Raw genomic sequence first — 144,179 nt, forward strand, 5'->3', positions numbered from 1 at the left:
CTTCTACTATAAAATGTACTTTGTTACTTGCTGTTGTTTTTAATCACTAAATCGTGTCTGACTCTTTGCAACTCCATGGACTGTAGCCCATGAGGCGCCTCGGTCCATGGGATTTTCCAGGCAAGAATACTGGAATGGGTTGTTATTTCCTTCTCCAGTTACTTGCTGTACCACCTAATACAGCTAATTTTGTTTACTTTTGGCACCATATTGCACTTTAATTAAGAACATTTCCAGAAAACCACAAGGCCAAAGTTCTGCTTTTCTAATTAAAAGAAAAAGCATAGTAAGCAGTTTCATTAGTAATGTGAATGATACTATTAAGAACACATAGTGATTTAGGAAAGTAAACTTAGAATAATGTGAACTTTAATGCAGAGTACACAAAACAAAAACTATATGCACATTAATCGATTATTTCACGGTTGCCAAATATTTTTACATAGATATGTACCATAAAGCTTTGCTTTTGTTCCATATTCTAAAGTCCCATGTCTCACAATTAGAGATTATATGCTTTTAAAAAAACTTATAGAAATGTAATTGTATGTTTGCATGTGTGTATGCACATGAAGAAAGATAAAAGGATGCATATGTAAATATACATTCATAATATTTATAGCATAGTAGAGAAATCATCACATTAATTTTTAAAGCAATGGAGAGGAAACAACTGAAATTGGCAACATAAACAACTGGTTAAATAAGTCACAATATATTTATAGAAAAATTATCATAGAGTCAATAAACAGATCCTAGCTATATTATTTAAGAAGGGGGGAAACAAGATGTAGAATAGTTTGTATTATATATTGCTATTTGAAATAGCCACATAAAATTTTAGAATCTGAGTAAACAGTTTTGAGGGTCACTTGGTAAGCTAGGCAGGCACATTCTCTGCAAGAATAAGGGTTTTTGTTCCAGACTGCAGCAATTATTACAGTAAAGGCATATAGAAATAGTTGGCTTATTTTAGGAATATAGGATAAGAATAAGAAAGTATTAATAGTGGTAAGTTGGAAGTATGATTGCAATGTTTATTGTTAATAATACGTGAATTTTTAAAATATGTCAAACTATCAATAGGCAGTTTGGTTTTTAAAATTAAAGTTTTTATACAAACTATTTATTTTATTTAAGTTGCATGTTTTAGTCATTCCTAAACAGATTTTTAAATACAAATTTGAATGTATCCCCCTTTTTTTTAAAAAAAGGCTAATATCAATAACGAAATGTTTTCCTCCCATCAGTTTTCAAATACACAATATAGTCCTATTGACTATAATCACCATTTTGTACATTATTAATGTGTATACATATATTGAAATTATGTTGTACATCTGCAACTGATTTTTTATATGTCAATTATATCTCAAAAATAATTTAAGGAAATAATTGCTATACTTTTTCTGAATTACATTTTGTTATATAAACATAAATTAATTTGTGGTATTACCATTGTTTTATCATAAAGAAGAGGAATATGATGAAAACATGTAGTTCTGTAAATCAACAGGTAAAATTTTTTATAAAAGACACTAAAGCCTAATATAGAATTATCTCTATCGCAGAAAGCATCCATAACTAGATTTAAAGACTCCGTGATCATATTCTGATACGATTCCAAACTACTCTCTAGGATTAAAATAATTCTCAAATAAATGTGAAAATATACGAATGCAAAAGTACTCATCTCTAACCTGCTGCTGTGAAAATCAGTCTCATGTTGACTTGCTTTGATGTCATAAAGCCCAACTAATAGATTCACATCAGCCTTTGGTGAGATTTTTTGAAAGTGGTTTTCATTCCTACTGAAAAGAGCAAAAAATTGTTGAAAATACACATATATATTGTTTAGGACTAAACTCATATTACTTTAAATATGGAATTAATTGTGCTGATCAGTAATTTTTTATAATATTAAACAGAAATTTAATATATGTTTACATGACTCCTAGGAATTCATTGAAATGCATATAGATGCATGTTTACAGAAACATGCATGTTATAGAAACACATGCATGTTTACAAAAACATCATGAGAACTTAAAGTGAGGAGACTCATTAGGTGAGTTTACATATTCACCCTTTGAGCACACGTTGTATACAGGCCACCAGGTGAAGCTGTGGGCATTGGGTAGGTGCTGTGTAAAGGCAGGTCAACTGGAAGCCATTGCCAACTGACTGAGAAGATAGTTTACTATCATATTAAACTTAAAAACTAATGGGTGTATAATAGGAAATGTGTAAATAAATATTGCGGAGCAAAGTGAGAAGTCCATCTCCACACTCACAGAGCTGGATTTTGCCCCGATGTTGGCAAGTGTCATAAGATTCCTGGGTCAGAAATAAAGGACTTTATCACTCATGGCATAGCATGTGATTTGAGCATCATGTGTGTGTTGGTTCTCCTTGCCCCTAAGTCTCACGAAGGTGACACAGAGGTAGATTGCTGCACATACAGTGGGTTTGCACTAGAGCTGAGGAACCTCAAGCTTAGGAAGTGCCACTATTTTAAAGAGAGCTGCTAGCAAATCTGCTCAACCTTTGCCTCAGAGGAAGATATTATCTTTATTATCTTGAGCAACAAAAAATCTTGAACTTTGCCCCAGAAGAGGTACTATCTCTATCTTCCAATGCTGTGTGGTATACAAACATCTATGAAAAGATGGTCCAGGGCAAGCAGTCTTAATGCCTCTATTTGAAAAACATGCAGAAGTGTGAGGGATTCTTGGAGAACTACCTCCCAACATGTAGTTCCTGGATAATCTGACCATAATAGGAATACTAATTTTTGATAGAAGTTTTAAATTATTTCATAATTATAATGATCCATCCTAAAGTTTCTCAGTATTAGATTTGTCTAATATTTAATGACTTGGTGATTCTAATTATCTATACACAAAGGACTTGGTTTGATTTGCTTTTAAAACTTCAGTAAATGAAATTTCTCAAGAATTGACTGTATTTATGATCGACTACACAGAACAGAATCAGCCTCCACCCAATAAAGATCCAATTGTCAAATTGACTGTAATATGTTTATTTAGAAACTGGATTTTTTTTTTTGTAAAGACATATATAACCTATACAAGCATTTTGCTTTTTGCTTCAGTCACAGTTGTAGTGCTCAGCCATGTCAGGCTCTTTCAAACCCTCTGAACTATAGCTCACCAGGCTCCTCTGTCCATGGGATTTTTTCAGGCAAGAATACTATAGTGGGTTGCCATTTATTGTATGGAATTACCATAAGTAATAATCTGAAATTAGATTGTTATTGAAAGCAATCCAATATTTATTCTGTCAAAGAGAACATTAGAAAGTAGAAATATATTCTAAATATATAAAAATATTTTTAAAATTTTCTCTCTTTTATCTCTGCCACTCCCTATGTAGTAGTATATTTAAGTATATTTAATACCAAGACTATGAAGTATCTACCTTCAAATATAAAATATCTAGTTTTAAATATAATTTTTTTCATGTTATAAATGTGATGTTATAAGGTTTTACAATATTTCTACAAAAGAGGGAAATCATCTAATAAATACTAGATTTAAAAGGGTTAGAAAGAGTTTGATATTTCTTATTTTCTCTTTGAAACCTTGTTGAATTTCTCTCAGGAAATCAATATGATAACCTATGGAAATTAATAGCAAGTATTTGGCTCTTTATAGGTCTTATATCCTTGCCCCTTTTTTCCATTCCTCATCATCTCATGATAATTGTTCAGATTTACACAAATTTGTTGTCAGAATATTCTTTTTATACCTGATTAAACGTCATACTTCCCTAGGAAAATTGATAGAATATAGCACTATCACTTTAGTAGGAAGTTTGCAGCAGCAAGCTAAGTTTGAATATTAAATAATTGCTTTTGAATAAAAGTAATCATATGTGGCCTGGTGGTCAATAAATTAAATTCCAAAGGCATAGTCCAGAGAATAAGCAAGGAGAGATATAGGCTACTCTATCAGTGAGTATCTTTTGGTTGAATTTAGATTAATTAACAACTATCTGCTTTACTTTAAAAAGTTACATAAGGACAATATTTAAAATACTGTTTTCCTTTCTATATAGTTAGAAAAGCATGCTTTGTCCCTTTCTGAGTATTATGCAGATTAGTGATGGCAATCACACTATGCAAAGGAATGAGGCTATAGTAAACTGAGTGTAGTCATCGACTTTTCCTGAAATAACCTGTCATCCACACGTACTTCACTTTTGCTGTGACCTTCTTGTGTCTAACTTTTTAACACAATTCAAGTCCTTTCCTCCTGTATTCTTTAGTCCTGGAAATTAGCTGTTGGTCTCTCTGGGTTTTCATTTATACCTGCTATAATTTCTGGACTTCCCGGTGGCTCAGCGGTAAAGAATCTGTCTGAAATGCAGGAACCTCAAGAGACGCAGATTTGATTCCTGGGTTGGGAGAATCTGCTGCAGGAGGGCATGGATTCCTGTATTCCAGTATTCCTGCCTGGAAAATCCCATGGACAGAGAAGCATGGCCTGTTACAGTCCATAGGACCACAAACAGTTGGACACGACTGAAGTGGCTTAGCAGGCACACACACATGCGTTTAAACATTTAAAAATGTCTTAACAACTTGCTTGAATTTTAGTAATTACCTCAGGAATGTCCAAATCCTTGAGATTTCCTTAAAAGAAACAAAAGAACTTCCAAGGTCTGCTATGTGACTGAGAGATATTGATACCATTTCAAGACCACGTAGCCACAAAATGTGATAACCTTGAAGTTTAATCTGTTCCTTATCTGTAAGAAGAAATGAAATGGAATAAGTTGAATACAGGTTTTGTAAGAGAGGATGGTTTACTATTAAAATAGATGTGTTAGTACTATCAGGCTTTTAAAGCAATGAGTGTGCAAATTTTACATTATCTCTGAAACAGAGAAAAGTTATAGATCATAACCCAGGAGGCAAAAGACTGCAGTTTTTATAATTAAAAGAAAGTCTCTTTGTTTTGTTTAATGTTTATAAGGCTATCAGAGAAACAGGTTTGAAATGTAGTACATTCTGGTAGCAGAAGAGAGCAAAGGCATATAGATTAACTTTCAAGGTTAAAGTAGTCATATTTGGTATCTTAGCCTTCATATTTGAATGGCAGAGCCATTAATACTCATAGATATCAATGCAAATTATTTTTATTTATTTTTATATTAACCCTGAACAAGTCTGTTAAAGGTAAGGAGCACAACATATTAGTTTTCCTTGAAGCACTTGAATCTGATGGTGGGAGAGCTTCATATAAGGTTTCTGTACTTTAATTTATTGCATTCAAATCCAATCTACCTAAAACAATATTACAATATTCATTTTTAACTTTTCAAGTTGCTTATTCATTTTCCTATATTTGAGTATCTCAAGGTGAGGTTTATAGTTCTTTTCCTGGGTTTTAAAACAACAGAATGGAAATAAATATGTTAGAAAATAAACCATTCAGAACATAGAAGAATAGGTAAGAAGAATAATGTAAAAATATATAATGAACAGAAAACATTTCCTTTACATATTTTTCCATCACAATAGTCTGAGTTTTCTTTAGCTTTCTGTATATTATGATCATACCATTTAAATGCATTTAATATATATTTATTGACCATAGATAGTTTAGTCACTGGGTGTGAAGAAAAATGAACAAGACAGAGATTCTAACCACAAGAACCTTGAGATTCAGTATAAGCAAATAAAATATTTTCCTGGGTAGCTCAGATAGTAAAGAATCTGCCTGCAATGCAGGAGACCTGGGTTTGATCCTTGGGTTGGGAAGATCCCCTGGAGAAGGGAATGGCAACCCACTCCAGTATTCTTGCCTGGAGAATTCCATGGACAGGGGATCCTGGCAGGATAGTCCATGGCGTTGCAAAGAGTCGGACATGACTGAGCAAATAATACACACATACATGGAGAGAAAATATGATATATTTATCATATATATGATATCAATATATAACAAATCTGGTATGTTACAAGATAAAGATTAAATAATGTAAATGAGTCAAATAACACATTATAATACTAGAGAGAATATAAATTAAGAGAATGTAATTTGAACAATTAAAATATTTTTGTTCTCCATTCCTAGGAACTTCTCCTAACACAACAATCCAAGCAATAAAAACAGTTACATATCTAAGAATGTCAAGAGAACTTAAAAGTTGAACAATAACAGAAATTGATGTTTATTGTTCAACGCAATGAGATATAATGTGCCTTAAAATGATAGTTATCAAAACTGTTGTAACAGGGATTTCCTTGTGGTGAAGACTCTGCCTGCCAATGAAGGGGACACAGGTTTGATCTTTGGTCTGGGAAGATCCCACTTGCCCATACGCCACAACTATTGAGCCTGCGGTCTAGAGCCTGGGAGCTGCAATTCCTGAGCTCACAAGCCACAGTTATTGAAGCCCGCACCCCTAGAGCTCATGCTCTGCAACAAGAGAAGCCCACCCACAGTGAGAAATCTGTGCACCACGACTAGACTGTTGCCTGCACTTGACACAACTTGAGAAAGCCCCACGCAGCAACCAAGACCCAGTACAGTTAATTTTTTCTAAATGCCATAATAGAGAATGTGTTAAGTAACTATGACTTTGATTTTAATAAATCATGAAAAAATTATTTTAAAATTAGCAGCAAAGAAAAATGATCTCCAAAAGATTATTATAGCAAGCAAATAATGAAAAACACTAAACACCATTATCAGTTTAAAATATACAACATGATATAATTCTGTACATTATTATTTGATTATGTTATTTTATTATTCCCCTTTATATGATGAGATAACATTTGTATCTTAAAGAAAGACAAGAAAAATTTAAACATAAAATTTTTCTGTCTGTTGAGGCCACCTCCCCCTGCTCTAATATTCATTGTGCAACTGCATATTAGACTTCCACAATAACAAAAATACTTATCTAAGTATAAAATTCAATTTTTCTTCTTCTGGTACCAGCTATGTAACTTCTTAGAAAATAACGTTCCTTTCTCAGTTCTATAAGGGGTCATGATGACCCACCACTGACCTGTTTGTGAGGACATCTTTGGAGAACTTTACTAACAATGCCAATATATCATTTCCCTTAAAGAGTGATTGATGCAGAATAGCCTGGGTCCAGATGACCTGAGGCAATACTGAACTACACCTAATGGCAGTTCTTAGCTTAAATATTTATCTATGACCTTGTTGTTATATAGCTTATACTTATTTCCTGCCTATTTTACAAGATTTTTTTTTTTTGCACTATTAAACATGTGACTGAGCCTCCAATAAAAATAATGATTACTAGGCAACTTAAAACAGTTGACCAAATATATAATTCTATAAGATGAATGACTGTAACAGTGTAACTCCAGATATGGGAAGAAGCAATAAGACAGAAGCATTTCCTAGACTGTAACAGATTAGCAAAACAGGGGTCCAGAGGTTTTGGGTACTGTTAACAGGGCCTAATCCGGCAATAGCACATTAAATAGCCTATCAAAAAAATCCTTGCCTGACCTGGGAATGAACATTCCTAGAACCTCCAGGCAAATTGTTCATAACATGCCTCCCAAACCTTGGTTGAAGATAAGACCGAAAGGGAGAGCATTGTAAAGTCAAGAATGCTGCCTACCATTTAGTTGTATAGAAATCAGGTATATAGCCACTGCAGTTGTTGACCTACAATACACCCTGAAACTATATTGGGGCGGTACTTTCCTGATGGTGAAGTGGATAAGAATCTGCCTACCAATGCAGGGGACATGGGTTTGATCCCTGGACCAAGAAGATTCCACATGCTGCTGAGCAACTAAGTCTGTGGGCCACAACTACTGAGCCTGGCTCTAGGGCCTGTGAGCCCAAGTACTGAGCCCATGTGCCTAGAGTCTGTGTTCCACAGCAAGGGAAGCTACCACAATGAGAAGCCTGCACAACACAATGAAGAGTAGCCTCCGCTCACTGCAACTAGAGAAAGCCCATGCAAAGCAAAGACCCAGTGCAGCCCAGAATAAATAAATAAAATTAAATAAAAGAATATTAGCACAAAGATCAAGATAAGATAACTCTATACTATGGGAAAACTGGCAGAACTATCCCTCAGATAGCTAAATATTTTTATTAGAAAAATTTTTGAACTCAGTTTCTTGCATCTTCCCATACTTAGAAAAGCACTAACACCATTAACTAAGATATCTCTTCTTTGAGAATAGCAGTGGCCTCCTACCAAGATAGGCCTTTAATTGCACACACCCATTCTCCAAAATCACATGTGTATGGGCCTTTCCCCTTATCTTTTTCTTTTTTTTTTCCTCAGAATTTCCATCCTATTTATAGCTGCATGATATTCCTTTGCATGTATGTAATCACATATATAAAATACCATATATGTATATGTATATCACATTATCTTTTTTGGTTGTTGATTTCTGCCATAGATCAACATGAATCAGCTATAGGTATACACAAGTCCCTTTCCTCTTGAACATGCCTTCTCCCTCCCACCTCCCACCTCCCACCCCATCCCATCAAGACAGTATGGCACTGGCATAAAGACAGAAATATAAACCAATGGAACAAGATAGAAAGCCCAGAGACAAACCATGCACTTATGGGCACCTTATCTTTAACAAAGGAGGCAAGGATATACAATAGAGAAAAGATAACCTCTTCAATAAGTGGTGCTGGACAGCTACATGCAAAATAATGAAACTAGAATATTTCCCCTTATCGTTTCAGAACAGCTTTCAGAGCTCTCTGAGAAGACTGTCTTCTGGGTTATAATCGTCAGGGTGGCTTGAATAAAAATTTCCTTCTTATATTGACTATTGATTAATTTTTGTTGTCAGTAGTGAACAGGAAAAAAAAATTTTTTTGGTTCCTTCCCAGCCTTATTTTTTCTCATGATTTTACATTTCTTGATTGCCTATTCTTTCAGTAGGCTTCCTAAGATTAATGAAAAACATTTTTAAAATAAATATTTGTAGATTGAGAGATTCCTTGTGGCTTGTTGGAATAAATAAATTCCATTTTTGGCTATAGTATCTCTCAAGTACAAATACATAAACTGTTGTAATTTAACTTTTTCTATGTCTGTATCTATAGCCATACTGTATCTTTCTGTATCTTTGTGTCATTTGGGGACTTATCAATTCAGGATCAGTATCTTTCTCTACTACACTGCATGGGAAAAATCTTGAAAATACACTTGCCAGAATATCTTGTCAGCAGGATTCTGGGTTAGAGTCAGTTAAAAGCTTTCACATAAGATTTGGAAGTCTAAAGACCTCCCCTGGCAGTGGCAGGCAGATACAAAAGATTAATATAAACTCTCAAGCACATTGGAAGTGACTTACTGGCCTTGTCGCAGAAAGGAGAGCTCATTAGAACCAGTCTTGTGTGATTTCTGTAAACTTCTAATCTCTGCAATGACATTTTTCTCTGACTCTTGCTCTCCAAGCCCTTCTAAGAGTTTTCTAAGCACACCTAATTCTCTGTGCTATAATCCTTTTCGGTTATACTTAGCATATTTTGAAATGGAATTGTTTTCTCTAATACTTTGAATATGACTAAACCATGATCAATAACAATTTATGTTCACATCATTAACTATATCTCTTTATGTCTATCCATAATTGTATCTATTCATAGTCATCTGTTGATGAAAAGTTATTCAGTAACATAAAAATGAATTCTAGAATTACCTTTGAATAATGATTTCCATGAAACCAAAGTATTGACTTCATGTATGACTAAAGATTTTTCTAAAATATCTTGGCAAACTGTTATAGCTCACAATAACATAGAGTTATCGGTGGCATGAAAAGAAGTGTTTAAAGATACATTTTAAACAATATCTAGAGTGTTAAATTAAAAATAAAGCATTAACTTTATTTTATATCCTTTTGATTTATTTATAACTAAAGAAAGAAGCGAAATTATCGGTAAAAGCAATATTTCAATATTCATGCTTCTTTCTTGGAAATCATGACAAACTTTAAATTTGTCATTATCTTCATATTTTTTAAATTACAGAATCCTGAACTATATTCACTGCTTATGAAGCGAATATCTATGGCTATAATTTAAAACATTATATTGGTAGTTAAGTCTATTCCCCAGGACTTTTGATTGGAATTTAATATAGTCCTAGAGAAACGATAGTTCATTGACTAAAGCAATAATTACTTTGAGTAAAAATCACAAATCTCTAAAACCTCTAATAGGCTTAGAACTATTTAAAGTATGGAAGTTGATATCAAATCTGTAATAAAAATACAGAATAATTTAAAAGCTCTTAAAGGGGATAATTATATTCACTTAATTATTATTGATGTTTTATGTGATTCCAGACAACTAATATTTATAATCACTCAGACCAGACTATATTCCTAGAGGCTAAATTACCTTACTCTTGGGTTCTATAGGGAACTTGCTGGCCCTTTTTACTCCTTTTATTCGTATCTATACCTTCCCCTGATTCACAGTTCTTGAAATGACCCTTTGCTCTCCCACAGCAAATTGTATCACTCATTACCACAATCTCTTAAAGGGCTTTACTACGTTCAGAGTATATTTGTAGGGCACAAATATGATCATGCCATTTCCCTACTTGAACTATTCAAAATCTTACCCTTCCATTTCAAGAAATGTTCAAAACCTCAATATGAATCATAGACCCTTTTCTGCTCACCCCTCCTAGCCTCCAGGTCGTATATAATGATAACTGGCTCTTCATTCTCTCTGTTCTAGAGATAAACAACTCTGCTCTAGAGTTAATTTCCTGACTAGGTTAGGTTATCTCCAGAAGAAGTCCAGAACTTTACTGAGTAGAGTGAAGGAAGAGGGATTGGAACTGAAATAAATGTGGCTCTGGAAGATTAAGGAGTCTGTTGCCACTTATACCTCCTCAATTTGGCAGCCAACACCAATTCCAATACCTTGGAAGAAATAGGCAATAGTTTCCCAGAGAAGTAATATGAGGCTGCATCTGCAGAAATGATCATTGACCACTGAGAGAAAACATAGCTCTTCCCTCCACAAGAAATATACCTGTAATACTATTTCTTACTCCTCAGGCCACAACATATATATCACTTCTGGAATACCTTCAAGACTGGAGTGCATGCTCTTGCTTTTGCTTTTCCATAATACTTTGTATGTTTACCCATTTGATAAATTTATCACACTGTATTATAATGAATTTTTCAAAATTTATTTTTACTACCAAAATTATATGTGAATTTTTTTCGATACATTGAAATAATGGCTTTATTACACTAACATTTTTATCATTTAAAAGTAATCTATCAATTTCCTCTCACTTATAGATAATACTGTTAACAGGATATTTATATATATATATATATATATATATATATATGCATATATATGAGTTTTAGTTACTTGTCAACTCAATCTATTTTGTGTAATTTAAGTATGTTTTCTCAATAATAAATTTTTGAAAATAATTTTCTTCTATAAAAGTTTAAAGACTAATGAATAAAGTATAGGATTATATTTCACTACATGCCTGATGTTCTAGTAAAGAACTAATAAAGTCATTCAGAGTACAGATAGAATTTAAGAAATGTATTATAGCTTCTGTTGAACTAAAAGTCCTCCTATACTATATATATATTGAAATACTTTATTTTATCTTCTACTAAATCATCACCACATGTATATATTTTTAGGTCAATAATCACTGTTATTAACTGTGACATTGTTCACTCTGGAATTATTCAGTTCTCCCTCCTCTCCACAGAATCTCAATTTTACATCCTCACTTCACCCAACTATCTCAGTGAATCTGTCAACATTCAATGTCTCTGTTCTTGCCATTATGGTCTCTGAAATGAACTTTCTCTACAAGCAGTACAGGGCCTGGTCTCCCTCAAGGACTGGCTTGGATCTTGCAGAAGAGGGCTTCCTGGTCTCCATAGGTCTCAGGATATAAGGATCATGATTTATCTTTCAATTCATTTAAGTAAAATGAACTAAGTCAACAATGGTTAGATATATTTATTCTGCTTATAAATTAGAAGAAATTATACAATTGAGATTAAATCCACTTTGAGAAGCAGGGCCAAAGCAAAGCTGGTTCTATTTTTACTTTCTATTTTTAAAATAAATTTATATTTTTAGAAGAGTTGCAAAGAGTTAACTGTGGAAGCAGGGAAACAAGCTATGAATGTTGGGATGACATATCATTGGCCTTGACCAAGATATGAGCGGTGGAAATAGTAATGTGGAGCTCAGCATCTGGATATTATTTTGCCAAAAATTTGGATGTAACTTACAAGATAAAAAGTTGAGTAGCTAAGGATTTTGACTGAAGCAGCTAGAAGGCCAGTATTTCACTTAACTGAGTGAAATGGGCGGAAGAGATTTGAAGTAGCAAGAGAAATCAGGAGTCTCATACCATATATGATCTCCAAGAGAATGTGTAGACAGAGACAAGAAGCCCCAAAATGGAGCCCTGGGTACACCAACATCCAGACACTAAAAAGAGAGGAGGGACTGATGGAGACTCTGTGTGTGTGTGTGTGTGTGTGCATGTGTGTGTGTGTATTAAGTCAGTTCAATTGTGTCCGACTCTTTGCGAATCCATGGACTTCAGCCCACCAGGCTCCACTGTCCATGGGATTCTCCAGGCAAGAATATTGGAGTGGGTTGCCATGCCCTTCTTCAGGGGATCTTCCCAACACAGGGATCGAACCCATATCTTGTGTCTCCTGCATTGGCAGGCAGGTTCTTTACCACTAGCACTGCCTGGGAAGCCCATTCGTTGACTATCAGAAGGCAAAGACTGGGTCAGGAAGCTAGCTGGATGGAGGAGATCTGGACAGCACTCCGCCACCACCTCCTGTGTTCATGTCCAGCCTGCAGTCAGCCTGGTTTAGAGCAGACGCTCTTGGTCACGTTCAACCTGTCTGCCTCTGCTTTTGCCCTGGGGTGACAGAGCATGGGTATGAAATGGGAAGAACGTGGCTTGCCCTCAGTAGATGGGACAGAGCTGCAATATTGTTGGTGGGGCATAACCTTCAGGGCACAGGGCAGAGTTTCCAGAGTGGGTGCCTTTGCTGCTAATACTCTTTCCTGGTCAATGTGCTGTCCATGGGGCTGCCAGTTAGATACTGGGAGCTGGGCATAATGGAGACTAAGTAGAAATAACTATTCAGATAAAAGAAAAATTAATAATGTCCTGGAAATTAATGGTTGGAAAGATCAATTTTGTTGTTACTAATGGGTCAAGTATTGATAATATGAGATATTTAATGAATATATAATATTAACAAAGTGTTACGGAGGCATTGGTAAATTTGACAAAGCATGTGACACAGACCCCCGTCACCCTTCCCCCAACACATAGACACAAACGCACACGTCTCTTCCACATGCATCATTCACTTTCTCTCCTTGCATAACTACAGTTACTGCTGGTATGGTTCATATGTACTTCTTTCCCTCCCTTATAAAATGGCATTGGATTGATCGTCTTAAGCTATCATTCATTTGAGCTCTGGCCAATGAATTTTCAGAACATGGCTGCAAGTTACGGATATCTGATTCGAAACAACAAAATTACACAGGCAATGTGAAATGCAGGCCCATTTCCCTGCCTATTCTGCAATCAGTAGAGTGCAAATATTATTCATCCAGATATACACCTGATTAATGACACATTTGTGTGTCATTAACCAGAGCTTCTCTGGGCTTCAGTGTCTTTTTACACAAAATAAAGGGACTAGATTAAATATTTAGAAATTACCATTCCTTCTAAGCCTGAAAGGAAATCCCTGGACATCAAGTGTCCTGTGGCTCAAGTATTGATGTAAGAATGGATTGTGCAGAAAGGAGCCAAGAATCCAGACAGCACATAAAGTTGCATGAGATAAATTTTGCCTTTAGTTAGCCATGGGCACCAGTCCCCATTTACTTCAACTGTCTCGAGAAATTTACAACTCAGTGTAAACACCAGAGCTTAATTTCACTATGAGAGCTCACAAATTTTATGATAGTGCATATTGTCACTACTAAAATCTCATTAAGATCTGCAGTTTCCTAATTGAAGTGTAGAATAATGTGCAATGTTAATGAAATGACAATGACATTCAAATGTCATTGTGAAGATTTAGAGCAATAACAAGTTTCAAAGAGTCTAAAATTTCATCCACTATGTGGATTTGATCATTTGATCATTTGATCAATAAACATTTATTATCTCAATAAAGTCAACTTAAATTGTTTTGAGAGATAGAAAGGTATTATAGGTAACAGATGATAGTTTACTTTCATGTATTATCTTGATATAAATGGCTATCAATTAAATTAATATTTTAATTTTATAATTTGTTTAAAATATTGATGTAAATTATTTAAATATGCTTAAAATTTTCAGTAATCATAGACACACTGAAAGAAGTATTTCCAGGAATTTAATCTTTATAAAGGAGGTGAAAACCCATCAACTTAAGAATTATTCTAATAATATTCACTGTTGGCCAAAATATTCACTTGAGTTTTTCAATTACTGTCTTGAAGAAAAACCTGAAGGAACTATGTGACCAACCCAAAATTTTATACTTTCTGGTGACTTCTGTAATGCTACTCTCAGTTCAGTTCAGTTCAGTAGCTCAGTCCTGTCTGACTCTTTGCAACCCCATGGACTGGAGCATGCCAGGCCTTCCTGTCCATCACCAACTCCCGGAGTTTACTCAAACTCATGTCCATCCCGTCAGTGATGCCATTCAATCATCTCATCCTCTGTCATCCCCTTAGACCCCTGCCTTCAATATTTCCCAGCATCAGGATCTTTTGAAATGAGTCGGTTCTTCGTGTCATATAGCCAAAGTCTTGGAGTTTCAGCTTCAGGATCAGTCCTTCCAATGAATATTCAGGACTGATTTCCTTTAGGATGGACTCATTGGGTCTCCTTGCAGTCCAAGGGACTCTCAAGAGTCTTCTCCAACACCACAGTTCAAAAGCATCAATTCTTTAGTGCTCAGATTTCTTTATGGCCCAACTCTCACATCCATGCATGACTACTGGAAAAACCATAGCTTTGACTAGATGGACCTTTGTTGGCAAAGTAATGTCTCTGGCTTTTAAAATGCTGTCTAGGTTGGTCATAACTTTTCTTCCAAGGAGCAAGTGTCTTTTAATTTCACGGCTGCAATCACCATCTGCAGTGATTTTGGAGCCCCCCAAAATAAAATCTTTCAGTGTTTCCACTGTTTCCCCATCTATTTGCCATGAAGTGATGGGACCAGATGCCATGATCTTAGTTTTCTGAATTTGAGTTTTAAGCCAACTTTTTCACTCTCCTCTTTCACTTTTATCAATAGGCTCTTTAGTTCTTCTTCACTTTCTACCATAAGGGTGGTGTCATCTGCATATCTGAGGTAATTCTCAGGCAATCTTGATATTTCTCCAGGCAATCTTGATTCCAGCTTGTGCTTCATCCAGCCCAGTGTTTCTCATGATGTACTCTGCATGTAAGTTAAAAAAGCAGGTTGACAATATGCAACCTTGACATACTCCTTTTCTTATTTGGAACCAGTCTGTTGTTCCATGTCCAGTTCTAACTGTTGCTTCCTGACCTGCATACAGATTTCTCAAGAAGCAGGTCAGGTGGCCTGGCATTCCCATCTCTGATGGAGAGACCTGACAAAATATGGTCCACTGGGGTAGGGAATGGCAAATCACTTCAGTAATCTTGCCTTGAGAACCCAATGAACAGTATGAAAAGGCAAAAAGATAGGTCGCTGAAAGATGAACTCCCCAGGTCGGTAGGTACCCAATATGCTACTGGAGATGAGTGGAGATATAACTCCAGAGTGAATGAAGAAATGAAGCCAAAGCAAAAATAACACCCAGTTGTGGATGTGACTGCTGATGGAAGCAAGTTCCAATGCTGTAAAGAACAATATTGCATAGGAGCCTGGAATGTTAGGTCCATGAATCAAGGCAAATTGGAAGTGGTCAACAGGAGATGGCAAGAGTAAATATTGACATATTAGGAATCAGCAAATTAAAATGAACTGGAATGGGTGAATTTAATACAGATGACCATTATATCTACTACTTTGGACAAGAATCCCTTAGAAGAAATGGAGCAGCCATCATAGTCAACAAAAGAGTCTGAAATGCAGTACTTGGATGCAATCTCAAAAATGACAGAATGATCTCTGTTCATTTCCAAGGCAAACCATTCAATATCACGGTAATCCAAGTCTATGGCCCGACCACTAATGCTGAAGAAGCTGGGGTTGAACAGTTCTATGAAGACCTACAAGATCTTCTAGAACTAACATCAAAAGAGATGTCCTTTTCATTATAGGGAACTGGAACGAAAAAGTAGGAAGTCAAGAAACACCTGAAGTAATAGGCAAATTTTGCCTGGGAGTATAGAATGAAGCAGGGCAAAGGCCAATAGAGTTTTGCCAAGAGAACGCACTGGTCATAGCAAACACCCTCTTCCAACAACACAAGAGAAGACTCACACATGGACATCACCAGATGGTCAACACTGAAATCAGATTGATTATATTCTTTGCAGCCAAAGGTGGAGAAGCTCTATACAGTCAGCAAAAACAACACCAGGAGATGACTGTGGCTCAAATCATGAACTCCTTATTGCAAAATTCATACTTAAATTGAAGAAAGTAGGGAAAACCACTAGACCATTCAGGTATGACCTAAGTCATATCCCTTAAGATTATATAGTGCAAGTGACAAATAGATTTAAGGGACTAGATCTGACAGACAGACTGCCCAATAAGCAATGGACAGAGATTTGTGCCATTGTATGGAGACAGGGATCAAGACCATCCCCAAGAAAAAGAAGTGCAAAAAGGCAAAAAGTTTGTCTAAGTAGGCCCTACAAATAGCTGTAAAGAGAAGAGAAGAAAAAAACAAAGGAGAAAAGGAAAGATATATCCATTTGAATGCAGAGTTCCGAAGAATAGCGAGGAGAGATTAGAAAGCCTTGTTCCATGATGAATGCAAAGAAATAGAGAAAACGATAGAATGGGAAAGACTAGAGATCCCTTCAAGAAAATTAGAGATACCAAGGGAATATTTCATGCAAAGATGGGCACAGTAAAGGACAGAAATGGTATGGACATAACAGAAGCAGAAGATATTAAGGAGAGGTGGCAAGAATACACAGAAGAACTCTACAAAAAAGATATTCATGACCCAGATAACCATGATGGTGTGGTCACTCACCTAGAGCCAGACATCCTGGAATGTGAAGTCAAGCAGTCCTTAGGAAGCATCACTATGAACAAAGCTAGAGGAGGTGATGGAATTACAGTTGAGCTATTTCAAATCCTAAAAGATGATGCTGTGAAAGTGCTGCTCTCAGCATCCCAGCAAATTTGCAAAACTCAGCAGTGGGCACAGGATTAGAAAAGGTCAGTTTTTATTCCAATCCCAAAGAAAGGCAATGCTAAATAATGCTCAAACTACCACACAATTGCACTCATCTCACATGCTAGTAAAGTAATGCTCAAAATTCTCCAAGCCAGGCTTCAACAATACATGAATTCTACTCTAGTACTAAGTAAATGGGCCCTAAAAGTGCAGTAATCTGAAAAAGAAATGAACTGCTTATTCAGTTGTATAGCCCATAGTGTAATTCCCTTGTCCATGTGCCTGCTCTGTTGCCCCTAATTCTTTGTGACCCTATCGACTGCAGTCCACCAGGGGCCTCTGTCCACAGAGGGGTTTTCCTGGCAAGAAAACCAGAGTGGGTTGCCATCTCCTTTTCTTAGGGATCTAACCCAAGTCTCCTGTATGTCCTGCAAATTTTACCACTGAGCCACCTGGGAATGCTAATGCTGAAGCTTAACTTCCAATATTTGGGCCACCTGATATGAAGAACTGACTCATTGGGAAAGACCCTGATGCTGGGAAAGATTGAAGGCAGAGGACAAAAGGAAAATAGAGGATGAGATGGTTAGACTGCATCACCAACTCAGTGGACATGAATTTGAACTAGCTCCGGGAGTTGGTGATGGACAGGGAAGTATGGTGTTTTGCAGTCCATGGCGTTGCAAAGAGTCAGACATGACTGAGTAACTGAACTGAACACCCAGGAAGCCTACCTTAGTCCACAAGAGGTCTCGAATATCTGTTAATTCATATATAAAACTATAGCGTTCGATTCTCAGGCCAAAAAACTATGGGCATTTAATTTATTAATTAAATTAAAAATAATTTCTTTCATTAATTTAATACACATTTTATTGATGAAATCACAGACTAGAAGTGAAATGGGAGAATATAGGGAAAATCCTGTCATTTCACAGAGCAATACATGTGATGATATAGTACTTGCAGACCATAAAGATGGACATCCATTTTGATTTATAAAGAATATAAATAAATATAGACTATAATGTATTCTTTAAAGCTAATTTTTAGGAAAAAGACGTATATTTTAACCTAACATACATAATTGGATATCATCTTAGCTGAACTTATTGGTTCTTCACTTCAGTCACTCAGTCATGTCCAACTCTTTGCAATCCCATGAATCGCAGCACGCCAGGCCTCCCTGTCCATCACCAAATCCCAGAGTCCACCCAAACCCATGTCCATCGAGTCAGTGATGCCATCCAGCCATCTCATCCTCTGTCGTCCCCTTTTCCTCCTGCCCCCAATCCCTCCCAGCATCAGGGTCTTTTCCAATTAGTCAACTCTTCGCATGAGGTGGCCAAAGTGTTGGAGTTTCAGCTTCAGCATCAGTCCTTCCAATGAACACCCAGGACTGATCTCCTTTAGGATGGACTGGTTGGATCTCCTTGCAGACCAAGGGACTCTCAAGAGTCTTCTCCAACACCACAGTTCAAAAGCATCAATTCTTCAGTGCTCAGCTTTCTTCACCATCCAACTCTCACATCCATACATGACCACTGGAAAAACCATAGCCTTGACAAGACGGACCTTGTTGGCAAAGTAATGTCTCTGCTTTTAAATATGCAATCCAGGTTGGTCATAACTTTCCTTCCAAGGAGTAAGTGTCTTTTAATTTCATGGCTGCAGTCACCATCTGCAGTGATTTTGGAGCCCCCCAAAAATAAAGTCTGCCACTGTTTCCACTGTTTACCCATCTATTTCCCATATTGGTTCTTACTACCTAGTAACTGACAGAAACTTCATGGTGCTCTTCATAAAAATCACTACATTTCCCAAAAGTCATACCAATGAGGTTATGAATATTCTGTGTTGGACTATTTCATACTTCAAAGAGGAGTGTTCACTGTTCACAGAGACAGCAGGAAATAAAATTCCCTTCCTATAACATTACAATTGGGTAGATGTGAACAGTCATTCAGTCACTGAACTTTCAAGTTTTTATTTTTCTCATCTATAAAATGCTAGCTATTAATTTATGCAAAAAATATTATTTTGGGTCCTATTACATGACATTTATTATTCAGACTGTTAAAGAGTTGTAAAGTGACAATTGTAACCAGGGCAGATAAAGTTTCTGATCTCCTAAAATCTCATTCTTATCGTAGGTGAGATACAATAAACATACATAAGAAAATATCACCTATTAAGAACTCCTAAGGGAAAAACAACTTTAGATGCAGTGGTGATTAATGGTTCATTTAAAGGCATATGAATGAAGAAAAGGCATGAAGATTTATGATAAAAAATATTACTCAAAGGGATAGCAATTTTAAAAAGAGGAATGTTTGGCATAAGTGAAAGGTGGTAGAAGATGAAGAAAGGGAGGTAGGAAGCAGAGAGTGTAGGAACTTGAAAAAAAGGGAAGAGTTTGGATTATTCTAAAGTGGTTAAAAGCCATCAGTAACTCTTAAAAAATAATAATATATTTTTAGGTACGTTTTAAGTGTATAGAAAAATTTAGTGGAAAGGACAGAGTTCCCAGATATTCCATCAACTCCCTAGTCACTCACATAGTTTTCCCTATTATTAACATGTGGTATTAGTGTGGTATATTTGTTACTCTTAAGGAACCAAAATTATTTCTTTATTACTTACAGTATATACAGTATTTACATTGTTTCACACTTTGTGTTGTACATTCTATGAGTTTCGATAAATACATAATATGTATCCACAATTACAATATCTCATAGGTTAGTTTCACTTGTCGAAACATCCATGCTCCCCATCTTTTCTCATTTCCTCCCTCTGAGATTCCTGTAATCACCAATCATTTTACTGTCTCCATAGTTTTGTCTTTTCCAGAATATAGTTAGGCTCATACATTATGTAGTCTTTTTAGGTTGACTTCTTTCACTTAGCAGTATGCATTTAAGGTCCCTCCATGTCTTTTCTTGGCATGATAATTTATTTCTTTTATCACTAAATAATATTTTATTGTATGGATGTACTATACTTTCTAATCCATTTCTTTATGGAAGACCATCTTGGTTATCTCCCAAGTTTTGGCAATTATAAATAAAGCTGTTATAAATGTGCAGATTTATCTGTGAACATAAACTTTCAATTCATTTAGCTAAATAGCAAGGCAGAATGACAAGAGGGTGACAGAGGATGAGATGGCTGGATGGCATCACCAATTCAATGGACATAAAATTGAGAAAATTTAGGGAAATGGTGAGGGACAGAGAGTCCCGGTATGTTGCAGTCCATGGGTCACAAAGAGTCGGACATGACTTGGCAACTGAACAACTAATAGCAAGGCACACAATTACTAAATTGCATGCTAAGAGTGTATTCAGTTTCTTAAGAATCTGTCAAACTGCGTTTCAAAGTGACTGTTTCATTTTGCATTCTTAACAACAACAAGATAATTCCTGTTGGTCCACATCCTTGCTAGCATTTGTTTTGGTCAGTGTTTTGGATTTTAGCCATTCTCATCGATGTGTAATGGTATCTCATTTTCATTTTAATTTGTAATTTTTATGACATATGATTTTGAGCATCTTTTCAGATGCTTTAATGCCTATGTGTTTCCTTTTTGGTGAATTTTCTGTTCAGGTATGGTGTCTTCTTTTAACTGGGTTGTTTGATTTCTTATTGTTCAGCTCTAAGAATTATTTCCATATTTGGTAAACTAGTCTTTTATCAGATATACACCTTGAAAAAATTTTATCTCAGACACTGGTTTGCTTTTCAATTCCTCACTTCTTTGTCATTTTTTAGAAGTTTTTAATTTTAATGGGGTCTAACATATTAACTTGTTCTTTCATGAATCATGCTTTTGGAATTATATCTAAAGGTTCATCACCAAACCCAAAGCCATTTAGATGTTCTCCTATATTCTCTTCTAGGAATTTTGGCATTTAGCATTTTACATTTAGGCCTATGAGCCATTTTGAGTCAATTTTTCTAGAAAGTGTAAGTTCTGTACCAATATTATTTTTGCATGTGGATGTTTTAACATCAATTGTTGAAAAGATTATCCTTTTCCACTGAATTGCCTATACTTCTTTGTCATAGATTGGATCAACATCAGGAAGTTATAAAAAGGGGTAACTGAGTTGTATGAGCTATTTACACATGTGGGATATTTATTAATGCTTTATTAGTCACGTCACTTGCAAATATTTTCTCTCATTTTGTAGGTTGTCTTTTCATTTTGTTTATGGATTTTTTTTTTTTGCTGTGCAAAAGCTTTCAAGTTTAATTAGAGCTCAATAAACTTTTGAACTTAAATTGATTTGTTTTTGCTTTTATTTTCTTCATTTGGGAGATAGATCCAAAAATATTACATTGATTAATGTCAAAGAGTGCTTTCCTCTAATATTTTGTGGTATCTGTTCTTAAATTTAAATCTTTAATTCATTTGAGCTTACTTTTATATATAGTATTAAGAATGTTTTAATTTAATTCTTTTACATGGAGTTGTCCAGCTTTTCCAGAACCACTTATGGAAGAGACTGCCTTTTCTCCATTGTATATTCTTACCTGCTTTGTTTTAGATTAATTGACTCTTAAGTGCGTGGGTTTAATTCTGGGCTCTCTACCTTGTTTCATTGATCTATATGTCTGTTTTGTGACATCACCATGTTAGTTTGATTATTGTAGCTTTTGTTGTAGTCTAAAGTCAGTGATTCTTGCAGCCACTATGAAAATCAGACAGGGGTTTCTCAAAAAACTAAAAATGGAACTACCATCAGTTCAGTTAAGTTCAGTTCAATCACTCAGTCTTGTACAACTCTTTATGACTCTAAGGACTGCAGCATGCCAGGCTTCCCTGTCCATCACTAACTCCTGGAGCTTGCTCAAACTCATGTCCATTGAGTCGGTGATGCCATCCAACAGTCTCATTCTCTGTTGTCCCCTTCTCCTCCTGCCTTCAATCTTTCCCAGCATCAGGGCCTTTTCAAAGAGTCAGTTCTTCATGTCAGGTGGCCAAAGCATTGGAGTTTCAGCTTCAGGATCAGTCCTTCCAATGAATATTCAGGACTGATTTCCTTTAGGATGGACTTATTGGATTTCCTTGCAGTCCAAGGGACTCTCAAGAGTCTTCTCCAACACCACAGTTCAAAAGCATCAATTCTTCAGTGCTCAGATTTCTTTATGGCCCAACTCTCACATCCATTCATGACTATTGGAAAAACCATAGCTTTGACTAGATGGACCTTTGTTGGCAAAGTAATGTCTCTGGCTTTTAAAATGCTGTCTAGGTTGGTCATAACTTTTCTTCCAAGGAGCAAGTGTCTTTTAATTTCATGGCTGCAATCACCATCTGCAGTGATTTTGGAGCCCCCCAAAATAAAATCTTTCAGTGTTTCCACTGTTTCCCCATCTATTTGCCATGAAGTGATGGGACCAGATGCCATGATCTTAGTTTTTGAACATTGAGTTTTAAGCCACCTTTTTCACTCCCCTATTTCCCTTTCATCAAGAGGCTCTTTAGTTCCTCTTCTCTTTCTGCCATAATGATGGTGTCATCTGCATTTCTGATGTTACTGATATTTCTCCAGGCAATCTTGATTCCATCTTGTGCTTCATGCAGCCCAGCATTCCACATGATGAGTACTCTGCATGTAAGTTAAATAAGCAGGGTGACAATACACAGCCTTGACTTACTCCTTTCCCAATTTGGAACCAGTCCATTGTCCCATGTCCAGTTCTGTTGCTCTTCACCTGCATACAAGTTTTTGAGGAGGCAGGTAAGGTGGTCTGGTATTCCCATGTCTTTGAGAATTTTCCACAGTTTGTTGTGATCCACACAGTCCAAGGCTTTGAAGTAGTCAATAAGTAGAAGTAGATGTTTACCTGGAATTCTCTCACTTTTTCGATGATCCAATGGATGTTGTCAATTTGATCTCTTGTCCTCTGCCTTTTATATATCCAGCTTGAACATCAGAAAATTCTTGTTTCATGTACTGCTAAAGCCTAGTTTGGAGAATTTTTAGCATTACTTTGCTAGCATGTGAGATGAGTGCAACTGTGTGGTAGTTTGTGCATTCTTTTGCATCGCCTTTCTTTAGGATTGGAATGAAACTGACCTTTTCCAGTCCTGTGGCCATTGCTGAGTTTTCCTAATTTGCTGGCATATTGATTGCAGCACTTCCACAGTATCAACTTTTAGGATTTGAAATAGCTCAACTGGAATTCCATTACCTCCACCAGCTTTGTTAGTCGTGATGCTTCCTAAGGCCTACTTGACTTCAGTTTTCAGGATCTCTGGCTCCAGGTGAGTGATCACACCATCATAGTTATCTGGGTCGTTAACATCTTTTTTTGTATAGTTCTTCTGTGTATTCTTGCCACCTCTTCTTAATATCTCATACTTCTGTTAGGTCCATATTGTTTCTGTCCTTTATTGTGCCCATCTTTGCATGAAATGTTCCCTTGTATCTCTAATTTTCTTGAAGAGATTTCTAGTCTTTCCCCTATTATTATTTTCCTCCACCTCTTAGCACTGACCACTGAGGAAGACTTTCCTATCTCTCCTTGCTATTCTTTGGAACTCTGCATTCAGATGGGTATATCTTTCCTTTTCTCCTTTGCCTTTAGATTCTCTTCTTAGAACTACCATATGACCCAGCAATTCAAACCCTGGGTATGTATTTGAATAAAAGAACAACACCAGTTCAAAAATGTAATGCATCCCAATGCTCATAGCAGCATTATTTACAATTGCCAAGATATGGAAGCAACATACATGTCCATCAACAGATGGATGGGTAAAAAAGATGTAGAGTGTGTGTGTGTATCTGCTACTCAGCATATGCCCTCCGAGTCCATCCATGTGGGACATGACTGAAGTGACTTGGCATGCTTGAAATGGACTATATCCTTAGGCTGTGACTCATTCTTTTATAGTGTTAGTTGCTCAGTCACATCTGATGCTTTGCAACCACATGGACTGTAGCCCACCAGACTCCTCTGTCCATGGAATTCTCTAGGCAAGAATACTGGAGTGGGAAGCAATTCCCTTCTCAGGGTATCTTCCCAAGCCAGGACTCGAACCCAGGTCTCCTGCATTACAAATGGATTTTTTACCACTGAGCCATGGAGAAGCCGCTTCTATTGTATACTTAATATTATACCTCGGCTATATGGGAAGCCTGGTATGCTGTGGTCCTTGGGGTTGCAATGAGTCGGACACTACTGAAAAACTGAAAAAAACCAACAAATACTTCAATAACAATCAGAAGAGAAAACAAGGAAAACTTGATTGTATAAATTCTTATTTTTCAAATGTTAGTCTGCATGTCAAGTTGGAATGTAATTGTAGTGGGAAGAAGATAGGTTAGGAGAGATTCTAGAGAATTAGTCAAAAGAACTAGCTGGTATTTGGTGAAGCGAGGGTGAAAGAGAGAAAGTGATCAGTACACAATAATGCTCTAGTAGTACGAATACAGAAAATGAAGACAGCCTCTTAAAGTTACATTTAGCTGAAGAGTCTTTGTGACCCTGTGGATTATAGCCTGCCAGTCTCCTCTGTCCATGAGATTTTCCAGACAAGAATACTGGAGTGGGTTGCCATGAATTGTGAATTTATGGGTTGTTAAAACCATAAATAAGGCTTGTTTATTTCTGTTACTATTTTAATTTTTACTTTAATACCACTGACCTTATGATTTAAAATTTTATTTTGTTCAAGCATTATATTATTGTAAAGATTATGAATTTATTCTACAAACATACCATGACCTAGGATAGTTAGAGAACAGAATAAGGACCTGGTAAAGATGTGTCCATAAGATATCAGCAGAACTACCTCAACCAATGACAGTGGCAAGAATGGTGAGTAACATTTTGCCTTTGACATTGGATTCAATTATTTCTTACAATGTAGATCAAAATATGTGGATTTCTTGTTAAAACTGAATTAAATTACTTCTGGTAATTTTTCAAATGTTAAAGAAAATAGTAATCCATGTAACTGGAGAACCAACCAAGAACACCCACAATGAACTATACTGTTGCAATTAATGTCCAGTGTACTTATTTCACAGCTCAAAGATGTGCAATGTGAATTTAAGGCAGGCAGAAGCAAGAACTATAATCCCACAGCCTCCAGAATGAAAACCACAATCCCAGATAGCTAACCAAAATGATCACATGGATCACAGCCTTGTGTAACTCAGTGAAGCTATGAGCCATGCTATGCAGGGCCACCCAAGACCAATGGGTCCTGGTGGAGAGTTCTGACAAAACTTGGTACACTAGAGAAGGGAATGGCAAATGATTACAGTATGGCAAATGATTCTTTCCTTGAGAACCCCATGAATAGTATGAAAAGGCAGAAAGATATGACACCAGAAGTTGAGTACCCCAGGTCCCTAGGTGTCCAATATACCACTGGGGAAGAGTGGAGAAATAGTTCCAGAAAGAATGAAGAGGCTGGGCCAAAGTGGAAACAACCCTCAGTTATGATTGTGTCTGCTGGTGAAAGTAAAGTGTGATGCTATAAAGAACAATATTGCATAACCTGGAATGTTAGGTCTTTGAATCAGGGTAAATTGGACATGGTTAAACAGGAGATGGCAAGAGTGAACTACATTCTAGGAATCAGTGAACCAAAATGGACAAGAATGAGAGAATTTAATTCAGATGATCATTTTATCTATTATTGTAGGCAAGAAAAAATGTTGGCAAAATGATGTCTCTGCTTTTTAACATGCAGTCTAGATTTGTCATAGCTTTCCTTCCAAAGAGCAAGTGTCTTTTAACTGGATGACAGAAGTGAAAAATGGGTTGTGTGTCTGTGTCTGTGTCTGTGTGTGTGTATGCATGTGAGTGTCTGTAGAAGTTATTGGCCTAATGATGTAAAACTTATTTTTCTTACTTTTAAAATTCTCTTTTAAGATACCACACCTCCATTGCTGCAGAGGCATAAGAGCATCTGCCTTTGAAGTCATATAGGATGTGAATAATATATGAAGTTCATTTACAGTGTGACATTGGACTTGTTGTTTTACTCATTTTTTTCACTTTAAAATGGGTTAATGAGAAAATAAACTCTCAAACTGCTGTGAGTTTTCAATAAAATAATGCATATTAATAGCTAATTAAATTTCTGAAACATAAAAAAGTGGTTAATAGGTAGCTCTTTTTGACTGTTGATTGTATTTCTATTAATGAAAATAGGAAAATCAAAGTGATAAGGCTAAGTAGCAGATAAATAAGATATTTAGTAAGAAAGGCAGTGAGGGATTGGTGAGGAAAAGCATCCTGAAAAAATACACAAAAAATGCTCAATGAATGTCTGAAAGATGCAAGCTTGAAAAAAGTGAATGATTGGTTGAAGATACATTATTTAGTGTCTGTGATTCCTGAATATTCATTGGAAGGACTGATGCTGAAGCTGAAACTCCAATACTTTGTCCACCTGCTGCAAAGAACTGACTCATTTGAAAAGACCCTGATGCTGGGAAAGATTGAAGGCAGGAGGAGAAGGGGATGACAGAGGATGAGACGGTTTGATGGCATCACTGACTCAATGGACATGAGCTGAACCAGCTTCGAGAGTTGGTGATGGACAGGGAAGCCTGGCATGCTGCAGTCCATGGAGTCACAAAGAGTTGAACATGACTGAGTGACTGAACTGACTGATGATGATAAAAAATATTTCAAAGATATAACTGTGTTTATTATTTCTCTTTTCCATATCCCAGTTCTTTCCCATGTAAACATCTTTTATTCTCTGGCAATACTAATGCTCTTTACAATTTAATAAATGATTAATGTAGCTAAAGTATGCTTTACAATGTACAATTAGAAGAGATATCTAAATATAATAGGTCATGGAAGCTTTATCTTAGCTCTGTTGCCAACTGAATATATTAATTATACTAATTTTCCCTAAAATATCTTTCAGTAGGTTTGATGTGTATCATTTATTATAAAATTATATAACTCATTAAAACATGTGGTCTACACACTACCTTGCTATGTTTGGTTTCATGTACAACAATTTAAAATTAAATAGTTAAATATTCTTCATATAGATGACTATTTATGGCTTCATACATAACCACGGGTTCGATCCCTGGTTTGGAAAGATCCCTTGGATATGAAAACGGCAACCCACACCAGTATTCTTGCCTGGGAAATCTGATGGGCAGAGGATCCTGGTGGGCTACAGTCCATGAGATCAGAAAAGAGTCAGACACAACTTGAGGGACTCAACAACAACAGTTAGACTGTTTGAGGCTAAATGTATACTCTATGCCCACTGTTTTTAAAGAGCAGCCATTTAATTTGAGAGAATAAAGATACAATATAGAATGAAAAGGGCTATTTCAAAATCTACACTTGAAGTCCCAACTCTCCAGAGGATGATTATTCATCCCTACTTTGTTTAACTCATCTGTGGGAAAAATAACATGCTTTAACTAATGAAATATGAACAGAAGTAATATGTTACTCCTTGTCTGAAGTGTTAAGAACCAAAATGTAACTTGCTATTAATCACCTTCTCTTGGCTTAGAAAACTGTGTATTCTCCAACTCTGTGCTGTTCTATCATCCTGGATGATGTGCTGCAGACAAATGGCAAGGGAAAATGACATACTTTTGGATTTGAAGGCCACTGAGATTTTAGGACATTTTGTTTCTACAGAATATCCAGAGCATAAAGACTAATACAATTAATGTGAAATGCATAAATAGTCATGAAAAGTTCTTTCTAGTTTTTAAACTGAACTTTTTTTGGCATCAGTGGTTCAGCTGGTAAAGAAGCTGCCTGCAATGTGGGAGACCTGGGTTGGGAAGATCCCCTGGAGAAGGAAACAGCTACCCACTACAGTATTCTGGGCTGGAGAATTCCATGGTGTTGCAAACAGTAAAACACGACTAAGTGACTTTCACTTCACTTTCACTTTTGTTGATTTACAGTATATCTTCATTTTTCTTAAATTTCGGAAGAAACATGTTTATGACAATAGATTTAAACAACACTGGTAGGCCTATGGTAAGGTAAATATGATTGATTTCTATTTTTTAGCCCAAGTTTATTCAAAAGGATTCAGAATTTATCTTTCCAAATACATGCTATATTTATACAAATATATATGTAGGTATTTATTTACCCAATATTGTATTACATTCTTTACAATGGCCTGCAACTTCCCCTTTTCATGTGGTTTTTTTTTTTTTTTGGAATGTGTATGAGTCTCTGCATGAGGTATTCACTGTTACAGGTCTTGGCATTGGGTTTTCTTATCAATTAATTATATAGAAGTATTGGCAAACTTCCCACTAAAATTGCACATATTTTACAATCTCCAAGGATCAGAATATCATTATATATTTAATAAAATGACAGGGTGATTTTCTTTCAATCCTTGAGGGGCATTTTTTCCTCAAATTTTAACTTGATCTTTTCAGTAAAATTATGAGTAAAACTATGAAGAAAAAGAAAATATGAAGCATGAATGCTTCTTCCTTACCATTGTGTAGCAAAAGATGTACCAAAGTATTGAAATTTAAAATAGGTTGGATTTTGAGAGCAGAGGCTGGAAGAGTGCAAAACAAAAAGTAATTTTTATACTGACTATAAATTATACCCTTAATATAGCAAACATTTCAACTGAGACCTTCACGCAGAAAAAAAAAAAAAAAAAATGCCAGCAAGGCAAAGAAAAGTAGAAAGATTTGGATTAAAAATAGTTTCTATTTGTTTATCTTAGAGAAAGTAAGAGTATCAAAAGAATGGACTGAGTTATTGATAGCACTGATGGAGAAACTTGGGTCACAGTGCAGAAACTGTATTGCATACGGAGCTGGGATGAAAGGCCTTTAAAAATGTACAAGAACCATGAAAGTAAAAATGAATTTCTAAAATTACATGAGTCAAGCACTTTAAAACATGATATAATCAGGAATCAATGGATTGTTTACACTTATATGTATAAATGCCCAGAATTAATACAATGAAACCTATTTACAAGTCAATATTTGAGCTATTTTAGGGAAAAGTCAATGAACATGAACTTGGGCAAACTCCAGGAGACAGTGAGGGACAGACAGGCTTGGTGTGCTGCAGTCCATTGGGTCAAAAAGAGTCATACATGACTGGGCGGCTGAACAACAACAAAGGAAAAACTCAACTGAAAGAGGAAGGTGAATATTCACACATATTTACTTAATTACTGTTAATTTTGTTTGAAGCAAAATCATTCATTCATTTTAACAGTAGGAATGATAACTGCAAGGGTAGAGGTGTATTTACTCTTATAACTGAGAGATGCCTTTGTTCCTTTGTAAAAGTTCAAAATTAATGTCCACAGGGGAGATAATAAGTCAACTGTATTTTTATTTTCCTCTGAGCAAATATTGAGGTTCATTTTGTGAAATCTTCAAGAATTACTCTGAATAGTAAAAATTCTGATTTAGAGATAATATCAAATGACATGAGCAAACATATGTAAATTATTTAATAAACTATGTATCACATAATAGATACAAAATAAGTGATTTTTTTATAACTACTTAAATTACTAAATATTTAAGAGTCATGCACATGTATAAATAAGAAAGAACATTGGAAAAGAAAGAGCAAATAACTTTTCATGGGTTTACACACTAAAAGTTTGCTTTTCATTACCACTGTAATAGACTCATTAGCTCAAAACCCTACCCTAACAACCATCCTAAAAATGTTGGACTGGAAATGGCATAACCTCAAGTACACTCAAGAAACTAATGCACTGTAGATGCTAGCATCTTGGAATGACAACATGGCCAAAATACCATGATAGCATGATAAAAAACTGGCAGACATTCTAGAATCTAATTAGTTCATTCTACAGAAATGAAAAAGATATGTTGTATCTAGTTTTATATTTTCAATGTGAAAGCCTCAATTATCTTTAACCTGTGCTGCTTGATGTTAGAATTTGTCCAGGACACAGTCCTCTGGATCTTCATTGAGGAGTTCAAGTTCACCCTTCTTAGCTAGTGGTGTGACTTTCACAGGAACATGATGTTGTCATCTCAAATATTCCTCTTCTAAATCCAATACAAGTTCTGAGGTTGATGTGACTTTAAAACAGTTTGATTCCAAATGGACTGTATGTAGAAAGAAACAAAACTTCTAAAAAAAATTTGTCTCACATACTTGAAATTGTTGACAGAGTTTTCAACTTTTGCAAAGCACGCCCTATAGCTTTTCTCTGATGTACTTTTTCATTCCTTTTCTTGGATAGTGCTTTTCCAAAATAATCATTATTAGATGTCTATTTGTCCTTCAAGACTGTAATTATCTTGATTTTATTGTTTCATTTCATACTTTTTTTCTAATTCTAATATTTTTCATTCCATCAAGATTCATTTTGACTAATTATTAATATTTTGGGTCCTGCACATATCAATTAACTCTGAAATTTTTAATGCAAAGCCTATCTCATGATTTTTATATTTTCCCATATAATTATTTAATGCTAGAAAATCACATTGCCACTGAGTAGCTACTCAGTAAACATTTTCCTGAAAGGGAAGGAAAAAATTGCTTTATTTCTTATAGAATAAATATTTATTAATTTAGAGTACTTTTTCTCTTATTTAGCTCTTTAATTCTGTGCCAGGCTTGAATACTTTGTTGGCTATCTTGAAACCTGACTTTTAGCCTTTGTGGCATGGTACAAGCCACCATCCCAGACTCCAACCTGACCTTGACTAACACCTAAAGCAGCGGTCCACATGGCTTATATCTGGCCTGCCTTTGATCAACTCCCAGTTGCTTACATATCATGCCTCACAATAGCTTCTTCCTACACCTGTCATCCTCCCTGGCTGTGCCAAGAATTTGTGACAAGATTCATCAACCAGTTTTCAAAATCTGTGATAAATTATGACCTCAGGTATTAGTCCACTTGCCTTTGATTAAATTGTCTCACTTACTTTAGCATTCTGCTGTTCTCCAAAATTCACAATTTCTAATTATGAACAAAATTTCCAATCATTTCCCTATGTTTATTTCTAAAAGATCTGATATATTGATGGTTATGTATGCACTAACTAGTCAGCTTGAGTGAGATCTGGGATCATCTGATGTTCAGCAACTAGAATGCTTTATTTAACATTCTTATAGTTTCCAAATCATTAATCTGGTCTAAAATTAGGTGCTTTATTCTTCCCACCTGCCTCACATAGCTTAAGTATCCAATCTAATCACACTCTGCCAAGTATGTGTGTATATATATATACACACATATATATATATATGTATATATATATATATATAAAACAGTTCCTCCACTAGAGTATATTGATTTGACTGAACTATTTATCTTTTTGTAGAACTATTCACAGCAATGATTAAGAGTTCATGCTCTGCATGTAAATTACTTTGGTCACTTATTTGCTTTTAAATTCTGTTTTAGTTTATCACATGTTAACTGGGAAATCCCTAGTAATACCATATACCAGATAGTGTTGTTATACATATTAGAATGAATTTTATATGTACATCCACTGGGAATAGAGGAGGTCAAATTGATAAACTGAGAGGCTAGTTACAGTAGATTACCATAATCTAGACAAGGTGTCAATTGTAACTGGGAATACTAATGATAGATATGATGAAAAGCAGTTGAAAACATGTTATATATTGAATTTAGAACCAAGAAGATTTTCTAAAGGATCAGATAAGAAGATATGATAAAAATATAAAACTAAGGATGATAGTTTTGACTATCATAAGGTTTTGACCTGAGTTTGACCAGGTTTTGACCTGAGTATTTAGAGAATAGAATTTTTATGTACACAATTTTACTAATTGTGAATAATTTAAAAAATGGATTTAGTATCTTGACCGGAAACAAAAATTGCATTATATAGATAGAAATGATGGGAAGATGTTATCTTTATTTAGGTTTCATAGATCTTAAATCTAACTGGTAGAGAAAAATTTGAAAAGAGAAAATGATAGAGAAAGTCATAACTTAAGTAATGAGAAAGCATAAATATCAAGTTTATAGTGACAATTTTCATCAAAATATTTTGTGTTGCCTCTGACTTAATTTAGGAACTCACTCTGCTAGAAATCATCAAGCATATGTAGAATTCTGCAGCCAAGAGAATTTAAAGAGACAGTTATGTACTCATGAAGATACATAACAAAAAAAGAGAAAACAAATAAACAGACTGAGTGTGATCTGGCCAAATGTGAGAAGAAGGGAATAAATAGCATCACTGAATTCTAGAACCAGAGGAATTCCATCTCTCTTATTCAGTTCCACCATTTGACAGGGAGATATTCTCACCATAGGTAAGTGACCTGCCCAAAGTCAGTTAACTGCTGAATAGTACAAGAAGATACTTAAATATTATATTAATATCCATACTAGGCATTTTATGCAATGAACTGCATTAATATGCATAACTAAAATTAAGGACGAGGAGGCAGGGTAGTGTGGAATATGTTTTTTGGAAATATATCAATGGATTAAATTTCATCCGATTAATAGGCCCAAATTTCTAAAAAAAATAAGTTCTATTAGATTAAAAAATTTAAACCACACGACTAGGGGGCAGAGGAGAAGCTCGTTATATGTAAACCTAACAATTCTATATTTTTTTATGGAAACAATAAAATATTAAGCTAAATAAATATTTGTAAGATTCATGTTTCCAGACCTTAACTGTACAATTTACATATCTTATACTAAGATAAACTGAAAACTTTGAGGTAGAACTTATAGTTTGTACTAAACCATATATATTTTATTCATGGTTACTGTAGTTATTAATCTGCTACCTATATGTGCATGTGTGTAATATTATTTATAAATAGCCAGGATTATCAAGTAACTTCCAAGTCAGACTGTACTAGATGGTTATTATCTCTTTGAATCCTGGTGATAACTCAATTCTCAATTAACCTTCCACCAACTTTTACAGATAAAGAAGCTAAAATAATTTAAGAAGGTAAATTACATGATTTACCTAAGGGTACATAATTTACCTAATTTATATAATTAGAAAGGCCACATAATTCTCTTCCCTAACCCCCCCCCCCCGCCATGTGTAGACATATATGAAAGTAAAAGTTAAAGTCCTTTAGTTGTGTCCAACTCTTTGTGACCCCATGGACTCTGCCAGGCTCCTCTGTCCATGGAATTCTCCAGGCCAGAATACTGGAGTGGGTAGCCGGTATTCTCCAGGGTATCTTTCCAACCTAGGGATCGAAAACAGGTGTCCCACATTGCAGGCAGATTCTTTACCAACTGAGCCACTAGGGAAGTCTGTATACATATATGCATGCACACATAGACACTGGAAAATGAAATGGCAACCCACTCCAGTATTCTTGCCTGGAAAATCCCATGGACGGAGGAACCTGGAGGGTTACAGTCCACGGGGTCGCAAAGAGTCAGACATGACTGAGTGACCAACACTTTCACATAGACATATATATTGTTCATCTAGATAGATAGATAATTTTCCATCTAAAAAATCTGATTTAATTTTCATTAATTAAAAAAAAGACCAAACTGTATGCCTTTGTCTTATAGTTCACATTAGTTAAGTGATTCTCAATTTCAGCTATATATTAGCATCACTTTTTCTTAGCTCATTCTAGATACTATAGCATGGTACTGTAGACTGCTTGACTTATAAATAACAGAAATTTATTTCTCACATTTTTTGGAGGCTGGGAAGTCCCAGATTAAGGAGCCAGTAGATTCAGTGTCTGGTGATGGCCTGTATTCTGATTCACAGGTGGCTGTCTTCTCACTGTGTTCTTAAATGGTGGAAAGTGCAAGGGAATTTTCTGAGAATCTCTTTATAAGGGCACAATGTCCATTCACAAAGCTCTGTCTTCATGATCTGAGTATCTTTCAAAGTCTGCACCTCTGAATACCATCACATTAGGGATTAGATTCCAACACATCAATTTTGTGGGCGGTAGGTCACAAATATACTGTCTGCAGCACATCAGATTAATTTTTGAAAACTGGATGCCTGGAGAATACCTTAGACTAATTAAAATGTTCTTATAGAGTAGGACTTGAACATAATTAATTTTTAAATCTCTCCAGTTAATTTTAATATTTACCCAATGCTGAGAACCACTCTTATAGATTAAGTGCATAGATTAGTTTACCAATTCACAAAATAACTTTTAAAATACAGCTTTAGAAGTTCTTTAAGGGGAAAGGGGGGAAAAAAAGATCCTGTAAGTGTAAATAGTAAGTGTATTGATGAAAATCAAACAAGCAAGTTTTTTGTGTGGTTTCTTCATTTTGGCAAAAACAATGTTGAAGGACCTGGGTACTGAGGGAGAAACACGGGAGCTTGATTCAACAGTTGTCATTTTTAAGAGATATGAAAGGGGTGAAAGAAGGAAGGACCATAAAACAGAGGCTTGGTAAAGGAGGCAAGATGCAAATAGACGTATGAGGTGTCAACCAGAAATTGAGTTTGGGTTAATTGTGGGTGTAGTGGTGGACATATATTCATATGAAACAGTATACTTCCTTATTGGTGGTGACTTTATAAAAATTAAAAGACTACTACCTACTAGTTATGTGATAGGATAGCAAATATAATAATATATCACCTACATGGGCTTCCCTGATGGCTCAGTGGTAAAGAATCTGCCTACAGTGCAAGAGACACAGGAGAGATGGGTTTGATCTCTAGGTCAGGAAGATGCCCTGGAGAAGGAAATGGCAGCTCATTCCAGTATTCTTGCCTGGAAAATCCCATGGACAGAGGCTACAGTCCATGGGGTCGCAAAGAGCTGGACATGACTAAGAACACATGGATTCATTATTCATTCATCATCTATACAGACACACTTTCCAGCTTACTCCTGGATTATAAGTGAATTTAAATCATCTGTGAAATAAAAGTATAAGCAGCATCTGAAAAGGGGACATTGTTTATACCGATGACAGTGAGATCATTGTTACACTGCTGGTGTCATTCCAGTACAAGAGCTAAACTATTCTTTGACAAGTACCTAAAACGTCTCAAGTAAATGTGTGAAGAGCTTTTCTTCCATACATAATTTACTGCAGTCCTTGCTAGAATAAACGGCCTATAAGAGTACAAGTTGATACATAGTTAATGGAAGTAATCCTGTTCAATTTCATTTAACAAAATATCCAGATGACTCAGTAATTCAAATGCAAACTCCCCAACTCAGGAAAGCCTTGGTCATTCACTATACTCCCCGATGAACTTAAACTTAAATACCACTGAATAAAAAACACGGAATACAGGAGTTTATGTACAGTCATTTGTTCTGTCGAGAGATAAAATGTTGAGTAATCTTGCCACAATAATAATATAAGTATGTACACTGCCAATTATTAATAATTTTTTTTCTGAAATGACTTTAAAAATCAATGTAGAAACTGCTAAACTGGAATAATTAGGAAAATACTGAGAAAAATATTAAGAAGTTTCTTTGAGTTTTCAGACGTTTTTGCAGTCATACCAAACTGTTATATGAAAATAATTACATCAGTGTCTTCATTAATTTTAATATTTCAAGATTTAAATTTTCAATTTTCACTCATTTTTCAAATTGAAACATACCTTCAAAAACCAGAATCAAAAAATATTTTATATGTGTCAATATATAATAACATGTACACTGGAACTGAATAATTATATAGATGATTAGTAGGTGGTAGGAATCAGGTTTCTCAAAGTTGAGCTTGGAAATTATTATTGTAGACAACCAGGGTGAGGTAGCTAGAGTAATCCATCTATTTGAGAGAGAAACATCAGTACACATTTATGTATGTACTATAAATTTTTATTGTTACTATAGATATAGTATATAGTATATACACAGATTAGACTTCCCTAGTGGCTCAGATGGTAAAGCGTCTGTCTACAATGTGGGAGACCCGGGTTCAATCCCTGGGTGGGGAGAATCTCCTGGAGAAGGATATGGCAACCTAAACTCCAGTATTCTTGCCTTGAAAATCCCATGTATGGAGGAGCCTGATAAGCTACAGTCCATGGGGTTGCAAAGAGTTGGACACGACTGAGAAACTTCACTTACTTACTTACTTCACTTATATACATAGATTAGTGTAAACATATATCATTAACTGAAAGGGCCTGAAAAGAAAAACACCAGCAGTTACAACATGCAGTTCTCAGATTTTTTTTTCTAACATCATTCTCTAGCAAAAGGGGTAGGGCATACGCAAGATGAGCCCAAAGCGTCTTACTGGAAGTACTCAAAGCAACAACAATAACAACAACACACACAAACAACCTCACAAAAGCGTAATAGTCCGTCAAAGAATAACAGTAACCAGTGAAAAGAACTACCTAGAGCCAAAGCTGATACAATTTAAACAAAATAAAGTAGCATTTGAAACTGAAAGTATACTCTAAATGTCAATGATTTAATAGTGATAGGAATAAATGACCAAATGTGTTGTAAAGGAAAGGAGAAAAATCTCTCATTCAGAAGAATTTCAAATAATTTGGGTAGATATTCTACCCTCAAGGAAAAAATGATAACTCTGAAATGGCAACGCACCCCAGTATTCTTGCATAGGAAATCTTATGGACAGAGTCTGAGCTTTGAAGGCTATAGTGCGTGGGATCACAGAGTTGGACATGACTTACTGAGCACACTCAGTGATTTTCCTCCAAAGAGTACTAGACTAGAGTGACTTACTGTGGAGTAAGTAAGTAAGTAAGTATACATATACATATGTCTCAGACTAATTCCAACAACGGGATCTCTTTCGACCTGAATATGGCAATTAACTTAATCTAACTAATTAACTTAATCTAACTAATATTTATAGGCTATTCCACTAACAACAGCAGAATAAACATTCTTCTTACATTTACATAGTACATTTATCAAGATAGAACACATTCTGGGATATAAACATATATTGTAAAAAATCAAAATGGAAATTTAAAATCAAAGTTTAAAATATATGTTCTCAGACCACAAGTAAATTAACCTGGGAATTAATCACAGATAGTTTGCATATCCCCAAATATCTGTAGACTAAACAGCATACTTTAACACACAGGTAAAGGAAAAATCCTCAAAATATATTTTAAAAATATTCTGATTTGAATAAAAATGAAAATAGAGTTAAGCATAATTTCTGGGATGCAGTTTAAAGCAGTGCTTAGAGACATTTATAAATGCATATATAAACAAGAAGAAAGTTCTAAAATCAATAACCTAAGATTCTTATGCAGAAAATGAAAAAAAGAAAAGCAAATTAATCCTAAAAGAAGCAGATAAAAAGAAACAATAAAAACTGTTGCAGAAAGCTATGGAATTGAAAACATGAAATGATAGCAAAAATCAATTAAATAAAAAGCTGGTGGGATTTCTCTAATGGCCCAGTGGTCAAGAGTCTGTCTGCCAATGCAGGGGACACAAGTTTGATCCCTAGTCCAGGAACATGCTGCAGATCAACTAAACCCATACACCAAAACTACAGAAGACCACACACTCTAGACTCATGCTCCACAAGAGACATCACCTTAATGAGAAATCTGAACACCACAACTAGAGAGTAGCTCCCATTTGCCACAACTAGAGAAAGCCCAGGTGCAACAATGAAGACCCAGTACAACCAAAAATAAATAAATAAATAATACAAATTTTTTTTTTTTAAAAAGCGAAACTGGTTCTTTGAAAAATCGATATAACTGATAATTTTCTAGCCAGGTTGTTATATTGTCATTACTAGTAAGATATATATTTCATCTCTTCTGTTTCTGGCAAAAGCTCCCAAAACTGCTGAAAATGATAAAGATGTGCTTTCTTATGTTAATGAGGTGACTTTTGTATAGCATCAGAGGCTGTGGTTCATTGCCAGGGTAACCACACACAGCAGAAGAGGGTTGTAGCTTTCAGTCCCACCTTTCAACTTCTGAGGAGAGGAGAGAGAGGCTGGATGTTGAAAGGATTGGCAATGGCCGATGATTTAATCAATTATGCCTGTGTTTTGAAACCTCCATGAAACCCCAAAGGGTGGGGTTTGAAGAGCTTCCCTTTGATGAACATGTGAAGATGTGGGGAGAGTGGTGCTAGAAGAGAGCATGGAATTCTGGCACTATCTCCGCATACTGTGTTCTCTGTGTATCTTCCATCTGGCTGTTCCTGAGTTATATCTTTTTATAGTAAGTCAGTAATCTAGTAAGTAAAATGTTCTGAGTTCTCTGAGTTCTATTAATAGCAAATTAACTGAACTCAAGGAGGAGGTCATGGAAACCTCTTATTTATAGATATTTCTTCAGAAGCACTGGTAACAACATAGACTCGCCACTGGCATTTGAAATCCAAGGAAGGTGTTCACTGGCATTTGAAATCCAAGGAGGGGGGGTGTTGGTACTTCCAGTAGCAACAACCAGTTGGTCAAAAACACAGATGATAATATGAGCTTGTTACTAGCTTCTGAACTATGTTGTGGGAGGAAGGAGTGGGATGGGATGGTGTTGGTAAAAGCCTTGTAGGACTGATCCCTCAACCTGTGAATGTAATTCCATCTCTGATTAGGTACCATGAGAACTGAGCTGAATTGTCAGACACCCAGCTAGTGTCACAAGCAATATGTGTTGGTGTGGGAAAGCACTCCTACTTTACACACACATTGAATTTGAGTGCAGAAACCAAAATAGAGGCTAATATAGAAAGAAAGAAGACATAAATTACCAATATAAAAACATGAAAGAATCATCATTATACTGACCCCACGGACATTAAGAAGATCTTAAAAAAAAAAATACTATGAACAACTCTATCCCTACAAACATAGCTAAAATGGAACAATTCTCTGAAGTATGTATCACTGTGGAAGAAATATGGATGACATATAACAGTTTTGAGACTGAGCCACGAAATATTAATCTGGATATTATTGCTTAATCCAGGTAAGAAATGCTATGGTTATTTGTGGAAGGATAAGTAGAAATTAATAAACACACACACACAAAGAAATTAATAAACCAAAGAAGTGGACGTGGAGATCTGAAGAAGAGGGAATCTTCTATTCCAATGGTGTTACACGTTCGCATTTCTGGTCTCTTCATTCTCTTTATCATACCATTTACTCCATAATCTTTGTTGTTGTTCACTTAGTCATGTCCGACTCTTTGTGACCCCATGGACTGACGCACGCCAGGCTTCCCTGTCCTTCACTATCATGTCCATTGAGTTTGCTCAAACTCATGTCCATTGAGTCAATGATGCCATCCAACCATCTCATCCTCTGTCGCCCTCTTCTACTCTTAGCCTCGATCTTTCCCAGCATCAGGGTCTTTTCCAATGAGCTGGCTCTTCACTTCAGGTGGCCAAATGATTGTAGCTGCAGCTTCAGGATCAGCCCTTCCAATGAACATTCAAGACTAACATCCTTTGGCATTGACAGGTTTGATCTCCTTGCAGTCCAAGGGTCTCTCAAGAGGGAGTCTTCCCCAACACCACAGTTCAAAAGCATTAATTCTTCAGTACTCAGCTTTCTTTATAGTCCAACTCATATCCATACATAACTACTAGAAAAACCATAGCTTTGACTATATGGACCTTGTTGACAAAGTGATGTCTCTGCTTTTCAAGATGCTGTCTAGGTGTGTTATATCTTTTCTTCCAAGGAGCATGTGTCTTTTAATTTCATGGCTGTAGTCACCATCCTCAGCGATTTTGGAGCCCAAGAAAATAAAGCCTGACACTGTTTCCACTGTTTCCCCATCTATTTGCCATAAAGTGATGGTACCAGATGCCATGATCATCTTCTTCTTCTTCTTCTTTTTTTTTTTTTTTTTGATCTTCATGTTTTGAATGTTGAGTTTTAAGCCAGCTTTTTCACTCTACTCTTACCTTTCATCAAGAGGCTCTTTAGTTCCTTTTCATTTTCTGAAGTAAAGGTTGTGTAATCTGCATATGTGAGGTTGTTATTTCTCCCTGCAGTCTTGATTCCAGCTCAGCATTTTGATGATGTACTCTGCATAGAAGTTAAATATACAAGGTGACAATATACAGCCTTGATGTTCTCCTTTCTCAATTTGGAACCAGTGCATTGTCCCATGTCCAGTTCTAACTGTTGTTTTGTAATCCTTTGGTGATTCAAGATTCAATGAGTATAATATGATTCTTTCTAAAGAAATATGACTAGCTCCTGCATAGTTGCCTTGCAGTTTACAATTCAAAAACATTCTAACATTTTAGTGTTGGTTAATATAGTCAAATCTATGATTTTTGTGTCATCATGGTATTAAAAAGTGGTGATTCTCATTTTTTGGTGTATTCCTTTTAAATGTTACAATGTACTATTTATCGAAATGCCTGCTAGATGGCTTGTTGTTACTTAAAAAATACTCTCATTCAAATCTGTTTTGCTTTATGATCTCATTTATTGTTAGTGGCAACATAAACTTCTGAAATTGTGGTTTTACTCATTCCTCCCCTTCACACTGTATTAAATCAACCACTAAGTACAGATTCCAGTTCCAAAGGATCATAATAATTGCCACCTTCTGAAATTTTCTGTAACTTCATTTCTTTATCCCGAGTCTTATTTGTATTGTTGACTAAAAATCTCTTTCTGGATACATTGATTCTCCAACCACAGTGGAAGTCACTTCATCCTGAACTTATTCAATATTGACTGAAAGGTGAAGGAAGAAGCCATATGCAAAGGAAAGTGGTGGACTGCAGAAGCTGAAAAAAGGCAAGAATATGGAATCTCCCTTAGAACTTCCATAAAGGAACACAGTTCTTACAACACTTTGAATTTCACCCTGCTAGACCTCTGTCAAACGTTTGACCTACAGAACTGTAGGATGACAAATTTGTATCATTAGGGTATTTATTTTCATAAAGTGTTCTTTGAAGATATTAAGGACGTGACACACAGATCCCCTCAGTTAAATTAAAGAGAATGTCAGAAATTTAAGGGCATTTTCCCTCAGCAAAAGGAAAATTTTCCTAGCAAAAGACAAAAATAGAGATGAGCTAATCTAGAAAATATTTGTGAAGGAGCTTCTTATCTCAGCAAACACTGGGACATACACAGGAGCACTGTGGAAAAGTCTAGAAAGCTTTATTCTTTGAAATGTCTTAGTTATTTTCATGGTAATTCTTTTCATATTTATGTTTCAAGTTTCAGGGATAAGCCTATGGCAAGGTTCCTAAATGTTTGGTCCAAGGGCCCCAAGTATCATCTGTCTAAAATTAAGCAGAAAATTAATATTTGTGATAAGTGAATATTCATTCACTATATTGTACATAAAATTACGAAAAATATATGTTGATGAGTTGTAAGGTCTAAATGTCATTTGCACTCATCAAATAAAAATCTTAGCTTCTTCTGGCTCAAATGACAGAATAAAGCAAAAGTAACTGTGATGGATATAAATGAGAAACAGATCCACAATTATTGGTCACTAAAATCTTAGTCCTCCTGAAGACAGGCGACTTTTAGCAATCTGGATAAACCTTTTTAGGTTGATAACATTTTGTTCTTTTTCTGCCTTTCAGGAAAATAAAGGTGTGTGATCACAAAAACAATCAGAGAGTCAGACTGTTTGTCAGAGCTTCTGGTTCTCCAGCAGATAATGCAGTCAGCAGAAATGATGTCAGCATCTTGACCTGGAGCAAAAGACAATGTTCATCCACATGTGTTAGTGTGAAGCTCAACCTGGTGATGTGAAAGATTTTCCCCATGAAAGCTGTCCTGAAATGGCTCCACATTATGTACAGGCCCTGGGAAAAATTCCCCTGGGCTAACTGGTGTTTTAATCTGTTGACAGCATTTTCATTTTCTCTTTCTAAAAAACCTCTGAAGGAGGTCCTGTGGAGAGAAGAAACAGGTCAAGAGGAAATTAAAAGCGAAAATCTTGCTTTCTCACAACTAGGATTAATCTGTTAATTAAGCCAACCCAGAAAAATGTAAGCAAATTTTAATTTGCAATCTGCTAAAAGCTTGCTATCGAATAAATTGATTAGTAGTAATCATAATCAAAAGCTCTGGATTAGTAGTTAATTTGTGGAATCAATTAATAGGAACATTTATCAAATAATTTTGTCTCCAAAGAATAACAGATTCATTGCCCTGTGTTCCTGCAGATAAGAGATTCAGAACTAAAAAAAAAAAAAAAGAGAGAGTTTCTGAACTGTGGGATATGCGGTGATTCCTGGGGAAATGGCCCTGATGCGAGTTTGTTTTTTCTTGATTTGTTTCAAAAAGGTACTCTTGAATATTCTGATTTAATTTTTCCTTTTAATAAGCATAATATTAAAGGGTGATGCATAAAATTATCAGCCAGAATTATTTCATATTAATTTATTAATGTGTTCTGTCAGACTGTTGCCCTAGATATTTGTAACTATTTCACTTAAGGCTGGATATATATGTTTCCAAATTAATAAAATTAGAAGTGGTTCAAGACTCAATTATCTGTAGTTAATCCCCAAATGAACTGTCTCTCTAATTTAGAATTCAGGGTTTGCTTGAAGTTCCCCTCCCCTACCAATAAGTTTCATTGCTGTTGATCGGTCGCCAAGTTGTGTCCGACTCTTTGCGACCCTATGGATGGCAGCACAGCAGGCTCCTGCTTTTTTCTGTCTCAGGGAGTTTGCACACATTTGTGTCCATTGAGTCAGTGATGCTAACAATCTTAATTTATAGGACTTTTAAAATAAATATTGGGTGTGTTACTGAAGGACTGCTTTTAAAGGAAGTTCCTTAAGGCAAAATTTTAAAATTATTTTAAAAATACATTTTGTAAATCAGTCATTCCCTTAAGTCAATTATCATCCAAGTTTACATCATGGATATTATCATACATTAAGAGAGAAGATAGAGCCCTATTACTTGATCTATGAGAAAAATATAACCAAATAAATAATTATCTTTTATTTTTAAACTTCAGAATAATTTGTTTATGCTCTTTTCTAAAAAGAAAATATATCATCTCAGCATATTTTCTATTATTCATTCATTTTCTTCAAAGATAATTTGAAATAGTGCTTAGAAGAAGGATCAGTTATATTTGATTATATTTGGGCCAACAATTTTTAAAAATTATACTTGATGTGTTATAAAGCAACATAAGAAATATGGTATTTCTTTTTAATACCAAACTACTCTTTCATTTGGAATATAATTTTACAGTATGATGTCTGAAAATTCTTATCACACTTTTAGCTTTCTCTATTGTGTACATAAAATATTTCACAGTATTGCCAAAATGCAATTGCTTATTAAGCCAGAAGGGAAATTAAAAAAAAAAAAAAAAAAAACTGACCCTTTAATCATCATCAATTCATTTGGCCTAAATAATCTTTAGTCTCATATTTAAACATGGTTATGGCTCAAAAATGACCAATCAGAATTACAACTGAAAAGGAACAGAAGGACTTGATCATCTAAAGTCAAGTTCTGCTCATTTTAAGAGAAAATGTATATAAACAAATCTGGAAAACTTAGCAGTGGCCACAGGATTGAAAAAGGCCAGTTTTCATTCCAATCCCAAAGGGCAACGACAAAGATTGTTCAAACTACTGTGCAGTTGTGCTCATTTCACATGCTAGCAAGGTTACATTCAAAATCCATCAAGCTAGGCTTCAAGAGTACATGAACCGAGAACTTCCAGATGTACAAACTGGGTTTAGAAAAGGCAGAGGAACCAGAGATCAGATTGCCAGCATTTGTGGGATCATAAAGAAAGCAAGGAAATTCCAGAAAAACATCTACTTCTGCTTCATTGACTACACTAAAGCCTTTGACTCTGTGGAACACAATACACTGTGGACAATTCTTAAAGAGATGGGAATACCAATATTCATTGGAAGGACTGATGCTGAAGCTGAAGCTCCAATACTTTGGCTACCTGATGCAAAGAGCCAACTCATTGGAAAAGACCCTGATGCTGGGAAAGATTGAAGGCAGGAAGAGAAGGGAATGACAGAGGATTAGATGGTTTGATGGCATTACAAGTCAATGGATGTGAGTTTGAGCAAACTCCAGGAGAGGGTGAGAGACAGGGAAGCCTGAAGTGCTGCAGTTGATGAAATTGCAAGAGTTGGACATGACTGAGTGACTGAACAACAATAAAATATACAGATGTGAGAGTTGAACCATAAAGAAGGCTGAGGACCAAAGAATTAATGCTTTCAATCTGTGGTGTTGGAGAAGATTTTCGAGAGCCCCTTGGACTCCAAGGAGATCAAATTAGTCAATCCTAAATGAAATCAACCCTGAATATTGGTTGGAACGACTGATTCTGAAGCTGAAGCTCCAATACTTTAGCCATCTGATACAAAAGGCCAGTTTTTTTGGAAGAGACCCTAATGATGGCAAAGAATGAAGGCAGAATGAAAAGAGGGTGGCAGAGGATGAGGTGGTTAGATACACATGAATACAGATGAATTTGAGCAAACTCTGGAAATAGTGAAGGACAGAGGAGCCTGGCATGCTGCCGCCCATGAGGCCACACAGAGCTGGACCCAACTTAGGACCTGAACAACAACTTGCTGTACTCCTCTGTGAATTGATGATTTTTCATAGTGGCATTCCTTGATTCCCTTCTCTTTATCTTCTGTATGTCTAAGCTTTGTTTTGGGGTTTCTCTGTGTTGAGGGAGATCACTGAGAAGACGATGACAGCTGGTTGACCCATGAGCTGGACCCAGGTAATCAGATGATCTTCACTCTTCCCTGTCCTTGAAATGTGCAGCTTCCTTGTGTCTCCCATTCCCAGGAGCTGCCCCAAGGATATGGGCTTGGAGTAGAAATATGTTGTAAAGACCACCTGGATGGTATATGTGACTGAACGCAGTAAACACTTCTACATAAACATTTAAGCTTTGCTAGGTAGATACAAAAATCCACTAATCCTTAAGCTTCCCAAAAAAAGCCTCATGAGTAATTTTCTTGCTTATTAAATCTGCCACCTATCAATCTGGTGTAGTCTGCCTCTTTCTTTTGTCTCTCTTGCCCTCCTTGACTTTGGAAGCTGGTTTCAGATTACATCCTGGAAGTTCTCAAGGGGGTTGCAAACTGATACTAGAAGATGAAAAGAGTAGCTTAAAGTGATTAACATAACAATAACCATAAGCTGGAGGAATGAAAGAATAGACTGTCTAAAAACGGTGAAAATAAACCAAAACTTATTTGAAGACACAGAAAAGCAACCAAACCAATTGGGTTAATAATTGTTTTGAATGCTGCAGTGTTCTCACTTTTGGTGTTCCATTTAAAAGGTCACAGAGAGACTTGGGATTTTAATAGAGTGTACATACAATTTTCAAGTGTTTTCTACACAATTTTTTCTCCAGGGAAACTTATCTAAAACATTTCTTTTCTTCCTGAACTTAAGTGTGCATTAAAGTGCATATTGACATAACTAATAAGCCACTCACTACTCATACAAATCTATTGCTTGGGCAGTCAGGATATCAGGTAGTATAAAATTGCTTTATGGGGGATTTATTGTACTAAAGATGAAAGTTTATGCAGTATCTCTAAAATTATTTATGAAAAATGAATTTATGTGTCACTTTGTGCCTGCCAAGATTTTCCAGCTCTTACAACCAAAGTGCAATCAAAACGACCCAGAAATGCCCAGAAAATGTTCATTAAAATTGATTTTTCTGTCCAGTTTCATTGCCAGTGAAAATGTATGAAATACATATATTTCATTTAGAGAGCCAGTTTTCTTCCCCTATAGTACAATGTCCTTAATAATAAGTTTTTTTAATAAGAGAATATCTCTAAAATGGGACAAGGCAAAGGAATTCTAATTTTTCACAGAAATTAGGCAAACATCTTTTATACAAATGGAGAGAAACATTTGAAGTTTCAGACTGTGAGTTCTAATGTTTCAAGAATGTGGAGTATATTCCTATGTCCAATAATTGCATTATTTTTATTGAATTTAAAGATAGTCAAAAGTGAAGATGCAAGCAGGAAGGGCTAATTTTGAATTTACACTGGTTCTACTTCTGTGGCTTTAATCCTTATCTTGCCATGTTTATAGGCATACATAATGGCCTGCCTCAGTGAGAAACTATTTGGTTTCTCCCTGAGGAAATAAACTACCCTGGTGGCTCAGTTGTTTAAGAGTCTGCCTGCAATGCAGGAGACCCAGGTTTGATCCCTGGGTCAGGAAGATCCCCTCCAGGAGGGCTACAGTCCATGGGATCGTAGAGAGTCAGACACAACTGAGCAACTAAATATTTCACTTTCAGGGAGAAAACATGACCCCACCCACTTGTGAAGAAATGTGACATTCTTGAACTCTTTTTGTGGTAAATGGCTCAGAGCCTGACACCCCTAGTCTGCTGCTTACCAGCTCAGCCCAGAAATACACAATGGGGTGGTCAGAATCACAGATAAATGTGACATCTTTGTTTAATATGCAAGGCTCTTCTGTCCATGGAATTTTCCAGGCCAGAATACTGGAGTGGGTAGCCATTCCCTTCTTCAAGGGATCTTCCCAACCCAGAGATCAAACCCAGGTCTCCGGTACTGTGGGGGTATTCTTTACCTTCTGAGCCACCAGGGAAGCCCCATTCCGTCTAACATCACCCATGAAATGACTGTAAGAAAGTGAAACTAACACATCTCACTACCTGAGGCTTGACATTCTAGGAGATATTTGCAGCAGTTAAATCATCTTTTTAATTGTAACTGGAGAAGGGAATGGTAAACCACTTCAATATTCTTGCCTTGAGAATCCCACAAACAGTATGAAAAGGCAAAAAGATAGAATACTGAAAGATGAACTCCTCAGGTGGGCAGGTGCCCAATATGCTACTGGAGAAGAGTGGAGAAAGAGCCCCAGAAAGAATGAAGAGGCTGAGCCAAAGAAGAAACAATATCCAGTTTTGAATGTGTCTGGTGGTAGAAGTAAAATAGGATGTGGTAAAGAACAATACTGCACAGGAACCTGGAAAGTTAGGTCCATGATTCAAGGTAAATTGTAAGTGATAAAACAGGAGATGACAAGAGTGAACATCGACATTTTGGAATCAGTGAACTAAAATGGATCAAAATGATCAAATTCAATTCAGATGACCATTATATCTACTACTGGGGGCAAGAATTTTTTAGAAGAAATGGAGTAGCCCTCATAGTCAACAAAAATGCCTGAAATGCAGTACTTGGGTGAAATCTCAAAAATGAAAGAATGACCTCTGTTCATTTCCAAGGCAAGCCATTCAGTATTACAGTAATCCAAGCCTATGCCCCAACCAGCAATGCTGAAGAAGCTGAAGTTGAACGGTCCTATGAAGACCTACAAGAACTTCTAGAACTAAAACCCAAAAAAGATGTCCTTTTCGTTATAGGGGACTGGAATGCAAAAGTAGGAAGTCAAGATACATGGAGTAACCGGCAAGTTTGGCCTTGAAGTACAAAATGAAGCAGGACAAAGGCTAATAGAGTTTTGCTGAGAGAAGGCACTGGTCATAGTAAATACTCTCTACCAACAACACAAGAAAAGACTCTACACATGGACATCACCAGATGATCAATACTGAAATCAGACTGATTATATTCTTTGCAGTCAAAGATGGAAAAGCTCTATACAGTCAGCAAAAACAAGACTGGGAGCAGACTGTGGCTCAGATCATGAATTCCTTATTACTGAATTCAGACTTAAATAGAAGAAAGTAGGGAAAACCACTAGGCCATTCAGGTATGACCTAAATCAAATCCTTTACAATTACACAGTGGAAGTGACAAATAGATTCAAGGGATTAGATCTGATAGACCAAGTGCCTAAGGACCTATGGATGGAGGTTCATAACAGTCAACAAGAGGCAATGATCAAAACCATCCCCAAGAAAAAGAAATGCAAAAAGGCAAAAAGGTTGTCTGAGGAGGCCTTACAAATAGCTGAGAAAAGAAGAAAATCTAAAGGCAAAGGAGAAAAGGAAAGATATACCCATCTGAATGCAGAGTTCCAAAGAATAACAAGAAAAGATATGATAGCCTTCCTTAGTGAACAATGCAAAGAAAGAGAGGAAAACAATAGAATGGGAAAGACTAGAGATCTCTTCAAGAAACTTAGAGTTACAAAGGGAACATTTCATGCAAATGTGGGCACAATATAGGACAGAGATGGTATGAACCTAACAGAAGCAGAAGATATTATGAAGAGGTGGCAAGAATACACAGAAGAAATGGAGAAAAGATCTTCATGACACAGATAACCATGATGGTGTGATCACTCACCTAGAGCAGACATTTTGGAGTGCAAAGGCAAATGGGCCTTAGGAAGCCCATTTCGGAATTTCAGCTGAGATATTTCAAATTCCAAAAGATGATGCTGTGAAAGTGCTGCACTCAGTATGCCAGCAAATTTGGAAAAGTCAGCAGTGGCCACAGTACTGGAAAAGGTCAGTTTTCATCCCAATCCAAAGAAAGGCAATGCAAAAGAATATTCAAACTACCACACAATTGCACTCATTTCACATGCTAGTAAAGTACTGCTCAAACTTCTCTAAGCTAGGCTTCAACAGTAGTTAACCGAGAACTTCCAGATGTTCAACTTGGTTTTAGAAAAGGCAGAGGAACCAGAGATCAAATTGACAATATCTGTTGGATCATAGGAAAAGCAAGGGAATTCCAGAAAAAAACATCTACTTCTGCTTCATTGAATATATTAAAGCCTTTGGCTGTGTGGATCACAACAAACGTGGAAAATTCTTAAAGAGATAGGAATACCAAAATACATTACTTGCCTCCTGAGAAACTTGTATGCAGGTCAAGAAGCAAGAGCTAGAACTGAACATGGAACAATGGACTGGTTCAAAATTGGGAAAGCAGCACATCAAGGCTGTATATTGTCACCTTGCTTATTTAACTTATATGCAGAGTACATCATGTGAAATGCTGGGCTGGATGAAGCACAAGCTGGAATCAAGATTGCTGGAAGAAATACCAAAAACCTCAGATATGCAAATGACACCAACCTTATGGCAGAAAGTTAAGAGGAACTAAAGAGTCTCTTGATGAAGGTGAAGGAGGAGAGCAAAAATGCTGGCTTAAAACTCAACACAAAAAGCAAAGATCATGGCATCTGGTCCCATCACTTCATGGCAAACAGATGGAGAAACTATGGAAACAGTGAGAGACTTTATTTTCTTGGGCTCTAAAATCACTGCAGATGGTGACTGCAGCCATGAAATTAAAAGATGCTTGCTCCTTGGAAGAAAAACTATGACCAACCTAGATAGCATATTAAAAAGCAGAGACATTACATTCCCAACAAAGTTCTGTCTTGTCAAAGCTATGGTTTTACCAGTAGTCATGTACGGATGAGAGAGTTGAACCATGAAGAAGGCTGAGCATCGAAGAATTGATGCTTCTGAACTGTGGTGTTGGAGAAGACTCTTGAGAGTCCCTTGGACTGCAAGGAGATCAAACCAGTCAATCCTATAGGAAATCAACCTTGAATATTCACTGGAAGGACTGACACTGAAGCTTAAGATCCAATACTTTGGTCATAAATGTGAAAAGCCAACTCATTGGAGAAGACCCTGATGCTGGGAAAGTTTTAATGGAGGAGGAGAAGGGGACAACAGAGGACGATTGGTGGATGCATCAACAACTCAATGGACACGACTATGCACAAGTTCGGGGAGATGGTGAAGGACAGAGTAGCCTGGTGTGCTGCCGTCCATGGGTCACAAAGAGTCAGACACAACAGAGCAACTGAACAACAACAACCAAATGGTCTTTTTAGTTTGCTTCCTCACCTCCCCCACCTTTGATATGTTAAAGAATCTGACATCCAGGCCCTGACAAGATGGTTATTTTTAGGGGCTGGTATGCCATCTTCTTGGTTAGCCAGCTCCCGAATGAAATCCCTTCATGATTCTCATGTTGCAGGGAGAAAGACAACTGTGATTCCATGCTGGAAACTGTTTCTTTGACTGGCTTTTCATTTCTTTTATTATTATAATCATACTCAATGTGTTGCCTGGAAGACCCTGACCCTCTGCTTAACCTTTTATCAGCTCATGGAGACATGGTTTGTCTGTGCCCATCTGTGAATAGAGATTAACACACCCCTTCCAAAGGCTGACCATTCCCTTGGAGATGTTTTGCAAGACTGAAGACCCTTTCACTTTAGTTCCCCACTGCATCTCCCTCTCTATTCTGCTTTTTGACTTTAGTTCTTCATTGCTTCTTTCTCTCAGATCTGTAAAATAATCTGGCATTCAGACCCCAATAAGATCGTTATTTTGAGGCACTATTCTGCCATGTTCTTGGTTGCTAGCTCCCCAATTAAAGTCTCTTCCTTTCTTGACACCTCATCTCTTGGATTCATTGGCCTATCTTGGGGCTAGCAGAGAGAGCTTAGACTCGGTAACAAAGACAGTCATAAATTTCATATATTAACTAAAGCTGGATGAAAAACTATAGTGGTAGAAGCAAAGAGAAAGATATTCCAATTGTCATGTATGGGAGCTTAAATGTCACAGGGAAGGAAGAGCAAGAAGGAAAATAAGAATAGACATAAATTCAATCCACATAAATTAATAATAATATTTTCACATTTTAAAACTTTGTATGTCCAGAGAAAGATGGGCTTTACAATTCCCATTTTACTTGTGAAAACCTCAGTAAGAAAAGTAGGAATATCATAAAATTAGTGATTGCAAAATAAACAGCAATTTATTTTATACAATGTATAAATTCTTAGAAGTTATCCTAATCAGAGAGATTTAGCTTCCTTCTGATTTCCACTGCTATTTACCTACCTCAAACCAAACACAAGTATTACATAGTAACTACGCTAGATAATGTTTGCTAGATGTAAAGAAAAAAATGCGTATAAAATTGGTCTTATTACTGGATTCAACTATTTATATATTTCATATAAACTGATATTCTTTAAACACAGTGGAACAGTCTCAAAAATGCTCTGTAGTTGAGGGTTATAATCTATAATGGCAGGAAGCTGAGAGAACACATACGAATAGGAGGTGTTCATTTAACAAGAGAATTTGGCATATTTGATAAAGGGTTTAAAGGAAACAAGTTGCTTAATGTCTTTATATCCAGAAATATAAAAGAATAACTTTCAAGTGATCTATTATGAAATTCAGCTACAAAATGTAATGCCAGAATTCTGGGGGTTTTGTTTGTTTTTACTTACAAACACAATAGTATTTCTCTACTGTGTTTGCTCCAGGACAGCCTATTTCCAAACTGAAAATAGTAACTCACTGCTATAGTTCACCAGTATCTTCAGCTTCATTCCACAGGCCGCTTGTTTAGAGATTCATCCGTCCCCTGGCAGCTTGCTTCAGCAAAAAGCTTTCAAGATAGCGTGTCAGCCACAGAGCGCAATAGGAAAAGCCAACATGGAGGTTTACAGAATTAACAAGAGCAGCTATCTTCCTTGACAGATTGCCCTGTTTAATTATAGCTGTTAGGAACTGAGTCAGCTGCTTGAACAACAGGGAAAATCAGAGGGCCATTAAGATGGTCTGTTAATTTTCTGTCATGAGTAGCTGTATATCCCCGACCTGCACTTGCAGTATGGTAGAACCCTTCTCAAATCACTGGCCTGATAACTCCTACGGGACTTGGTTTTTTAATCTCTGCAGTAACTTAAGGGATAAGAAAATTGTGGTGATTTTGGATACACATTTACACAGTTAAAATTCACCAGATGGAAAATTATTTTGTTCCAAAATGGATCTGAAAATATTTTTTAGAGAAAAAAAAAAAAAAAAAGAATAGCAATTCAATGCATCACCTTCTATTAAAACTATTACTCGTTCCCACATGTAACAAATAAAGGGTACATTTTATTCATTCCTTGTCCCATCTTTTTTCCTTGGAAGAACAAGTATCTTTAATAGACATTAAAATAAAAGTTCTCTGCAAAAAAAGAAAAGGAAAACCTCTATTCTCTTTCTTTCAAGTGGGAGTAAAAATTAATTTTAAAAATATTCATTCCATGTCAAGAAAAATTCTGGAGCTGAAATGATAGTACTTGGTAGCCATGCAGACTCCTAGAGGATGGCAACCAATTTATTCAATCTTTATGAACATCCTGCATTTCAACAGCACTAACCCTAACCCTCACTCTAAGTACTTTCAAGTTCTCCACAGCAATGTGGGAAAGGAACTAAAACTGCTGTTGACAATTCACTTTGTCCTGAAATAGCTCAGGTTTTGAAATTCCCTGAGTATACAATTCTTAGTATCTTAACACCAGCAAAGGTCACTTTTATATAGGTTGACTTTGGACTGAGAGCTCTGTTCACAGATGCTAAGATTGGATAATTAGATTCACCAGAATTGAGAATTGAGTAGGGAGATATACATCAGTTTAAGGGAACTTTCTAATTTATGCCTCTGCCTGTAGGTAAGAAAATTCAATCCCTATAAATAAACTCTGTTTTCCCAGGAACAGGAAAGCATTTAAATAATAACTTGATAGGAGAAAAAGGGAAAATTAAGAGCAATAACACCACTGTGATGATCTCATTGTATCTGGGAGAAGAGTAAGAAATGAAAAGCGATCTAGTTTCCTAGAATTCAATCTGTGAATTAAGCAAAATAACATTTTATAATAAATAAAATCATAGCCATTATGGCTAAGGCTTCCTAAAGTGTAATATATACATTTCACTGAAACTCATTGAAACCGGACTGACCATGCATTAAAACAATCTCAAGGAAATATTCCACATCTCCATTTAAAAATAGGTCTAATTTGTAATTTATATCCCATTCTTAATGATGACCTCCTCCTTACTGAAAATATCTCAAAAGTGAATTTTAATCACATTGCTTCCTTTTTTAAAAATACAGTCACAATGGAAATTATCTTCATAAATAGTTAACCGTCTATGAACTGAAAGTAATAAATAACCCAAACACGTTAATTCTAAACACCTGAAGAGGTATAGATGTTGAATAAAGATTTTTACACATGTCCTTAATTACTTTATGCAATTCCATGCTGTGAAGTTATTAAAAACTAAAATTTAGAATATTTTTAATGAAATACAGGGTTAAACCAAGATAAGAATGAGGAGAGATGAACTCAGATACTCTGAAGGTTTATCGCTTTCCCCTCTCAGTAGAATAGCATGGAATTGTCTTAGGAAAACTGAGTTACCTCAGTAAAATGCAGGCTGGTACAAATGCCAATTTTCAGAAATTTTTCTTCTCTAGTAAGTCCACTTTCTCAACTATGAAGTTTCTAGTCTCCCAGGTGTTTCCTTCCCTGATGTTCCTATAAATATGCAGAATTTTATGAGGATTCATTCTGTCTTCTGGAGTTTTCTCCATGGTGTGTCCACTTCAACATTGTCTGGTTTAAGTATACCTCTCTGTATACTTAATAGGAAATAATGTGTATTCTGTTCTTTCACGGTCTTAAATCTCCTCTAATAAACCCTGATCTCTTCAGTTCATTCAAAGCAGAAGATATTAAGATGAGGCGGCAAGAATACACAGGAAAACTATACAAAAAAGATCCTCATGATCCAGATAATCACAATGGTGTGATCATTCACCTAGAGCCAGACATCCTGGAATGTAAAGTCAAGTGGGCTTTAGGAAGCATGACTATGAACAAAGCTAGTGGAGGTGATGGAACTCCAACTGAGTTATTTCAAGTTCTGAAAGATGATGCTGTGAAAGTGCTGCATCAATATGCCAGCAAATTTGGAAAACTCAGCAGTAGCCACAGTACTGGAAAAGGTCAGTTTTCATTTCAATCCCAAAGAAAGGCAATGCCAAAGAATGCAAATTACCACACAATTGCACTCATCTCACACGCTAGTAAAGTAATGCTCAAAATTCCCAAGCCAAGTTTCAACAGTACGTGAACCGTGAGCTTCCAGGTGTTCAAGCTGGTTTTGAAAAGGCAGAGGAACCAGAAATCAAACTGCCAACATCTGCTGGATTATTGAAAAAGCAAAAGAGTCCCAGAAAAACATCTATTTCTGCTTTATTGACTATGCCAAAGCCTTTGACTGTGTGGATCACAATAAACTGTGGAAAATTCTTAAAGAAATGGGAATACCAGACACCTGACCTGCCTCTTGAGAAACCTGTATGCAGGTCAGGAAGCAATGCATTTGTATGCAGTCCAGTTAGAACTGGACATGGAACAACAGACTGGTTCCAAATAGGAAAAGGAGTGTGTCAAGGCTGTATATTGTCACCACACTTACTTAACTTATATGCAGAGTACATCATGTGAAATGCTGAGCTGGATGAAGCACAAGCTGGAATGAAGATTTCTGGGAGAAATATCAATAACCTCAGATATGCAGATGACAACACCCTTATGGCAGAAAGTGAAGAACTAAAGAGCCTCTTGATGAAAGTGAAAGAGAATAGTGAAAAAGTTGGCTTAAAGCTTGACATTCAGAAAACTAAGATCATGGCATCTGGCCCCATTACTTCATGGCAAATAGATGGGGACACAGTGGAAACAGTGGCAGACTTTATTTTGGGGGGCTCCAAAATCACTGTAGATGGTGACTGCAGCTGTGAAATAAAAAGACGCTTACTCCTTGGAAGGAAAGTTATGACCAACCTAGACAGCATATTAAAAAGCAGAGACATTACTTTGCCAACAAAGGTCCATCTAGTCAAGGCTATGGTTTTTTCAGTAGTCACGTATGATGTGAGAGTTGGACTATAAAGAAAGCTGAGCACTGAAGAATTGATGCTTTTGAACTGTGGTGTGGAGAAGACTCTTGGACGGCAAGGAAATCCAGCCAGTCCATCCTAAAGGAAATCAGTCCTGAATGCTCATTGAAAGGAATGATGCTGAAACTGAAACTCCAATACTTTGGCCACCTGATGCGAAGAGCTGACTCATTTGAAAAACCCTGATGCTGGGAAAGATTGAAGGCAAGAGGAGAAGGGCACAACAGAGGATGAGATGGTGGGATGGCATCATCGACTCAATGAATATGAGTATGAATAAACTCCAGCAGTTGGTAATGGACAGGGAGGCCTGGGGTGCTGCAGTCCATGCGGTTGCAAAGAGTTGGACATTACTGAGCAACTGAACTGAACTCAACTGAATTAACCCTGATTTACCTTTACGGATTTTATTTTCTCGGGCTCCAAAATCACTACGGAAGTTAACTGCAGCCAGGAAACTGAAAGACACTTGTTCCTTGGAAGGAAAGCTATGACAAACGTAGACAGCATATTAAAAAGTAGAGACATCACTTTGCCAAGAAACCTTCCCATAGTCATATCTATGGTTTTTCCAGTAGTCATGTCTGGATGCGAGAGGTAGACCATTAAGAAGGGTGAGTGCCAAAGAATTGATGCTTTTGAATTGTGGTGCTGAAGAGGACTCTTGAGAGACCCTTGACTGCAAAAAGATCAAGCCAATTAATCCTAAAGGAAATCAACCCTGAATATTCATTGGAAGGGCTGATGGTGAAATTGAAGCTTCAATACTTTGGCCACCTGATGTGAAGAGCTGACTCACTGGAAAAGATTCTGATGCTGGTAAAGATTAAGGGCAGGAGGAGAAGAAGCTGACAGAGGAAAAGATGGTTGAATAGCATTACTGACTCAATGAACATGAGTTTGAGGGAACTTCAGGAGATAGTGAAGGACAAGGAAGCCTGGCCTGTGCAGTCCATGGGGTCACAAAATGTTGGCCACAACTTAGTGACTAAAGAAAAACAACCAGCATCATGACAGTTCTGTGGCCAACCATAAATGGTCCAAAAAAGGGCAGTGGCCCAGTTCTTGGAAATCTCCTCCATTTCCTTGAAATAATTGGAATAATCTTCTCACTCATTAGCTTATGAAGTTACCCAGCCCATAAAAACTAACCATGCCATATTTTGGAGCTCTCTCACACTCTGCCTGCGGAGTGTGTTTCTCCTTAAATAAATTCACTTCTTACCTGTCACTTCTTCTCTGAATTTTTTGGCAATGAAAGAAGAACCTCAAATTCACTGGGAACATTGGTGCAATAAGAAAGGCATTTTACCTCTATGGCTTTCCACCCCAAATCCCATAATCCCAGAGTAATCATGAAAATACATCAGATAAATCCTAGTTTAAAACACCAGACCAGTACCCTTTAAAATGGTCAAGGTTATCAAAGTCAAGAAAAGTTTGAGGAACTGTCACAGTCATTAAGAGAATAACTAAACATGGCAATAAAATGTAAGGTAATATTCTGGATGAGATATGGATTAAAAAATTACTTTAGGTAAAAGTGAATAAAATATGAATAAACAATCAACTTATAATAATGCCTTTTAACATAATAACTTGGAAAAACTTGTTGCAAGATCATTCAATAACAAAAGAGAGAAACACAAATCACCAAAAGGGAAATTAAAAAATACTTAAATAAATTGAGAAGATATTTACAATTTTATGTCAATAACTTTGCTAATTTGGATGAAATCAATAAATTCTTCAAATTATACAACTGACCAAATCCTGAGACAAGAAGATAGAGAAATTCTGAATCTATTGAAGAGACTGAATCAGCTATTAAAGTGTAACTGATAAGGAGCAGGGCCTTGCAGAGCTCCTGGGCACAAAGACTTCCTGTGTCCCCCATTTCTTTGATTATAGGAAACAGCCTTCATTCAGTCTCCATAGGTCCCAAGGGGCAGATTCAAGCAGTTGCTAATTGGAAGAGGGAAGGGATGTGCAACCAGGGAGAAACAGTCAAGTGAAACTAGTGCAGCCTTGGGGCAAGGCCTTGGAGACACCAATATCTTTTGCAGATACTAAAACTCCCTCCAGGTGGGAGATGCTAATGATTAATGATGGTATGTGACCACAAGCATGTAGACCCCAGACCTGTTGAAACCCGAAGGCTAATGTTGCTGATTCCTACTTATCTCACTACCAATCCATCAGAAGAATATCCAGGAACTGATCATGCCATCTTTGAGTGATTACTATAAAACTTCTCACGATAGTCTTCAAGTTGGGACACACGTTTTGAGGGCGTTAGCCTGCTGTGACCCCCTTTGACTGGCAAAGTAATAAAGCTATACTTTTCTACTTCTCCAAAACTCTGTCTCCAAGATTCAGTTCAGCACCAGTGTACAGAGAAGCTGAGCTTTCAGAATCATAACCTTCAGTGAAAATTCCATGCTCTTAAAATCCCTACATAGAAAGACAGAAGGGCAGACATGGCAAATAGTTGTGTCAGGCAGATGTTAAAATGTTTCCATTGAAAAGTTTTTCATACATTAATGAGTGATTTAAATCAAAGATTGGTACATTAGTAATTACTTACTCAGGTCTTAGTTTCAAGTACAAATATTTGAAGACATTTGTTCCAAAGGAATAAACAATGTCTGCTCAAATCATCACTAGTAGGTAAAATTAAGAAACTATATAAACAATAGAGTAAGAAGAAAATACTTAGCTAAATTTATTCCCTCAGCCTTTAATGAGACATGCAGAAGGTATCCCAGTGCAAATCTGTAGAAAAATAATTATAATGGACTGAAGTAATCACCAGCATCCTTGTTTGGGGGAGAATTTTTGTATTCAGGTCACGTCATCAGTTTTGACAATGTAAGAATTGTCTGCCCTTATCAATAAGTCTATACCTTGATTAGATAACTCCCCCTGGGAGACTGACATTACAGAACTTATTTGCTTTAGCCCAATCCTTCAGAAAAAAAGGGCAACCACAGGAGAGTTTTCTGTGAAGGAAGTCCATTTACATGTCAAGTACTAAAATTGATAAATCCTATAAAAGTTCACAGCAGATAAAAGGAAATAAAAAGTCCATGATAGAAATAAACTTACAATCTAGTGAGAGAAAAGATGCAAGAAAATTCTGTAAGATAAGACTTCATCTAAGACCTCCTTATGGTTGTTCATTGGGCTTCCCCAGTGGCTCAGCAGTCAAGAATCTTCCTGCAATGCAGGAGTCTCAAAGCCGTGGGTTCAATCCCTTGGTTGGGACGATCCCCTGGAGGAGGGCATGGCAATCCGGTATTCTTTCTGGGCAAATCTCATGTAAAGGGTCTGGAAGGCTACAGTCCATGGAGGCAACTCAGCACTTTCACACACATAGTTGTTCATTACTTGGAGTTCAGAAGGACTTGTGTTTTTCTGGAAGTTTTAATACAATTAAAATAGATTTCTAAGTTACATATTGAACATAATAACTCACTTATCAGAAGTATTTTTTTGATGGCCCTAATTTATAAATGGGTTTCCTCAGAGCCTCAACAGTAAAGAATTCTCCTGCAAAACAAGAGTCACAGCAGGAGCCGTGTGTTCAATCCCTGGGTCAGGAAGATTCCCTGCAGAAGAAACAACCCACTCCAGTATTCTTGTGTAGAAAATCCCATGGATAAAGGAGTCTGGAAGGCTATATAGTTCATGGGTTCTCAAAGTGTCAGAAATGACTTAGCAACTAAAGAAAACGACAACTTTTAAATATCACTAAGAAAACAGAAGCAAAAGAAAATTAGCATAACTTGAATAGATAATAATAACTTGTGTTTATTTTGTAAGAAATATTCTTTTAAGTACTTTATAGATACTGATTCACCTAAATTTCATAAAATCATATTAAGTGGGTTTTATTATATTTATACCAGTTTTACAGATATGTAAACCTAAAAAAGGGCTTCCCAGGTGGCACTAGTGGTAAAGAACCTACCTGCCAATGCAGGAGACATAAGAGATGCAGGTTCGATCCCTGGGTCGGGAAGATCCCCTGGAGGAGGGCATGACAACCCGCTACAGTATTCTTGCCTAGAGAATCCCATGGACAAAGGAGCTTGGTGGGCTACAGTTTATAGTGTCCCACAGAGTCAAACACACCTGAAGCAACTTAGCGTGCACACACATACTAAGAAAAGTGAGGTTAAGTGATTTGACCAATTTCATATAATTACTGACAAGGAAAAAAGTTAAATCAGGTAGTTTGATTCAAGATCACAAGCTCTTTACCACCCTTTTAAGCTTACATTTATGCTAATTTAATGTACAAAAAAATCCAAAGATTTTCCTTATAAGAGAGCCATTTATATCTTGGGCTAGACATTACTAACAACCTTTCTTGTTGTAAAGAATAACTGAAAGAAATGAAAAGTGATAGTCTTAAAGAGATCAAGACTTGCCAAGTTCTCTGCATCATATTCTATGCCAAGCAGGTGGCAGGTTAATCTATTTCAGGAAAAATCTGGATACAAAATGTTTGAGAAGCATTGATTTTAGTAGAATAGTTCTGAAATGAGATCCTACAGAATGAAATAAAGGAAGGTGAGTAGGTCGGACAAGGTGACCTTTGTCTGTTGCACTCAAGCCTTCACCAATTCTAGAACATCCCACCTGGAAGTCCCGTAATAAGCTCATAAGAGAAATATCGGGGAGTTTTTTGGCCTTATCAATCATTTTCTAAATATATACTCTTTTCTGATACAATTCAAGGTAACATAGGACACTTGATAGGTGGTTATGCTAACAAATGTTCCCAGACAAAGTTTGACAATACTGAAAGGTCAGTACATTTCTTTATACAAAATAACTCAAGACAAATTGAATGGCAAGTTCACTAGAAATGACTGTTATCAATGCAAAGACAAAAAAATGGAAAGATCTAAGTTATAAAAATAACAGCTAAAATCACCTGTCTTCTGCTTTACTATTATTATGTTGGCTCATCTTTATTAAAAAATATTTCTAAAAGGTTCAAATACTAATCATTTTTAAAAAACTCTACAAGGATGGAGGTTTGTATCATGTTACTAAATTAAAGTTAGAAATACAAACTTCTTGAACTGTCCCACTAAATTATTTGCTTCACTTTCTCTCACACAAAGCCCATCAGAAATACCTTGTTTTAATTCTTCTAACCATATGATCATTAAGGTTATGGCCTTTATCAATGAGTCTCTGAAGCTTTATTGTCTTGCCTTTATGCCACTCACATTGTTCTGTGATCTACAGGGACAGATACAATGGCTTTTCTAACTGGAAATAAAACATATTTGTTGAGAGTGCTCACAAAGTTAAAACTTTACTACTTTATTCATAAAGGAACATTATTTTCCTCTGGATTTATTATTAGATATATTTCCACCTGGTGATTTTGTGTTACAAAGAACATTCAAAACATACATGCTGATTTATGTTAATCTGTTAAGGGTTTTGTTTTTGTTTTTTTAATTCTCAGTAGCTACTTTGCAGAAGATTTCATGTTAAACTGTTACCAGCACTGAGATATTTATATTGATACACAATTTTGATATTTTATATTCATCAGTTGTTTAATTAAAAGAATAAGACTAGAAAATAAAGTCTCATCTACCTCATGGCAATTAAAATCTTTACATGGCAATAGATTTTAGCAAGTGAGCTTGAAATTTCTTCACAATAAGAATACTAAAAATATAAGAAGAAAAAAAAATTATCCGTGGTGACTGTTGGTTGAGACAATTGATTGACAGGAGGACTGACAGATTTACAGCTGAATTTTAATTTATTACACTGTAGTCTTCACAGTGTTCCTAGGTGCAAGGACTATATTTAGAAGAGTACCTTAATTCAAGATAAGGTGGAGCAGCCCTAATATGTAGATAGTAAGAACTGTAATGTTTCAAATATGAAAGTCACTTTTAGAGAACATGCTCGCCCACCCCCGATTTTAAACATAAAGAAACAATAGTGTAAAGAATGTAAGTAAAATGCAAAACATTAGACTTCAATTAGTGAAGGAGCAAATACTTAACTCCTGGATTAGTTTGTCCTGTTTTTACAGTACTGAAGAACAAAAGAGGAAGTAGGAGAAGCATCAGTTTAACTGAAAGAAGACAACTACTATATATACTCTTTTCCCCTAAGGTTTCATGTGCAAATTGCTAAAGGCCTCACAGGCCTTTGCTGATCTTGAAGATAGATGGAGAGTAAGGGAGTACATGGAAGAAGTCTTAAGGAGACACCAAGAGCTTGGTGAAAAATTTTTTTAAGTCATTAGTCCTTTACAGATTTTTGTTTGTTTCAGTTTAATCCTTTTTTCCCCTCTTCTTATAGAAAGGGATAATACTTAGTTCTAGGAAAATTTTGTTTTTTATCCTTTCCTATCTGGTTGCCCTTGGCCCAGCGCTTTGTTTGCATAATCTGTTCTCTGTTGCTTGCCTGTTTCTCTCATGGTCTTTGTTTGCTGCATGCTGGTCTGGTTACATCTTGATCTCAAACATTTTGAATGAATCAATATTACTATCCTTCACTTTTTCTATTACTATTTCCTTCCTCTTCCATCACTTCCTGAGGATATCTTAACCCTACTCCATCTATTTGACACATTTCCAGCTCTGAAATTCTCTCTCTCTCCTTTCTCTTAAACTCCATTGTTTCTTACTGCATTAGCTCAAGATATAGGAAATAGCTTATTGAACTTAGATCACATTTCAGTCTATATCACTGTTGAGCTAAAATTATTCTCAGGCCCATCAATGTTAACTTCCTCTATGTCATGCCTTGAAATATATACTGAACTATTTGGCATCTACTTTCACTCTTTTCCCCACAAATATAAATAAATAGTTCTTTTCCTGTCAAGTCTTAACCATTATCCTATCTTGCTTTCTCTGAAAACTCACTCCAGTGAACCCCTACTAAGGTTCTTTGACCTTAGATTAAAGTGTCCCATCTGAGGGCACATGTACACTCTGACCAAGACAGCCTTCACAGTCCCCACAGCATGATTAAAAACATGAAAAAGGTTTTTTCTTGACTGCTGATATTGTTCAGTTGCCAAGTCACGTCTGACTCTTTGTGACCCCGTGGACTGCAGCTGTGCCAGGCTTCTCTGTCCTTCACTGTCTCCTGGAGTTTGCTTAAACTCAAGTCCATTGAGTCAGTGATGCTATCCAAACATCTCATCTTATGTAGCTTCTTTCCCTTCCTGCCTTCAATCTTTCCCAGCATCAGGGTCTTTTCAAATGAGTCAATTCTCCTCATCAGGTGGCCAAAGTATTGGAGTTTCAGCTTCAGCATCAGTCCTTCCAATGAATATTCAGGACTGATTTCCCTTAGGATTGACTGGCTTAATATCATGGCTGTCCAATGGACTCTCGAGTCTCCTCCAACAAAACAGTTCAAAAGCATCAATTCTTTGGCGCTCATCCTTCTTTATGGTAACTGTCACATGCGTACATGACTACTGGAAAAATCACAGTTTTGACTATACAGATCTGTGTCAGCAAAGTAATGTCTCTGCTTTTTAATATGATGTCTAGGTTTGTCATAGCTTTTCTTCCAAGGAGCAAGTGTCTGTTAATTTCATGACTGCAGTCACCATCCACAGTGATTTTGGAGCCCAAGAAATAAAATCTCTCACTATTTCCATTCCCCCCACCCCACCTATTTGCCATGAAGTGATGTAACCAGATGCAATGATCTTCATTTTTTGAATGTAGAATTTTGAGCCAGCTTTTTCACTCTCCTCTTTCACCCTCATCGAGAGGCTCTTTAGTTCACCTTTACTTTCTACCATTAGAGTGTTAGATATCATTTATCATCTGTATATCTAAGGTTGTTATATCTCCCTTCAATCTTGATTTCAGCTTGTGCTTCATCCAGCCTGGCATTTTGCATGATATACTCTGCATATAAGTTAAATAAGCAGGGTGACACCATATAGCCTTGTCATACTCCTTTCCCAATTTGGAACCAGTTTGTTGTTCCATGTGAAGTTCTAACTATTGCTTCTTGACCCACATATAGGTTTCTCAGGAGATAGGTAGGGTGATCTGGTACTCCCATCTCTTTGAGAGTTTCCCACAGTTTGTTGTGATCCACACAGTCAAAGCCTTTAGCATACTCAATGAATCAGAAGTAGATATTTTTCTGGAATTCTTTCTTTCTCTATGATCCACAGATGTCAGCAATTTGATCTCTGGTTCCTCTGCCTTTTTTAACCCAGTTTGTGCATGTTGAAGTAAATGTTGGTTCCTGTACTGGTGAAGTCTAGCTTGAAGGATTTTGACCATAACCTTACTAGCATTGAATGAGCAGAGTTGCACAGTAGTTTGAAAATTCTTTGGCATTGCCATTCTTTGGGATTGGAATGGAAACTGACCTTTTCCTGTCCTGTGCCACTGCCGAATTTTCCAAATTTGATGACATACTGAGTACAATATTTTAATAGCATCATCATTTAGGATTTGAAATAGCTCAGCTGGAATTCCATCACCTCCATTTGCTTTAAGTAATGTTTCCTACATCCCATTTGGCTTCACATTCCAGGATGTCCAGCTCTTAATGAATGACCACAGCATCGTAGCTATCTGAGTCATCAAGATATTTCTTATATAGTTCTGTGTATTCTTGCCATCTCTGCCAGTCTCTTCTGCTTCTGTTAGACCCTAGTTGGAATTATTAACAATGAATACTATGATTCATTTATCTGTAGATTTCAGATTTATCATTTAATCCTCAAAACAATCTTAGGAATTAGATACTATTGTTATCCACATCTTACATAATAGAGAATTGAAGCACAAATACTTTTTATTATTTGCCCAGGGTCACAGAATTAACAAGTGGAAGATCAAATTGAAATCTAGATATAATCTAAAGCCCAAGCTCTTAACCATTTGCTTATTGAAGAAAACAGAACTTTAATTTTTGACTCCAAAATATTTTAAATGAAAAACAGTATTCCTGTGTATTCACACATTTTTAAAATGTTATATTTTATTTCTTCAGGAAATTTTATATTGGGAGAGGATGCATTTGGAACTCAACATTAAAGAAGTTATTAGTTACACTTCCTTAAGCCACTCAGATGACCATTATATCTACTACTGTGGGCAGGAATCCCTTAGAAGAAATGGAATAACCTTCATAGTCAACAAAAGAGTCCAAAATGCAGTACTTGGATAAAATCTCAAAAACGACAGAACAATCTCTGTTCGTTTCCAAGGCAAACCATTCAATATCACGGTAATCCAAGTCTATGCCCCAGCTAGTAATGCTGAAGAAGCTGAAGTTAAACAGTTCTATGAAGACCTACAAGACCGTCTAGAACTAACACCCAAAAAAGATGTCCTTTTCATTATAGGGGACTGGAATGCAAAAGTAGGAAGTCAAGAAACACCTGAGTAACAAGCAAATTTGGCCTTGGAGTACAGCAGGGCAAAGGCTAATAGAGTTCGACCAAAAGAACACACTGGTCATAGCAAACACCCTCTTCCAGCAACATAAAGAAGACTCTACACATGGACATCTCCAGATGGTCAACACTGAAATCAGATTGATTATATTCTTTGCAGCCAAAGATGGAGAAGCTCTATACAGTCAGCAAAAACAAGACCGGGGGCTGACTGTGGCTCGGATCATGAACTCCTTGTTGCCAAATTCAGACTGAAATTGAAGAAATTGGAGAAAACCACTAGGCCATTCAGGTTGGACCTAAATCAAATCCCTTATGACTATACAGTGAAAGTGAGAAATAGATTTAAGGGACTAGAACTAATAGCGTGCCTGATGAACTATGGACGGAGGTTTGTGACATTGTACAGGAGACAGGAATCAAGACCATCCTTAAGAAAAAGAAATGCAAAAAAGCAAAATGGCTGTCCGAGGAGGCCTTACACATAGCTGTGAAAAGAAGGGAAGCAAAAAGCAAAGGAGAAAAGGAAAGATATATCCATTTGAATGCAGAGTTCCAAAGAAGAGCAAGGAGAGATAAGAAATCCTTTCTCAGTGATCAATGCAAACAAATAGAGGAAAACAATAGAATGGGAAAGACTAGAGATCTCTTCAAGAAAATTAGACATACCAAGGAAACATTTTATGCAAAGATGGGCTCAATAAAGGACAGAAATGGTCTGGGCCTGACAGAAGCAGAAGATATTGAGAAGAGGTGGCAAGAACACACAGAAGAACTCTACAAAAAAGATCTTCATGACCCAGACAATCATGATGGTGTGATCACTCACCTAGAGCCAGACATCCTGGAATATGAAGTCAAGCAGGCCTTAGGAAGCATCACTACAAACAAAGCTAGTGGGGGTGATGGAATTCCATTTGAGCTATTTAAAATCCTGAAAGATGCTGCAGTGAAAGTTCTGGACTCAATATGCCAGCAAATTTGGAAAATTCAGTAGTGGCCACAGGACTGGAAAAGGTCAGTTTTCATTCCAATCCCAAAGAAAGGCAATGCAAAAGAATGCTCAAACTAACACACAATTGCACTCATCTCACATGCTAGTAAAGTAATACTTAAAATTCTCCAAACCAGGCTTAAGCAATATGTGAACCATGAACTTCCAGGTGTTCAAGCTGGTTTTAGAAAAAGCAGAGGAACCAGAGATAAAATTGCCAATATCCATAGGATCATCGAAAAAGCAAGAGAGTTCCAGAAAAACATCTCTTTCTGCTTTATTGACTATGCCAAAGCCTTTGACTGTGTGGGCTACAATGAACTGTGGAAAATTCTTAAAGAAATGGGAATAACAGACCACCTGACCTGCCTTCTGATAAGTCTGTATGCAGGTCAAGAAGAAACAGTGAGAACTGGACATGGAACAACAGACTGGTTCCAAATAGGAAAAGGAGTATGTCAAGGCTGTATATTATCACCCTACTTATTTAACTTATATGCAGCGTACATCATGAGAAATGCTGGCCTGGAGGAAGCACAAGCTGGAATCAAGTTTGCCTGGAGAAATATCAATAACCTCAAATATGAAGATGACACCACCCTTATGGCAGAAAGTGAAGAAGAACTAAAGAGCCTCTCGATGAAAGTGAAAGAGGAAAGTGAAAAGGTTTTCTTAAAGCTCAACATTGAGAAAACTATGATCATGGCATCTGGTCCCATCTCTTCATGACAAATAGATGGGGAAACAATGGAATCAGTGGCTGACTTTATTTTTCTGAGCTCCAAAATCACTGCAGATGGTGAATGCAGCCATGAAATTAAAAGACACTTACTCCTTGGAAGGAAAGTTGTGACCAACATAGACAGCATATTAAAAAGCAGAGACATTACTTTGCCAACAAAGGTCCATCTAGTCAAGGCTATGGTTTTTCCAGTGGTCATGTATGGATGTGAGATTTGGACTATAAAGAAATCTGAGCACAGAAGAATTGATGCTTTTGAACTGTGGTGTTGGAGAAGACTCTTGAGAGTCCCTTGGAGTGCAAGGAGATCCAACCAGTCCATCCAAAGGAGATCAGTCCTGGGTGTTTTTTGGAAGGCCTGATTCTGAAGCCAAAACTCCAATACTTGGCCACCTGATGCGAAGAGCTGACTCATTGGAATAGACCCTGATGCTGGGAAATATTGAGGCAGGAGGAGAAAGGGCGACAGAGGATGAGATGGTTGGATGGCATCACCGACTCAATGGACATGGGTTTGGGTGGACTCTGGGAGTTGGTGATGGACAGGGAGGCCTGGCGTGCTGCAGTTCATGGGGCCACAAAGAATCAAACACGACTGAGAAACTGAACTGAACTGAAGCCACCTAAAGCCAACAACTTCACAGGCAATAGTAGGACTCCCAAGATTTCTCAGGGTGTATTAGTGATAGGCTTCACCCAAGGTAGTAAATATGGGTTAGCAGGAGAAAGAAAGCACAATAAATATCCGGGGCCCAAGAGACTTCCATGCACAGCTACACAGGCTACTGTCTTAGTTTCACAGGGCACAGTTTGCTTCAGGAGTATGAACCAGGAAGATGAATATAAGGAACTTTGGTTTTCTGAGAGCTTGAGCAAAATTTTCCAATGGGATTGTATATGTCCCTTTGGTATTACAGGGTCTCCCCAGGTGGCGTTAGTGGTAAAGAACCCTCCTGCCAATGCAGGAGTCACAAGAGACATTGGTTTGATCCCTGGGTCAGGAAAATTCCCTGGAGGAGGGCATGGCAACCCACTCCAGTATTCTTTCCTGGAGAATCCTATGGATCGAGGAGCCTGGTGGGCTATAGTCCATAGGATCACAAAGAATCAGACATGACTGAAAAAGCTTGGCACATATGCACACAGAGTTTTAGAGCCAAGCCAGAATTTGTAACTGGCTAAGTCATCAACCTACGTATCTCTAAGTCTAAACAAGCTAGTCCTGGGAATTATCTAAAGTTTCAAACTTTAAACAGCACTTTATGAATTGTTAAAGAGCCCACGTTATTGTTATCATGGAAAAAATTACATACCACAGAAATCTGATAGTAAGTCTGTCCGGCTGTAAGAGAGCTCTATCCACACACCAGCAAAATTTACATTGTATTGTAAATGTTTTTCTTTAAAGTGAAGCAAATGTATTTTCAATAGCTGAAAATCATATTTAAGATATTAATGAGGAAAGTGATACCTAAGAGATACTAATGAGAAAGATATGCCATTCAAATCAGAAATCTGAATTTTAAATGCCATCTGGAATACTATGAAAAAATAATCATGTGAATTATTTAGCTAAAAGATCTCCATGACTCAGTGAAATAAATAGTTATATCAGAGGAAATCTGACCTGCTTTATGGATGATTAGAACTCACCTCCGAAATTAGTTTTCATGGCTTCCCCTAACACAGTGTGCAAAATAAGCAAAATGTCAAAAAATTATATTGATCATAGAGCAGAAAGGAAAAAAAGTAAAGGAATTAGATGAACATATACATTTAAATCAGCTCAAACCCAGTAGTCTGAATAACAATGTTTACTAAAAAGCAGCAATTTGGCATTTTTGATTTAATAATAAAATCCAGCACATAGGCATTGACATATTTGAAAATCAGGTAGTTGGATCTAAGGAAACAAGAGTTTTAGACATTAAACTAGTATTCCTTTTTTCATACTACAGACAGAACAGTTCCAAATACTGTACACCAAATTAGATTTTTAAATAGATAGAATAATTTATTTTTCAGGCATTTTTTTAAAAACTATGATCCTTGACAACACTTCCAGCTAATTCACTGTGAGACTTTTTATGGATAGCCCATTTTTTTGAGGGTTCTTGCATATGTATTGCCTTAAATCATTCTAACAATGATTTATGTATTTAAATCTTACTTTACCAGAGGATTATCTTTATTGATTGATTTAAAAAAATAGACTTCAGCTTCAGTTTCACAGCAAAATTAACTGGAAAGTACAAAGAATCCCACATACTCCCTTTTCCCATACATGCACAGCCTTCCCTATTATCAACATCTCACACCAGAAAGGTACATTTGTTAACACTGATGAACCTATACTGACACAAAATGATCACTCAAAGTCCACATTTTATACCAGGGCTCACATTTAGTGTGATACATTCTATAGGTTTGGACAAATCCACAGGACACGTATCTGCTTTTACAGTATCATACCCAATAGTTTCACTACCCCCAAATTCTTCTGTGCTCTGCCTATTCATACCACCTTCTCCCAACCCCTGGCAACTACTGATTTTGTTACTGTATCCATAGTTTTACATTTTTCAGTTATGTCATATAGTAAGAATCCGATAGTACAGAGATAGAGCCAGGAGTAAAGATAGAGATAACCCTTATAGATTCACTTTTTTCACCTGGTATTATGCATTTACAAGATTCCTTCATGTCTTTTTGTCTTGATAGCTCATTTCTTATTACAGCTAAATACTATTCCATTCTCAAATGTACCACTGTTTATTTGTTTCACATATTGAAGCACATTTCGGTTGCCTCCAACTTTTGGCAACTACTAATAAAGCTGCTATAGACAACAGTGTACAGGCTTTTGTGTAGATATAAGTTTTCAAATCCTTTGAGTAAAAACCAGGGAGCACAATTGCTGGATCTCATGCTAAGTTTTATAAGAAACTGCCATGATGCCTTCCAAAGTGACTATACTATTTTGCATTCCTACCAGCAATGAATAAGACTTCCTACTGCTCCCCGTCCTGACCATCATTTGGTGGTGTTAGTGTTCTGGATTTTAGTCATTCTAATACGAGTGTAGCAATATCTCATTGCTGTTTTAATTTTCAATTCCCTAATGACATGATGTTGAACATTTTTTATATTCTTATATGAAACTGTATATCTTCTTTGAAGAAGTCTCTTCAGGTATTTTGCCCATTTTTTTTTACCAGGCTTGCTTGTTTTCTTATTGTTGAACTTTAAGAGTTCTTTGTGATTTTGGATAATTAGATATGTCCTTGGCAAATATTTTCTCTGGCAATTCATTTTGTTTCATGAATTATATTTTCCCATATCTATTTTATTTGTGACCATGATTAATCTATACTTTAAAAAGAGGTCTTTTTCTAACATAGATAAACACATAAAATATATATATGTATATACATATACATATATATACATATATACATTTCTGAGGATGTAATATATATTAGTTTTTGTAAAATATATTAGTTTTTGTGTTTGCTTTAGTTTCCTTTCCACATATGAAATGTGTTTTTACAATTACAGGTGTTTTATACTATGATTCGAATATATGATTTGGCATAGAATAGTATCATGGGTATCATTTGAATTTCATAAGCAGATTTCATGTACATGTTTACTTCAACAAACTTAGTGAAATTTTTAAGAATAAAACAAAAATTTTACTACTTCAATACTTAAAATACTTTAAACTGTATTTACATATAGAGGACAAAAATGACAAAATTAGAGATTAAATATCAAAAGTGCCATGTAAAACATACCCAATTTTAAAATTTAATAACATCATTCTCTCCTGGAATTTTTTTTTCACTCAACTTTATCTTAGTACTTTTGTGAATTCCTACCATTGTCCTCAAACCTCTTAAAAATGAAATGTCCTTGCGTTTAGTCCTAGGTGTTACTCTGTTCTCAAGCTTCACTCACTTTCTTGATGAACTAATTCATTATCATAATGTTAAATGCCAACTATAGGCCAGTGATTACACCCATTTTTTTCCCAGCTCATACTTCATCCCCTTGATTGACCTCATAAATTCAACTGCTTTCAAGACATCTCCAATTGGATATTTAGTAGATAATTCAAATCATCTCATATTGAACCAAACTCCTGATCTTTCTGGCCAAACCTTCTTCTCTAGCAACATTCATCATCTTATTTGACAGAATCTTCATTCTTTCAGTTTAAAGGCCAGACTTTCCTTCTCACACCTCAAATCCAGTCCAGTAGGAAGTTCTACTGGCTCTGACTTAAAATATTATGTGCAAAATGTAGCAATGCCTCATCACCTCTGTAGCTACCTATTCTTCTCTGAGCCACTGTCTTTATTCTTACTTGCCTATATTATTGAAATAGTCTTTCTATAGCTCCTGTTTTTGTCCTTCCCTTCCTACTTTGAAACACAACAGCTAGAGTGATCATTTTCAAATGGAAGTCTATTTACCTCTCTCCTTCGCTCGAAATCTAGCAATATTTTCACTCAGAATAAAAGGCAGTTTCTAATAATGGCCTGTAATGGCCTCAATTACTCTCTAATTTCATATTTTACTACTCTCCCTCCTGACTACTCTGCTTCATATAAAAAGTCATCACTATCATCCTTCCTTTTAATATATAAGGAATACTCCAGTCTTGCAGGAATCTGCAGATTGTTTTCTTCAAATGGATTCTTCTTCACTCAGTCACCCTTGCACCTACATAAGTCTTAGTTCAAATGCTGCAATTCTAATAAGATTTATCCTGATTGCTCTGTTGAAAATTGAAAACTATTCCCCTCCAATGTTCCAAATGCTCATTAATTCCTATTTTATATTATTCTTATTTTTTAACGTTTGCCTTATGCCATTGGAATGCACACTCTACAAGAATATGAATATTTTGCTTTTTGTTCACTATTCCATCCTAGAGACCTAACTGAGTACTTGGATATATTAGTTGCTTAACAAATATTTGTTTAATTAATTAAATATGGAAAGCTTAAAAGTAATGTATCTATGCCTCTGGATTGAATCATAGTTACCAACGTAAGTTTACTTAGCTAATATCAATGTACCTCCACACAAAAGTGCTGAAATTATTTTGACTGTAATGAATAATTACCCACCTGTAATGACTCTGGTAGCTCAGATGATTAAAGAATCCACCTACAATGCAGGAGACCCCAGTTCGACTCCTGGGTCATGATTTTCCCCTGGAAAAGGGATAGGCTACCGACTCCAGTATTCATGGACTCCCCTTGGTGGCTCAGATGGTAAAGAATCTGCCTGCAATGCAGGAGACCTGGGTTTGATCCCTGGGTTAGGAAGAGTCCCCTGGAGGAGGGCATGGCAACCCACTTCAGGATTCTTGCCTGGAGAATCCACATGGACAGAGGAGCCTGGCAGGGCTGCAGTCCATGGGGTCACAGTCAGACACAACTGAGTGAGTAAGCCCTGCACAATGACCCAGTCAGAAATCACTCAATTGACTCTGTGTATAGCAGAGTCTGGGTTGATTGAATAAAGTAGCAAGTATGCATAAGATTAAAAGGCAGGCAAATGGAACCAAGTTAGCTGATAATGAAGTCATTAATCTCTATAGCTATACAAAATTGCTGTAAATAAAATATGACACAGGCAGGATGATATAATTGCATTGCAGAAATACAGCACTTTTTCATTCAAACATATATGTTAATACATTTCTATAGTCTTCCAAGACCTGTGAAACAAAGACAGAAGGGATCTTATCAGGAGGGCAACACTTTATAAAAAGAAAATAGTAAAGGGTGAGTGCTCATAAATCAGCTCGACTTTCCAAGATGTATTTTATGACTTTTGTCTACAGAGCAAAGTTAAAAGTGACTTATTACAAAATTGTACGAGAGCAATTTTTAAAAAATTTGCAGTTGTGAAGACCTATTCTAGTATGTTTTCCTTAATAACAGAACCTTAATATTATTTTTTTTTTTTTTGCTTCCCTGGTGTCTCAGACAGTAAAAATGTCTGTTTGCAATGTGGCAGAGCTGGGTTTGATCCCTGGGTTGGGAAGATCCACTGGAGACAAAAATGGCAACCCACTCCAGCACTCTTGCCTGGAAAATTCCATGGATGGAGGAACATTATAGGCTACAGTCCATGGGGTCTCAGAGTCGGACACAACTGAATGACTTCACTTTCACTTTTCTAATATTATTTATATATCATCCAGTCATATTCACCAGGGGATTAATTGTGATTAGCTGAAGCTAATCTGATAAATCTATTCCCTTGATAGAGGCAGTATTGGTCATGAAAAACAATTCTGGTCAATTATAAAGGAAAGTAGTTCTATTGGAATCCTCTGATAAATTTTTCTCACTCTAAAAGTAACTCTGGATTTTTTGAAGTAATAATTTGTTTTAATTTAAATAAAAATTGAATCAAAGCATACATATAAAACTTTTATAATTCATAATGGTAGACTGAATTTTCATAGACACCAAACTCATTTCACTATCTGTATCAAATATTAGAGCATTATTAGTGTCCAAGAAGTCATTCCTCTGCCTCTTTCCAGTTGCTATCACATATAAACCAGACTTCTAATACTATATATTAATGTTAATTGTGATTGAACTTTATATGGGTAAGTTATACACATTTATTCTTTTGTAACTATATATTTTTAAGTACCATTATATTTGTGAGATTCATCCATGTTGTTGAACATAATAATTTGGATTTTTTTTTATTCTCATAGTTGCATTTTACTATCATATGTTAACATAGCACAAGTTTCTTTTAACCAGTCTTCTGTTGATAGGTTTTTGGCTATTATGAATAATATTGCTAGCAATAATATTCAAACATGTCTTCTATGAAACATGCATGAATAAGTTCTCCACTGCCTCTTTTCTTCCTCTTTCTCCATGATTTAATCAAAATTTGGTATCTTTAATTCTGGTTTTGTCCATTTTGGTAGTTGTGTATGGAGGTTAATTTGATTATTTTCAAAAAAAATTAATATTGATCACTGTTTAATTTTTTTTGGCCATTGGGGTAGCCCTTTTTCTGTCGTGTCTACTTATACAGTTCTTTAGGTATATACTGTATATATATATATATATTTCTTTGTGTATATATATATATATATATATATACATACATTTCATTTAAAATTATTAAAAATATATGTATATATATTTGCTACATATGCAGATTATTTAGATACATATGTAGCACATATATATATTTATTAAATACTTTTTGGCACTGTGGTCTTACTTTTCATTTGACTAAGAACTTTAAATGTCACAGAATTGGCCTGTAAGGCCTTTTTCTATTTTCTATAATTGTATTGTCTTTCACATTTGGATACACAAGCTATGTGGTATTGATTTTTGCATATAGCATAAAGTAGTGGCCCAAGTAAATATTCACGTAATCCAGCAAAATTATTGAAAAGTACATATTCTACTTATGGTATAGTATCCCCTTTGTTATAAGTGACAATATCAAGACACTATACCTGTATGTGTTTGTTTCTGGATTCATTATTCTATACCATTTGTTTATTTACCTAGTCTTTAGTCAATACCACACATTTTTTTTAGCTTTATAATGTATTTTGTTCTCCAATTTTGTATTTGTTTTCAAGATGATCTCAGATATTCTAGGCCAATTTGAATTTCTACATGCATTTTTAATTCCTTTTTATATTTTACCAAAAAAAGATCCCTGGATTTTATTAACAGAATTTCATAAATTTGTATATTAACATAGCTAAATAGGTAGGCAATAGATATCTATACAATATTGATTGTTTCAATGTATAAATACATCACTCCGATACTCTCCAGAGGAAACTTTACAATAATTCATTAAGCCTAATGTTTGCTGTAGATGTTTGCAGATATTCATAATTAGGTTGAAAGTTTTTCTATTCATAGTTTATTGTGTTTTTAATCATAAATAGATATTCTCCATTTGATTTTTATCATATTCTGTTATTGGGATGAATTCAAAACTTGTATTCCAAAGTAATATAATGTATTATCAATTTTATACATCAATGTCTCATTTGCTAGTAATTTGCTTTGATTTTTTTATCAATATTTATCAGGGAGACTGACATATAGATTTTGGTATCAAATTTATTCAAACCACATCAAATCAATCACAATGAGTTTTCTCTTTCTAGAAAAATTTCTTTGATTTTGGTGTTATATTTTCTTTACATACTTGAGTTCCAGAAGTAAAGACGTGAGGACTTGGAACTAAGTTTATGGGAAAGTTTTTAAGCATGGATTCAATTCATATAAGAGATAGCAGTCTTGTGCAACGAATTTATCAATTTTAGTTAAAATTTAAAATGTATTGCCATGACGTTGTACATCCTTTGGATTAATAATATTTTCCTGCACAATTCTATTTTTTTGGTAATTGGTACCTTTATTAGCCTTTTATTGGAACTTGGTGCCTTTGTTAGCCTGAGTCCTCAGACAAACACACACTGAGACAGGATTCTATATTGAAACAGAATGACTTATTATCATTTGATAAAATTTAGTATATAGACTTTTAACAGTAATGTACTGATGATACCCTTATTTGAATTTATTTTGAAATTAAGGTTAATATTCCTAGAGACATTTCTTTCCTCCAGTGACCAACCAAAACACTTATTTTCTCAGCTACTTATACTTACATATTCTTGCAGATGCCAACTCCTGCAAAAGATAATACCTAGTCCATAACAAACAGCAGGCCTTCCTTTTCAGAATGCAGACAATTTATCATAAACACCAACCTTCCAAGACATCATCAAGAAGAAATCTATCACGACTCTAACACATCTATCATGAGTCAGTGACTAATGTGTTAGCACACCCTCCTGTTATTTATATTCTAGTCTACTCTTCTTTAGAATGGTTTGATCTTTCTTGCTTTGTATCCAGTTTCTGTTTGCTCCCCATATCTTGGTTAAATCTTTCCTTGTGTCTTTCAGAATTTCTGCTGTAATTTTTTTTTTAAATTCCCTTTGTTCTCTACCTCTGAATGTCATTTCCATCTCTGAGCCTCAAATGACAATTGGCTTTCAAGAACAAATTTACTTCATGCTTCCTCAAGTGTAAGCAGTGCATTCTTTCATATCTCATATACATCAAGATCTTGATTCCAATGTCATTCCAATTATATTGATGCCTCTCTCCCTGCTTCACTGAGACTCATTGTTCTACAATTACATTCTCACTTTCATTTCTGTCATTTACTTAGTTCTTTGTCACTGTTCATCATTATATAAAAATTTCCATCCTGGACTCACATTCTTTTCCTCCCATCACAATTTTTCTGCCATAATCTTAAATGCATTCCAATTTCACACTAATGATCTGCCCAATTTAAATCTCTCATTTCCTTGACCATTTTATCATCAGTGAAATTATCCTTTCTTACAGCCTGGCTCCTACCAATCTTCAAAACATCACCAGAAAAATCACTAATTATAATATTGCATTCTCTGGAAATGGTCTCTTGTTCTTCAAATTTTCAAAGCATTGCTTAAACTCTTCAAAGCCTCCTTCTTATTCAAGAAAGACTATAAAGTCCTGAAGAAATCCAGTTCTCTGAAAAATTACACTTGTCTAGCTTTCAGGCCTTTTCTCTGGGCCTCACTTCTCATACCTGGAAATCCTAGTCGATCATCAGGCGTAACTGATGCAAGGACTCACTACTGTTATCAAGGACTCAGGTTCTTTTCAGTCCTTTGTGCCACCGTCCTTGGCATGGCTTCACCCTCAGGTTGGTTGCAAGATGGCTGCAACTGTTTCAGGCATTGCATCCTGACACAAAAGAGAGAAGAGCATCTCTACCTGCCTGCACTGTCTCTAAGAAATTCACTATCTTTTTATCTTTTATTTGGAGTATTGCAATAACCTACTGACTAGTTTATACCTGTATATAATGTTGTCTTTTCCATTGAAGAAATTATAAATGAGCAGCCAGAAGTTACAAACATGCAGATATTTCCATCTAACTCACTTGACTGTGGTCCTTAAATGTTTTCTCACCTTCCAAATTTTTAAAAGATATAAAGATACCTTTAAAACATGACTTCTGTCAAACACCCTACTCTCATCATAAAACAGTCTTCCTCTTGCTTACTATCCTCATAAGCCTTATTTGTCTGTTGTTTTGCATATTTGCAGACAAACTTCTTTCTATCTTGGTGCTCATTTATAAGCTAAGCTTTATTGCTGAAATATTCTTTTCTCCTTCCCCATAGTATTTTTTTTTAAACTGGCAACATTTTCACATCAGTTTTCAGGAAATTAGGATAGGTCAAGTATCTATGTTTCATGCTCTCACTGTACCTTCAAACTTTCTTTTGAAGTATTTATCACAACTATAAGTGAATAAGTATTTGTATAATTCCCAAATGGGCTTCCCTGGTATCTGAGCAGTAATGAATTTACCTGCCAATGCAGGAAATGCAGGAGACACAGGTTTGAGACCTGGGTTGGGAAGGTCCCCTGGAGGAGGAAATGGCAACCCACTCCATTATTCTTGCCTGGAAAATCCCATGGGCAGAGGAGCCTGGCTGGATACAGCCCATAGGGTTTCAGAGTCAGATATGACTAAGCAGCTGAACAAGCATCCTTTAAAATACATATTTCACCCCATAAATTCTAAGCTTCTTGAAGGCAAATGCCATCTATCTTGTTCTGTGGCATTTTCAGAAAATAGCAGTAAATGGTGCATAGTAAAACACAGAAAGACGCAAACACAGATGCGCACACACACACACACACACACACACACACATGCTGAAAAGAGGTAACATAAAGATAATTTTTACTTTCTACAGTAATATAAAGATAATTTTTATTTCTGTCATATACATTTTATGTTTACCACACTTCTCATACTCTTTCTATTTTGGAGCAGATAATTTGCCTCTTATTTCACATAGAAATGAATGGGCAACAGGCAAGATTATTTGTTTTTATATCTCTTCTTTATTAGTTCCCCCTTTGGAGTTAGAAATCTTATTTCTATAACACAAAGTAAAGATACCATGTAATTTTCTCCGACTGCATTTAGCATTCATGTGTAAAAGGTGAAATGAAACTGTAGTCAATCAGGGAAAAAGTTTTCCTTTGTGAAATAATGCAAGTCCAGAAAGTTGGGAATATGTTATTAGTAAAACAACATTTAGATTGATGGTATACTAGGGCTTTTGTAGATAGGGAAGAAGAAAAATGTATTGGTAGAAAGTAGGAGATCATGTACACATGTTATTGGAATGAGAGTGAGTCTGATATAATAAAATGAAGAGTTTTAGAAATAGATGTTAAGTATGGAAAATTTCTGAATGATAATGCGATCTATCATTCTACCACAGATGGTTAGGCTAGAGGGGAGTGTAGTTAATTGGCCAAATGACTAGAATTCATTAAAATTTATTTATAATATATACAACATCATATTAAATATAAGTACATATTGAGTATATATAATTGAAAATGTGTATGTGTGTGTGTGAGAGAGAGAGATGAACTTAGAACATGAAAAAAAATTCCAAGTTCTGAAAATAATATTGGAAATTGACCAATTTGATAACTTGGGAGTATGGGAACTTTATCCTATACTAAGGACAATATTTTCTTTTATAATTACTAAGATTGTATGTAGAAAGAAAAACTCTCTGGAAGCTTCTCTTTTACCTTTACAAAATAAGAAATATGTCTTTTGGTGGGTTTGGGGGGCTGGCAATTGAGAATGCTACCTTAATGCTGCAATACTCTTCCTCTGCAATGACATCCTTCTCTAGAACTCACCAGGAGAGTAAGTAGGTTTCTTTGTGTTCAGTAGTGCTCTCCTTTATCTAGTTGCCCTTGCGCTGACCCTAGTGTGTTGTGATAGGCACTGTCAGCACAGCCGCAGAGGAAATTGGAAAGATACTTTGTATATAAAGACATCAATATGAAAAGGTATGAGTTACATTCTATGTTAAATTAATATGGTATGGTTGTAAATGCCTGCCTCATAACAGATTCCATTTAGTTACCGTTTAGTCACATACATCAAAATGTCTGAAATTCTTCTTTATGGAAGTACTTTTCAACTATAATACTAAAACACTAGAAGATTTGTAAAGAGCAACAGGGTAAAATGGAGGACCTGTCTTCCACTGCTAGGTCCTAAAGTGAAAGGCACGGGGAAAGTGAGTTCTACAGTGGGAAGCAGTGATTCAGCATACAGTCAGGATCCAATGAGACCCCAAAGTGAAGCAAAGTTTCAGAAAAGGAATTGAAGATACATCGTGCCTTTAATCGGAGAAGGCAATGGCACCCCACTCCAGTGTTCTTGCCTGGAGAATCCCAGGGACGGTGGAGCCTGGTGGGCTGCCGTCTGTGGGGTCACACAGAGTCGGACACGACTGAGGCGACTTAGCAGCAGCAGCAGCAGCAGTGCCTTTAATGACAAACTATGAGCTTCAGAAGTCAGAGTGAGTAGATTTGGGCTAACTGGAAATGAAGTTTGTCATTCACTGTTCAATTGCGAAGTCATATCCAACTCTTTGTGACCCCATGGACTGCAGCTGGGCTGGGCTTCCCTGTTTTACGATCTCCCAGAGTTTGCTCAAACTCTTGTCCATTGAGTCGGTGATGCCATCCAACCTTCTCATCCTCTGTTACCCTCTTTTCCTCCTGCCTTCAATCTTTCCCAGGGTCTTTTCCAATGAAATTTACTAGGACTGAATTAGATGATATGTGAAATTGTATGGTGATATATGTCCCTGCAATATGAGTGATCTAGGACACTTGGGCATCTGATGAAAACAAAAGTATACAGAAATATAGAAACAACAGACTTACAGATCTCTAAGGTAAATGTAGTTAATCAGTAAAAATGAGTAGTCCTAGTTTTCATAAAGAGTTCAGTTTCCCTATCACCCCTTTAAAAGGACTATTGTCCTTAAAATTCAAGTATTTAGGTCAATGAACTCCTATTAAATATATTTCTCTCATTTTTAAACTGATATCTGGAATGAGTTTGAAAAACAGACCCGAATTTTAAGTCCAATCACAGATTTCTCTCTCTCTCTTCCTCTCTCTCTCTCTCTCTTTCTCTCTCTCTCTCTCTCTCTCTCTCTCTCTCTCTCTCTCTCTCTCTCTCTCACACACACACACACACACACACACACACAAACAACTTTACCTTTACTAATGTACACTCACTTTCTTAAGTGAAATAGCTAGGGTTATAATTGAAGAATAGAGTATCAGTAATGTTCTAATATGCTTCCCAGGTCATAAAGAATCCACCTGCCAATACAGGAGATTCAGGTTTGATCTCTGGGTCAGGAAGATCCCCTGGATGAAGAAAATGGCAACCCACTCCAGTATTCTTGCCTGAGAAATCCCATGGATAGAGGAGCTTGGCAGGCTACAGTCCATGGAATCTCAGAGTCAGAGAAGACTTAGCAACTGAACAACAACAACAGCAACGCTCTATTATGCTCATGGAAAGCAGTTTAATTGTTGTGAGAGCCCACTGGATCTAGAAAACTAGAGTGCCTGCATTCAAATCCTGTTTTTGCAGCTAAATAGACACATAAATTGGTAACTATTTAGAACCTTTCAATGACTGAGTTTATTCTCTTGTAATAGAGTAACGGTCTTGTCAACATATTAGTATTGTTGCTAGGACTAAATATGGAAAGCATTTGGTGCAGTGTCTTGAATATATTGACATTCAATAAATATTAACACAGCTCTTCTTGTATACTGGGAAATATTGTGATCTCTCATTGATATTTTCAATCACATGGAGGGAGGCTGTATAAAAATTATAGACACTAAAGAGTCAAGAATGGTATTTAGCCTATTCTTAGCTTGATTTCTTCAGTTACGGAAGGAGCTGAGATTGATGATTTTTTTCAGCTCTAAGATTCTGTTATTCCATCACTGTTTTCATCTACAGACAAAATAGAGAACAATACTAGACAAATTACTGGAGTATTATTCAGTATTTAAATATACTGAGTTAGATAAAAGCAAATTACTTGCAGACACAGATGTCTTTTCCAGGATCATTTGAATAACTATTTCAATGATCACGATTTTAAAAGGAATAATAAACATCATAGTTTTATATTAAGTTGTAAAACTTAGGAGAAAGTACAGAGTTTATTAATGCATTTATCAGACATAAGAATACCTTGCTTTTACAACTTGCATGTTAAGCAAGTCCTGAGGCATACCTATGCTAGCCCAAAACTTCCATCATCTTTTGAGGTGAAGTAGGTTAATATTTTCTAGTATTATTTTGAATCCCTTCTCTTTAAGCTATGTACTAGCAACCATTACTAAATCTGTTTTAATTTCCTTTTTATATATAATAGTTAAGTACTCATTTCTAATTTTTCTGTAAGATGAATACTATTGCCCTTAAGCTATGCCTCTGGCTTGATTTTTTAATGTTTTAAAAATATAATCTATCTTGACAATATTTTTACTTCCCTGGGAAGTATCTTAGGTACTCCTTTATTAAAATTTAATGAATAAAAGATACGTGTTTATATTCATACATACACATATATACATAATTTTAAAGTGTATCACTGCTAAGTTTTATCTAGTAAATAGATATCAAGGGACTTTGATATATATCTTTTAAAAATAAATCACTACTGTATAACACAATGAAATGAATTAATTACATATAAATTTATACTGTCTTTTCTGTGCTAAATGATTTTTTCAGTTCCACTACAGCAGTACTTCCCAAACTTTTATACTTTATGTCACATGAGGAAAATGACTAAGATTACTTAAACCAGAACTGAACCACAAGAGTGTCTACATGTCGTTAAGCATTAAAATTCATTTTCTTTTGAGTATATTAAATAATTTCAAGCAAAGGAAATGCAAAAATTATTATTGGGATAGTTGAGTATGTGCCACAAACATAGACATAAACCTTTTCTCTTTGATTTTAGGTTTAAAATGATTATCCTCAATGTTAACCGAGAATTTTAAGTGATTATTTTCAGTCTTATTGGTAACTATCTTCAAGAAACTCTGCATATGTAGATAATAAATTATAAACCAAGTTTTACCATCATCCAAAAACATATTAGTAAAAGTGATATTTAAAGAATCCACATTTTTCCTCATCCTTCAGTAAGAAAAAAATTGTTAAAGACTGATAATATGATCAGACTTTGAGTCCAACTGAAGTATTTTATTATCAGGCATTTAAACATAATAATGCTGTCCTAATTTAAGGAACTGACATGAATTTGTGACGTAATACTCTTTTAAGTATCTGCCTGCTTCCTTTCTATCTAGTCTCCCGTCAATTTTATTGGCAATCATTTGGACAGTTCACCATGATTTTCATATTTTTGGACTTGGAATCCCCTTTATGGCAGCAGTCAACTTCTTGCTATGAGGAGCAAGGGAGCACTTGCAGCTTGTTGAGTGAGATAAGTGACCAGTTCTTAGAATCTCGTTGGCCGTGCATCAAAGTAGTGAGTATTTGCAGCTCTGTGTATTTGCAGCCTACAGGTAGTGTGTGTAGCAAATTCTGCTGGAGTTTCCCTCTGTGAAGGTCCTGATGAGGCTAGAAGAAACTGACTGAGGTTCTTGGTGATCCTTGAAGAGAGGCAACTCTGTAATACATCTGTGGCATCCTAGTGGGGAAGCTCTGATTTATAGTATGTGTATTTATCCAACTCATGTACACTGTAAGTTAATTATGGAAGAGAATAAACATTCTGTGAAATAAATGATTTTAGTTACATTTTATCCACAGTACATACACTTACCAATTTTTTTTTTTTTTTTGTCAATCAGAATAGAGCAGCCATAGAGTAAAAAAATTTCCCACTTTACCAATCTTCAACATTAACGAAGTATTTGAGCCCTTACATGCTATATGCCATAGCGTGCTATATGGCTGGATAGCATCACCGACTCAATATATATGAACTTGGGCAAACTCCGAGGGACAGCAAGAGACAGGGATGCTTGATACACTGCAGTCCATGGGGTCACAAAGAGTCAGACACCACTTAGTGACTGAACACTGACCAACAATAACATGCTATATGCTATACCCTATTGCTAGTCACTGAAGTTAAAATGGTAAGCAGAAACAGTCATGGCAGTGATACATTTATTAATACAAGGTGTTACAGTTTTTTTATAGGATATGACTGTTAGATTATTATAAAGCTAACAGTTGTATACAGGAATAAACTTTTAGTCTCACTGGATGGCAGTAGAACCAACTAAATAGACAAATTGTAAAGAAAATATTTGAAATTACATTTATCATAGCACAAATATTTTCTATATCAAATGGAAAACAATTTTTTGATAAAAAATTTGTATAAGTGGATAAAACACTGCAAAGTGATTCAGGTCTGACACTGATCACCAAGGATTACTATCAGATGCCACAGGTTAAAAGGCAAGGGTACCTAATCAAACTTACAAGGTTTGTACAGCAAAGAACTATAAACAAAATGAAAAAACCAACATATAGAATTGGAAAAAATATTTGCAAACAATGCAACTGACAAGGGATTAATCTCCAAAATATACAAACAGATCATGCAACTCAACAACAAACAACCAAGCAACTCAATCAAAAAATGAGCAGAAGAACTAAATAGTTCTCCTATCTGGAACAAATATGATCCAAAGAAGACATATGGATGGCCAACGAGCACATGAAAAGGTACTCAGCATTGCTAATTATTAGAGAAATGCAAATCAAAACTACAATGAGATACCACTTCACAATGGTCAGATTGACCATCACTAAAAAATCTACAAATTATAAATGCTACACTGGGTGTGGAGAAAAGTGAACCCTCCTACACTGAGGGATCTTCCCTTGTAGCTCAGTGGGTAAAGAATCTGCCTGAAAAGCAGGAGACCAGGGTTCAATTCCTGGGTCGGGAAGACTCCCTGGAGAAGGAAATGGCAATCCACTCCAGTATTCTTGCCTGGAGAATCCCATGGACAGAGGAGCCTGGCAGGCTATGGGGGTTCACGGGGGTCGCAAGAGTTGGACACAACTTAGTGACTAAACCACCAAACCACCACCAACTACATTGTTAGTGGGAATGTAAATTGCAACAGTCACTGTGGGAAACAGTATGGAGTTTCCTCAAAACCTAAAAATAGAGTTGCCATGTGATCCAGCAATCCCACTCTTGGGAATCTATCTGGACAAAACTATAATTCAAGCAGATACAAGCACTCCAATGTACATAGCAGTACTATTCACAATAGCCAAGACATGGAAACAATCTACATTTTTTTTTTTTTTTTTGGCAGACAAATAGATAAAGATGTGGGGCATATATACAGTTGAATACTACTCAACCATAAAAAATAATGTAATAAATCCATTTGCAGCAACATGGATGGACTTAGAGATTATCATCCTAAGTGAAATAAGCAGAAAGAAAAATACAAATATCATATGATATCACTTACATGTGGGATCTAAAATATGATAAAAATGAACTTGTCTATGAGACAAACAGATTCACAGACATAGAGAACACACTTGTGGTTGCTAAAGTGGGAGGAATGGAGTGGGAATTTGGGGTTAGCAGATGCAAGCTATTAAATATAGAATGGATAAACAACAAAGTCCTACTGTACAGCACAGGAAACTATATTCAATATTTTGTGATAAACCATAATGGAAAATAATAGTTTTTTAAGTGTATGTATATATATACACACACACACACACTTCTCTATATAAATATATATGGGGCTTCCCTGATAGCTTAGTTGGTAAAGAATCCACCTGCAATGCAGGAGACCCCAGTTCAATTCCTGGGTCGGGAAGATCCACTGGAGAAGGGATAGGCTACCCACTCCAGTACTCTTGGGGTTCCCTTGTGGCTCAGCTGGTAAAGAATCTGCCTGCAATGTGGGAGACCTGGGTTCAATCCCTGGGTTGGGAAGATCCCCTGGAGAAAGGAAAGGCTACCCACTCCAGTATCCTGGCCTGGAGAATTCCATGGACTATATAGTCTATGGGGTCACAAAGAGTCAGACACAACTGAGCGAGTTTCACTTTCACTTTTGTATATACATACACACACACACATACACATACACATATATATATATACTGAGTCACTCTGTTACACAACAGAAATTAACACAGCATTGTAAATTAACTCTATTTCAAAAATAAAGCAAGGGTCCAAATGAGACTGCCTCACTCCAGATGGTTCCCCAGGTTATCTGTACTTCTAAATAACTGGCTAAAAATCCTGGAGTTTCCCACAACCCTCTCAGGTTCTGTAATTCACTAGAACAACTTCAGGACCCTGGAAGTTGCTTTAGTTATTGTTATAGTTTTATTATTTTAAATAATGCAAATCAGGATCAGCCAGTTGAAGAGACAGGCAGAGTGCATTTAGGAGGGTCCTGAATACACAGCACTCATGCTCCTTCCCTGTGCCAGCAGGGCTTATTAGCCTCTTGGCACAATGTTGTGTTCATCTCAGGCAGTATCACCAAGTTTCAATTCCTAAAGATTTTACCGAGGTTTCATTAATGAGGTATCATTCATTGAATCATTGATCACATGTTTGAACTCAATCTCTAGTCTATGCTCTCACTCCTCAGAGGAAGGTATCACATAGATGGATATCACATAGCTGAAAGCCCAAATTATTTTTTTTTCATTTTTTTTAGACTTTTTATTTTATATTGAGGTATAGTTAATTAACAAACATGCTTTGATAGTTTCAGGTGGACAGCAAAGGAATTCAGCTGTACATATACATGTATCCGTTCTCCCCTGAAGACCCATCCCATCCAAGCTGCCACATAACAGAGTTATGTGTTGAGCAGAGTTACATGTGCTATTTAGTAGACCCTTGTTGGTTATCCATTTTAAATATATCAGTGTGTACATGTCCATCCCAAACTCCCTAGCTATCCCTTCTACCTATCATTCCCCCAGCAAGCATAAGTTGTTCTCTAAATCTATTAGTTTACTTCTGATTTGCAAGTATGTTCATTTATATAATTTCTTTTTTTTAATTTATTTATTCTTTATTGAAGGATAATTGATTTACAGAATTTTGCTGTTTTCTGTCAAATCTCAGCATCATTTCTCTTTAGATTCCATATGTAAGGTATGTCATATGATATTTTTCCTTCTCTGACTTATTTCACCTAGTATGACAATCTCTAGGTCCATCCATGTTGCTACAAAGGGAATTATTTCATTTTTTATTGGCTGAGAAATATCCCACTGTATTTATGTACAACATCTTCTTTCTCCATTCCTCTGTCAATGGACATTTAGGTTGCTTCCTTGTCTCAGCTATTGTAAACAGTGCTGCAGTGAACATTGGGGTCCATGTATCCTTTCCGATCATATTTTTCTCTGGATATATGCCCAGAGGTGGGATTGCAGGGTCATATGGTAGCTCTATTTTTAGTTTCTTAAGGAAATTCCACACAGTTTTCCATAGTGGATGTACCAATTTACATTCCTACCAACAGTGTAGAATGATTCCCTTCTCTCCACACCTTCTCCAGCATTTATTGTTTCTGGATTTTTTGATGATAGCCATTTTGGCTGGTGTGAGGTGATATCTCATTGTGATTTTGATTTGCATTTCTCTAATAATTAGCAATATTGACCATCTTTTCATGTGCCTCTTGGCCATCTGTATGTCTTCTTCAGAGACATGTCTATTTAAGTCTTCTGTCCATTTTATGATTAACTTGTATGTTTTTATGTTGTTAAGCATCATGAACTATTTGTAAATTTCAGAGACTAATGCCTTGTCAGCCACATTGTTAAAAAATTGTAACTGGAAAATATTAAGATGTTGATGAAAAAAATCAAAGAAGACACAAAGAGATGGGAAGATATATCATGTTTGTGGATTGGAAGAATCAATATTGTCAAAATGACTATACTACTCAAGGCAATCTACAGATTTAATGTAATCCTTATCAAATTACCAATGGCATTTTTCACAGAACTAGAACAAAAAAATCCCCAAACTTATATGGAAACACAAAGACTCCAAATAGACAAAACCTATCAGCTATTCATTTCTATTGGTTATTCGTTCTTTCCTTGAGAAAGGAAATCAGAGCTGGAGGGATCAGGCTCCCTGACCATAGGCTCCCTGACTTCAGACTACATCTCAAAGCTACAGTCATCAAAACAGTATGGTACTGGCACAAAAATAGAAATATAGATCAATGGAACAGGACAGAACACCCAGAAATAAACCTATGCACCTATAATCAATTACACTATAACAAAAGAGGAAAGACAACAAAATGTTGGAAAGATAGTCTCTTCAACAAATGGTGCTGTAAAAACCTGGACAGCTATATGAAAAAAAAATGAAATTAGATCATTCTTTAACATCATGCATGAAAATAAGATCAAATGGCTTAAAGACCTAAATTTGAGACTGGACATTATAATACTCTTAGCAGAAAACATAGGCAGAACACTCTCTGACATAAATCACAGCAATATCTTTTTCAATCCATCTTCAAGAATAATGAAAGTAAAAACAAATATAAATAAATTGGACCTATTAAACTCAAAAGCCTTTTGCACAGCAAAGAGAAATAATGAACAAGACAAAGAACAGCCCATAGATTGGGAGAAAATATTTACAAATAATGAACCGAAACCTTCTAATCACATGGTGGGTCTTTGTGGCATGATCTTCCCCAATTCTGAGTTATCTCTTTGGCATAACTCTCAAAAGGCTCAGAAAGAGGGACTTCAAAGTATAAACTATTGGGACCCACCATGAATAACAAAGTAATTTTTATCACTCAGGTAAGTCTAGGAGTTTGAGTTTCCCTCCCAGGAACCCAAGACAAAGAGTAGACAAATTCTTTATTACTCCACAGGAACTTTAGAAGTAGGGAGGCAAAACAAAATTGCTTCCTTCCAATCACAACTCCAACACCAACACATTTATCCATTCTGCATAGAAGAGCTTTTGGACTTATATAATAACATGTGTCACTTGGTACAAAGAACTATTACATGAAGTTTTCTCCTGTGTATCAGACAAGAATACAGGGGGCATTATAAAGGGACTGGAGGATGTATGTCAGAAGGTTATTGATAAGGAGCTGAACATGTGGGATTCTAAGAACTCTACCCTGAAAAATTCCTGGAGAAAATAAAGACTGTCTTCAGGAAGTGACTACTTTTTCTTGCTCCAACTAGCTGAGGAAAAGTTAAATAAATTGGTTGGATCTATTTTGACCCAGAGAAGGGGACACAGAGAGGTTTCATTCTGGTGCCTAAGCAGGAACCTGCCAACCTGATTTTGTTGGCTTGCTCCAATAATGTTAACACATCTGGGGCACAGCTGAAATTGGATTCATCACATGATTAAATTTTCAATAGTCAATATTATTCTCCAAGAAACATCTGTCCTCTTTAAGCATAAATACGAGACTTGAATATGGATATGATAAGAATCAGTATAGCTGCATAGTCCAATGCTTTAGTGGTGATCCTAATCTCTCCAATTCTCCAGCAGAGTATGATAAATCTTCTCAAAGATCATTATGACCCAGAGATTTCCACTTGAGTTTTCCTCACTGCATGGTTTATGGGGAAGAAGTAAGGGAAGGGAAGGGAAGAGGTAATTCACTATGTTACTGAGTTATCTCAGTAACTACCATAGTTACTAGACCATCAACAGGATGAGTTCATAGTCTCATCTATGCCACTAGAACCAGTGTGAGACAAGCTTGGATCAAAACTACACTTATTACTTAAATTCTATAAGCCTCTTCTCTGATGAGAGTAACACTGTGACATTCAGAATCCCTCTAATCATCCCCTAAATTTTGCTTATTTCTCTTCCATCAGTGCATAGTTACCCTGATAAAGACTACAGTTCACTTTGAAGATGAGTTAAAGGAACATTTAGAGAATGAAATTATGAAGCTATTAAGATCACATCTCAAGTGAAATTGCCCTCCCATTTATTCAAAGGGACCTTGATAACCTAAGAATTGATGATGTCCTACACTGCATCTTTTGTTCAAGTTGAAATCAGTAAAGCAACTACAATGGCAGCATCTCCCATTTTTATTTTCAGACTATAGAGGATGAACACTCTTTTCCATGTCACTGAAGATTCTTTCAAGCATGTTTATACTCACTTCTCCATTTCTCAAGGGTTTGTTAAAGAAAAATTTCTAGAGAACATAGTTAAGTGGATAAGAGGGTACTTCTGATAAATTAAGTGTAACATTCCCTTGAACATACTTTTGCAAATCCATTCTTTAACTAGCACTTCATAAACTTTCTTATACCATGATTGCACAAATATTGTGCTCACTCAATTGTGTCCAACTCTTTGTGACCTTTGGACTGTAGCCCACCAGGCTTCTCTGTCCATGGGGTTTTTCAGGCAAGGGTACTGAAGTTGGTTGCCATTTCCTTCTCCAGGGGATCTTCCCAATCCATAGCACATATAGAAAATGATAATATTGTTTGTAACATAGGGCCTCCAGTATCCTCAAATCTCACATTCATTCCCATCTCATGGTTTGGGAGGACCAATATCTTTGTATACTTGGATTTTAATAGGAACAGATTTGTGTTCCACACTAAAACAAAACCAAATAGTTTTATAATCTCAAATCCATTCATCATAGACCACCATAAGTTTAGATTTAGCCAGGCAACAAGATAAATGACACCCATTCTTCCCACCTAGGTTAATCCAGGTGAGACTAAACAAACTTAGTCTCAACTAGGATTTGTACTATCTTCTTCTGTCAAGTAAATTCAAAATCTGTATTTGTAAATATTCTTTAGTATCCATGATTTATTTACAAAAATCTTAATTTCCCTCTTCTCGAGTGAGTATACCTTAGAGTTTGTTCCTTGGGCATGCAAGCATCTGATTCCAGTTATAGGTTGGGAGTTAATGGTAGGTAATCATTAACACCCATTAGTTAACAGTGGTGGGGCAGAAAAGAAGTTGTTATTTTCTGGGAAGGTTTCTGACTTAGGTGTGGTTGTTACATGATCTTCCAGCAAGACAGAACTAGCATCTTCAGAGGTGCAGAAGGGTCAATTCTGTCACTAATGGGGGCTCAAGGACATCTGTGAATATGGGGTACCTGTAGTTGTCTAAATTCTTTTAAACGTCACAGTTCTTCCTAGTAGGTTCCAATGTTTCTTATTCGTTTTCCATTTTTTTCACATAAGGAAACAGAAGATGAAAATTAAACTTCATGTATGGAAAATGCAAACCCTCTTCTAATTTTAGTTTCAGGAACTCTGAAACAAGTAATGAGTTTTATTCAGAATATTTAAAAAAATTTTTTTCCATTGTTCTGTAACCCAGTAAACTAAGACTAGAACCCTGAGTCTAGTAATTTTCTCATAAAACTTTCCCAGGGCAGGTAGTAGTACAAACGCTCCACCATGTCCAACTTCAATCCACCAAAATGACAAAGCAGAGAAGAAATATGGACAATAGTTCAGTTCAGTTCAGTCACTCAGCTGTGTCCAACTCTGCGACCCCATGGAATGCAGCACACCAGGCTTCCCTGCTCATCACCAACTCCCAGAGTTTACTCAAAATCATGGCCATTGAGACAGTGATGCCAGCAAACCATTACAACCTCTGCCATCCCCTTCTCCTTCCAACTTCAATCTTTCCCAGCATCAGGGTCTTTTCAAATGAGTCGGTTCTTCGCATCATAAGACCTAGGTATTGGAGTTTCAGCTTCAGCATCAGTCAATCCAATGAATATTCAAGACTGATTTCCTTTAGGATGGACTATTTTGAAATCCTTGCAGTCCAAGGGACTCTCAGGAGTCTTCTTCAACCCCACAGTTCAAAAAGTTTCATTTCTCCAGTGCTCAGCTTTCTTTATACTCCAACAATCACATCCATACATGACTATTGGTAAAACCATGCTTTGACTAGATGGACCCTTGTTGGAAAAGTAATGTCTCTGCTTTTTAATATGCTGTCTAGGTTGGTCATAACTTTCCTTCCAAGGAGTAATTGTCTTTTAATTCATGGTTGCAGTCACCATCTGCAGTGATTTTGGAGCCCAAGAAAATAAAATCTCTCACTGTTTCCATTGATTTCCCAATTATTTGCCATGAAGTAATGGGACCAGATGCCATGATCTTAGTTTTCTGAATGTTGAGTTTTAAGCCAAGTTTTTCATTCTCTTCTTTGACTTTCATAAAGATGCTCTTTGGTTCTTCACTTCCTGCCTAAGGGTGGTGTCATTTGCATGTCTGAAACTATTGATATTTCTCCAGGCAATCTTGATTCCAGCTTGTGCTTCATCCAGTCCAGCATTTCTCATGATGTACACTGCATGTAAGTTAAGTAAGCAGGGTGACAATATGCAGCCTTGATGTACTCCTTTTCCTATTTGGAACCAGTCTGTTGTGCCATGTCCACTTCTAACTGTTGCAACTTGACCTGCATATAGATTTTTCAGGAGGCAGGTCAGGTGGTCTGGTATTCCCATCTGTTTCAGAATTTTCCAGTTTGCTGTGATCCACACAGTCAAAGGCTTTGGCATAATCAACAAAGCAGAAGTAGATGTTTTTCTGGAACTCTCATTTTTTCAGTGATCCAACAGATGTTGGCAATTTGATCTGTGGTCCCTCTGCCTTTTTTAAATCTGGCTTGAACATCCGGAAGTTCACGGTTCATGTATTGTTGAAGCCTGACTTGGAGAATTTTGAGCATTACTTTGCTAGTGTGTGAGATGAGTGCAATTGTGAGGTAGTTTGAGCATTCTTTAGCTTAGCCTTTCTTTGGGATTGGAATGAAAACTGACATTTTCCAGTCCTAGGGCCACGGCAGAGTTTTCCAAATTTGCTGGCATATTGAGTGCAGCACTTTAACAGCAGCATCTTTTAGAATTTGAAATAGCTCAGCTGGAATTCCATCACCTCTACTAGCTTTGTTCGTAGTAATGCTTCCTAAGGCCCACTTGACTTTGCATCACAGGATGTATGACTCTAGGTGAGTGATCACACCATCATAATTATCTGGATCATAAAGATTTCTTTTTGGTATAGTTCTTCTGTGTATTCTTGCCACTTCTTAATATTTTCTGCTTCTGTTAGGTCTATATCACATCTATCCTTTATTGTGCCCATCTTTGCATGAAATGTTCTCTTGGTATCTCTAATTTTCTTAAAGAGATCTCTAGTCTTTTCTGTTCTTATTGTTTTCATCTATTTCTTTGCATTCATCACTGAGGCAGGCTTTCTCATCTCCTTTTGCTATTCTTTGGAACTCTGCTTTCAAAAGGTATATGTTTCCTTTTCTCCTTTGCCTTTAGATTCTCTTCTTCTCTCATCTCATTATAAGGCCTCCTCAGACAACCATTTTGCCCTTTTGCATTTCTTTTTCTTGGGGATGGTCCTGATCACTGCCTCCTGTACAATGTTATGAACTTCCGTCCATAGTTCTTCAGGCACCCTGTCTATCAGATCTAATCCCTTGAATCTATTTGTTATTTCTAGGAGGAGAAGGGGACAACAGAGGATGAGATGGTTGGATAGTATCACCGACTCGATGGACATGGGTTTGGGTGAACTCCGGGAGTTGGTGATGGACAGGGAGGCCTGGTATGCTGCAGTTCATGGGGTTGCAAAGATCGGACACGACTGAGAGACTGAACTGAACTGAACTGACTGTATTATCATAAGGGATTTGATTTAGGTCATACCTGAATGGTCTAGTGGTTTTCCCTATTTTCTTCAATTTAACTCTGATTTTGGCAAAAAGGAGTTCATGATCTGAGCCACGGTCAGCTTCAGGTTTTGTTTTTGCTACTGTATAGAGCTTCTCCATCTTTGGCTGCGAAGAATATAATAAACATGTTTTTGGTATTGACCATCTGATGATGTCCATGTGTAGAGTCTTCTCTTGTATTGTTGGAAGAGGATGTTTGCTATGATCAGTGTGTTCTCTTGGCAAGACTTTATTATCCTTTTCCATGCATCATTCTGTACTCCAATGCCAAATTTGCCTGTTACTCTGGGTGTCTCTTGACTTCTTCCCACTACATTCCAATACCCTATAATGAAAAGGACATCTTTTTTGGGTGTTAGTTCTAGAAGGTCTTGTAGTTCTTCATAGAACCATTCAACTTCAGCTTCTTCAGCATTACTGATTGGGGCATAGACTTGGATTACTGTGATATTTCATGGCTTGCCTTGGAAACGAACAGAGATCATTCTGTAGTTTTTGAGACTGCATTCAAGTACTGCATTTCAGACTCTTTTGTTCACTATGATGGCTCCTCCATCCCTTCTAAGGGATTCTTGCCCTAGTAGTAGATATAATGGTCATCTGAATTGAACTCACCCATTTTGATCCATTTTAGTTCACTGATTCCTAAAATGTCAGTGTTCACTCTTGCTACCTCCTGGTTGACCACTTCCAATTTGCCTTGATTCTTAGACCTAACATTACAGGTTCTTATGCAACATTCCTCTCTACAGCATCGGACTTTACTTCCATCACCAGTCACACCCAAAACTGGGTGTTGTTTTTGCTTTGTCTCTGACTCTTCATTCTTACTTGAGTTATTTTTCCACTGTCCTCCAGTAGCATATTGGGCACCTACCAACCTGGGGATCTCTTCTTTCAGTGTCCTATCTTTTTTGCCTTTTCATACTGTTCATGGGGTCCTCAAAGCAAGAATATTGAAATGGTTTACTGTTCCCTTCTCCAGTGGACCATGTTATGTCAGAACTCTGCACTATAACCCATCTGTCTTGGTTGGTCCTACATGGCATAGTTCATAGTTTCATTGAATTAGACAAGGCTGTAGATCAGATTGGTTAGTGTTCTATGATTGTGGTTTTCAATCTGTCTACCCTCTGATGGATAAGGATAAGAGGCTTATGGAAACTTCCTGATGGGTGAGACTGACTGAGGAGGAAACTGGTTCTTGTTCTGATGGGCAGGGCCATGCTTAGTAAATCTTTAATCCAATTCTGTTTATGGGTGGAGTTTTGTTCCCTCCCTATTTTTTGACCTGAGGTCAAACTATTGGAGGTAATGAAGACAATGGGAACCTCCTTCAAAAGGCCCTGTGCACGCAGTGCTACACTCAGTGCCCTCAACCCAACAGCAGGCCACCGCCGGCACATGCTTCCACCAGAGAACCCTGGACACTCAGGGACAAGTCTGGGTCAGTCTCTTGTGTGGTCACTGCTCCTTTCCCCTGGGTCCTGGTGCACACAAGGTTTTCTTTGTGCCCTCCAAGAGTCTGTTTCCCCAGTCCTGTGTAAGTTCTGGTGACTCTATGGTGGGGTTAATGGTGACCTACTCCAAGAGGGCTTATATCATACTTAGGTCTACTGCACCCAGAGCCCATGCCCCTGCAGCAGTCCACTGCTGACCCATACCTCCTCAGGAGATACTCAAACATAGTTCTGGCTCAGTCTCTGGGTCCTGGTGCATACAAGGTATGTTTGAACCCTCTAAGTGCCCGTGGCAGGTATGGGGTTTGATTCTAAACAGGATTTCACCCCTCCTACCATCTTTCTGGGACTTCTCCTTTGTCCCTAGACATGGGGTATCTCCTCAAAGTTGCTCCAGCACCACACAGCCACCTCTCCAGGATGACCAACTAATGTGAGGTGGCTTCAGCATATCACTGTTTCCCAAAACCATGCTATTCAACTGACAAGACAAGAGAGCCATGATGAAGAACTTGAGGAATCAGGAAGGTGCTGCCAAAGCTGCAAACTCCCAAAACTTACTGCAGTTACCCTGAAACATATCAGAAAAATGGACACTTTGCATATAACCCATCGCCCAAATCAGAGTACTACCTACAGAAGAGTTAGGAAAATGTAGTGTTGGCTTTTTAGCTTTTTCATTATAAGAAGTTATGTTTGAACTGTGTTAGAATTATTTCAAAGCTAATCAATGTAAATTATAGATAACATCCACTAATATGGGCTTAGATTGTTTTACATAGCTATTGTAGAGTGAAGAAAATAATCATGTATTTGTATCTATATGCATAGATATATCTGGAGTAGGAAATGGCCACCATCTCTGTATTCTTGCCTGGAGAATCCCATGGACAGAGGAGACTGGTGGGCTGCAGTCCATGTGTCACAAAGAGTCAAACACAACTGGGTGACTGAGCACGTATGCACACATAGATATATGTGTGTTAAAAAGTACTAGAGAATATAACTCTTAGTTAATTCAGGTAATTAACAAAAAGAATGAAGATCAAGAAGGAGAGAAGCAGGGAAGCCATTTTAAAAAGTAAAACAAAAAAACAGCAACAACAAAAAACTAAATAATCAACTATATTGATTATTTATTTATGCAAATAAATCCTATATATGCCTCTTTATTTGAGAAGGAAATGGCAACTCATTCTAGTATTCTTGCCCAGGAAATCCCATGAATACAGGAGCCTGGTGGGCTACAGTCCATGGAGTAGCAAAAGTCAGATATGGCTTAGCAACTAAACTACCACCATACCTATTTATTTGCAAAAGGAAATAGAAAGTATTGCATTATATCTTTATCTACTAATTTGTAAGGATAGTCATGAAAAACATGATACAATAAAAATTAGCATTAAAAAAAAAAGAAAAAAAAATTAGCATTCAGAAATATTTATAATATAATTTGATTTTGGAAAAAATTCACAAACAAACCTCCCACATAAGTATATATGGTATGAATATGTTTGTGTGATTAAAAGAAAGACATGGAAGGACATAAACTAAGCCCTTATTGTTAAGTGAATTGTGTGTTTTATTTTTAGTATAATAATATACTAATTTTATAATTAAACATTAAAATATAGATAACTTGAAATTCAAAATTTCATGAAATTGTGTCTCTGCAATTGATTGACTCATGTAAATGAGATGAAATGAAAATTAATATTGCTTGACTGTTTTGCAAATGAAGTTTCAACAGTGTACATAATTTCACAAGAATGAGTTTTATTTGATCCACCAGAGAGTAAGAACAAAATGTATTGATAAATAGAAAGAAGCAAATAGAATAAACTACAGAGAGTTTTGATTAGGTAATGAATGAACATTCTCAGGGTAAGGGAGGCCAGCAGTTTCTATTTATGCATATGAAGTATGTTCAGCAAATGAAACAATTGGAAAAGAACCAAAATTGTTTTGTAGGAAGCAATGGTGGCATGGAAAATCTTTTCTTTAACTATGTATTGTATCACATCTTCACTCTACTCAGTGTTACAAGTATTGATGAAAATGTTTTATTCTGAACTAATATGATCCTGCTGAGATTTCTGAATAAAGAAATAAGTAAAATGTTTAAACTAAAATACATCAAATCCTCTCTTCCATTATTTAGAGAAGATACCATTGTAACAAGGAAGCCCATTGTATTTTAAATGTTTTTGATGGCATGGTATGGACAAGATGTCAACTTATTCACCAGTATCCTTCTTCCCACCTCACCTCTTTGCTGCAGCTATGTGAAGTTTAAAACTTTAGATATGCTATGGAAATAATATATCATAGTGAGAAATATCTCAACAGTAAAACTAGTGTGTTCTTTGGGTATAGGAGCTGTCTTCACTTCTATGGCATTCCCTTAATAATTCCTACAATTTCAGAATCAGAAAGTAAAAGTTAAGCCCATTTTATAAGATATACTTGGGATTCTTTAAGTTTTAGAATAGCAGACCATATGGTATTCTCTGTTTCGATTTAAAATCATAAAACTTATGTTGTAGTTTGTTTTATTATTCTTTTTTATACTTTTAATTTGATGCTGGCCTGTTAGGAATATCTGAAATGCCTCAAAATTTTTGAGGTAACTATATTTACAGTCTTAATAATGATAAATAGAAGTACTATAAGACATTGTGTTTGGGAATAATAAAGACAGGCATATGTCTTACAAATTGTGGGAAAATACATAAACACCAAGGTTCCCTGGTAGCTCAGCTGGAAAAGAATGCACATGCCATGCAGGAGACTCCAGTTCAATTCCTGGGTCAGGAAGATCCGCTAGAGAAGGGATGGGGTACACAATCCAGTATTCTTGGGCTACCCTGATGGCTCAGCTGGTAAAGAATCCGCTTGCAGTGTGGGAGACCTGGGTTCAATCCCTGGGTTGGGAAGATCCCCTGGAGAAAGGAAAGGCTACCCACTCCAGTATTCTGGCCTGGAGAATTCCATGGACTAGTCCATGGGGTCACAAAGAGTTGGATACGACTTAGTGAATTTCACATTCACTACATAAACACACCATAGCATATTGCTTTTCAGCAAATAAAGGAAATAGCACAATCCTATAGAAAACATTTCTCCAAATATTTCAATGCAGAAACCAAACTGTAATTTGATCCAGCTCAGGATACTTCAAGTTGATACATTTTTTTCAGGTGGGAAATAGCTGTTTAGGTATTGCAAAGAAGCTTTGAGGCAAAAGTAGATTATGAGATTTTTTGTTCAAATGTGATTAAAATTTGAATTCCTTCATCCTTTTCTAGTGTTTTGGAGTCTTGTTTGCTTAGTGTACATTTTTAATCTGTCTATCTATTGTTCAATCATCACCTGTCTACATAGATTTGGAATCTTTTCTGTGTCTGTTACCTAATTTGAATATACAGGTAGAAAGACAATTTGAAACTATCTCATGTGCATTAGCAAATTAGCCATATATAAGTAAATTAAGCTCATAACAGATATATGGAGAAAAATGAGAGCAATTTAAAGTAAGGAAATACTTTTGTCTAAGAATAGAAATTGTCACCAAAGTATGTGCTGGTGTGTGTGGTTTGCGGGGGGTAGTTCTTTTTGTAGGCTGTAAATAAAAGTTGGAACTGTCTTCTATCAGATGCAGCTCCTGCCTTGACAGGAAATATGAACTGTATAACCTCTAAATACAACCCCTGTGTTAAAGTCTATGATTATAATTTCCATTCATATTAAGTTATCATAATTCAAAATTTATTATAAGCCCAGTGGGCTAAAAGCTATGTAGGAAATGAATGCATCATGGTGCACTGTACAGAGAAATAGAGTGTTAGACCACCAAGAAATAGACCTCAATCCTATCCTTAGATCCTTACTTTTTCCTCCACCAAAATTCTATGAGGGTAGGGAAGCTTCTTAAGTATTCCGAGACTTATTTTAAAATGCACACACACACAACATAAAAAGTGTATGTATATATATGTGTGTGTGTGTGTGTGTGTGTATACAGATAAATTTTAGCTTAGCCCAGACAGAGTTGAGGTTCATTGCTTGAAGAACAGACAAGAAAACTCCAAACTGAGTAGGAGGAATGAATACACTAGCAAGGATAAATGGCTGAAGTGATTTTTAAAAAAATGTATGAGGGAAAATAAGAGATGTGGATCCAAGTAATAGGTCCAGGACAGCAGCAGAAGAAGGTCAGCTGATACTGAACAACCCTTTCGCTGAAGTGAGAGAGCACCCATTACCTAGACAAGACTGTCACTGCTCTCAGCAGGCAGATGGACTCCGGTTATGAGGTGAAGACATGGAAGGAAGTGGAAGTGTGTTCACAAGGGGAGTGAACTGCTCCATCTCTTCCTAGGTAAAGCACTTGAAACCTCATGAGTATATCTTGCCTTAATTAACTACATTCCTACAATTACTATAACTTTCTCTCTAGTGCCCCATATTTGATCAGAAAATTTGGATGCAAAATTTGAGACTCCAGTGGTCAATAACTAGAAAAGCCATCAAGGGAAAAACTGAATGACTTATAATTAATTTTCTAATCAGATTGTCAGATATTTGCTTACAGATAACAGGAAAAAGGGATAAAATATCTTGGTATCTTGAAGGAACAAGGAATGGAAACATATTTAAACTGGTTATATTATAACTGCAAGCATAATCAATAATGTCTATATAACTGCTGACTACTCAGTAGTCACATAAATGACTACTGAGCCTAGACAATGTGCTAAATACTGTATTATGTGTTTGACATGAAATGTTCCATTTATAATATCCACACATGAAAAAGGTAATGTTATTTTCCTTATTGTACAGATGAGAAAAATGAGGCTTTGAGAGCTTATAAATTGCAGAAACCAGTTTTTTTTTAATTTATATAAAATATTAAGTTCATATTTTGAATGGTTTTATGAGTTAATAGAGTCATAAAAATGTATTTAGCAAATTCCTAAAAATAAACCAGAAAAAATAAAACCTAATATATTACACAAAATATACAGGAGAATCATGTTTTAATCACTGAGAGTAGGAGGAACGTCAATTATTTGACATGGGGATAATTTTAAAAGTCTTTAAGGGATAATACTTATTTTGTTTTAATTTTAATATTGCCCATGATACTGATTTTTATATAGTCCATAGTCCTGCACACACACACACAAAAAATGTTTGATCAATGTGTTTGATAAATGCTTAAATCCTTACAATTGATAGTTCACAAATCCTTTTTTGTCTACACCTTTTTTAAAAAGAGTATTTTCCAGAACATAAGATGACTAGACTAAGAGCTCTGAAGGACAGTGATATTGTTATATTTATCATCTTTTTATGGGGAGATAATTAAGCATATTACCTTTGGATATATTTCTTAACATTAAAATTGTCCGATTTTGAAAATACAGAAATATCAAATATAAATACTGTTTGTGTATCTAATATTAGAAAATGTGTAGGATAATATAATTAACAATTGTATAACCTTTACCTAGGTTCAGTATTATTAACTTTTTTTGTCATTCTCTCTTCTCTTTTCCAATCTTTGCACACACACACACACACACACACACACACACATCATACATATGTACTTTTTTGCTGAATCATTTAAAAGTATATCTCAAATATCATGGCACTTCATCACTTAATACTTAAATGTGTAACCCTACTCGGTTACATATTCTATACAATCAAATCACAAATAAGAGATTCAGCATTGATTTAACATCATATGGGAAACCATATCAAATTTCTCAGATTCTCCCAAATATATTCTTTATATCTATTTTTTTAACCTCCAGGTTTCAATCAAAATCCATGCATGACATTTGGTTTTAATTCTTGTTAGTGCATTTTGATTTAAAAGAGTCAAAGCACAACTTTTTTTAACATCTAAAACTAGGATGACATAGACATTTTTAAAGAGTCTAGTCCAGGTATCTTGTAGAATATTCTGCAGTCTGAATTTGATGGATTCCTAAAAATTTGATTCAGATTAAATATTTTGGCAAGAATGCCATAAAGGTGATATCTTATACTTCATATTACATTCTACCAGGAGACACACAGTATTAGTCTGACCCATTTGATGATGCTAAATTGGTCTACTTGCTAAATTGGTGGTGTTCCACCAAAAGTAAGGTTCATTTTTGGTTCTACAATTAATTAGTGATCCATAGTGATAGTTGAGATCATGTAAATGTACTTGGCCTTAATAACTTTTATTGAATGACTTAAAATTTATTGATTATAATTACCTGTATCCTTAAGAGTATCAGTTATTACACTGGTGAATGTAAAATAGTGATTTTTAGGATTCCATATTCCCTATGCTTTTGTTGGTTTTCTTCTGAAAAAATGATATCCAAACTTTGAGAATTATAATGAATTCATGAATTATTTTCTTAAGTGCTAAACATCCATTACCATTATTTATTCCTTTGGATACTCTACTTGTACAGATTTGACCAGTGGGAGCCCTTCACGCCAGTTCCTCTGAACTTTTTTATATGCCTCTGCCAATTTTTAAGCACACTATGCTTTCTTTCACAAGATATACCCACCATGGACTCACCTTGTTCTTTCCCCATCTCAGACCTGATATCAGTCATTTCTCCAAGAAGACCTGGTTTATTTTTAGTAGGAAATTTTATTTAGGAAGAGCTAAGAGCTAGTTATGGCTCTTGCTATAGTGGTGATTGCATTTAAATTTTGAAGTACCTTTGGTGAAATAAGCTAGGATTTATATATATTGATATAATCATATTGCTATAGTATTGTATGTATATACAGATACCTAATAATATATTTCAAAAAGACTGACTATAGATAGAGAAAGAGATGAGCTTTGCTTTTTTTGAGCCAATCTGAGAATGTTTCTCCAATATGTGAACAAAACCCATTACATTAATGGATAGGACTGAAATGTTTGCTTGCTGCTGCTGCCGCTAAGTCGCTTCAGTCATGTCCAACTCTGTGCGACCCCATAGACAGCAGCCCACCAGGCTCCCCCATCCCTGGAATTCTCCAGGCAAGAATGCTGCAGTGGCTTGCCATTTCCTTCTCCAATGCATGAAAGTGAAAAGTGAAAGTGAAGTCGCTCAGTCCTGTCTGACTCTTAGCGGCCCCATGGACTGCAGCCCACCAGGCTCCTCCGTCCTTGGGATTTTCCAGGCAAGAGTACTGGAGTGGGTTGCCATTGCCTTCTCCGAATGTTTGCTTGAAACTCTACCATATTATTATATATCACTCTGACTCTGTCCCTGTGTGTTCTCTCTTTTTCTTTTGTTTTATTTTGAAAATGTTTCTAGTTTTACCCTGGTTGTTACCTTTTTGTTTTTTTGTCAACAAGGGTAACTAATTGTTTTTCCTGGAAAAACAAAATCTAGTGAATAGAAGTTCCATCTACTTTATAACTCTTGGGTAGTTCTGAGTCAGAGGGTATAAATTGAAAAAGAAGTTGATTATCCTTGAAAAAGAACCCTATAATAGCAAACGAAACAACAGACAAAGGATTAATCTCAAAAATATACAAGCAACTCCTGCAGCTCAATTCCAGAAAAATAAATGACCCAATCAAAAAATGGGCCAAAGAACTAAACAGGCATTTCTCCAAAGAAGACATACAGATGGCTAACAAACACATGAAAAGATGCTCAAATCACTCATTATCAGAGAAATGCAAATCAAAACCACAATGAGGTACCATTACACGCCAGTCAGGATGGCTGCTATCCAAAAGTCTACAAGCAATAAATGCTGGAGAGAGTGTGGAGAAAAGGGAACCCTCTTACACTGTTGGTGGGAATGCAAACTAGTACAACCACTATGGAGAACAGTGTGGAGATTTCTTAAAAAACTGGAAACAGAACTGCCATATGACCCAGCAATCCCACTCCTGGGCATACACACCGAGGAAACCAGATCTGAAAGAGACACGTGCACCCCAATGTTCTTCGCAGCACTGTTTATAATAGCCAGGACATGGAAGCAACCTAGATGCCCATCAGCAGACGAATGGATAAGGAAGCTGTGGTACATATACACCATGGAATATTACTCAGCCATTAAAAAGAATTCATTTGAATCAGTTCTAATGAGATGGATGAAACTGGAGCCATTATACGGAGTGAAGTAAGCCAGAAAGATAAAGACCATTACAGTATACTAACACATATATATGGAATTTAGAAAGATGGTAATGATAACCCTATATGCAAAACAGAAAAAGAGACACAGATGTACAGAATAGACTTTTGGACTCTGTGGGAGAAGGCGAGGGTGGGATGTTTTGAGAGAACAGCAGTGAAACATGTATATTATCTAGGGTGAAACAGATCACCAGCCCAGGTTGGATGCATGAGACAAGTGCTCGTGGCTGGTGCACTGGGATGACCCAGAGGGATCAGGTAGAGAGGGAGGTGGGAGGCGGGTTCAGGATGGGGAATACAGGTAAATCCATGGCTGACTCATGTCAATGTATGACAAAAACCACTACAATATTGTAAAGTAATTAGCCTCCAACTAATAAAAATAAATGGAAAAAAAAAAAAAGAACCCTGTAACATCTTTGCAAGTAAGTATTCTCAATCCTTATCCAAATGTCCTTGCTGCAATTTTTCAAACTAACTGCATATACTGGCAAAGGGAGAAAATCCAGATCTTTTGAAGGTCATTACATACAATGTGCAAACTGACTTCTGTGCTAGATTATATTAAAACACTATGGTGACCACCAAGTTAGACTGGCAAAGTATGAAGTACAGTTGATAAATATACCATTGTCAAAATTCATCTGACAGAGAGTCCAATGAATCTGAAGCTTCAATTTTTGGTTGTTTTCCTAAGTTCTGAATAAAGAATTAGCATAGATACACCTTTCAACTAGAACCCTAAGTTTGGTTCCCTGACTTACAGGAAAAGCATTGGTAACAATCAAATGACATCAACAACTCAATGGACATGAGTTTGAGCAAGCTCCAGGAGCTGGTAATGGACAGGGAAGCCTGGCATGCTGTAGTCCATGGGGTCACAAATACTTGGATATGACTGAGCAACTCAACTGAACTGAACAATCAAATGGAAATGCCTTAAACTGGTCTTTTTCAAAAGGAAAAGAAGCTGTATTCAATCAGGGTGACATTGCAGAGAGTAGACCTCCATTCAATAGCTTGGATATAGATTACTGCACTGATTGTAGTTTCTTTACTGAAACAGATAAATGCAACTTCTGGCACATTTATTGTGACTATTGATTGGAAAAATTACTCCTGTCTGACTAAAGTGAGAAACATCCATTCAATACCCCAGAGAACTTTTTAAGTAGCTTGAAGTGTGGGACTTAATCTGCTTATGACATTAGTAGAAGAGAAAAGGAGAGTTTCTACAAATGACGTATTTTGGCTAGACGAAACCAGTTTTGGATAGCTCACCATGATGAAAGAATCTAGAACACACATATTTTCACAGCACCTATTTCACTGTGAAACTTCAATAAATAGTTTGAATTCTAAATGAATAAATTAAAAAATAAAGAACACCAAAAATACAAATTAAATAATTAAAGTTATGAAATAGGATGCAACATCATAAATACTTGAAGAGAAAGTTCAGTTCAGCTCAGTCACTCAGTCGTTTCCGACTCTGCAAACCCAAGGACTGCAACACACCAGGCTTCCCTGTACATCACCAACTCCTGGAGCTTACTCAAAACTCATGCCATCTAGTCAGTGATGTCATCCAACCATCTCATCCTCTGTTGTCCCCTTCTCCTCCTGCCTTCAATCTTTCCCCAAATCAAGGTCTTTTCAAATGAGTCAGTTCTTTGCATCAGGTGGCCAAATATTGTAGTTTCAGCTTCAGAATCAGCCCTTTCAATGAATATTCAGGACTGATTTCCTTTAAGATGGACTGGTTGGATATCCTTGCAGTCCAAGAGGCTCTCATGAGTCTTCTCCAACACCACAGTTCAAAAGCATCAATTCCTTGACACTCAGCTTTCTTTATAGTCCAAATCTCACATCCATCTATGACTACTGGAAAAACCATAGCTTTGACTAGATGGACCTTTGTTGGCAAAGTAATGTCTCTGCTTTTTAATATGCTGTCTAGGTTGGTCATAACTTTTCTTCCAAGGAGCAATCATCTTTTATTTTCATGGCTTGAGTCATAATCTGCAGTGATTTTGGAGTCCAAGAAAATAAGGTCTCTCACTGTTTCCATTGTTTCCCCATCTATTTGCCATGAAGTAATGGGACCAGATATCATGATCTTAGTTTTCTGAATCTTGTTTTAAGCCAACTTTTTCACTCTTCTTTCGCTTTGATCAAGTGGCTCTTTAGTTCCTCTTCTCTTTCTGCCATAAGGATGGTATCATCTGCATATCTGAGGTTATTGATATTTCTTCCAGCAATCTTGATTCCAGCTTGTGCTTCATCCAGCCCAGCATTTCACATGATGTATTCTGCATATAAGCTAAATAAACGGGGTGACAGTATACAGCTTTGACTTATTCCTTTCCCAATTTGGGACCAGTCTGTTTTTCCATGTCCAGTTCTAAACTGTTGATTCTTGACCTGCATACAGAATTCTCAGGAGGCAGGTAAGGTGCTCTTGTATTCCCATCTCTTTAAGACCTTTCCACAATTTGTTGTGATACACATAGTTAAAGGCTTTGGCATACTCAATAAAACAGAAGTAGATGTTTTTCTGGAACTCTTGATTTTTTGATGATCCAACAGATGTTGGCAATTTGATCTCTGGTCCCTCTGCCTTTTCTAAACCTAGCTTGAACATCAGGAATATCACAGTTCACATACTGTTGAAGCCTGGCTTGGAGAATTTTAAGCATTACTTTGCTAGTGTGTGAGATGAGTGCAACTGTGTGCTAATTTGAACATTTTTTGGTATTGCCTTTCTTTGGGATTGGAATGAAAATACTTTTTCCAGTCCTGTGACCACTGCTGAGTTTTCCACATTTGCTGGAATATTGAGTGCAGCACTTTCAAAGCATCATCTTTTAGGATTTGAAATAGGTCAGCTGGAATTCCATCACCTCCACTAGCTTTGTTCGTAGAAATTCTTCCTAAGGCCCACTTGACTTTGCATCACATGATGTCTGCCTCTAGGTGAGTGATCACAACATCGTGGTTATCTGGTTCATGAAGATGCTTTTTGTATAGTTCTTCTGTATATTATTCTCACTTCTTTTTAATATCTCCTGCTTCTGTTAGGTCCACACCATTTCTGTCTTTTATTGAGCCCATCTTTGCATGAAATGTCCCTTGGTATCTCTAATTTTCTTGAAGAAATCTCTGGTCTTTCCCATTCTATTGTTTTCCTCTATTTCTTTGCATTGATCACTGAGGAAGACTTTCAATCTCTCCTTGCTAATCTTTGGAATCTGCCTTCAAATGGGTATATCTTTCCTTTTCTCCTTTGCTTTAGCTTCTCTTCTTTTCACAGCTATTTGTAAGGCCTCTTCAGACAACTGTTTGGCCTTTTTGCATTTCTTTTTCTTGGGGATGGTCTTGATCACTGCCTTTTGTACAATGTCACAAACTCTCCATCAATAGTTCTTCAGGCACTCTGTCTATCAGATCTAATCCCTTAAATCTATCTGTCATTTCTACTGTATAATTGTAAGGGACTTGATTTAGGTCATACCTGTGTGGCCTGTTGGTTTTCCTTACTTTCTTCAACATAAGCCTGAATTTGGCAATCAGGAGTTCATGATGAGCCACAGTCAGCTCCCGGTCTTGTTTTTGCTGACTGTATGGAGCTTCTTCTTCGGATGCAAAGCATATAATCAATATGATTTCAACATTGACCATCTGGCGATGTCCATGTGTAGAGTCTTCTCTTGTGTTATTGGAAGAGGGTGTTTGCTATGACCAGTGTGTTCTTTTGGCAAAATTCTATTAGCCTTTGCTCTGCTTCATATTGTACTCCAAGGCCAAATTTGCCTGTTACTCCAGGTATTTCTTGACCCCTACTTTTGCATTTCAGTCCCCCATAATGAAAATGTCATTTTTTTGGGTGTTAGTTGTAGAAGGTCTTGTAGGTCTTCATAGAACTGTTCAACTTCAGCTTCTTTAGCATTGCTGGTTGGTGCCTAGACTTGGATTACTGTGATAATGAATGGTTTGCCTTGGAAACAAACAGAGATTGTTCTGTCATTTTTGAGACTGCATCCAAGTACTGCATTTTGGTCTCTTTTGTTGACTATGATGGCTACTCCATTTTTTCTAAGGGTTTCTTGCCCACAGTAGTAGGTATAATGGTTATCTGAGTTAAATTCACCCATTCCAGTCCATTTTAGTTCACTTTTCCTAAAATGTTGATGTTCATTCACACTATCTCCTGTTTGACCACTTTCAACTTGCCTTATTTCATGGACCTAACATTCCAGGTTCCTATGCAATATTGTTCTTTATAGCATTGGGCTTACTTCCATCACCAGTCACATCCACAACTGGGTGTTGTTTTTGCTTTGGCTCCATCTCTTCATTCTTTCTGGAGTTATTTTTCCACTGTTCTCCAGTAACATATTGGGCACCTACTGCATTAGAGAGTTCATCTTTCAGTGTCCTATCACTTTGCCTTTTCTTACTGTTCATGGGGTTCTGAAGGCAAGAATAAAGAAATTGTCTGCCATTCCTTTCTCCAGTGGACCATATTTTGTCAGAACTCTCCACTATGACCTGTCCATCTTGGGTGGCCCTACATGGCATGGCTTATAGTTTCCTTGAGTTATACAAGGCTGTGGTCCATGTGATCAGTTTAGTTAATTTTCTGTGATTGTGGTTTTCAGTCTGTCTGCACTCTGATGGATAAGGATAAAAGGCTTATGAAAGCTTCCTGATGGGAGAGACTGAAGAGAAATAAAACTAACAAATTACCACTGTTGACAGAAGCAACCTGCTTTGCAGCATCTATTAAAATCTCATACTATAATGAAAGCTAGTAGGGCCCAAAGGAAGTTGTAACACACAGTATAAATTAAGAAATTTGTCCCCATGTTGAACAAGGAGCCTTCTGTTCAACCAACAACCATCATTCATTAAACAACAAAGTACATCACACTGCATGGGAAAGGTAGTGTTATTCATGAAGGATTCCCAAACCATGTGAACTGTCATTTCACATATAACCTTTTTAGTAAGGAAGTCCATTTGTATTATCTGCTTGACTAAATTAGACCAGACGATTGGAGAATAAGTTTGGTACATATCCAGAATCATAAAATAATCTTCTGAGCCCCAAACAAAAAATAACAACTGTTTGCCAAAGAGTAACATCTGGGGTGTTTCATAGCACAATCCCCATAACAGTGAAAATGGGTACAATGCCCAATTTTCATCTGTTATATGTGCTAATTCTGAAAATACATGTGGCCTCACTTGCTACTTCAAATAAAAGTACTAGAGCATCTGTTCAGGTAAATCCCATATTCAGGGAAGTTAACTGTGCTCCTTGGAGCCAGATTTCATGTACTTTAAATACGTATGATTTCGGCTTTAGAGAGTGTTTTATCAACAGGCTTTGAAGATTTGGCTTTGCTAAGAAATAATTATAGGGATTATGTCCTATGAATCATTCAATGCTAACAACATAAGGAAGGACTATTCACAGAGATATTCTGATTATCTATACATAAGTAAGTGTACCTTTATAACATTTTCCCATGTGAATGAAGACAATATGGGTAACTTCATATTTCTTAGTTATTCTTCCTTAGGCTTTAATAAAGAGCCCCTTGATGAAAGTGAAAGAGGAGAGTGAAAAACTTGGTTTAAAACTCAGCATTCAAAAAACTAAGATCATGGCATCTAATCCCATTACTTCATGTCAAATATATGGGGAAACAATGAAAAAAGTGACAGATTTTATTTTCTTGGGCTCCAAAATCACTGTGGATCATGACTGTAGTCATAAAATTAAAAGACACTTGTTCCTTGAAAGAAAAGCTATGACCAACTTAGACAGCATATTAAAAAGCATTACTTTGCCAACAAAGGTCTGTATGGTCAAAGCTATGGTTTTTCCAGCAGTCGTGTATGGATGTGAGATTTGAACTAAAAAGAAAGCTGAGAGACAAAGAATTGATGCTTTTGAACTGTGGTGTTGGAGAAGACTCTTGAGAGTCCCCTGGACTGCAAGGAGATCCAACCAGTCCATCCTAAAGGAAATCAGTCCTGAATATTCATTAGAAGGACTGATGCTGAAGCTGAATCTCCAATACTTTGGCCACCTGATGTGAAGAACTGACTCATTGGAAATGACCCTGATGCTGGAGAAGATTGAAGGCAGGAGGAGAAGGGGACAACAGAGGATGAGATGGTTGGATGGCATCACCGACTCAATGGACATGAGTTTGAGTAAGCTCCAGGAATTGGTGATGGACAGGGAATCCTGGTGTGCTGCAGTCCATGGGGTCACAAAGAGTCAGACATAACTGAGTGACTGAACTGAACTGAAACTGACTGAAAATTGCATTCTTGAACTTTGTTCTAAGTTACTGGGAAATGGTTTGTTCTTTTGGACCTTGTTTTTTTGATTTGTTATGTGGATCTAGAGCAGTGCTCAGTCTAGGATTAATTATTTGCTACTTCTGAATCAAGACCTTCCTGGATACTCTGTTCAAAGTTCCATGAATTCACTGATTTTTCCTGTTTATCTGGTAGGAAAAGATACCTTCACAGCCTTGCCTGAACATCAGGAACTATTCTATTTTTCATTACATCATTATTTCCTTAACCTCAGGTACTTTCCTCACATATATATGCTCACCAGTAGTTTACTGGACACTTTAGATTGACCCTCTCTGAGTCTCCTGGATTCTCTCTCTTTGATGGCCTCTCTATTACTGTGTCCTGTGAACACTAGCTTTCTAGATCTCTCTAGACCCTCAACACTGTCCCCTCTACTTAGAGAATATACGAGGGCTCTACTTCAGTTTCCACTCCTTGAACCATGGCTTGAAAACTCTCTCAAAGTAGTAAGCTGGGCAATAGTAGAGCTCACCTTTTTTGTTTCCTATCTCCCTTTTCTTCATTGCTTGGTGTCCAGTGTTTCGAAAACCAGTCTCATTTTTTTTTTTTTTTCTGTATTGTTTTTCTGTATTATTATTGCTGTTTCAGGCAGAGTAAACCTAGTCCCTGTTACTCCATTTTGATCCAAAGAGGAATTTTCTGGCCATGATTGGAGAGAGAAAACAAAAGAAGGAATCTATTTGAGGATCCAAAGATTTAATATCTTAATATTTGGGTCATTCAACATCTCTTGAGGTAAAATTGTAAACTTCCTTATTTTTTTCTTGTACAGTACATACAAGAGGCTGTGGTTGTTTCCAGAGATTGGTCTTTTGAAGGAAGGAAGTACTTATGAGGCATTAATCATATTCCCAGTTCATCATAGGCTTAATGACTAAGCCCATAAGGATTAAAAATGGGAAAACTGGGGAATGTTATTTCTACTTTTATCATATCTTTTATGTGGCGGGCTTTTCATCAGGATAGACTCCTTGTTAATCTCTGCAGCTCTGTCTCCTCCTGAAGACACAAGAGGTCATTATTTGATTGATGAGTGATGTCAGCTTCATAAGGACAGTCTCTCTGCTCCTATATTTTCCTGAGTTTTCACTACATAATGTATTATGTAAATCCCAGGAGCAAATCTTCTTAAAGGAAAACTAACCAATCAAACAAACTCTCTAACTGCATATTGCCTTGTTCCATTGATTTTTTTCCATCAACGCATTTTAAAAATTCATATAAATAGAGGAGGGAGAAAAACAACAAAACTCTGGGTCAAAAAGTCTGTGAACAAGATAACTGGGTGAAAGAGAAGGGGAAGGAGAACTTAACTCAGTCTTTTGCTACCCATTGTCATCCATGGTTTCTATTTCTAGGGTATTTCAAAATCTTCTGAGCCTCTAGGGCATAAAGTTTGGAAGTAGTCCAGAGTTAACCAAATTTTATTCACATTTATAAAATTAATTTTAATGCCTATTCTGAGATTTTTTTTCTTAATTCAGAGGGGCTGGAAGACACAATGAGTACAGTCATTTTTTATAGCAGGCTTTAAGGAATTCTTCCAACCATTCATGGTTAACAAAAATAGCATTCCAAAATCTGAGATAAAGAATACAGATACAGATAATGCTTGGAAACCCAAACAGGGATGGACAGTGATAAAAGAGTAGTTTCTAAGACACTATGCTCCTATTAAGAGATAAAAACTTAACTGCTGGCAAGAGTAAGGAAGGCCCCAATGACAGGGTTATTCACCAAATCTCCCATTTCCTCCCTTTTCACCCCATCCTCCTTCATTTCAGTTCAGTTCAGTCGTTCAGTTGTGTCCAACAGTAGCACGCCAGGCTTCCCTGTCCGTCACCAACTCCCAAAGCTTGCTCAAACTCATGTCCATTGAGTCGGTGATGCCATCCAGCCATCTCATCCTCTGTCGTCCCCTTCTCCTCCCGCCTTCAGTCTTTCTCAGCATCAGGGTCTTTTCAAATGAGTCAGTTCTTCACATCAGGTGGCCAAAGTATTGGAGATTCAGCTTCAGCAGCAGTCCTTCCAATGAATATACAGGACTGATTTCCTTTAGGATGGACTGGTTGGATCTCCTTGCAGTCTAAGGGACTCTCAAGAGTCTTCAACACCACAGTTCAAAAGCATCAATTCTTCAGCACTCAGCTTAAGGCCATTCTCCTTAGCAATTCGATTTAGGTCATGTGGCTGGTTCTGGCCAATGACACATTAATACTTAATAGAAGTGGTTTGACACTTTCTGGCTATGGCACTGAAAAATGTGCCTATAATTTCGTAGGATTATTTTTCTACAACTATGTGATGGAGAAAGCTATTTATTCCATAATTACCCATATAAAGGTGGTGGTTCTAATTCCCTGAGTGCTCTGTGGACTTAAGCACCACCTGACCCATGTGGAATCCATAGTGTGTAGTTGAACAAACTTTCATAATGTTGACCACTGATATTTTGGATTTGTTTCTTTTCACAGTATAAATTAGGCTATACTGATTAATACACGCCTCAAACCTAAAGAGTCAGAGGGTACAACTCAGATAACTAGCAAGAAAAAAAAAAAGGAAAAAAAAAGATAAAGCTAACAAAACGTATGTATAAGATCAAGATTGAACATACAGTATTATCCTAGGATTCTAGGGCTTCCCTGATAGCTCAATTGGTAAAGAATTCACCTGAAATGAAGAGACTGGTTCAACTCCTAGGTTGGGAAGATCCCATGGAAAAGGTATAGGCTACCCACTCCAGTATTCTTTGGCTTCCCTTATAGCTCAGCTGGTAAAAAATCCACCTGCAATGTGAGAGACCTGGTTTCTATCCCTGGGTTGGGACGATCCCCTGGAGAAGGGAAAGGCTACCCACTCCAGTATTGTGGCCTGGAGAATTCCTTGGACCGTACAGTCCATGGGATCACAAAGAGTTGGATGTGACTTTCACGTTCTAGATGCAAGTTTTGTGTATGCTTCTTGTTTATACTCAGTATTTTCATCAAAATATTATATTCATAAAAATATTATATTTCATCAAAATAGAATTTTCATAAAAATATTCCTACCCTCACTACATACAAACTGAGTTCTCAGTAAAATCTTGTCAAGAATATTGTCCTATAATAACTATAATACTATATTAATCATCAGAACATATGTTTTTAGAATGTGTGATTAAAAAAACAAGAAAACCCATTTTTATGATGAATTTTACAATAATTGTGGATTTATTTTTCTGAAACTTTAATGTGCTTATTCTTTTTGAAAGTTAAGAATATATATTCCTTCTTTTGTAACTCACTTAGGTTAAACTTTTAAACAACTCATGACTACCTTCTCGTTGAACAAAGACCTGTAATTCTTCCAGCTCCGACTATCCTAGAAAACCAGGATTTCAGCACTATTTTTATTTGTTTTTTTAATTTGTAGGATACAGTTAGGGTAGGATACTAATTTTGTCAGTTTTCATTTTTTTTTTTTTTTCCAGTGGGTTTTGTCATACATTGATATGAATCAGTCATGGATTTACACGTATTCCCCATCCCAATCCCCGCTCCCACCTCCCTCTCCACCCGATTCCTCTGGGTCTTCCCAGTGCACCAGGCCAGAGCACTTGTCTCATGCATCCCACCTGGGCTGGTGATCTGTTTCACCATAGATAGTATACATGCTGTTCTTTTGAAATATCCCACCCTCACCTTCTCCCACAGAGTTAAAAAGTCTGTTCTGTATTTCTGTGTCTCTTTTTCTGTTTTGCATATAGGGTTGTCGTTACGATCTTTCTAAATTCCATATATATGTGTTAGTATGCTGTAATGTTCTTTATCTTTCTGGCTTACTTCACTCTGTATAAGGGGCTCCAGCTTCATCCATCTCATTAGGACTGGTTCAAATGAATTCTTTTTAATGGCTGAGTAATATTCCATGGTGTATATGTACCACAGCTTCCTTATCCATTCATCTGCTGATGGGCATCTAGGTTGCTTCCATGTCCTGGCTATTATAAACAGTGCTGCGATGAACATTGGGGTGTACGTGTCTCTTTCAGATCTGGTTTCCTCAGTGTGTATGCCCAGAAGTGGGATTGCTGGGTCATATGGCAGTTCTATTTCCAGTTTTTTAAGAAATCTCCACACTGTTTTCCATAGCGGCTGTACTAGTTTGCATTCCCACCAACAGTGTAATAGGGTTCCCTTTTCTCCACACTCTCTCCAGCATTTATTGCTTGTAGACTTTTGGATGGCAGCCATCCTGACTGGCGTGTAATGGTACCTCATTGTGGTTTTGATTTGCATTTCTCTGATAATGAGTGATTTGAGCATCTTTTCATGTGTTTGTTAGCCATCTGTATGTCTTCTTTGGAGAAATGCCTGTTTAGTTCTTTGGCCCATTTTTTGATTGGGTCATTTATTTTTCTGGAATTGAGCTGCAGGAGTTGCTTGTATATTTTTGAGATTAATCCTTTGTCTGTTTCTTCATTTGCTATTATTTTCTCCCAATCTGAGGGCTGTCTTTTCACCTTACTTATAGTTTCCTTTGTAGTGCAAAAGCTTTTAAGTTTCATTAGGTCCCATTTGTTTAGTTTTGCTTTTATTTCCAATATTCTGGGAGGTGGGTCATAGAGGATCTTGCTGTGATATATGTCGGAGAGTGTTTTGCCTATGTTCTCCTCTAGGAGTTTTATAGTTTCTGGTCTTACATTTAGATCTTTAATCCATTTTGAGTTTATTTTTGTGTATGGTGTTAGAAAGTGTTCTAGCTTCATTCTTTTACAAGTGGTTGACCAGTTTTCCCAGCACCACTTGTTAAAGAGGTTGTCTTTCTTCCATTGTATATCCTTGCCTCCTTTGTCGAAGATAAGGTGTCCATAGGTTTGTGGATTTATCTCTGGGCTTTCTATTCTGTTCCATTGATCTATATTTCTGTCTTTGTGCCAGTACCATACTGTCTTGATGACTGTGGCTTTGTAGTAGAGTCTGAAGTCAGGCAGGTTGATTCCTCCAGTTCCATTCTTCTTTCTCAAGATTACTTTGGCTATTCGAGGTTTTTTGTATTTCCATACAAATTGTGAAATTATTTGGTCTAGTTCTGTGAAAAATATCCTGGGCCATAAATCTGGTCTGGGAAAATTCAAAAAAATTGAAATCATTCCAGTCATCCTTTCTGACCACAGTGCAGTAAGATTAGATCTCAATTACAGGAAAAAAAATTGTTAAAACTTCAAACATATGGAGGCTAAATAACACGCTTCTGAATAACCAACAAATCATAGAAGAAATCAAAAAAGAAATCAAAATATGTATAGAAATGAATGAAAATGAAAACACAACAACCCAAAACCTATGGGACACTGTAAAAGCAGTGCTAAGGGGAAGGTTCATAGCATTACAGGCTTACATCAAGAAACAAGAAAAAAGCCAAATAAATAACCTAACTCTACACCTAAAGCAATTAGAGAAGGAAGAAATGAAGAACCCCAGGGTTAGCAGAAGGAAAGAAATCTTAAAAATCAGGGCAGAAATAAACGCAAAAAGAAACTAAAGAGACCATAGCAAAAATCAACAAAGCGAAAAGCTGGTTTTTTGAAAAAATAAACAAAATTGACAAACCATTAGCAAGACTCATTAAGAAACAAAGAGAGAAGAACCAAATTAACCAAATTAGAAATGAAAATAGAGAGATCACAACAGACAACACTGAAATACAAAGGATCATAAGAGACTACTACCAGCAGCTCTATGCCAATAAAATGGACAACTTGGATGAAATGGACAAATTCTTAGAAAGGTATAACTTTCCAAAACTGAACCAGGAAGAAATAGAAGATCTTAACAGACCCATCACAAGCAAGGAAATCGAAACTGTAATCAAAAATCTTCCAGCAGACAAAAGCCCACGACCAGATGTCTTCACAGCTGAATTCATTATTTTTTTTAGAAAAAAATGAGTTGAATCCTGGAAACTTAATGAACTCACTTTCATTAAAAATAGCTTAGAAAATTATATTTCTATAATATTTAAGCTATACTCAATACTCTCCTTCAGAATTTATTCATTATAAAATTATTCAGTAGAAAAAATGTAGCATGAATAAATCAAACTCTGTAATAAAGAATCTCACAAAGTAGATAGTACTATGGCATTAATTCATATCTCTTAATTGCCTTAAAGAATACAGTAGTATTACAAAGGAGGGGGAATTAGCCTAGGATTAAAATAGCCAAAAGAACAAAACTTTCTGAGCACACATTTCCTATCACTGTAAATACACTAAAGAGAAAATAAGGACTCAAGAATTTAATCTTCCCCATCCTCACCTTCACCTGGGTATTCTCATCCCTTTTTAACTTCTAAATAGTAATCTAAAAGAATCTTACCTGAGTTCAGGGAACTGGTTCACACCATAGTATCTGAATTCCACTTTCTTTCTTCCAAATTTTGTTCACTAACATGAAATCTATGGTCTCTGTTACTATTAAAGCAATACTACTTATGTGAGACAGCTGCTATGGACGTATAGACTGAGGGGGTTGATCCGCAGGATCAGAGATACAGACCAATGGCACAAGAATTCAAAGCCAAGGTCTTGAAAGAGCTGTAATAATAGCACCCTTCCTGCTACTGACATTGTGACCAGTAGGACTGGCAACACCACCAAACAGCCATCCTGGGTACTAATCATTCTGTGCTATCATAGACAAGTACTTCAGCTCATTCCATGAGTGTTTTAGTTGGTGCATGGAAAGCTATGACAAATTTAGACAGCCTATTTATTGAAAAGCAGAGACATCACTTTGCTGACAACGGTCCATATAGTCAAAGTTATGGTTTTTCCAGTAGTCATATATGGATGTGAGAGCTGGACGATAAAGAAGTTCTGAGCACCAAAGAATTGATGCTTTTGAACTGTGGTGTTGGAGAAGACTCTTGAGAGTCCCTTGGACTGCAAGGAGATCAAACCAGTCTATCCTAAAGGAAATCAACCCAGAATATTCATTGGAAGGACTGATGCTGAAGATGAAGCTCCAATACTTTGGCCACCTGATGCAAAGAGCCAACTCATTGGAAAAGACCCTGATGCTTGAAAGATTGAAGAAAGAAGGAGAAGAGGGCAGCAGAGGATGAGATGGTTAGATAGCATCACTGACTCAACAGAAATGAATTTGATTAGCAGATAGTGAAGGACAGGGAAGCATTGTGTGCTGCAATCCATGGGGTGGCAAAGAGTCAGACATGACTTAGTGACTGACCAACAAAAACAGTGCATTCGTACCATGAAATTCTTGCTGAGGCACACAAGTATTGGCTTATTGAATAAAATGAGCAAATAGTCTGAATGATAGGCAATAACAACATTGTCCCTAAATTACTTCCCTCTCTCTTGATCCATTCTTTAGTTTAAAAAAAAAATTTTTAAGAAAAGATGTTTTACTTTTTGAAGATTATATTCTAATTCAGTAAAAGTTTCCATATATTCTAAGATTTGTATCTATCAAAGAAAATTATTATATCTTATAGTTTGTACTCTTTTAAATCTGTACTTTTGTATTTGAAACTGCACATAAAATCTTTGAGTGATTGTACTGAGTGATAGAATTGAAGTAAGCTTGATTTCTTTGTCTTGAAAATCACTGTGCTACCACTTTTTAAATTGCTAAATTTAGCAAATTGCTGTACTACAGGAGTTAGAGATACAAACTGTACCAGAATTAAGCTGGAGTAATTTCAAGTCATTAAAAATGTACTCTAGAAATGAATACAGGTAGCTAAATCTGTGCATGCCAGGGATTGAATATACCTATAACTAAGAGTTCTCCATATTAACTTTCAAATTACATATAATGCTTCTTAATAGGTAACAAATGAAAATATAAAACAAGTAGGAAATGAAATATAAAGCAATAATGAACGAATTGATTGGAATAAGAAGTGAAAACCCACTCTAGTACGCTTGTCTGGAGAATCCCATGGACAGAGGAGGCTGGTGGGCTACAGCCCAGGGGGTTGCAGAGTGGGACACGACTGAGCACACACACAAATACTGAAAATAAAGTTAAATTTTAAGAATTTCAAAAGCTGATTTGATGTTACATACGCCACTAACTGCGGGCTTCCCAGGTGGCACTAGTGATAGAGTCAGTGAGTGATACAGACTCAAAAGATTCAGGTTCACTCCCTGGGCCAGGAAGATCCCCTGAAGGAAGGCATGGCAACCCACCACAGTATTTCTGCCTGGACAATCCCATGGACAGAGGAGCCTGGCAGGCTATAGTCCATAAGGTCGCAAAGTCAGACACGACTGAAGTGACTTTGCAATCACTCACATGCCACTAACTGCAGTAACCATCTTTTTACTCTGAATAATTTTTTTTTTTTCAGGGAGTAATGGTTTCTTATGCATGATGTTTAGAATTTCCAGTGCAGAAGTAATAAGTAATAAGAAGCAGAGTGGCTAACATTTGATTTAACTATTTTTTAATTCTCCGCATATAAGGAACCATCTTTTCACCTGCACTAAGACACTAATTTGACTGTCTTGTCCTTGGCACAAAATTAGGTTTTATAAAGTAAGAAAAAAAATGCAATGTTGCTATTGACTGTGAAACAATGAGACTTTTGAAAACAGCAGAAATGCCAACAAAATTGTAACTGCTTTTATACTGAAACAACAGCAAACACAAGCACCAATAGTTCTTTGAATTCTAAAGGTCCACATATTGCATCTTCAGCGACTTTGTAGTGATATAAGTGAGAATACTGGACAGCTGAATTATCTATGCATAAGCGCCTCATTTGGTTTTGCTGGTGGTCGACTTCAGGAGGGTATCTGGTGATGGGCCAAGGGGGATGAAACCTAGCCTACCTTCTTCTTGCCAAGCTGTAAACTCAGACATATGACTGCATCTAACCAGAGCAAGTGGCACATTGTACTAGTTAGCATAAAGACATGTATTTTCTTAAGGTATATCCCATAGGGCTGCATTTACCCAGAGGGTGTACCAATTCTGCTTTGTTCAAATATTCCCTTTAGACTACTGAAATATCTATAACTAAAAGAGATAATTTTAACCTTCACTTTTCTACAGGTCAATTTCTTAGACAGAAATTCACCCAGTATTTTATTAAAAATTCTTTCAACATTTTGTTTCTTATGTAAATCATGTAATAGATAAAGAATCAAATAATTCAGAAGGCCTCTTGTCCATCCCTCCAATTCAATTTTTAAATCACTATTTTTGACACTTCTAATGAATAGCTTCATATCAATAATATTTATATTTTCACAACTCCCATTACACATTGTCTGCTAGTTGAGGATGTACTTTCTAACATACTCATATTTTGATAGTTTTTTTGTATAGTTCTTCTTTGTCTCTTGAGTATCTGACCTTCTCCCTACTGAGAGATATCTACCTGGTTTAGGGTTTAGAGAACATGAATATTTGCTGAAGGGAAAAAAAAAAAAGCAAAGAGGAAGAATAAGGTAGTAATCAGCTTCTTATCTGCCAAATAGGATTATCTCAAAAGACTATCATCTTGAGATCCATGCAATTGTCTTTAAAAAGAAATTCTAAATTGATTTAACCTCGTCCTTGTTCTCTGCTTGCACTCTTTATTTCTTATGTCAACATAGACTTTTCCAAATGTATAGAAAAACCATGCCTGTATCTAATAATGACTCAACAATAAATTGAAGGCAGAAAGGAGAGAATGACACATGGAAAAGCTTTTCATTGGATTCTGAGAGCTAAAGGGAGAGGAACACTGAGAAAGGAATAGGAAAGCAAGACTGTCAGACAACTATGCTTCCTAGAAAGGAGTTACATTTGAAACGTAGTGGAGACAACTGGCACAGAATGGACTTTTACCTTTGGCTCCTGTAGTAGGGAAAATGACCCCTCAAAGATGTCCACATGCTCATCCTTGGAACCTGTGAAGATGTTACCTTACTATGCTGATGTGACTAAAATAAAGATTTTGAGATGGGTAGATTATCCTGGATTACCTTTGTGGACCCAATGTAATTACAAGGGACCTTATAAGAAGAGGCAGAAAAAACAGAGCAAGAGATGTGAAAATGTTATTCTGTTGGTTTTGAAGATGAAGGAAGGAGCCAAGAACTAAACAATGCAGGTGGCCTCAAACAATGCAGATGGCATGCTTGAGATGCCACAAAGTTAACAAGAGATTCTCCTATGAGCCTCCAGAACAAATGCAAACCTGCTGACACCTTTATTTTACTAAAGTGAAACCTATTTCAGTCATCTGACCTCTAGAATTATAAAATAATAACCTCATGTTGTTTTAAAACACTGGTTTAAACCATGGTAACACGTTACAGGAGCAGTAGGATACCAATATAGTTCCCTTCAGAACTCGGGCAATGACTGCACGGCCAAACTCCCACCGTATCACTTTAACATTGCTGTCTTATTCAGGCAAATGGTGTCTGAAATAAGGTTTTCCAAGCCCTCTGCATTTCATTTGTGGCACGGATGCAAAATAGATAAGTAATGAACTAGCTGTGAGGACTCCCAGAAGAGATATTCCACATCAGAGCCTGGGCATGGTGTGACAGTTAGCATCTCACAGTTTTCAGCCAGAGGGACCCAAAGTGAGGCCATATCAGCCACGAAGAGGTATCAGACTCTGAACAAAGCTGAGAGAAAAAACAGACTCTACATTTAATCAGTCATAGACTCAGAACAGCAATCAGAAACTAGGTGGGAGTGAAAACAGAACAGTCCAAGACATAAAGATAGATTTTCTTTTTTTCCTGCGCCTATGAGTTGTGATGCAGATGTGTTTATGACAAAAGAACGACTGCTTTAAACTACATCTCTCTTTGTTCCTACTTCTCTTATTAGTTATATTGGCATTCACATCCTCTCTTCTAATTATCTCTGCCTCTTCAGAAAACTTATATTTCTTTTTCTATAAACCACAGACACTATCTTTTGATGCTCTACATTATTAGGTGAGAACCTTAGCACATTTTCATTCCCTTCACCTCTCCTCACATCCTCTCATCTCTTAAATTCTTAACGTTCATATCTTCTAGTAAACATAGTTTTCTGAACTTATTCTAGGAACTTAAAACTAATAACATTATTCAGATAACTCGGATGATACAAATAAGATTTTTTAATACAGTACCAAGCAAAAATGCAATTGCATTGCATTTTAATGTGACCCTAATTCTGAACTCTCAGATTATTCTACAGATAATGTACATAGCATCAAGTTCAAGTGAACATCCATTTTCACCATCTATCAACTGCCTTCATTGTAAATTGAGGCTTTTCAGAATTCCCGTTCTTTATAATGGTTGCTGCTTATATATGGTTTTTGAATGTCTCTTTATTTTCTTCTAGGTTAAATCTATATGTATTTATTTTCATATTTTCTCTCTTGGTTTAATATCTTGTTTTGTTGGAAATAAATTCTCTATTGAATTCTTTAATAAACAAACATGCAATATAAATGTATATCACAAAAGAAAATGCCTTTATTCTTTCTTTACTTTTAATTTTTTTCATTTGGAACAGATTTCTAGATAGAAAATAATTTTTTTAAAGTAAAAGCATCGGTCCCTTGTTCTCTAATGTCCAATGCTACCGATAAGACATCTGATACTATTTTTACTCTAGTTCATTTGTATTTACATTTTTGTTTGTTTGTTAGTGTTCCAGTTTACTTATTTTTAGTACTTTTAATTTCCTCACAGAAGTTTTTAAGTGTTCCCTTTAACTTTTTTGTTGTTTGAATTTTGCTAACGCATATTCATTGCACAAGGCCTATGTGGACACTTTGGATTTGAAGATTTTTTTCCTTTAGATTCAGAAATTTCTCTTTCTATAATCTCTTTGACAACTTATCTCCTCAAGTTTTTCTACCCTCTTTCTAGAATTTCGATTATTCTGATTTTTTAAATCCTAGATTGATTCCTTGTATCTCTTTCCTCTATTCTGTCTCATTTTTTCCTACTTGTTTCCTCAACTTCATTTCCCAATTTTCTATTGATTTATTACCTTATTTATAAAATATGTCACAAATAAGAATAGTTTATAAATCATAAGTATATAGCTTAATGAATCTTCACAAAATATAGCTGTGCAGCTATCATGCTAGTTAATAAATAGAATATATCCCCAAACTCAGAAGTTCTGGTTGTGTCTGCTTTCAGTCACTAACCCCTCATATGTAAACAGTACTATGATACTGTTATATTTGCTGGGCATGCAAATATAATTAGATATATGCAAATATTACTTAGATCTGGTTCAGAAATTAATAAATTTGAGTACATATTCTTTTTTGCCTTTTTTATTTCACTCAATGTTTGTGAATTGACCCATTTTATTATATATAGCTATAGTTTATTAATTTTCTGGTAATAAACTACTTTGCTTAATACTGTGATCAGCATGTACGTGTGAAGGAAGTACCTAAGGCCAAGGAAAGCATCATCCAAAATAACCCTGTGGAAATATTTGCAAACAGGATTATGAACAATCCCTGTCACTATACTGCCCAGCATGTGACAGGTACTTCATACCTATCTACTGAAAGAGATGCAAGTATTAGATCAACAATATTGGACAGTTAAAATGAACTATTTTTAGTAAGGGCAAATATAATTTAAAGAAATAACTTCCTGTGAAAATAAATAACCATCAATTAAACCACATCTCTAGACAGAAGTCAAAATTCTCTTAATCCCCCAAAAAACGTTCTAGATTATGAGAAACATAATTTTCTCACTCAAATATGGAAAGTAAATTGGAATCTCCACTTGGAGATTCCACTTGAAGTGAAATTCCACTTCAGGCTTGAGATATACATAGCCAATGACTGAGTGATACTGCTCTTAGGTACAAATCTCAGAGGAACTCTAGCTACTCTAAAATGTGTCATCGTTAGGACACAAATTCAACTTAGGTCAATGTAGAATTGTTTCTAAAAGAACAAAATGAGAACAACTCAAAGATCTACTTTAGGTAAATAAGTTAAAATTATGATCTAATGAAATAATAGACTAATATATAGAAGCTAGGTATATATGTACCCATTCAGATAATTCTCAAAAATATTCTATTAAATGAAACATATGATAGGACATTTCACCCAATTCTTTGTTAATGCATTTGAGTACATTAAATAAACATATACAACAATTTGCATAGTAATGGATTCATTTATATGAAGCAAAATTTATAAAAAGGATTGGAAAAATGTATAGGCAGTATATGGCAGTGGTTTTTTCCAAGGAAAAAGAAAATTGAATGCCTTGGGGAGGATAGTAAGCAAAAATGATGTCCTCAATTTTATCTGTAATGTTTTATTTCTATCACATATAAACAAAGAACGGTAAGGAATACTGCAAACTCTTACTGTTTATGATATTTGGGTACATAGATATTTGTTATTTCCTATTTACTTTTCTGAATTTAATTATCATAAATTTTTTAACTTAAAATTTAAATAATAAAAATATATAGTGCTCAGATATCCTTTTTTTATCATTTATATTTTTAATAATCTTAACCGTATAGAACCAGCCTCAATATACAAGAATAAGACATCTGTTTGAACCATGGTATATCATGCAAAGGTAAATAGCTTATAAATGATATTACAAGGAATCACTTAATACTGAAAGATTTTCACAGTGTATCACATAGCTGGTCACCCCTCCAAAATTTAACAGTGCAGCAAGAGCACTGAGGATTTTAATTTTTACTCTTGTTTATGTTGTTGACAGCTACTCTGAAAAAGAGATGTTTGAGAATTAGGCATTAGAAGGTAGGTGGTGGGCGATTGATCAAAGTTATATAGTTATTTCTACATATTTCTGGGAATGGAAAATCTGTCCTTGAGTTTGTAATGACTGTGTCCTTCTCACTGCCTGGAGAGATTATACATTTGTGTTTTCTAAAGCTCTTGATAGACTTTCAAGCTCTGCTGTGAAAGAGGAATAGGATTTTTAAAAAGGAAGTAACCTGAAGAGAGACTAGGATGGAGGGAAGTCCAGTTTAGGATCATTCTAACACATTGCTCCACTGTGAAGATAGAAGCGCTTACGAATGACCGGAGCAAAGTCAAGATTAGTGGGAATATAATAAATTGTCATCCAAGACTCAAGGCTCTATGCCTGTAGCATCCAGGCAGATGTACCATGACAGGTGATACACACGTAAATATGATTTGACGCTGTCAGTGATTTAAAACCTAGACTGCTGATTACCCAGTTATTACATGAATTGCTTCATTTTCAAGCCCATTATTTGAGACTCCACATGTCACTCATCATGCTGCATAGGGAAGATCTACTAATTAAACCTCAGGATACTTGTAAATTCTGGGAAACCACTGTGTATCTCTCCATAAATTAGTTTTGGAGGGAGGGAAACTGCCGGCTGGAATACAAGCCCCTTCTTTAGAGAGTCATCTTTACACTTACTAGGAAAATTTTTTAAGTAAGTAAAATTAGTATTTTTTAATCATACCTTTCACAGGCTGAAAATTTGTAATAATTATGCATTTTATACTTTAAGAATTCTCTTCTCTCCTGCTAGTCTGAGGATCAACTCATCTTTAATATCTTAATAGAATTGTGGTTCTGCTACTGGAAATGTGATATGAGTCAATGCAGAAACTTCAAAATAGAAGATCATGTTAATTCTTGAGGATGCAAGTTTATCTAGCATACCAGTGGAAAGAGAACTTTTTTTCTCACCACACTTAATTTGGGGTACATTATAGGCTTTCAATAAATAAAGAACTCCATGAAAAAGACAACATTTGAACTGAATCAGGGATGATTATGCTAGAGCATAGTTGGCATAAGTGACTCTAGAACAAAGGCAAAGGGAAAGGAAAGCATGTTTATGAAATCAAAAGTTGCAATTATTCTGAACTCAAACAAGGATGAATTCTTATTTCCTTGTGCATAATTTAGGATTTTAAAGTCTTTCTAGTAGTTCTAAAAATATTTAGGACATTAATGGACTCATCTTAAGCCTGTACAGGCTTTCTAAATATATATTCATATTCATCTAATTGACAAATAAATCACTTTACATTCGTCTAATTGAGTGCTTTATGATTTTTTGCAAAGTATCATTAATGATTGTATTTGGGCAATGTTATTCATTTTATACATGAGGAAACTAGCATTAAAATGTAGTTAGAGAAGTATATGTTATCCTCTATATTTCATTTGATGCTTATTGTTGTGTAGAATTCCACTGAAGAACCAAACGTGAATACCTTTATCCATTTTGTTAGCATATGGATAGCTTCAAGTTTGGGGCAATTAAGATCACCACTGATATCAGCACGGTTACATTTGTTTGGTGGTATACAATACTACCTAAGAATTAATCAAGGGGTCTTAGAGTATTCATATTTTTAACTCTATGTTAAAAATGCTACAATTAAAAATGTTTAAAAGGAAAAGGAAAGAAAGACAGCCTTTTTAATTTCAGAATTTATATCAGGTATCAGTGTGTAGAAAATTTTAATAATAATTTGGAAAGTGACTTTCCTAAGTCACATGACTAGCAGCTATCAAAGATAGAACTTGAAACTTTTATTTTAAGGCCAATAGTAAATTAGGTCCAATTCCTATTTAATCTATAAGTTATCCAAATGAATGCAAATGACATCAGGATATAAGGAAAATTGAAGTTACCTATTAACTCAGCATAGTACTGAGTCAGTTACAATTCATTTGAATCAGTATTTTTAACCTAACCACAGATGTACATTGTTTTGGAAAAATAACATTTAACTCTCAAATTAGTTTATCTTCATAATCATCCTTCCTAGGTTGGTAAGGATATTTAGAACAACAAGATTATGAATTGGTATATTTCCAAAAGCATTTCCCATTACTTATTGACCACTGGGGAAAAATAAGGCTACTAGAGGATTATAAAAGCTGACTCATTTTTGATAATTTCTATTTAAAGCCACAAAGCATACACAATCACAGGCTGAAAAGAAAAAGATATTTCATTTGTGACTGAATTACCAAATAATAGAATACCATAGAGAATAAAACCACATTTTAGGTAGGTGAATCAATGAAATACAGGTTGCCTTTTTTTTTTTTTTTTTTTTAAATCAGAGTACATCATTTCAATAGTACGATTTTTTAAATTTTACAAGCAAGTTTGAATTTAAGAACCTGGAAAAAGATGTCACTAGCTTGTACACTTAAAAGGCATACTTTAGGCTTTACTTACTCATTGTGTCCTTTTATCTTTGTGGAAGACAGGTTTTCTGGAGAGCTGGAAAACTTGCATCAGATGCATTGCTCAGAAAGGGCTAAGGCCTGACAATGCTCTCTCCTCTCATCCAGCCTCACTGAGACCATTTGCCAAGATTTAGAGAGCCTGATGTCTGTAAACATTTCTATAAAAGGAAAATCAAGGAATTTAAATTCTTTGTATAGGCTTGCATAAATATATTGAGACTACATTCTCATCTTACTGGGCATAGTTAATAGATATGTATTCTCCCTTCTCATCAAACTCTTATCCATTCAAACTATTTTCTGTTTAAATTTTGAAGTGCCTAATTGTAGATGTCTTAACTGTCTCCATAAAACATGGAGTTTTAAATATTTCCAATGTTTTGAATATTTCCAAATTCTCATTAATAGTTTTCCTTCAGTTATTGCTCCCAATTAACCTCTGTAGTTTCTTTAATACAAAAACATTGCACTTTCTATTATTTGCATTTTTATCTCACTAATAACCTTTTTCATCTCCATCTTTTGATTGCAAATCTAATTATTTTGAGATTACTATCACCTAAGTGTTGTAAAACCACTGTTATCAACAACTTCTTTTCATTAAAAAATTAAAATTTACCTTATCATTGTTCACTGCTCAGCATCCTGTTATATGCAGTGACCCTGAGTGGCTTTATAAACTTGTCTGTTATTTCAGAAGCCTTAGCCCATGATTCTCTAATATATCCAGATGTACTAGATGAGTTTTGATTGAATCAAGCTGAAGAGTTTTATGTCCAGCAATATGCACCCAGATTTTAAGTTTTTCTGTTTAAATAAGTCTATTATCACATCTTGTGGCTCATATGGTGAAGAATCTGCCCACAGTGAGGGAGACCCGGGTTCAGTCCTTGGGTAGGAAAGATGCCCTGGAGGAGGAAATGGCAACCCATTCCAGTATTCTTGCCTGAAGAATTCCATGCACCAAGGATCCTGGTAGTAATTACAGTACATGGGGTCACAAAGAGTTGGACATGACTCAGCAACTAACACTTAACTATAAATATACATATCAAAACAAAGCAGTAGCATTCTCATGTTTGTAAACACATATACACACACACAAGGTAAACATTTAAAGAATAATAATTATCTTGCCCAGTTATTTTTCAGGAATTATTCTAAGCTCTTGGAAGTAAAGAGGATTACTTTATTTAATCTTTACAAAACTGTATGCCATAGGCACTATGATTTATCCCATTTTACCAAAACAAACAAACAAAAAATTAACTGTCTTTCCTGTTAGCTGTGTTCACCACCCCCACTCAGCTCCTTCTATAAATTTATCTCCTTCTACCCTGCTTTCCCCCTGCATTATATACTCCCTAGTTTTCCTCCATCCCTCCAACCCAAACTCTTTAGGCATGGTCTCAGCTCAAGGTCATTGCATACTTCCTGCATTACCTCCAAATTTAAGCATCTGGAACAGAATCCACTTCACAAGTGTTTTTAATGAATTTTTGTTCTTTTCAACCGAGAGTTTGAAAAAAGATATGTCACAGTCAACATATTGCTTTTGAAATACCATAAAGGAGATCTCAGGCATACCTCACCACAAAAAGCAATAGGATCATTTTCCACCACAAAAAATCATGGCAAAGAAAAAACTCAAATTGAATACAGTCATCCCATTAAATAGAATTTTATCCCTTAACAATTATTAGGGCTTGCCTGATAGAGCAAATTTAATTTTCCTATCTAGGGAATGGGTCACTTAGTGTTATTTTTTAATAAAATGACAATAAAATTTATAAAAACCAATTATAGATCTACATATGACTTAGCCCTTTGATAAAAATAGGATAATTTTATAAATGGACCAACATGATAAATCAGAAAATCAATTGTATGTAATATAATTTAATTTACTGTATTACTGTACCTACATTTTTAGAAATATCATTTACATAATTTATACATTATTTTTCCAGAAAAGTTAGAAATGAAGAAACCTCTGTCAAAATCTTGGAAGTTTTCTTTGTGCAATATTTAACTGTTCTCCTCAAGGACATCTGAAAAAAAAAAAGTTTGGTTTAAGTAATAACTAATGTAGAAACAGTTTAATGATTTTTGTTGATTTTTTTTCTTTCCTTTAGTGAATTTTTCCTGTGATTGCACAGGCAATAGAATTTAATTTATTTGTTATTATGAGGACTGGTGCCCAGCAGAATTTTTTTTCCTTCTTAAGGCACTATCTCATAATGGTAGACTCATAAGAATTTATATACAATTAAAATGTGTAAATTAATCTGTACTTCCCCTCAAAGTCTGTTCATTTGGTCTTAGATAAAATTATTTTATTATAAAAACATCTCATGTATTTCTAATGCTAGCTAAATAATTCAAAATCAACTAAGTCAATTTCAATCAGCCTCCAATTAAAATAAATTTTTTTTAAAAAGAAATACATTAAAAATATATTAAGAATTCATGCTGATATTTTTAATAAAATGATCCAATCATTTCTATGACACTATTTTTTTCTTTGTGATAAAGATAATAAATACTGAATTGGAGTTACTTTTTTAATAATAATATCAAAATGTGTTCATCAAATTTAGAACTGTTCTTTACAGATTTACTCAGAAAAGTGGCAATCCTATTCAAACGCTATCACTAAATCTTAAAATATTTCAGAAGTGTTCGTTTATCACCAGAGCCATAGAATTAAACACAAGAAACAAAACGAATATTCTACTTTAAAGTACAAATATAACTTTCATTGTTCCTTTTATATTTTCTCCTTTCTTCCTACCGTTTAACTTAGTTCAGTTCAATCCATCCCATTTCCCAAAATTCTTCCAGCCTCAGCATTAACCTATGGAGTCATATGAACTATATGATATAGAATGACAGAAGAAAGTTAATAAACATACGGTTATTGCTGTTGTTTAGCTGCTAAATCATGTCCAACTCTTTTGAGATCCCATGGACTGTGGCTCACAAGGCTTTTCTGTCCATGAGATTTCCCAGGCAAAAATACTGGAGTGGGTTGCCATCTCCTTTACTAGGGGATCTTCCTGACACAGGGATCAAACCCGGGTCTTCTGTAGTGGCAGGCAGATTCTTTACCACTGAGTCACCAAGGAAGCCCCAAACACATGGTAGTTATAAAATAAATGTGGTTAGGGATAACATAGTTGTAAATAATAGTATAATTAAATAGCCAGTGTCAAAGGCTGCTTGTATAGTCTATACAAAGGGGATTGTAATGTAGTAAATGTATCATTGCTTTTATCTGAAACTGTTCTAATAAATTTCATGTATTTTAAAAGCTAAATCAGAAAACATAAATCAAAGTACTCAGCAAAATATAAAAGACAATTATCAAAGATAACAGAAATAAAAAGGCAGTACTTAAACTTCTATGTTGAAAGCTGTGATCTCACCACGTGAAATGTTTTAGAAAACGTCATTTAAATGAGTAGTACTGCAGCATAGGGAGACTGATTTCAAAAGAGAGAAATAACAAAACAAATGCTCCTGGATCAAGTACACGCAGTGTTCACAAGACTAGAAAGACAAAGTTGGCATGTACTGTTGATAATGTATAAATGTTCTAGATAAACCAATTTAGATCTTTGATATCTTGAACCAATGGAATTTTTTAAAGAAATGGAAAAAGGCAAAATGGCTGTCTGAGGAGGCCTTAGAAACAGCTGACAAAAGAAGAGAAATGAAAGGCAAAAGAGAAACAGAAAGATACACCCATCTGAATGCTGAGTTCCAAAGAATAGCAGGGAGAGATAAGAATACCTTCCCAAGTGATCAATGCAAAGGAATAGAGGAAAACAATAGAGTGGGAAAGGCTAAAGATCTCTTTAAGAACATTAGAGACACCAAGTGAACATTTCATGCAAAAATGGGCACAATAAAGGACAGAAATGGTATGGACCTATCAGAAGCAGAAGATATTAAGAAGAGTTGACAAGAATACACAGAAGAACTATACAAAAAAGATCTTAATGGCTCAGATAACCTCAATGGTGTGATCACTCACCTAGAGTCAGACACCTTGGAGTGTGAAGGCAAGTGGGGAGCATCACTACAAACAAAGCTAGAGGAGGTGATGGGATTCCAGTTGAGCTATTTCAAATCCTAAAAGATGATGCATTCAATACACCAGCAAATTTGGAAAACTCAGCAGTGTTCACAGCCAGGAAAATGTCACTTTTAACCAATCCCAAAGAAAGGCAAAGCCAAAGAATGTTCAAACTACTCTCAATTGCACTCATTTTACATACTAGCAAAGTAATGCTCAAAATTCTCCAAGTTAAGCTTCAACAGTATGTTAACCAAGAAATTCCAGATGTTCAAGCTATATTTAGAAAAGGAAGAAAAACCAGATCAAGTTGCCAACATCCAATGAATCATATAAAAAACAAGAGAATTCCAGAAAAACATTGACATCTGTTTCATTGACTACGCTAAAGTCTTTAGCTGTGTGGATAACTACAAACTGTGGAAAATTCTTAAAGAGATGGAAATACCGGACCCCCTTACCTGCCTCCTGAGAAACCTGTATGCAGGTCAAGAAGCAAAGTTAGAACTGGTCATGGAACAACAGACTGGTTCCAAATTGGGAAAAGAGTATGTCAAGGCTGAATATTGTCACCCTGCTTATTTAACTTATATGCAGTATACATCATGTGAAATGCTGGGCTGGATGAAGCACAAACTGGAATCAGGACTGCCAGGAGAAATATCAATAACCTCAGTTTTGTAGATGACACCACCATTATGGCAGAAAGTGAAGAACCAAACAGCCTCTTGATGAAAGTGAAAGAGGAGAGTAAAAAAGCTAGCATAAAACTCAACACTCAGAAAACTAAGATCATGGCACCTGGTCCCATTACTTCATGGCAAATAGATGGGGAAACAATGGAAACAGTGACAGAATTTATTTTGGGGGCTCCAACATCACTTGAGATGGTGACTGCAGCCATGAAATTAAAAGACACTTGCTCCTTGGAAGAAAATCTATGACCAACCTAGAGAGTGTATTAAAAAGTAGACACATTACAACAAAGGTCCATCTAGTCAAAGCTATGGCTTTTCCAGCAGTCATGTATGGAGGAGAAAGTTGGACCATAAAGACAGCTGAGCACCAAAGAATTGATGCTTTTGAACTGTGGTGTTGGAGAAGACTCTTGAGAGCTCTTTGGACAGCAAGGAGATCCAACCAATCCATCCTAAAGGAAATCAGTCCTGAATATTCATTGGAAGGACTGATGCTGAAGCTGAAATTCCAACACGTTGGCAATCTGATGTGAAGAACTGACCCATTGGAAAAGAACTCATGCTGAGAAAGAGTAAAGGCAGGAATAGAAGGGACGACAGAGGACAAGATGTTTGGATGGCATCACCGATTCAATGATCATATGTTTGAGCAAGCTCCAGGAGATAGTGAAGAACAGGGAAGTCTGGCGTGCTCCAGTCCATGGGGTCGCAAAGAGTCGGATACGACTGAGCAACTATACAACAATTTATTTTATGTTTATTAACCTCATCTTGCTTAGCCCTATCTTCATTTTAGAAATTCTTTACTCTTCAGAAGAAATGTTTTTCCCCCTCTAAAACTTCTTTGAGATTGCACCCAATTACTGCATTTTGGACTCCTGGACACTTACAGGCAAGTCTAGGTCAGTCTCTTGTGGGGTCACTGCTCCTTTCTCCTGCGTCCCGGTGCACACATGGTTTTGCTTGTGCCCTCCAAGAGTCTGTTTCCCCAGTCCTGTGTAAGTTCCAAATCAATTCCCACTGTCCACCAAAGACAAATTCTCTAGTGGTTCTCAGTCCCTTTGGCAGATCGCCAGGCTGGAAGTCTGTTGTCGGTCCTAGAACTTTCTTAACGGTACAAGTATAACTGTTCTGCAGTTTGTGGGTCGTCTGCTCGGCGCCTCTATGGTGGGGTTAACAGTTACCTCCTCCAAGAGGGTTTATGTAATGGGCTGCGTGACCCAGGTAGCTGCACCCAGAGCCCCTGCCCCTGCAGTAGGCCACTGCTGACCCATACTTTTGCAGGAGACCCAAACACAGGTCTGGCTCAGTCTCCGTGCGATCTCTTGGTCCTGGTGCACACAAGGTTTTTCTTGAGCCCTCTGAGCACCTCTGGTGGATATGGTTTGATTTTAAATGCAGTCTCTCCCCTCCTACCATTTTGCTAGGGCTTCTCCTTTGCCCTTGGATGTGAGGTATCTTTTTTTGGTGGGATCCAACATTCTCCTGTTGATGGCTGTTCAGCCTCGAAATGTAATTTTGGAGTTCTTGCAAGACAGAATGAGTCACATCCTTCTACTCTGCCACCTTAGCTTTCTCCCAACCAGTAATGCTGAAGAAGCTGAAATTGAATGGTTCTAAGAAGACCTACGGAGAAGACAATGGCAACCCACTCCAGTACTCTTGCCTGGAAAATCCCATAGACAGAGGAGCCTGACAGGCTGCAGTCCATGGGGTCGTGAAGAGTCAGACACAACTGAAGTGACTTAGCAGCAGCAGCGGCGGCAAGAAGACCAACAAGACCTTCCAGAACTAACATCCAAAAAAGATGTCCTTTTCATTATGGGGCACTGGAATGCAAAAGTAGGAAGTCAATTAAACACCTGATGTAACAGGCAAATTTGGCCTTGGAGTACAAAATGAAGCAGGGCAAAGGCTGACAGAGTTTTGCCAAGAGAATGCACTGATCATAGCAAACAGACTCTTCCAAAAATACGAGAGAAGACTCTACATATGGACATCACCAGATGGTCAATACCAAGATCAGATTGATTATATTCTTTGTAGCCAAAGATGGAGAAGCTCTATACAGTCAGCAAGAACAAGACTGGGAGCTGACTGTGGCTCAGATCATGAATCATTGCCAAATTCAGATTTAAATTGAAGAAAGTAGGGAAAACCACTAGACCACTCAGGTATGACCTAAATAAAATCCTTTACAATTATACAGAAGGGACAAATAGATTCAAGGGATTAGATCTGATAACAGAGTGCCTAAAGAACTATGGATGGAGGTTCATGACATTTTACAGGAGGCAGTGATCAAGACCAACCCCAAGAAAAAGAAATGCAAAAAGGCAAAATGGTTGTCTGAGAAGGCTGTACAAATAGCTGACAAAAGAGAAGCTGGAGGTATAGGAGAAAAGGAAAGATATATCCATTTGAATGCAGAGTTCCAAAGAATAGCAAGGAGAGATTAGAAAGCCTTCCTCAGTGATCAATGCAAAGAAATAGAGGAAAGCAATAGATTGGAAAAGACTAGAGATCACTTCAAGAAAATTAGAGATATGAAGGGAACATTTCATGCAAAGGTGGGCACAAGAAAGGACAGAAATGGTATGGATGTAACAGAAGCAGGAGGTATTAAGAAGAGGTAACAAGAATACACAGAATTATACAAAAAAAAAAAAAAAAAAAAAAAACTTCATGACCCAAATAATCACGATGGTGTGATCACTCACCTAGAGCCAGACATCCTGGAATGTGAAGTCAAGTGGGCCTTAGGAAGCATCACTGCAAAAAAAAAGCTAGTGAAGGTGATGGAATTCCAGCTGAGCTATTTCAAATCCTGAAAGATGATGCTTTGAAAGTGCTGCACTTAATATGTCAGCAAATTTGGAACACTCAGCAGTGGTCTCAGGACTGGAAAAGGTCAGTTTTCAACCAATCCCAAAGAAAGGCAATGCCAAAGAATGTTCAAAGTACCACACAATTGCACTCATCTCACACACTAGCAAAGCAATGCTCAAAATTCTCCAAGCCAGGCTTCAACAGTATGTGAACTGTGAACTTCCATATGTTCAAGCCGGATTTAGAAGAAGCAGAGGAACCAGAGATCAAATTGATAATATTTGTTAGATTATAGAAAAAGCAAAGAATTCCAGGAAAATTCCACTTCTGCTTTATTGATTATGCCAAAGCCTTTAACTGTGTAGATCACAACAAACTGTGTAAAATTCTTAGAGAGATGGGAAAACCAGACCACCTTATCTGTCTCCTAAGAAATTTGTACGCAGGTCAAAAATCAACAGTTAGAACTGGACATAAAAAAAAAGACTGGTTCCAGATTGGAAAAGGAGTATGTCAAGGCTGTATATTGTCACCCTGATTATTTAAGTTATATACAGAGTACGTCGTGTGAAATGCTGGGCTGGATGAAGCACAAGGTGAAATCAAGATTGCTGAAAGAAATATCAATAACCTCAGATATGCAGATGACACCACACTTATAGCAGAAAGTGAAGAAGAACTAAAGAGCCTCTTGATGAAAGTGAAAGAAGAGAGTGAAAACGGTGGCTTAAAACTCAACTCAAGATCATGGCATCTAGTTCCATTACTTCATGGCAAATAGATGGAGAAACAATGGAAACAGTGAGAGACTTTATTTTATTGGGCTCCAACATTACTTGAGATGGTGACTGTAGCCATGAAATTAAAAGACACTTGCTCCTTGGAAGAAAAGCTATGACCAATCTAGACAGCACTATAAAAACAGAGACATTACTTTGCCAACAAAGGTCCATCTAGTCAAAGCTATGGCTTTCCCAGTAGTCATGTATGACTGTGAGAGTTGGACTATAAAGAAAGTTGAGCACTGAAGAATTGATGCTTTTGAACTTTTGTTGGAGAAGACTCTTGAGAGTCCCTTTGATTGCAAGGAGATCCAACCAGTCCATCCTAAAGGAAATCAGTCCTGAATATTCATCGAAAGGACAGATGCTGAAGCTGAAGCTCCAATACTTTGGCCTTCTGATGTGAAGATCTGACTCATTTAAAAGACCATGATGTTGGGAAAGATTGAAGGCAGGAGGAGAAGGGGACAACAGAGGATGAGATGGTTGGATGGCATCACTGACTCGATGGACATGAGTTTAAGCAAGCTCCAGGAGTTGGTGATATTCAGGGAAGCCTGGTGTGCTGCAGTCCACAGGGTTGCAAAGAGTCAGACATGACTGAATAATGAACTGAACTGAAAGCTTTTTACAACAGTTTTCTTTACCTTCAGTTTGATAACTTTCTTGCCCTTTCTTCTTCCCTTTTGTTATTTATTTCAACACTTCACATATGATTTTTTCTGATTTGTTATTTAAACATCCGACAAATTTGAGAATGAGAAAATAATTTTGTTCCTGCATTTTTAGACAAAATAGAAATCTATGAAGGCTTTCTCTAGCCTAATTGTGACAAGAACACTCTTTGTGTCATTTTTCCTGCTGAATAGAGTTGCAGTTTTAAATTCATTTTAGTGTAAGACGTGAATAAATGTTTTTAAGAAAAAGTATATGTAATAAGTTTCAACTTTTGGTTTTATCACCATTAGGAAACTTTTCCAACTCCCTCAAAAGCTTCTTTGTGTTTCTGTAAGATTTTTTGTACAATTAGATTTTTTGTAATGACTCTAGCATATTTTAAATTATCTCATTTATTTTCATTTTTATTAGTAGATTTTGAGCTTCTTTAATATGGAAATTGTTTTATTAATCTTTGCATTCTCAGTGTTTGACATGATGTTCTGCTGAAGCTTAGTAAATGTCGAGAAAATTAAAAATTGACATCACTGTAAAGGAAAAATTTATAGTTCATGCATTTCTGTTGTAAATTAGATTAATACTAAGAATTAAACTGAAAAGAGCTTAGAAGGTGATGTTTATTTTACAGTAACAAAATTTAAATTAGTTATGCTAATTTGCAAATTCTGTATCAATCTATGTGCTTCATTAATCCTGCCATTGTCTTTCTAATAGGATGCATGTGTACCAACATGCCAATAAGTATAACCTATTCTTAGTTAAAGCCTAAAGCATTAATCTTAGGCAAATAGATCACCATTTTCTACAGCAGACACAAAAATCAAATGGATATTTCTTCACAAAGTGAAGCACCTACGTTATTAGTAAGTGCAGCACCTATGTTAGTACATATGAGCTTAACATCCCAAGAACATAAGGGGATAAAAAATAGTTTTTTTAATCCCCTTAATATGAAGTAAGGTGCCAATTCCAAAGAAAATACAAAATCTCATAAAAATGTTTTTATGAGCACTATAGAGTCTGTTCTGCTATTGCATAAACACCATATAATTTAGAAATATATAAACATTATATTTCTAGGGGTCACAAGGCATTTGAAAGTAACAGAGTACTTTTAGGGCAAGTTTGGCAGGATGAAAGATAATATACACAGCCTATCATTACCACAGAAATGATTATAAGTAAGGTGCTTATCCATGTATAAAATCATATTTAGGAAAATCACATAGAAAATTGTGGTCTGTAAAGAGGTGATGTCACTGTAAAAACTAATGAAACTATGATTATTACAAAACACAGGGGTAAGCTTCTGACTATTTCCCAAATATCAAAATAATTAAATGGGAAGTAGGAAGATATTTAATCTACTTTCTAAATATAAAAGAAAAATAAAATGGGAAGTAGGAAACTATTATGTCTGTTTCCCAAATACTGAAAAAGAAAAAAAAATTAAAATGTGAAGAAACGATTTCCTTCATTTAGCAAATGTCCATGAAATAACTAGTTCTGATTTCTTAATTCTGATTGCTAGTCCTTATTGCTAAGTCTTGAAAAATACTAACAAATATGAAATAGTTCTTACCTTTAAAGGTAAGTTTTGTTTCCTCTGTGAACAAAGATACTTTCAATACAAGATAGCAAATAACAAATTTTAGGGAGGAAATGCAACAGCCCAATATATTCTGTGTTCCTCCCCCTTTTTTTGGTAGCAATAGACTTTGGTATTATAAATTCTGATTACCGAAAGTCTTCATTAGTAATCCTAGATTTACTGCTAGTCCAGGAATCCAGGGCTCGACTAGTGCTCAGTCCGACTCTTTGCGACCCCATGGACTGTAGACCATTAGGCTCCTCTGTCCATAGGGATTGTCCAGGCAAGAATACTGGAGTGGGTTGCCATGCCTTCCTCCAAGGGATCTTCCCAACCCAGGTCTCCCACATTGCAGGTGGATTCTTAACCATCTGAGCCACCAGGGGAAGCCTGGCTAGACTAGTACATGGAATCATTGCAAAGATTTCCCTTTAGTGTCGATTATTGGTCTAGTTGGGCATGTGAGCTAGTCTGGCATAATTAGACAAAAGGGAAGGGGTGAGGAAGAGGTGTTCTCACTCTCCCTACTGCCAGAGGTGCACTAGGTAACCTAGAATCCTATGGCAAGTGACAGAATTTCTACAGTCAGACAAAGAAATAAGCTGAGGAAATGTACAACACAGACAGCAGACAGAGCGACTGACAGAATCTGGGCCTTTGATACTCTTGCTGGTAGCCACTACATCAACAAACCAAGTCTTCCCTATGTGTTATATGAAACAATGCATTATGTTGCTGTTAGCAACTTGACTCGTTTTCTTGTACTTGCAGTCAGCAACATCCTAATGAATAAATATAATTTGTTCATTTCTGGCATCATTATTTTCCCTAAGTACTATTAATATATAATGACCACAATAACTTCTCTTGCTATAAAATAACAGAGAAATAGAATGAACTTTTGAACAATTTAAAATAAAACCCCCATTTTTCACTCTATCCATATAAAAATATAAGGAGATAATGGAAAAATTAACTCCAAAAGGAAATAATGTAGTCAAAATTATTCTGTGAGAGTACTCAAATCTCACTGGAAAAACTACATGTGTATATTCAGAAACACAGATGTCCTTTTCCATAATCTGAGGGGATTTTCACTAACTCCAAAATCAATGGTAGTGGAGAGAAATGCACATGTAAGCTACATGTGCTATAAAAGAAGTCCTTCCCCTGCATCAGTGTTAGTTAGATTAGATACGGAAGATCTGTATCATTCAGGAAATGGATAAACGGCCCTCTATTCTGGGCCTGAGTTTGTATGAGCCAGAATCTGGAACCCAAGATAAGACTTCTTAACAGTGTATTGTAATTCCTTGTTATTATTTAGTTGCTAAGTGGTGCCTGACTCATTTGTGATCCCATGGACTGTAATCCTCCAGGCTTCTCTGTCCACGGGATTTCCCAGACAAAAATACAGGAGTGAGTTGCTATTTCCTTCTCCAGGGGATCTTCCCAACCCAGGGACTAAACCCACATCTCCTGCACTGGAAGGCAGATTCTTTACCACTGTGCCACCTGGGAAGCCCAATTCCTTAGGAAATCAATCTATTCAGAAAATAGGTTGCAGTGTTTGCAGAGCAACACCATTTTAGATGAAGGCCAGACTAATGATTGGCAGAAATATGGAAATATGTATTTACTAAAAAGGTAAATCTCTTCTCATAAAAAACAAAATAATAAAATACTCAATAGTAGAAGAAGAAAGATGGTTTCTGGAAATAATACACCTCAATAAATATCAATAATATGAATAGGAAATAAGAAATATTTCATTCAAGTTAGGGACATAAAACTACATCATTACAAGAAATTTTACCCATTATACTATGACAGGATATAACAATAAGATAAATATCTATGAGAAAATATGAGAGAATCATCTTAATATAATTGTATTTTAGTAATACTGCCAGTAGTCACATATGGATGTGAGAGTTGGACTATAAAGAGGGATGAGCGCTGAAGAATTGATGCTTTTGAACTGTGGTATTGGAGAAGACTCTTGAGCATCCCTTGGACTACAAGGAGATCCAACAAGTCCATCCTAAAGGAGATCAGTCCTGGGTGTTCATTGGAAGGACTGATGCTGAAGTTGAAACTCCAATACTTTGGCCATCTGATGTGAAGAGCTGACTCATTGGAAAAGACCCTGATGCTGGGAAAGATTGAGGGCAGGAGGAGAAGGAGACGACAGAGGATGAGATGGTTGGATGGTATCACTGACTCAATTTGGGTGGACTCCAGGAGTCAGTGATGGACAAGGAGGCCTGGCATGCTGAGGTTCATGGGGTTGCAAAGAATTGGACATGACTGAGCGACTGAACTGAACTGAACTGAATATTGAAGAGAATCACTTATAAATGAAACCAGGGTTTAATTAGCTGGTCAGTTACTTAGAAATATCAATTGACTTTTCAATCACTGATACTTTCAACTACTGATTACTGATAATCAGTAATTTCAATTACTGATACTAATATATCAGTTTAAAAAAGTTATAAAACAGATCTATTAGTTACTATAATAATAAGTGATGCACTTGACATAAACAAACAAGTCTGATCAAGGATCTAAATGAAAAATTTCAGCTTTATAGAGAGGTATTATAGAAGATTTGGATAAGTGCAAAGATGTTTCTGGATGTTAAGATTGAAATTACATTAACCTCAATGTAAATTATATGTCAAGTTCATTTGTAATCAAGCTGATAGTTTGTTGATTTTTTGTAACTTAACAATTAAAGTACTTATGAAAACTCATAACAAAAGCAACAATTTAAAAATACTTACAAAAATATTGTTGATAAAAATTGTTTTTCCAACATAAGGTTCATACCAGATGGGCTCCAAATGTGTTGGCCATGCTTTAGTTCTTAGGCTGAGTGATGTTTAGTTACTAATTATACTATATATTATTCTGTTATTTATACTGTACTATACATTATTTTGTATGTGTGTATTTAAGCACTGAAAAAATGCTATCTCAGCAAATGGACAAATGACATGGTTAGATAAAACCTAAGAAAAGACAGACATCTGGTAAACATATACAATGAAGATCAATCTTGCTAGTGATTGAATCCATGTAAATTAAAACATTAATCTATCATTAATCTATCTATTAATCTATCATTAACTTATTAAATCTTCAAAAGTAACAGTGGGATGTTAAGAGGAAAGGAGTTAGTGAGAGGATGGCTGATAGCTTACAAAAATGGGTCCAACCTTTCTGAGAAATTATTTTCCAATATGTCTTATGAGTTTTAAAAACGCCCATTATCTTCCAAGGCAGTGACCCTTCTTAATGAGTCTACTTTTTAAGGGAGGATAAAAACGCATACAACACCAACACTAACAAGTTAGAGATATAGCCAGGTATTTATTGACCAGCATGTCAGAAGTGGGTGTCTTCTGTTCCAACTCCTTCTGAGATTAAATGAATAGATGCTGGTTTCAAAGAGAAATATTAGATCCTTATATATATTTAAAGGACTGTTGTTGGAGCTTCCTGAAGCTCCATTACTTTGGCCACCTAATGCGAAGAGTTGATTTATTGGAAAAGATCCTGATGATGGGAATTCCTGAAGGCAGAAGAACAGGGCGGTAGAGGATGAGACGTTCAGACAGCATCACTGACTCAATGGATATGAATTTGAGCAAACTCAGGGAGATACTGGAGGACAGAGGAGCCTGCCTTGCTATAGTTCATAGGGTCACAAAGAGTCAGACAGACTTAGCGAATGAACTACAACAGCAGTTGTATATTCAAACAGACTGTTATAGAAAAAGAGGTTGTAAATCTTTAGCTGACATCCTGCTTTCACTCAAAAAGTGGCTTGCTGCTGCTGCTGCTAAGTCAATTCAGTCGTGTCCGACTCTGTGTGACCCCACAGACTGCAGCCCGCCAGGCTCCCCCATCCCTGAGATTCTCCAGGCAAGAACACTGGAGTGGGTTGCCATTTCCTTCTCCAATGCATGAAAGTGAAAAGTGAAAGTGAAGTCACTCAGTCAAGTCCGACTCTTAGCGACCCCATGGACTGCAGCCCACCAGGCTTCTCCACCCATGGGGCTTTCCAGGCAAGAGTACTGGAGTGGGGTGCCACTGCCTTCTCCAAAAAAGTGGCTTGGAGGGGCTGAAAAAAGAGGACTGGGAGATCAAAAGACGGCACCTAGCACCTAAAAGGGGTTCCCAGGTGGTTTAGTGGTAAGAATCTGCTTGCCAATGCAGAGACATGGGAGACTTGGGTTCGATCCCTGGGGTCAGGAAGATCCCCTGGAGAAGAAAATGACAACCCACTCCAGTATTCTTGCCTGGAAGATTCCATGGACAGAGGAATCTGGCAGGCTACAGTCCACATGGTCACAAAGAGTCAGACATGACTGTGTGAAATTTACAGAACAGAACAGGATCTATAATGTCATTTTTCAGCATCAGCTAAGTTCAAGGGACACTAATGTCAATCACCTGGACACATCCATCAGGAAGAACAATCCTGCTTTCACACTCTTTCCCCACATACTTTCTATCTTTAAGCAGTGACAAGTCTAAATACTAGAGAAGAAAACCTTAAAAATCAAGCATGTCCTTCTACTAACTACAATTGTCATAGGCCACGTGGCATCCAACAATTCCACCTGAAGGGATGAGAGAGGCCTCCACTGTAAATCAAGAGGAAACTTCAAATTACTAAAGTAGATATTTTAATTATTTAACAACTATTTGTGTTCTGACTTGAAATAGAATATGACTTTTCATTACTGAAGAGTGGTTTCAAGTTCATCATGGACTTGTCACAGGGAAAGAACTATTTACTCAAATTCCAAGGAAACAAAGACTAAAATAATGTTACATCATTATATCATCTTTTAATGTTATAAAATTAGAATTTTTACAATATAGTCATATTATTAACATGGGAAAATATTAAATATTGGACAGAAAAAATTTAATAAATTATACTTTATCATATGAATATAATACCAATTTAACCATCTATAGAGGATTTAGAATTCTGTTAATTCCTTAAGTTTTAAACATAGACTTTTTTATATAATACTAGTATTTGATAATAGTGAGCAAAGCTGAAAGGCTATAATATAAAGTCTGATAGAAAATAAGAGGTTTTCTGTGTTAGCATTCTCAAAAGATACTCAAAATTAAAATGAAGTAAGTGGTAAATGCATTAATCAACCCTGCTTTAAACATTTTAAGTACTTTTGACTTCTAAACGGTTGGTAGGATGAACTAAAGTAAAATAACATGGAAAAGAAAAAGAAGAGATTGAGACCAACATCATATCATAGAAAATTATTATCTATAAAAATTTATAGGGCAATTTACCAAAGCTTACTTAATAAGAAAAACCAAACAAACATATCTACTTTCTAAGGGAATCAACCGTAAATCTGTTCATCAAGAAAAATCATCATTCTAATATCCCACAATGCCAAAGAAATACACGTTGAAGGGGAGAAGATAAATGTTGAAGGCTAATAATAGAAACAATCCTCTAGGATGCTTACTTTCAAAATAATTAACAGAAGAGCATAAGTGAATAAAAGATATTAGCAGTAACTCAATTAGAGCAAAACATGGTTAAATGAAAAATTTATTTAACAAAACATTATCAAAGCATCAGCAATAAATATAGAAACTATTAAGCAATTTCAGTCAAAGCTAAATTTATTCAGAAATACATAAGCAAATGAGAAAAATATACTGGACTCTAATTATCCCAGCACCCAACCCTTCTATACAATGCTATTTAAAAAAAAAAAAACTACAGTTTTAATCGTAGGTGAATTCTTGTTATGATGAAATGTCAGCAGTGGAAATATCTGTAGCATCTGTACTGGAAAAGCAACGCTCCAAGCACAGGAGCATTTCTGAATGCTGCGGCCCTCGGCAGTGTTACTTGGGCAAGTTTAGACTTGCATGTCCACATGTCAGAAAGTCATCAATGGCGTAATTAAGGGAAGCTCAGCATTTCCAGGTTTATACCACAACGACAAATTGAGCTCTATAACTAAGCCACACAAACTTTAACAAGGAGAATGCTTCAGTATTATCCAATTTGTGGCTTTCTACAGACTCAGCCATATATGTTAGTACACATCATGAAAGACAAATGACTTCAAAAGTGAGTAAAAGAGAGGTAGGCAAGTGGTTGTTTCAGAATACTGTGGGAAAGAAAACACAGTGACGGAATTTTTAGAATTTCTTCATGCTCTGGCTTGGTATGATTTCTTATTTCTGAATTGACTCTTTTATTACTTAATATGAATAAATGGAATGACATAATTATTTACAAGTGTTGCTGACAGAACTCTCTTTGTATGCAAATTCTATTTGTTAAAGCAGCAACCCTGAGAGTCATCTATTTTCAAGGTGGCAGTGAGCAGAATGAAACTTCTGAACTTAATGACAATGTCAGTGTAGCTTATGAAACCATAACAATGCAAGAAGAGACATCTGGTGTGCACCAGGCATGTAATGTATGGTTAGCTTCAGTGATTCTTGCAAGTTCCCCTCGCGCTGTAATATACATGTGGCGGAGTGCCACTCAAACTAAGCAGAATCATTCAACTGTCTTGAACATAAAGTAAAGAATACAATGCTTGACTAGGCAGGCAGGTTGCACATGAATTTTGATGCAGATGCCCTATAAAAATGTTTCTGATAACTCGCAGTCGAGAACATCTGAAGGAATCAATAAAGAAAGGTTTATTTCTACAGAACATACAACTGTGTTTATGATGCAATCATTTCAAACCTAAGCACAGATTTTATGTTACATTCCATCAGTACACAGAGACTGACGGCTGCAAGGGGCATGGTAACTGATACAACCAAAATAAGATGGGAGGTAGCATATGTGTGTGTGCATAGAGGGACTTAAATCTGAATTACATCTGTCTGTATACATATTGCATGTATGCTTTGAAATAACATCACCTTATTTATACTGTCTCCAAAGAGGGAAGAGGCACATGGCCAGATTTTGATAAAATTCTACCATTTTAAAAAATATTACCTGATTTTAACCTGTAGTTTTTCCTATCTCATTTTTTTTTTTCTAATTAGTGGAATCATGGGTGAGAATCTTTGAAAGAGTAAGCCTGAATTTTTATCAATTCCTCCCTCTCTAATATGTATTCTTCTCCAGAACAAAGACACAACACTTTCGTCCTGTTAGGTCAACACTTAACTGATCAGAGAACTTTCCATTACTATTGAAATCTAAGGCAAAAATTATAATGTTGGGGGTTCTGGAAAGAGTTTGTCCTATAAAATCATCATCCTTTGTGAGTAAAGTTGGCACTACCCAACAAGAATGAATCTGGCCTCACAGGCCACTCAGAGCCTAAGGAAGGACTAAGAGAAGGGGCTAGGTCCTTGCTCCTCCTGGGGAAAGTTCTAGAAGTCTGAGGAGCAGTATGACTTTTTCCTGATACCTTCAGGAAAGACTAGCAACCTGCCTCTGGATTCCTTTCATTTTGAGTCATCAACCATAACTGACTCAATAAATAGTGTTGACATAATTGACAATTCCTTTGGGGAAAATTATTGGGTTCACCTCTCACATAATGTATCAAGATAAATTCAATATTAATAAAAAAATTTTGAAAAAAAGTAGGAGACTATATGAAAAATAATTGAGTTATACAAGGGTTGATATGTCTTGAATAAGGAAAACAAGATCTAGATCAACTTGTACAATTAACTCATTTTTGTCATATATTGACCCCTAAGTCCACTATCTTTATAAAAGTCTTAATATGATTGTATTGATGAGTAGGAAAATATACAAGATGCAGACTAGACTATTAACATGGGCTACTTAATGTGGGAGGGGAAAAAATAGAAGGAAAAGAGAAAGAAAAAAGACTAAGAAAAATTACCTCATATCTGTTACATACTCTCATATACTATGTTTAAAATATGAAATTGTATATGCATATTGATATATAAATGAATTATTTAAAATGATTATCCTAAATGAAATATTAAGGGACTCTCAAGAGTCTTCTCCAACACCACAGTGCTTGAGTATCCCTTAACATTTTATTTAGGATAATCATTTTAGGTAATTCATTTCCATATCAGTGCATATATTCATTGGAAGGACTGATGCTGTGGTGAAGTCCAATACTTTGGCTACCTGATGTGAAGAGCTGACTCATTGGAAAAGACCCTGATGCTGGGAAAGATTGAGGGCAGGAGGAGAAGGGGACGACAGAGGGTGAGATGGTTGGATGGCATCACCAACTCAATGGACATGAGTTTGAGCAAACTCCCAGAGATGGTGAGGGACAAGAAAGCCTGGTGTGCTGCAGTCTATTGGGTCGCAAAAAGTCAGACACTACTGAGTGACCGAACAGCAAAATGAAATATTACAGTGTACTTCTGATTTTTTTAATTACCAAGAAGAAACATGCATTACTAAGATTATTAAGGAAAATATTCATCAAGTCACAACATTGAAAAGAAAGTAGGACCTCTGTAGTTATTCATATTGATGAATACACAAGGTAATATCTAAAATCTTTTCAAGGTACATTATGAGTATTAATTTCAGAGCAGAAAATCTTGACAGAGTAACTCTAACACAAGCATCATTAAGAGAATATTGCAAGGACAAAAGAGCTATAAAGATAAAAGCATGAAAGAAGTCAGAGTGATGTTAACAATACATTTTATTGCTACATTTATACCTCTTAATGTGGGTAGCGTATTGTAGCTCTTTGAAAGTCTCCTCCACCATCTCCAGCTGTTTTAACAGTGCCAGTACTGGTGGATATAAAAAGAAATTTGTATCTCCATCCTTTAGTTTACCTCCACATTTCACAATAATTATTTTGAAAATGCTCACTCAAGAATCACTTGCTTTCTTGTCTCTGAACAACCACCTATATGGTGATGATTTTAGGTGTAACTAAGATGAACTTTCAGAAAGGTGGATGTTTTTTCCTAAAACACGATGCTAGCTAGCTTCCTTGTTTTACTTAAATTAGTAAAACAACAAAATATTCCAGAACTTATTTTGAAAGAAAGCTGTCTCTTTTTTTATTTTTGCAGAAGTTTGCAATAATTTTAAATAAAGGTGAGCATGACTCTAATAATTTCCAAGTCTAAGCGCAAAAGAGTGTTGTTTATGCTTCAACTAAACTCTAGAGCTGTATG

The sequence above is a fragment of the Dama dama genome, chromosome 12 (genome assembly GCF_033118175.1).
Source record: "Dama dama isolate Ldn47 chromosome 12, ASM3311817v1, whole genome shotgun sequence".
In the NCBI taxonomy this organism is placed as follows: Eukaryota; Metazoa; Chordata; class Mammalia; order Artiodactyla; family Cervidae; genus Dama; species Dama dama.